General features: G+C 33.3%; 2 protein-coding genes and 1 long non-coding RNA gene across 13 annotated transcripts in view; 2 read left to right on the forward strand and 1 right to left on the reverse strand.

Moving 5' to 3' along the window:
- Positions 1–26,578: 26,578 nt before the first annotated feature.
- Positions 26,579–88,308, reverse strand: LOC143236945 (uncharacterized). 7 transcript variants are annotated; one of them, XR_013019818.1, is made up of 9 exons: positions 87,771–88,306; positions 81,551–81,791; positions 79,104–79,269; positions 60,050–60,183; positions 56,618–56,760; positions 50,444–50,540; positions 48,544–48,869; positions 45,265–45,447; positions 26,579–28,443 (listed from the first exon to the last, which is right to left on the reverse strand). XR_013019818.1 is itself a non-coding variant. In XM_076475658.1 (9 exons), exons 1-9 carry the CDS (start codon positions 87,908–87,910, stop codon positions 28,414–28,416), a joined length of 1,443 nt encoding a protein of 480 aa, XP_076331773.1. In that variant the 5' UTR covers positions 87,911–88,308; the 3' UTR covers positions 26,579–28,413. The 7 variants fall into 7 exon arrangements, 4 of the variants coding, with proteins under 4 accessions (XP_076331773.1, XP_076331771.1, XP_076331772.1 ...); XM_076475658.1 differs by having other exon boundaries at positions 45,265–45,430; positions 87,771–88,308; XR_013019816.1 differs by lacking the exon at positions 26,579–28,443 and adding an exon at positions 38,036–41,548 and having other exon boundaries at positions 87,771–88,303.
- A 16,643-nt stretch (positions 88,309–104,951) lies between these two features.
- LOC143237274 (putative aarF domain-containing protein kinase 2) lies at positions 104,952–127,432 on the forward strand. Of its 4 annotated transcripts, XM_076476344.1 has the most exons (9): positions 106,033–106,166; positions 107,180–107,272; positions 110,102–110,196; positions 111,725–111,874; positions 113,831–113,959; positions 117,518–117,619; positions 120,971–121,240; positions 124,105–124,230; positions 126,347–127,432. In XM_076476344.1, the coding sequence occupies exons 2-9, from the start codon at positions 107,251–107,253 to the stop codon at positions 126,527–126,529; spliced, it is 1,077 nt and encodes a 358-aa protein (XP_076332459.1). In that variant the 5' UTR covers positions 106,033–106,166; positions 107,180–107,250; the 3' UTR covers positions 126,530–127,432. The 4 variants fall into 4 exon arrangements, with proteins under 4 accessions (XP_076332457.1, XP_076332458.1, XP_076332459.1 ...); XM_076476342.1 differs by lacking the exon at positions 107,180–107,272 and having other exon boundaries at positions 104,952–106,166; XM_076476345.1 differs by lacking the exon at positions 106,033–106,166 and having other exon boundaries at positions 107,178–107,272.
- A 15,943-nt stretch (positions 127,433–143,375) lies between these two features.
- LOC143238271 (uncharacterized) overlaps positions 143,376–144,179 on the forward strand; it is a 1,248-nt gene continuing 444 nt past the window's right edge. The window contains exon 1 of one of the 2 annotated variants that reach the window (XR_013020486.1): positions 143,376–143,420. This is a non-coding gene — a long non-coding RNA (uncharacterized LOC143238271). Of the gene's footprint in view, positions 143,421–143,569; positions 143,716–144,179 lie in introns of those variants that run through there. The other variant, XR_013020487.1, reaches the window with a different exon arrangement.

The following is a 144,179-nucleotide window of genomic DNA, read 5'->3' on the forward strand; positions in this document are numbered from 1 at the left end:
TGGTTTTATTCTTCTGTTTTATACACGCTAAAAAACAACATAATAATTGTAATGTAAGTGATGTTATCATTACCGCTTTCGTACATATATCTGTTGTTCCTTTAACAAGCATAGATACAGTGGCAATGGATTCGTAGTAGGGAAACCGGAATTCAGTAATGAAGATGAAGAGATTGAAAGCTGAAAACATAAAAGGGTATCCAGTTTTGTGTACCTTAGGTAGGCCGTAAAGAAAACATAGAAGGATATCCAGTTTTGTGTACTTTGGGTAGGCCATAAAGAAAACATAGAAGGATATCCAGTTTTGTGTACTGTGGGTAGGCCATAAAGAAAACATACAAGAGTATCCAGTTTTATGTACTTTGGGTAGGTCATAAAGAAAACATAGAAGGATCTCCAGTAAATGAGTTATCTAACACGTGGTGCTCAATGTAGGCTAGTTATCTAACACATGGTAGCTAATGTATACTAGTTAGCTAACACTTGTCAGAATCATTTCCCAGGAAAGATATTCATATTACTGTGTTGTTAAGCGATCTAGGGAGAAAGATCAGAACCAACCTGGAACAATGCTCTTATCTGTAACGTCTGTAAGACGTATCTCTCGCTGGACATATCTAGAGATGTTATGAAAAAGATAAAAGTGATTACCATAAACGATCTTCCGTATAACACAGCTCAGAGAAGAAGTGTGAATCTGAATCCCATTCGAACTTTTTTTTTTTAACTAGACATTTGTATTCTTGGAAACCGACGTACATAAACATATGTAAAAGTATGTCTGAAGGGTCTGAGGTTGAACTCAAGATCAGAAATAGTGCATCATCATCCTGTTTATCGACGACCGATTGAGTGCTGCAGTATTTCTTGATCCTGTCATGGGATTATATTAATAGAACAGTAGTTCAGCCTTAGTGGTCACGTTTCCTGACATATCACTACTTAATGTTGAGGTGGTACATAATCACACGCAGATGGATTAACCCATTTGCATCCACAACGTGGTGTGTAAATAAATAACATTACAATTCACATCTATTCACTTCTAGACGAGATAGTACACAATCCTTATAAAGTTTCCATGGCACCATCATCTTCCAATGAATGATTGGTTTTTGAAGCTTAAACCACGAGTGCAGTGAAGTGAATGTTTCTAAGAGTTTTCTTCTTTCGTTAGAATCACGTGTATGTACAATATCTATATAAGTAACATATATGTAACCAAATATCAATAAACCATAAAGATGTTGCTCGGTAACAAATGGTGTTATAAAACAATTTTTTATTTCTCTGCACATATAAGATTGGCCAAAACAGCTATCATAGATTAACACTACAGAGCTTCAAGATTGACGTTCTTATTACACTTGATTACGGGCCCGGCATGGCCCGGTGGGTTAAGGTATTCAAAAACATGCTCACCCTTTTAGCCGTGGGGGCAGTTATATGTGACGATCAATCCCATTAATCGTTGGCAAAAAGTAGTCCAAGAGTTAGCGGTGGGTGGTGATGACTAGTTGCTTTCCCTCTAGTCTTACACTGCTAAATTAGGGACGGTTAGCGCAGGTAACCCTCGTGTAGCTTCGTGCGAAATTAAAAAAAAACACAAAAAAAACACTCGACTATTATTTCAGTTTTAATTCAAATTCTAAATGTTAGGTGAACCACAGAGGTATGGATGTTCGTGCGCTAAATGTTACAGAAATGATACACTTCAACATATTCTGTGTGAAGTAAACTGGTACAGAACTTCACAAAGTCTGAAATAGTGTTGAATTTATCCACCGTTGAGAGTCTGAATGGATTTTGTTTAAAAACCGTTTTATAGTCAGCTAAATTGTAAATATGTTATTGTTACTACTCACATTGTAAATATTTTGTCAGAAGTAACATGCTCGAAAATAAATATTTTATCATTAGTCAGCTAGTCATATTATAAATATTTCATAACTAGTCAGCTCGTAATTTGTAAATATTTCATAACTAGTCAACTAGTCATATTGCAAATGTTTCTTCAAGTTATATACGTATATTGTAAATATTTTATCACGAGTCAGCTACTCATATTGCAAACATTTTATCACTACTCACCTAGTCATATTATAAATATTTTGTCAATAGTCAGCTTGTAATATTGTTAATATTTCATAATAGTCAGATAGACATATTGTAAATATTTTATCAATAATCACCTACTCATATTGTAAACATTTTATTACAACTCAGCTACTAATACTGTAAATATTACATAACTAATCAGCAAGTAATATTATAAATATTTTATCACTAGTCAGCTCGTCATTTGTAAATATTTCATAACTAATCAGCTAGTTACATTTTAAATATTCTGTCAGTAGTCAGATACTCATATTGAAAATATTTTCTCAATAGTCAGCTAGTCATATCGTAAATATCTTCTCAATAGTCTCATACCCATATTATAAATATTGTGATTAGTCAGCTAGTCATATTATAAATATTGTGTCAATAGTCAGCTAGTAATATTGTAAATATTTCATAACTAGTCAGCTAGTCATATTGCAAATGTTTTTTCATGTCTTATACGCATATTGTAAATATTTTATCACTAGTCAACTAGTCATATTGTAAATATTTCGCAAATCGTCAGCGACTCATATGGAAACCATTTCATAACTAGTCAGCAAGTAATATTGTAAATATTTTGTCAATAATCAGTTAGTCATATTTCAAATATTTTGTCAATAGTTTGATACTCATAGTAAATATTTTGTTACTAGTCAGCTAGTTATATTCTAAAGATTGTGTCAATAATCACATACTCATATTATAAACATGTTATCACTAGTCAGTTAGTCATATTGTAAATATTATGTCACTAGTCAGCTAGCCATACTATAAATATTTTCTCAATAGTCGGCTAGTCATTTTATAAATATTTCATAACTAGTCATATAGTCATATTGTAAATATTTTTTCAATCGTCAGCTACTTATATTATCAATATTTTGTCACTAGTCAACAGGTCATATGGTAAGTATTTTTGTCACTATTCAGCTAATCATTTTGTAAATATTTTGTCAAATCTCAGCTTGTCATATTGTAAATATTTTACCAATAGTCAACTACTCACATTGTAAATATTTTATCACTAGTCAGCTAGTCATATTTTAAATAATTTGTCAATAGTATCATATTTTATCATTAGTCAGATAGTGATATTTTAAATATTTTCTCAGTAGTCTAATATTGTATATATTTTGTCACGAATCATTTACTAATATTGTAAATATTTAATCAGAAGGCAGTTCGTCATATTTTAAATACTTCATAACAAGTCAGCAAGTAATATTTTAAATATTTTGTCTGCAGTCAGATAGTCGTATTGTAAATATTTCATCAATAGTCAGCTCGTCATTTGTAAATATTTCATAACTAAGCAGCTAGTAATATTGTAAATATTTTGTCGGTAGTCAGCTAGTCATATTGAAAATATTTAGGCACTAGTCAGTTAGTAATATTTTATATATTCCATAACTAGTGATCAAGTAATATTGTAAATATTTTGACTATACTCAGATACTCGTATTGTGAATATTTTATCACTAGTCAGCTAGTCTTATTGTTAGTATTTGTCTGCTTTCAGCTAGACATATTAAAAATATTTTGTCATTAAATAGCTAATCACATTGTAAATATTTTGTCACTAGCCAGATACTCATATTGTAAATATTTGTCAATAGTCAGCTGCTTATAATTTAAATATTTTGTCAAGAGTCACATACTCATATTGTAAATATTTTGTCACTAGTTACCTAGTTATATTGTAAATATTCTATCAGTAGTCAGCTAGTCATTTTGCAAATATTTTTGTCAATAGTCAGCAAGTCATATTGTAAATATTTTTTCACTTGTCATTTATTAATATTGCAAATCTTTTGTCTCTAGTCAGCTGGTCATATTGTAAATATTTTTTCACTTGTCGGCTAGTTATATTGTAAATATTGTGTCAATAGTCAGCTAGTCATATTGTAAACATTTTGTCACTAGTAAGATAGTTATATTCTAAATGATTTGTCACTAGTCAGCTGATCAGATCGTAAATATTTTGTTAATAGTCAGGAAGTCATATTGTAAATATATTGTTAATAGACAGCTAATCATATTGTAAATATTTCATAACTAGTCACCTAGTCATGTTCTAAATATTTTGTAACTATTCAGCTAGTCGTATTGTAAATATTTTCTAAATTTCAGCTAGTTATATTGTAAACATTTTTTCACCAGTCAGCTAGTTATATTGTAAACATTTTTCCACCAGTCAGCTAGTCATATTGTAAACATTTTTTCACCAGTCAGCTAGTCATATTGTAAATATTCTGTAAATACTCAGCTAGTTATATTGTAAAGATTTTATCACCTGTCAGCAAGACATTTTGTAAATATTTTCGCACTAATTAGCTTTTCATATTGTAAATATATTACTACTAGTCAGCTACTTATGTTTTAAGTATTTGTCAATAGTCATCTACTTATAATGTAAATACTTTATCAGGTGTCACATACTCATATTGTAAATATTTTTCCACTTGTTAGCTAGTCATTTGGTAAATATTCTCTCATTAGTCAGTTAGTGATTTTGTAAATATTTTTTCAATAGTCAGCTAGTCATATTGTAAATATTTTCTCAATCGTCGGTTAGTCATATTGAAAATATTTCATCAATAGTCTCATACTCATATTATATATGTTTTATCACTCAACATCTAGTCATATTGTAAATATTTCATAAAGTCAGCCAGTCATATTGCAAACATGTCATAACTAGTCAGTAAGTAATATTGTAAATATTTTGTCCATCATTTGTAAATATTTTGTCAGCAGGCAGCTACTCATATGGTAAACATTTTGTCACTAGAGATACTCGTATTCTGAATAGTTTATCACCAGCCAGCTCGTCATTTGTAAATATTTTGTCAGCAGGCAGCTACTCATATGGTAAACATTTTGTCACTAGTCTGCTATTCATATTGTAAATATTTTGTCAACAGCAGCTAGTCATATTGTAATTATTTGGGCACTAGTCATATAGTCATGTTGTGAATATTTTGTCACGAGTAAGATAGTGATATTATAAATATTTTGTCTCTACTCAGCTAGTCATATTGTAAATATTTTATTATTAGTCAGCTAGTGAATTTATAAATATTTTGTCACTATTCAGCTAGACTTATTGTAAATATTTTGTTACTAGTAAGCTAGTCATATTGTGAATATTTTGTCGCCAGGCAGATAGTCATATTGTAAATTTTCTGTCAATACTCAATTAGTCATATTTTAAATATTTATTAAATACTGAGCTGTCATATTGTAAATATTTTATCACTAGTTAGCTACTCACATTGTAAATATATTCTCAAGAGTCAGCTAAACATATTGTAAATATTTCGTAACTAGTCAGCTAGTCATATTTTAAATATCTTGTCACTAGTCAGCTAGTCATATTGCAAATGTTTCTTCAGTAGCCTCATACTCATATTGTAAATAATTTATCATTAGTCAGTTACTCATATTGATAATATTTTACCACTACTCAGCTAGTCGTATTGTAAATTGTTTGTCAATAGTCAATATTTACAATCCAAATATTTTGTCAAGAGTCACACACTCATATTGTAAATATTTTTTTCACTTGTTAACTAGTAATATTGTAAATATTTTGCCAACGGCAGCTAGTAATATTCTAAATAGTTTGGCACAAGTTAGCTAGTCTTATTGTAAATATTTGGTCAATAGTCAGCTAGTCACATTATAAATATTTTATCATTAGTGAGCTAGATATATTGTAAATATTTTGTCACTAGACAATTAGTCATATTGTAAACATTTTGTGGCCAGTAAACTAGTGATATGATAAATATTTCATAACTATTCAGCTAGTCATATTGTAAACATTTTGTGGCCAGTAAACTAGTGATATGATAAATATTTCATAACTATTCAGCTAGTCATATTCTAAATATTTTGTCACAAGGAAACTAGACATATTATGAATATTTTGTCAACAGTCAGCAAGTCATATTGTGAGTATTTTATATCCAGTCAGCAGGTCATATAGTAAATATTTTGTTAATAGTCAGATACTCGTATTCTAAATATTTTATAACTAGTCAGGTCATCATTTGTAAATATTTCATAAGTAGTCAGGTAGTGATATTGTAAATATTTTTTCACTAGTCAGGTAATCACATTGTCAATATTTTATCACTAGTCAGCTAGTCACACTCTAAATATTTTATCATTAGTGAACATGATACATTGTATATATTTTATCAATAGTCTGCTAGTCATTTTGTAAATAGTCAACTAGTGATATTGTAAATATTTCATAACTACTCAGTTAGTCCTATTGTAAATATTGTGTCAATAGTCAACTACAAATATTGTAAACATTTTATTACTAGTAGGCTAGTCATATTGTAAATATTTCATAACTAGTCATTTTGTCACCAGTCACCTAGTTATATTTTAAGTATTCTGTCAATTCTCAGCTAATCATATTGTGAATATTTAATAACTTGTCATCTCGTCATATTGTAAATATTTTATCACTAGTCAGCTAGCTATACTGCAAATATTTTCTCAATAGGCAGGTAGTCTTTTTATAAATATTGTTTTTTTGATATTCAGCCAGTTATATTATTAATATTCTATCACTAGTCAGCTTATCATAGTGTAAATATTTTGTCAATAGTCGGCTAATCATTTTGTAATTATTTTATCAAATGTCAGCTTGTCATATTGTAAATATTTTGTCAATAGTGTCATACTCATGTTGTAAATATACTGTGAATAGTCACATAGTTATATTGTCAATTATTTTTCACTACCCAGCCAGTGATTTTGTACACTTTTCGTTAATATTTAGTTTCCATATTGTAAATATTTCATAACTAGTCAGCTAGTCATATTGTAAATATTTTGCCTCTAGTCAGCTACTCATATTGTAAGTATTTGCCAATAGTCAGTTACCTATAATCTAAATATTTGTTAAGAGTCACATACTGATATTGTAAATACTTTTTCACTTCTTAGCCAGTCATATTGTAAATATTCTGTCAGTCGTCAGCTAGTCATTTTGTAAATATTTTGTCACTCTTCAGCTAGACATATTTTAATATTTTGTCTCTAGTCAACTAGTTATATTGTAAACATTTTGCTGCTTGTCAACTAGTGATATTGTAAACATTTTATAACTTGTCAGCTTGTCATATTATAAATGTTTTGTCAGTTGTCAACTAGACCTATTTTACATATTTTTAATAGTCAGCAACTCATATTGTAAATATTTCATAAATAGTCAGCAGGTCATACAGTAAATATTTTGTGTATAGACAGATACTCGTATTGTAAGTATTTTATTACTAGTCAGCTCGTCATTTTATAAATATACTCTTCAAAAAAAGGAAACGCAAAAGGGATATTTTTGTTATTTTAAAGACAAATATATGTAACAACGTCACAAGCTCAGAGTATGTGATGTTACACGTGTTAAGGCACTGATTGTCAGACCAAAATGACAATAAAAGTTGTGCACTTTGAAAACGGAGGAAAACATCGGATTTTTTGCCAAAACACATGCGTGTCCAATAAATTTATTTGAGAGATCTGCATGTTCTGCAAGTGCAACATGTGCAAAATCCCTATAAAAGTGACGGGTTCTCGGTTTCCATAGCTCAGTGTTAAGCCACCGACACGCAAAACAGTTACGCCAAGACTGACTGAAGCACAACGCAACAACGCCATTGGTCGTTAGAAGCAGGCGAATCTCGATCAGATGTTGCCAGAGCCGTGAATGTCCACCCAAGCACCATCACAAGGCTATGGAATCGTCACCAACAACATGGATCAACTCGTGACTGTCCACGATCTGGCAGACCTCGTGTGACCCCGCCCGCGCATGATCGCAACATCCGGTTACGTCACCTTCGGGATAGGACCACCACTGCGACGTCTACTGCCTCAACCATACCAGGGCTGCATAGGGTTTCCGATCAGACCGTACGCAACCGTCTACGAGATTCTTAGGCCCCATGTACAACCCATCATGGTGAACGTCAACGACGTTTTTCAACATGACAACGCCCGTCCTCACACAGCCCGACTCACCACTGTCTTCTTGAGACACCACAACATCAACGCTCTTCCCTGGCCCTCCAGATCACCAGATTTCAACCCCATCGAACATCTTTGGGACAAGTTGGACCGACGTCTGCGACGGCGACAACCTCAACCGCGGACTCTACCTCAGCTTGCAGCAGCTTTGCAGGCTGAGTGGAGAGCCATTCCACATGATGTGATTCGTCATCTCATCGCTTCCATGGACAGGAGATGCCAAGCAGGTATTGATGCTCACACGGGGCATACTCGTTATTGACGTTGAGTAACGTTAAACTTCACCTAGTGAGCGTGGATTTCGCCTTTTCAGACTTTGGATGTTCATCAGTGAATGTGCAAAGTTTCCCACATGTCATACATAATAAACTTGTTAACAATGTGTCTCATATTTTGCCTTTTGCGTTTCTTTTTTTGAAGAGTATATTTTATCACTAGTCAGCTAGTAATATTTTAAATATTTTGTAACTAGTCAGCTAGTCATTTTGTAAAAAAATTTTGTAGCTAGTCAACTAGTCATTTTGTTAATATTATGTCACTAATTACCAATTCATATTCCAAATATTTTGCCACTTGTCAGCTACACATATTGTACATAACTGTCAATAGTCAGTTACTGATAATTCAAATATTTTGCCAAAAGTCATATACCATTATTTTAAGTATTTTTTTCAATAGTTACACACTTAAATTGTAAATATTTTCTCAATAGTCAGCTAGTGATATCGTAAATATTATCTTAAGAGCATCTAGTCATATTGTAAATATTTTGTTAATAGTTAGTCACATTGTAAATATTTTGTTTATAGTCAGCTAGTATTTTTGAAAATATTTTGTAAGAAGTCAGCTCGTTATAGTGTAATATTGGTCAATATTCAACTATTCATGGTGTAAATATTTCATAAATAGTCAGCAAGTCATATTGTTAACATTTTGTCAATAGTCTCATAACCATATTATAAATATTTTATCAATAGTCAGCTCGTCATGTCATAAATATTTTATCAATAGTCAGCTCGTCATGTCATAAATATTTTGTCACTAGTCAGCTAGTTATTTTGTAAATATTTTGTAACTAGTCAGCAATTCATTTTGAAATATTTTGTCAATAGTTACATACTCATATTGTAAATATTTTGTCACTAGTTAGCTAGTAATATTGTAAATGTATTCTCAGTAGTGAGCTAGTGATTTTGTAAATATTTTTCTCAATAGTCAGCTAGTCACATTGTAAATATTTTGTCACTTGTGAGCTAGTCATATTTTAAATATTTTATAACTAATCATCAAGTCATATTGTATATATCTGTCAATACTCAGCTAGTAATATTTTAAATATTTCATAACTAATCATCAAGTCATATTGTATATATCTGTCAATACTCAGCTAGTAATATTGTAAATATTTTCACTAGTTAGTTAGTCATATTGAAAGTATTTTATCACTACTTAGCTAGTGACACTGTAAACATTTTATCACTACTCAACTAGTCATATTGGAAATATTTCATAACTAGTTAAGCTAGTCATAGTGTAAGTATTTCAAAACTACTCAGCAATAATATTGTAAATGTTTTGTCTATAGTCAGTTACTGGTATTGTAAATATTTTATCACTAGTTGGCTCGTCATTTGTAAATATATCATAACTATTCAGCTAATCATATTGTAAATATTTCATAACTAGTCAGCTATTCATATTGTAAATACTTTGTCAAGAGTGGTTGATACAAAGATATAACTTAGTACTTTAAACATGTTTCAATACAACTGTGATTTAAACAAGGATGTCAGTTAATATTTTGGACATATTTGATTGCAACAGCGATTCAAACAAGGATATCCTTTAAGATTTTAATCATGTTTCAGTACAACAGTCATTTAATCAGTGATATGTCTTAAGATTTATGACGTTTATCAATACAACAGTGGTTTAAACAAGGAAATGTCTTAAGATTTTTACATCATTCAGTGCAAGAGTTATTGAAACAAGTATATCTCTAAGATTTAGACATGTTTCAGTGCAAGAGTGGTTTAAACAAGGATATATCGTAAGATTTTAGGCATGTTTCAGTATAACAGTGATTTAAACAATAATATATCTTAAGATTTTTTACGTTTCAGTTTAAAAGAGATTTGAAGAAGGATATGTCTTAACATTTTAGACATATTTCAGTACAATAGTGATTTAAACATGGATATCTCTTAAGATTTTAGACACATTTCGGTACAGTAGTGGTTTAACAAGGATATCTCGTAAGATTTTAGACATGTTTGAGTATAACAGTGGTTTAAACAAAGATATGTCTTAAGATTTCAGTCATGTTTCAGTTCAAAATTGGTTTAAACAAGGATATCTTTTAAGATTTTAGACACATTTCGGTACAGTAGTGGTTTAACAAGGACATCTCGTAAGATTTTAGACATATTTCAATACAACAGTGATTTAAACAAGGATATCTCTTAAAATTTTAGACATGTTTGAGTATAACAGTGGTTTAAAAAGATATCTCTTAAGATTTTAGACATGTTTTTGTACAATAGTGGCTTAAAATAGGATATGTCTTAACATTTTAGACATATTTCAGTACAACAGTGATTTAAACATGGATATCTCTTAAGGTTTTCGACATGTTTTAGTTCAAGAGTGATTTAAACAATGATCTCGAAGGATTTTAGACTTGTTTCAGTACAACTAAGAATTAAAGAGATGTCTCTCAAGATGTCAGTCATTTTTAAAAAAACGAAATTAAATAAGTACGTCTCACAATTGTTTTCAATCATGTTACAATATAACTGGGAAATAACGATGTCACTTTATATGTAAAACATGTTTCAGTTCAACTAGGAATTAAATTAGAGTATCTCACAATATGTCAGTCACGTTTCATCACAGCATGGAATTAAACAAAGATATCTATATGATGCCAATCGTGTATAAATAAACAAATAATTAAATCAGGATGTCTCTTAACATAACAGTTATTTTTCAGTACAACGGGAAATTAAACTAAGATGTTACTTATGTTTAAATAAAAGAAACAATTAAGAATGAAGGCTCAGAAGATGTCAATCATATCTCTATACAAAAATGAATTGAGTAAGGCTGTCCCATAAAATACCATTCATTTTTCAGTAAAACATGAAATTAAATTAGGATGTCACACAAGATGTCATTCATATTTCAATACAACAATCGATTAAACAAAGATTATTCATAATATGTCAGTAATGTTTCAATAAACAAGTAATTAAGCAATAATGCCTCATAAAATGTCAGCTGTGTCTCATTGCAACATGTAATTAAAAAAAATGTTTCACAAAACGTTAGTCATGTTACAGTACAAAAAGAAATTAAAGAAGGATATCTCACAAGATGTCAGACACTTTTAGTACATCTAATAATTAAACTGGGATGTCTCAGAAGACGTCAATCATTCTTGAATACAAAAATGAATTAAACAAGTATGTCATATTCAAACCAACAAGGAATTTAAAAAATTTCTCACAATATGTCAGCTATGTTTCAATACAATAAGGAATAAAACAAAGGCGTCTCACAAGATGTCAGTCATGTTTCATTCCTTAAGAAATTGTAAATGTTTCATAAAATGTCAGTCATATTTCAATAAGCGAATAATTAAACTAGGATGTCTCTTAAAATATTATTCATGTGTCAGTACAATAGGGAATTAAATAATGGTACCCCATAAGATGTCGTTCATGTTCCAGTACAACAAAGAATTCAACTAGGATGTCACATAAGATGTCAGCCATGTTTCAATTCAACAAAAAATTAAACTAGGATGTCTCATAAGATGTTCGTCATGTTTTAATAGAATAATGAATTAAACAATTTTGTTTCATAAGACGTCAAATATATTTGAATATAGCAAAAAGTCAAACAAGGATATATCGCAAAAATGTCAGTCATATTTCAATGCATCACAGAATAAACAAAGAATTATAGCATGATGTCTGTCAGGTTTAAATACACCAAGAAATAAATATTGTTATCATATCAGTTTGCAAGTGTACTTATACGAAATAACTCAGTGTTTACATTAAGCCTACAGTCTATAATACCCACAGTATATTTACTATACCAAGTTATTCTGCGAATAGAATCGTGTGAAAAATATAGTTTTAATGTGATTTCTGATCTTGTCTGTTAGTTGGTTACCAATTCTGCTTCTGCATTAAGAGTAGCTCGCAGGTTAACGAGTGCTTCTGGCTGGTTCTGTCTGAGCCTTTAGAATCTCTGACTTTTTACTTCAATCCTTAAACCTGCCCCATCTACGTGAAGCCTACAAACCACAATCATACTGAAACTGAGTAAGTGACATCTGGAAAGGAAGATGTTACACTGAAAATATTAATTTCTTCGGTTGTCTAAAATATAACGCTAACCAACAATTATCAATGAGATTTATGCAACAAACTAGTAATTCTGGAATCAAAGAAATATGCTACTGAAGCTTTTACATAAAACTGGGTGTTAATATGTCTTCACTTTGCTTGTGTTAACTATTTACTGATCTGTCATTTTAATAAACTATCGTAACTCGTAGCGATAACATTAATAAAGTATTGTGAAAAGTACCATAACATTCATAAAATAATGTAACTCGTGTCAATAACATTAATAGAGTATTGTAAATGGTACCATAACATCAATAAACTATCGTAAAATGTATGCAATGTAACTATTGTTAAAAATATAAAAGATATTTTCTTACAACTAACTGATAACTTATTCTATAGTAAACGTTGATCATACACTTCACTAAACGTACAAAACATTCAAAACGAAGAGTTAATACGCATTTTTTCATTCAACCTTTACCTTCGAACAGTTTAATTCAATACGTTATTAATGTCTTTGTGAATAGTAGCTGAATGATTCATTACATACCTTTCCAACGACTTCAGTGTATTACCGCCAAAATTATCATTACTGTACAATTACACTTTAGAAATGAGAACTGTTAAGTATAGGCTCAGAGAAAACCTAAATATCGTATTCCCTAATATTCTACGTTGCCAAAAGAATACTTATAAGCGAGTCTAGAGGGGTTTAAGTAGTCACGAAATTTCTCTGGAGAGGACTTTACATCTAAACAAACAGCACTTAACTTTCCACTTCCAGAAAGCTAACTGATTAGAAGACAAGAGAAAAGCCTGGAGGAACTATTCCGTGTTGCAACCCTTCAGAAACTTTAATTTTCAAATATCAATCGTGCTAACTTCACTACGCTAACCTGTCTCCAAATCTGTGAATTGAACAAAACAAGAAAGTGTAAGAGGAGCCGGTATCATTAATTTTTGGCTGTTACTGCATCACTGAAAGTTATAGAATTTGTATAATGAACTGAAAGTCTCGCTAAAATAGGGTTTTAGTAGATAATCACTGATAATAAAGGGCTTATTCTCTTTGGTAATGCTCTACAATATAGAAACGTCGTCTAACAAACAACTCTCACCTGACTGTTCCTAGGCTAACTATGGTGCTTATGTTGAATGCTCAATGTTCATGCTGATTTGTTAGAAAGGTATATTATTTTATACTTTGCTGTTGTTTCTTATATCTGTGATTATATCACAGCAAATTGGTTTAATTCACAAGTTTTGCGACACTGAGATGTAGCCAAAAAAAAAAAAAAATACTAAGTAGTGTTTCACTGAAATCTTGTGTTACGTTTATGTGTTAGACTTAAAGCTAACATTAGACTACAAATAGGGCTACTATTAGTAACGTTAGAGACTCGGTGTTTAGAATGTTTGAAGTAGTGAATTAATGTTAATTAATAGATATTTTTTAAATATTTTAACACATGCGTTATCTGTTGCTGTTTTGAATTAAGCACAAAGCTACACAATGGGCTAATCTGTACTCTGCCCACCACGGGTATCGAAACCCGGATTTTAGTGTGTAAGTCCGCAGACATACCGCTGAGCCACTGGGGGGGCCCATGTGTTATCTACTTGGCCTACATATGTAAATAAAAATAAACGATTATTACTAATATATTTTCTAATTCCTACCCCATAATAAAGTGAAAAGGCTCAGTAATGTTATTTAAGTAACTTTCAGAGTACACAGGTACTGTTATTCACAATAACATTTCATTCTATTATGTAGTATTTATTAAATATATAGTAATTAAAGAACAACTTAGATATTCACGAAATAAATAAAGAATAGGTGCAGATACATCTTAACAATGAAAACAAGTTCGTTTTATTTAAACTATAACTTTAGTTAATTGTTGAACAATGAATGGTTTCACGTTATTTCTGGTGGGTTATTGTAACAATTTATTTCATGAACTTTGTAAAGAAAACCTTTTACAGTCTGTGAAACACAAACACTGATATCATCCAAGTTTATATGTAATTATAGATAAATATTCAGGAAAAATATCTAAACTCAATAAAGCACAGTAATACTGAGAGATAGTAAAGTGTACTAATATTGAAATTCAGTGAAGTATTCTAATATTAAAAGTTAGTGACGTGTACTAATATTGAAATTCAGTAAAGTGTTCTAATATTGAAAGTCAGTGAAGTGTACTAATACTGAGTCAGTAAAGTGTACTTATATTCAAAGAGAATGAAGTGTACTAATATTGAAAGTCAGCAAAGTGTACTAATATTGAAATTCAGGGAAGTGTACTAATATTGAAATTCAGGGAAGTGTACTAATATTAAAAGTTAGTGACGTATACTAATATTGAGAGTCAGTGACGTGTACTAATATTGAAAACCACTAAAGTGTACTAATATTCAAATTCAGTAAAGTGTTCTAATATTAAAAGTCAGTGAAGTATACTAATACTGAGTCAGTAAAGTGTACTAATATTCAGAGACAATGAAGTGTATTTATATTGAAAGTCAGTGAAGTGTACTAATACTGAAAGTCAATAAGTGTACTAATACAGAGAGTCAGTGAAGTGTACTAATATTGAAAGTCAGTAAAGTCTACTAATATTCAAAGATGATGAAGTGTATTAGAATTGAGAGTTTGTGAAGTGCACTAATACTGAGAATCAGTAAAGTATGCTAATATTGAAATTCAGAGAAGTGTACTAATATTTTAATTCAGTGGAGTGTACTATTACTAAAAGTCAGTGAAGTGTACTAATATTGAAAGTGAGTAAAATGTATTAATATTCAAAGACAATGAAGTGTATTAATATTGGCAGTCAGTAAAATGTACTAATATTGAAAGTCAGTGAAGTGTACTGATAATGAGTCAGTATGTTGTGTACTAATACAGAGAGTCAGTGAAGTGTAGTGACACTGAATGTCAGTGAGGTGTACTAATATTGAGAGTCAGTTAAATATACTAATACTGAAAGTCAGTAAAGTGTGCTAATACAGAGAGTCAATGAAGCGTACTAATACTGAAAGTCAGTGAAGTGTTCTAATATTGAATGTCAGTGAAGTGTACTAATAGTGAGAGTCAGTGAAACGAACCAATACTGAAAGTCAATGAAGTGAACTAATATTGAAAATCAGTGAATTGTACTAATATTGAAATTAGGTGGAGTTTACTAATATTGACTGATGTACTAGTTTAGTCTGGAGTGTGTGATAAACAGTCTGTGGAAGTCTCCAGTGGACAGTGAAACACGTTGTAACACTAGTACCACATAATATCAGATGTTTACCAGGTGTTTATACAACTATATATAGTATATTTAATGTTACACAGATCTGTTTTGACACTAGTACCATAAAGCAGCATCAGATGTTTACCAGGTGTTCATACAACTTTATATAACATATTTAATGATATCTAGACCTGTTGTAACACTACTACCATCAAGCAGCATCAGATATTTTCCAGGTGTTTATACAACTTTATATAGTATCTTTAATGTTACCTAGATCTGCTGTAACACTACTACCATCAAGCAGCATCAGATGTTTCCCAGTTCTGCGATAACATTAGTGTCAGGAATATCGCCAGATAGTGATCTGAATTTTTATTAACAACTTTAATATTTCCTTGTTCTATAATAACGTTAGTACCATATATTAACACCAGATAGTGATCCGTTATTTATATAACAACTTTAATGTTTCCTAGCCCTATTATAACTTTAGTACCAGTGATCGCACTACTTGCCTGTTTTCATTCAACCTTTTAACACATAAAACACTATCAGTTCGAAACTAGCACAACACAACTCCTTGCTAAATATCAGTAAAAGGGATGTAGTCATGGACTCTTAATAAATCCTAGTGGAAAGGAAGAAGCTGAAACAGGAAAACTACTTTTTTCTATTAATCGTTGCCGGTTCATGTCATAAGGATCGATTAATTAGTTCTCCTGTTCGTGTATTTTCTTATAACAAAGCGACATTGGACTATCTGCTGAGTCCATCATCCTGCTCGTGGCTTATTGAGCGTGCTAAGACAGCGACTTCCTTTATAATAAACCCAAGAAATGGTGGATTATATTTTTTTATATTTATGTCATGTAATGAAACCTCCTCTAATGAGAAAAAACGAAAATAAACGTCAAAAAGAATTTTCTTGTTGACACTTTAATTAATTATGTGCTGCTTTGGTGAGAAACAAACGGTTTATAAATAACATTTGTTATGTAGATACACTGTCTGAGTGAGTGCAGTGATCTGTTTATTAGATCTGACTATCGATATCATAGTCGTCACTATATCTAGACTTTCTAAAACACGAACAGATCTTAATTATGTAAAACTAAAGATTATATAAACCTAAGACTTCAGTTGAAAATTGTTAATTTTTCCTGCCTTACTGAATGGCATTAAACAGTAAATTTCATAACGTGACAGTTCACAAGGTGAAAAAAGTTCTGAGAAAAGTCCATTCGAAACGGTAAAAATATAACAAGAACTTCTTATACTACTAGTTATTACAGTCTCTGGTATCACAAACTACTAAATGCTACTTACCCAATGCTCAGCAGATAGCCCAATGTAGCTTTGCTAAAAGAAAAACAACTACACATGCATACAGTACACCTGGACGTATCTAATGAAAGGTATTGATATACATCAATTGTAAGTCAGTAAACCTGATGTATCTGGTGGACGGTATGGTTACATCATTTGTAAGTTACTAAACCTGACATATTTGGTGAAAGGTATGGTTACATCATTTTAAGTCAGTACACTTGACATATCTGCTTAACGATACTGTTATATCTTTTGTGATATTGATATCTTGACATATAATATGGAAGTTTAAAAAGAAATGTTTAAGATACGTTAATTTATTCATAATAAACCTACTTAACTTACACATACTGTGAGTAATGTTTAAGATACGTTAATTTATTCATAATAAACCTACTTAACTTATACATACTGTGAGTAATGTTTAAGATACGTTAATTTATTCATAATAAACCTACTTAACTTATACATACTGTGAGTAATGTTTAAGATACGTTAATTTATTCACAATAAACCTACTTAACTTATACATACTGTGAGTAATGTTTAAGATACGTTAATTTATTCATAATAAACCAACTTAACTTATACATACTGTGAGTAATGTTTAAGATACGTTAATTTATTCACAATAAACCTACTTAACTTATACATACTGTGAGTAATGTTTAAGATACGTTAATTTATTCATAATAAACCTACTTAACTTATACATACTGTGAGTAATGTTTAAGATACGTTAATTTATTCATAATAAACCTACTTAACTTATACATACTGTGAGTAATGTTTAAGATACGTTAATTTATTCATAATAAACCTACTTAACTCATACATACTGTGAGTAATGTTTAATAAAGTGAAAAGAAAATGAAAGTATCACAAACTGTAGAAACGAACTTTACTGTGTCGTATGTATGGACTGAGTTACATTTTTTATTTGTGTCACTACCGGGATGAACCGAAGGTAACAACGAACGACACAAAAGTACTAAATATTGGGTGTGCTATATCTCTCTTAATCATCAAGAAAGAATTATGTACTGTGTGCTTTATTTCAATAATAAATATTAACAGTCTACTAAATGTTCAAATCCACTTTCTACTGATTATTAAGACTCATTACAAATGTTGTATAAAATTGTGTTTATAGTTTTTCTCCATTTAAAATCACTTTATGATTTTTTGTCCTTATTTGTATACTTCAGAGAAACACACACCATTGTGATTGAAAGTAGAAAATAATTCACCAAAAAAAATTATACTGCCATCTATGTGTTTTCTAGGAAATAACATTTAAATTATATTCTGTACGAAACAACTTGAACAAAAAATATCTATTTTGGACAATCTAGAATGATCTATATTTACTTACGTTTGTGAAGTCCAGTTGTAAATTGATCCATTCCAGATGAAATCCAGTAAGGGTGTTGAATTTTATTTTAATTTAAGAGAAAGGCAGAAACTCAATAATTAATTTTATAATTAATTAATAATAATAATTAATTAATTGTAAGTTACTTTGAGAACATATGTGTCGATGACACAGTCAACTATTTAATTTCACTCATGTTGCATTTCTAATAACAGCCACAATAATATTTAAGTTGGTATATTCCAAGACCAAAATCCAAGGTCTACCCCCACAAGTACATCAACACTGATCTTATACCTTTTATCTACGAATTAAGCACTTCAGTCACTAAAAAAAACATTAATAAATATTAACGTAACTATATCCCTCTAAAGTATAGTTTTTTTCTGAAGTAGTTTCAAAGTGTGTAATACGTAACTTTATCCATAAAAGTTACTTCAGCATATTCTGTTTAAACATCTGTGTTCTGTTGTCTCTAGCACCAGCCAGCAAATTATTCATGTGTTTACTAGTTTAGTAAAAAACAAAAAAAAATAATTTAGTAGTAATTTACTGTATAAAATGTGTACAGTTTGTAAATTATAATCATCATACCCATTCTTTAGGGTGTTTTCGTTACAAATTTAATTATAAATGAGAGAATTAAAGAGAAACGGTAAAGCATTATTTTGGTAAAGTTTACCTTAAGAAACAAAATAAAGTTACATCTTGAGTTTTTGAGAAGATTATAAACGATTGAAAACTGACATCAGTTGTTTTTTTTATACTTACGATTTATAACAAAAATTGAGGAATATTAAATACTATTATATAGTACTACCGAATTATCTGAATAATTAAATGGAATATAAAGTGAACAGAATAAAATTTTAGGGATAAATTTTAGTTATTATAAAATAGAATTGCATAATTTTAATATCGTAGATGGACCTTGTTCGTTGTAAGACTTGTTTGAAGAAACAATAAAAGAGAGGATATGTTTGTTAAATTTCTTGGTATACTACAGGAAGACTATCGTCCCTAGCCGTTTATAATTTAGCAGTAATTTACTATGGAGAAGGAAGGTAATAAATGTTACCCACCACAATTCTTGGGCTACTCTTCGCTAACAAATAATGAGATTGACCGTTACACCATAACGTCCCCACAGCTGAAAGGGCGAGCACATTCAATAAAAGGATTCGAACCTGCGCCCACAAATTACGAGACGAGAAATAGAACTACGAGGACGTTGTACTGAAATTTTTTTATGTAATACAAAAAACAGAATAGATTGTTTTGAATTTCGCGCAAAGCTACACAAGGGCTATCTGTGCTAGCAGTCCCTAATTAAGCAGTGTAAGACTAGTGGGAAGGCAGCTTGTCATCACCACCAACCACCAACTCTTGGGCTACTCTTTTACCAACGAATAGTTGAATTGACCGTCACATTATAACGTCCCAACGGCTGAAAGAGCGAGCATGTTTGCTGTGACGAGGATTCGAACCCACGACCCTCGGATTACGAGTCGAATGCCTTAAGCACCTGTCCATGCCGAGCGAAGATTGATTTAAAGCTTCTATTGACCATCCAGATAAAACTTACACAATTCCTACCTTAATATCAGGTTACTGAAATGAAAAAGAAAGTATCAATGATATAATGTATAACACTTAATTAACACCAGAACATTGTTACTATTATAATTAATTTTTCACACATAAATAGCTATAATCAGGAAATGACAGTTAGTTTTATTTTAAAACATTTCAAAAGAATGATTAGTACATTAGAAATAATTGCTAAAGAACTTGGACAGTTACCATCTCGTGGACAACATCATTCTGTGAACTTTCACATTAAATTATTTATATTAATACGATACTATTTAGTTAGAAGCAGATCTTTTCTTTCTCCAAAACAAACTAATACAATTGTAATTAGTCTACTGGCTTTTAATGGAACTTTGAAAGTAAAAACAAAATCGCATTTTCAATTAAATAATAACACTCAATATCAAATAGACGATGTTGTTATGGTCTCAAAATGGCACCTACTCTAACAAATCGGTCTTGCTTTATCTAGTAAAAAAGAATGGTCGTGTATCTTTCCAGAAAGTTCTAAACCTTTATGATATCATGGATATGCTGATGATACGTCCGTTACAGCTGAAAAAAGTGAATTAATTCTTAAAATATCCGATTAAAAAAATTCTTATTTTTATATCTACACCGTAATAACTCCGGAACTCATATCAAATTACGAGCATATCATAAACCAATATATACAGGACTGTTAACAGTAAGAACTGTTTTAAATTTAAGAACAATGATAGTATATAGAGCTTACACTATTGACAGATTATTTCCTTAAACAAATAAAAATTGTAAAAAATATTTTATGAGTGGTATGAAATGATTGTGAATATTAACCACAAGGAAGCGAAACGCTGAAAAAAATTTAAAATAATACATAACTGAAGTATAAAGGTCATTTTTTCTAAACTTAGTCGTAAGTCATAAAACAGGACAAATAGATTGTTTCATTAAATAAATAGAATCTAAAAACTAGTTTATAGTGTCTTAGTCTTTTAAGGATTAAAGTGTTTAAGTCCAGGCTACAGTTGTAGGTGTGTTATATAATATATATCAGGCTAAATGGCTTTTATTATTAACGATACATATACGTCATACATTTCAAATTGAGAAAATCAAATAAAAGGCTTTTAGTAGGAATTTGTTTCAAACCACCAGATGGCACTAATGAAATTCGTAATAAACTTTACAGCAAGATTGAGATATCAGCTGTGAATAAAATCATAAGTATTAGAAATTTTATTTTAAGCTATATAGATTGAGAAATGCTAGAGCCAAACCCTGAGGAAGAACCTACTAAAAACAATGCTATTTTAGTTTGTTATTAGCTTCAAATATAGAAATTATTGAGCGAGCGAAAATGGGGAACATCATGGTATAAGTAATCATTGCTCTATTAGGTTCAATGTTTTACTTCACATGGAGATAAATAATAATATTTGGTTAGAAATTTCACAAAAGTAAATTTTGAGGGGATGCCTGTCAGGCAGCTGTGTTATTTGGAGACGTTGATCAAACTTGGAAAATAATTAACTATCTAAGATAAATATACTACTTATAGAAAGAAAATGGTAGCTACAGGTAAAAAACCAGGTTGGCTTACAAAGAGTGTAAGAGATAAAATTAAAGAAAAATATAATAAACTTAAGAAATTTAAATTAACTGGTATGACAGGAGACGTAGAATATCAAGAGAATTAGGACATCAAAAAGTATACATGAGGAAAGAAGGTTGGCTGAACATGTGAAATATTAACTACAATATTTCTTTAAATTATTTAAGGGTAAACAAAATGATGGTCAAGAAAAGCTGGTATTTCATGATTATATGATGGCTGGATTATTATTGTTTGTTTTTTTTCAGTTTTTACTAAGGAAGATTCAAGCAGTATTCCAAATCTCGAGCAGCTGAAAAATGAAAACGAGATCGAACAAAATGACTGCATTAATTCTGAACTGATAAACAAAATATTAGCGAGTTAAGAGAACGATAAAGCTCCTGAGCTAGACAATGTTTTCTTAAAGGGTTTAAAGAAAGTTAAATATGTGAGCCACTTGCTACAATTTTGTGTCAATTCTCAACAGTGAGGAGATACTGGAAGATCGGAAGTTAGCTAAGGCAACTCCTCATTTCAAAGAGATGATAAAAATTGTCCCATTTATATGCAAAAACGGCTCGTTTGGGTTGAGAAAATATTTTACATAGAAGGTCGAACCTTCTATTTGTTTCGACCTTCTATGTAAAATATTTTCTCAACCCAAACGAGCCGTTTTTGCATATAAATTTCTCAACAAGTGGGTTTCTCGACATCACTGAAAAATTGTCCCAGTAGTTATAGACCCATCAGCCTTACATCAGTTATGGAAAGTCTCTTAAAAGGTAATTTACAAAATCTTTTAATGAAGCTTAGAATTTTATTGTATACGCAACATGGTTTCACTAAGGGAAAATCTTGCCTTACACATTTGGAACATTGTGTTCAGTTTTAGACTCCTTACCCAACTGCTGAAAAAGGTTGAGAAAAGGACCACTAAAATAGTGTCTGGGATGAAAAGTTTGTCATATAAGAAGATGAAATCTCTCAAATTGTTTATTCTTGAAGAAAAAGAAGAGTTATAATGGATCTGACAGATAAGTTTAAAATTAATAAGGTAATTTATGCTGTTGATGTATCATATTTTTTCATACTTAATAATGAGAACAGTAGGACTAGGGAAAAAAATAAAAATTTTGCTAGAGTAGGACTTCATCTTTAGTTAAGACAGTTTTGTTTTGTTTTCTAATAGGATGGATCGTTGGCCTCAGGAATGGGCTGCCATCGAATGTTGGAGAACCAGTAAACTTAAGTAAGTGTAAGGGAAAGCTTGATAAGTATACGAATGATAAAGGATAGCTTTAAGATTTTATTTATTTATTTAATGGTAGTTTTATTTTAGTGTAGAAGATGGAGCAGCCGAGATGGACCAATGGGTACCATGTTGTTCGAAAACGTTATGTTATAAATGTCACTTCAGAAACAGGCACACTACGAGTACTAGTTAACATTAACTTTCGGTTAGACTAAGATATGAAAGTAAAACTCAACGTGGTGGCCAGCTTACCTGATATGAAACTAAAACTCAACGTGGTAACAAGCTTACCTAATATGAAACTAAAACTCAACGTGGTAGCCATCTTACCTAATATGAAACTAAAACTCAACGTGGTAGCTAGCTAACCTAATATGAAACTAAAACTCAACGTGATAGCTAGCTAACCTAATATGAAACTAAAACTCAACGTGGTAGCCAGCTTACCTAATATGAAACTAAAACTCAACGTGGTAGCTAGCTAACCTAATATGAAACTAAATCTCAACGTGGTAGCTAGCTAACCTAATATGAAACTAAAACTCAACGTGGTAGCTAGCTAACCTAATATGAAACTAAAACTCAACGTGGTAGCCAACTTACCTAATTAAATATATTTCTCTTGCTTTTTTTCTACCTAAAAGTATTAACATTTAGTTAGTTAGGTATCCTTGCTCTAAACAATATTTTCATATGTAATCTGAAAAAAATCTCATGCAGTTCGCCCAGCTAGGGAGGTTTATATTAGTACTAAATACACACAATAAACTAGCAATGCAAATCAGTTTCTATAACAGTATGCCATTAATAGTTAAGCTATGAGATTATAATACTGAAGCTTGCGGTTCGATACTCTGTGTGGGTACTGCAAAGATAATCAAATTGTGTAACTCTGTGCTTAAGAAAGAACAACTAAACCCATGGATAATACAGTAAACTTTACTTATGAAATAACCCATGGATAATACAGTAAACTTTACTTACGAAATAACCCATGGATAATACAGTAAACTTTATTTATGAAATAACCCATGGATAATACAGTAAACTTTACTTATGAAATTAGAAATAATTAAATAATATAGTTAACCTTACTTATCAAATGAGCAATAAGTGAATAATATAGCGCGCTACAGATATGAAATTAGCAATAAGTAAATAATACAGCGCGCCTTACTTGTGAAATTAGCAATAAATGAATAATACAGCACGCTTTACTTATGAAATTAGTAATATGTGAATAATATAGCACATCATACTTATGAAATTAGCAATAAGTGAATAATATAGAGCGCCTTACTTACGAAATTAGCAATAAGCAAATAATACGAGGGCTGTTCAAAACATACGCGGACAGACGTCATAAAACAAAATGTACTTTATTTAGAAGTTACAGGTCTGGGACCCCTTTCAAAGTACTCTCCTCCCCAACGCACACAATTATCTCAACGGTGTTTCCACTTGTTGAAACAGTCCTGGTACGCTTCTTTTGTAATGTATTCCAGCTCCTTCGTCGCATTTGCCTTAATCTCGGGAATCGTCTCAAATCTTCTTCCTTTCAAGAGTCTTTTGAGTTTGGGGAACAAGAAAAAATCGCAAGGAGCAAGATCAGGTGAGTAGGGGTGGGTGGGAAAGAACAGTGATCGAGTGTTTGGCCAAAAACTCACGAGTTCTGAGGCACAAATTTCGCAGATACGCGGTGCATCTTCAATTTTTCGGTCAAAATCTCGTAACAAGATCCAACTGATATCTCACACACTTCAGCAAGCTCCCTGACAGTCAGACGTCGATTTGTCCGCACCAGGGTGTTGATTTTGTCGACGTGTGGGTCGTCAGTTGACGTGGAAGGACGTCCAGGACGCTCATCATCTTCAATGGACTGTCGACCATCCTTAAAACGTTCATGCCACTTGAAACATGCCGTACGCTTCATAGCAACATCACCGTAAGCCGTGTTAAGCATAGCAAAAGTTTCAGTCGCAGATTTTCCAAGTTTAACACAAAATTTCACAGCAAGTCGTTGCTCCTTCAGGTCATTCATTCTGAAATCCGCGAAACGAAAAAATCGCACTTCACTTAAAACCGCGTAGCTAATACACAAATGAAGATATCTGCAATCGGGAAATGGCGTCGTAATCAGCTGATCTGTGCAAACCTAGCGACACCAAGCGGATTCCCCTGGAACCAACTGGAGCCGCGCAATTCAAACAGTCCGCGTATTTTTTGAACAAACCTCGTATATAATGCCTTACTTACGAAATTAGCAATAACCAAATAATATATAACGCATTACTTATGATATTAACAATAAGTAAATAATATGCACGCATTACATATAATATTAACAATAAGTAAATAATATAGCACGCATTACTTATGATATTAACAATAAGTAAATAATATAGCATGCATTACTTAAGATATTAACAATAAGTAAATAATATGCACGCATTACATATAATATTAACAATAAGTAAATAATATAGCACGCATTACTTATGATATTAACAATAAGTAAATAATACAGTACGCATTACTTATGATATTAATAATAATAAGAACACAGAAAATGAAACATGCTAATAAATTCGTGATTCATATCTCCAGAATATAACTTTATTAACCTAATATTTTGCTATTATAACGTTCCTATGCTATGTTTACTTGTAGCTAGGTAATGTTTTTAAAACGATTATGAAAGTATAATAATGGTGGCACGCGTAGAAACTCTTAAATTTGATATTAATAAAAGGCACCCAGTATATGAACTCTGCTGAATATTTCGTAATCTGAACACTAGATGACAGGATAGTAGTATCGATAATGATCCATGCACGTGGAAGCAGTTCGATTTAGAATAATCCAGTTAAATACAGTTCGTTATGAATTTACCCAATAACGTGTAGTTTAGTAGCTCAAACTTTCTACTTTCTTATTCAAAGCCAGAAAAATACTAATGATTCCACTATTATTAATAAGTAAATGAATTATATGTTTACTTTAGTAGCGAAATGTCAGAACTGTTTTAATTGGTTTAGTGGAATCTACACTATTAATAAATTACTGCAAATTGTTCAGAACACTTGTCCGAAACTTACCGTAAAACATACAGTAGCATAAAACTGTAACGTAAGTCATTTGTACATGTAATTGAAATAAAGTTTATAGAAATAAATATATTTACTGTAAAATTATTTACACCTGTATACTCTAATTTTTACAGCAGGAATAATCTTTACTGTAGAACCATAAGATATAAATATTAAATCTAAATTAATTGCTGTAGTAAATTGATATCTGTAGTAATTTACCAAGAATATCAAATATATATATTAACTTTAAATGCTTAATTATAAATATTTGTCGTTCTAAACTACACATGAGGATTCTATAATTGGTAAATTTATTAAGCCAAGAGTTAACATTCAAGCACTTGCTATTAGTATGAACACAAAACACTAAATTATTCAACCATGAACATAACAGTAAATGGTTATACAAACTACAAACACATTCACTACGAGCTTCAAAACAACACGAAGTTTTACCTTAAAACCACATCTGAATACTCTTAGGATTCATTCCTTACATAAAATAGTGTTACCAGAGAAAATTTTATTATGCACATATTCACATGTATAAAACGTAAAGCAGTTACAGCACATATGAGAGTTCCTTCAGGTATGATCAAAAATGCGTCTTTATTTGCAAAAACTATGTCAAATACAACTATATTCTGGAGCAGAAACAATATATGCAAATTTCTGTCCTGGTAGATATGTAACACTGACAAAACATTAGTAATATCTTTATATGAACGCAATTTATAAATATACCATATGATCAGTTGTTGAATTGAAAACATTAATAGCTGTACAATTCAGGCTACACGTAAAATCTATTCTCAACTGCAAAGGAGTATTTGAAATATAAAAATAGAAATTTGTGTATAAATATATAATTTAGAATCCCATTAAATTTTAGGTTTAAATTTTCCAATAACTACAAAATAGAATACAAAATTACTTAAGACGATTCACAAATATAGACAGATGTTGCCTGAAAAGTTTGCAAATGATAGGTATTTATGACACTTAAGTGAATAGTACCTTATTATATTATTGTCACTGTAATAATTAATAATACATTCACAATAGTAAATTATTTACTTTCAACTATATAAATGACTGTACATCTGTAATTATAATTTGAACACTTAAATACATCATTCTAGATTCAAATTAACACATGCAAATCAAGTTTCCAAATGATCTATTTACAGCTTCCACTGGAAGTCTACAAGACTGTCCAGGATTCACCTTTATTTTTTTATTCTGTTCATGATTTCCAGTTTATTTTTTTAGAGAATTTCTGTCACTTGAACACTTTGTTCCTTTTTTGTCTGGGTTTGTTTTGAAGAACCTCCTGAAGGCCAATAAATATATATATTCTTTCTTTGATTATTTACTTTTCAATAAAAAATATCACACAAACGTGAGTAAATGCTAGTTAACAACTTTAAATCAATGCATGCCTTCAATAGTCCAAATATGTTGTTTGGTCAAAATAGAAGATTTTCATATTAGAAAAGGTCATAAATCTTTGAAGAACCTCTAATGTCGCGACAGCTTCGGGTTAGCATTTTATGTCGTATACGAGTGCGTAATAAGATGTGAAGATTGTGGTCAAACCCTATAAGAAGGCTGACATATCGACAATTGCTGGTTCACTTACAAATCTTTCTTCTAAGGAAACCCTTCACCCCCTAGTTGTAAAGAAATAGTTACCTGAAAACATTGGCCAACACTCTGTGAATAAAAATATTATAGTGGAGTATTGTAGCCAACGACTAAAAGTTGTATCACAGTGATATAAATACATGAATATATATGTATATAAAAAAAATAAATTAGTCATTTCAGTTAGCATGACTAAAGAACACAGAAATATAGTTTGGGGGGTAGAGTGAAAGAAGCAGAGGAGGCATTCAGAAAATCACTGCATATTTTTCTTCAATAATTAATCTGGGCACCTGAGCAAATGCAGATTTTGACTCAACATCCTTTGCAAAATATGTCATCTGGGAGCAAAATTAAAAGGTTAATTATAAAACCTGACAAATTGGTGTTATTTAATTTTAACTAGTATTAATATCGTTTTTAGTTTAAGATCATTGACCAAGGTACTGGCCACACAAATCTGATTTACACATACATCTTTCAAAACAACGAGAGACTCTTTATACAAATGGATACAACTGTCATCTTTCATCACAAGGGACACAACAACTGTCATCCTCCATCAAAAGGGATACAACTGTCATCCTCCATACTGTTGGCAGCAGTCTGTCGTAGTGATGCCTGTACCTCCTCCATGTTAGACTGTCCGCGACTGGCAAAGAAAGTGGTCCTTATTTCTGGTACCTTAAATGCGTCATCAAGGCAGTCACAGGTTGATATACCAGCCAGAGTAGGGAGGTGAGCAAGAAGAAATGGAGATAATGCTAATAATGTTCATCTGTTCAAATCAAAGTTCTGCTTTAACTGGACCCGGAAAAATTTGCAAAAAAAAAAAAAGTTTCAGGCTAATGTGTCTTTCTAAATATACATCACCATTTTAAGTCGAAAAATGAACTAACCACCCTCTTTCCAACTGTGATCAGCTTTTGTGTTTGGATGGGTATTGGGATATCTAGAGGGTCACTTTCTTTTACATGTTGTAGACCACTCCTAATAGTATAATAATATTATAAAAGTTGTTAACAGGACAAACTCATACGTTGTAGAAAACAAACTAAACGTGGCAGGAATTTTGTTTGAATAAAGAGAAAGCAATGTGATAGCTGTCAACTCTTCCTAACAGGGGTTTTCAACCCCGTGCATGAAAATAATTAGTTGCAGTGACAATAATTGTAATTAAAATCATTGATGAAGAGTTTTTGCAGAATTCCAGCTGAGGCAGGATGAATTTTTTTTTTCCAGTGGTGCTGAAGTAGAAAGAATGGTACAGACATCTATTCTAAGTATTGAATACGTATCATATAAATCTAGGAGTTAATTTTACTCCAAGTGGATTTTATTGAAATGGATTTCATAGAAATTGTTTAAACTGTATTAACTTAAAACAGGATTTGAGGACCTTTCCAGGGTGACGAGGACTATATATATAATCCAAAACCAGGATGAATTTTGTTATGGAGGGAGCTGGAGTGCTCTAAGAAAACCACTTTCACAAGACAAACAAAGAATAATCTAATTGATTTGTACCCAGGCTGTAAAAGAGAACATGGCAGTTAATAACAACAACACGATATAGTGTTCAACCGAATGTGTGTGTGTTTTGTTATTTGTTTTCCCTTTTGCGGAACAGATTGTATGACGAAGTGTGTTTGGTGGGAGTGCTTGAAATTTGTAAAGTGTAGCTGTCAGTGTACTTATTTTTTATAATATTTGTAATCAAGTTTAGTTAGTCTATTTTTTAAAAGTGAGTAGAGTGATGGTTTTATGTATATAATTTTCTGTATTTTGTTGAACTTGTAATTTTAAATATTATTTTTACATAGTTATCTAAGAGCCGTATACTGTAAGTGACCGAATAAATGTTATTGCTTGTGGTTTTGTTCGATTTTGATGCCAGATGTTCTAATTAGTGTTTTAAATTACATATACCCCGATCTGACAAAAATACCTTGACTGAAAGTTCCTCAGGACAACATAAACGTTCAAGTTTAAAAACACCAGTGCAAAGACAGTTCGTTCTAAAGACTAAACCCGCATCAACAAATGTAATACGAACAAACATACCCTTCATGCACATAGGACCTCTTGAAGTGAAGTATTGCATACAACTGTATTGGAAGCTGTAAAATCAAACTCCTTCACAGCTTCTGTGATTCTTTCATTGTACATATATTGATGAAATTCTATTCTATTTTCGACTTAAACGATTGGAGGAAACAAATCACCAGTATTCTTATAAATGTTTGTAAAAGTTAATGTTTCTTTGCCAAGTTTCTGCACATATTATTAAAATTGTGCAACTTGTTTGCACATTATTTAAGGTTAGTATGCTTGCTTTCTAACCTTAAGGTCCACAGTCTTATAAATGACTCAAATTTAAAAATGGGTTATCCATAATGTATCAAGTAATGGTGTTTTTGTGTCATCCTGTCTGTATTTCTGCCATAAAAATAATCTTCAGTATTAAACTGTCGTAATTATTTGCATATATTTGTGGTGCACATATCATATTGACAATGTTTCTAAATTTAACATACAAAATCCGCTTTTCCAAAGAACATGAGACTAATGAGAAATGGCAAAAGTCGAAACAGCCACCAATTTTGTACAGCATGACATCCTAGCTTCTCAGCATTTATATTCACTTTACAGGGTTTGTTGACTGCATCACTCTCTAAACATTTGAGCTGATCCATTGCTCTGTTGAGACATTTATAGGTGAGAAATTTATTTTCATATACAAAATATTTCAGATACAATGTAATGTTTGCAGAAACCGCTCATTCAGATAAATCATGGCCAACACATTGTTGTAAATTCGGATGGCACACATGGACATACATTAATTTGTTGAACGCAAGTCAAGTTTTATACCACATGTGCCAGTTTGTGAATTTTTTAACATTGTATCCAATATGCTTTTCTAGCTTTGAATAGTTCTTATTTTCCAAGTTTTCTCTGGTGTTGTTTTGCTAAACTTTCCCATGACATTCCAAATTTTCTCCAGAAATTTCAAAAATTACACATCTAATCTCTTTTCCATTATCAAACATCATAACTTTATTCTCAGGCTTTTAAAATTTTCTACTAAGAGTTTAAAAAACATGAGAACCAAATGTTTTACATTTTTTCTCGTTACAAATAACAAGTTGATGAAGGTCAGTATACGACTTGTTGAAAGGTAAAACCTTTCGAGTGTCAAGTAAACTGTAAGAATTTTGTACTTTTTCTTCACTGAACTTACCTGGTTGGCAATATCAAAAGACTCTTCGTAATACAGTAGGAATATTCTAGATAGATCATTTTTAATAAAGATTTGTCAAAAAATAAACCTCCATCTTTCAAGTCTTCAAGCACATCATACACCAACATTACGTTTCTGCTGATTTTTGACTGTTTTATAACATATCGATACCATTTATCTGATGTCTGTAACTATATGCTATTTTACTCTGTAAAACATTACTACATATGGATACCACTTATCTTATGTCTTTAACTATACAATATTTTACAGTGTAACAAGTTTAAAACTTCACTACATAGGAATAACACTTATCTAATGTCTGTAACTGTATAACATTTTACTGAGTAACAAGTTTAAAACTTCACCGCATATGGATACCACTAGTCGGATGTCTCTCACTATATAATATTTTACTGTGTAACAAATGTAAAACATCACTACACAGATACCACTTAAGTGTTTTCTGTAACAATAATATATTTTAATGAGTAACAAGTTTTAAGCTTCACTACATATGTATACAACTTATCTCATAACTGTAACCATATAATATTTTACTGTGCAACAAGTTTAAAACTTCAGTACACATGGATACCACTTATGTGATGTCTGTAACTGTATAGTATTTCACTGTGTAACAAGTTTAAAACTAGACTACATATGGATACAACTTATGTGATGCTTGTAACTGCATAACATTTTACTGTGTAAGAAGTTAAAACTTCTGTACATAGCGATACCACATATATCATGTCTGTAACTATATATAATGTTTCACTGTGTAACAAGCTTAAAACTTCACTACATATGGATAACAGTTATCTGATGTCTGTAGCTATGTAATATTTTAATGAATAAAAAGTGTAAAATTTCAATACATTTTGCTACCAGTTTTTTGATGTCTGTAACTATATAATATTTTACTGAGTAACAAGTTTAAAACTTCACTAGGTATAAATACCACTTATCTGATGTCTGTAACTATACAATATTTTTCTGGGTAACAAGTTTAAAACTTCACTACATGTGGATAACAATTATCTGATGTCTGTCACTATATAATATTTTAGTGAGTAACAATTGTAAAACATTACTACATATGGATACCACTTATCTTATGTCTTTAACTATACAATATTTTACAGTGTAACAAGTTTAAAACTTCACTACATAGGAATAACACTTATCTAATGTCTGTAACTGTATAACATTTTACTGAGTAACAAGTTTAAAACTTCACCGCATATGGATACCACTAGTCGGATGTCTCTCACTATATAATATTTTACTGTGTAACAAATGTAAAACATCACTACACAGATACCACTTAAGTGTTTTCTGTAACAATAATATATTTTAATGAGTAACAAGTTTTAAGCTTCACTACATATGTATACAACTTATCTCATAACTGTAACCATATAATATTTTACTGTGCAACAAGTTTAAAACTTCAGTACACATGGATACCACTTATGTGATGTCTGTAACTGTATAGTATTTCACTGTGTAACAAGTTTAAAACTAGACTACATATGGATACAACTTATGTGATGCTTGTAACTGCATAACATTTTACTGTGTAAGAAGTTAAAACTTCTGTACATAGCGATACCACATATATCATGTCTGTAACTATATATAATGTTTCACTGTGTAACAAGCTTAAAACTTCACTACATATGGATAACAGTTATCTGATGTCTGTAGCTATGTAATATTTTAATGAATAAAAAGTGTAAAATTTCAATACATTTTGCTACCAGTTTTTTGATGTCTGTAACTATATAATATTTTACTGAGTAACAAGTTTAAAACTTCACTAGGTATAAATACCACTTATCTGATGTCTGTAACTATACAATATTTTTCTGGGTAACAAGTTTAAAACTTCACTACATGTGGATAACAATTATCTGATGTCTGTCACTATATAATATTTTAGTGAGTAACAATTGTAAAACTTTACTAGATATGGATACTTCTTATCTGATGCTTGTAGCTATATAATATTTTACTTTGTAAAGAGTTTAAAACTACATTAGATGTGGATAACGTTTATTTGATGTCTGTAACTATATAATATTTTACTGTGTAGTAAAGTGAATTCTTCACCACATATGGATACTACTTATCTGACGCCTGTAACTATGTAATAATTTACTGAGAAACAAATGTAAACCTTTTCTCAAAATTGATATCAATTATAATATCTGTAACTATATAATATTTTACTATGTAACATGTATATTCTATGTTACTCTGTAAGAAGTTTAAAAATACACTAGATATAAGCACCGTTTATCTGATAACTCAAACTATATAACATTTTACTGTGTAACAGGTTTAAATCTCCACTAAATATGGATACCACTTATCTGATGTGTGTATAAATACAATATTTTACTATTGTAATAGGTTTAAAACGTAACTAGAAATGCATAAATATTATCTGTTTGTTTGTTTTTGAATTTCGCACAAAGCTACTCGAGGGCTATCTGTGCTAGCCGTCCCTAATTTAGCAGTGTAAGACTAGAGGGAAGACAGCTAGTCATCACCACCCACCGCCAACTCTTGGGCTACTCTTTTACCAACGAATAGTGGGATTGACCGTCACATTATAACACCTCCACAGCTGAAAGGGCGAGCATGTTTGGCGCGACGGGGATGCGAACCCGCGACCCTCAGATTACGAGTCGCATGCCTTAATACGCTTGGCCAAAATATTATCTGATGTCTCTAACGACTTAATAGATAACTGTGTAACAAGTGTAAAACTTGACAACGCACGGATACCACTTATCTGATGCTTGTAACTAGATAATCTTTTACTGAGTAACAAGTGTAAAACTTGACAACATACGGATACCACTTATCTGATGCTTGCAACTTTTACATAATTTTTAGATAATCTTTTACTGAGTAACAAGTGTAAAACTTTACTCAATATGGATGTCAATTATAATATCTGTAACTATATAATATTTTACAGTGTACCAAGTTTAAAACTTCGCTGTGTATGGATATTACTTATCTAATATCTGTAACTCTCTAATATTTTACTGCGAAAGAAGTTTGAAATTTTACTACATATGAAAACCACGTATCTGATACCTGTAACTATAAAATATATTACTGTGTAACAACTGCAAAATGTCATTACATAAGAATTCAACTTCTTTGTTATCTGTAACCATATAATATTTTACTGTGTAACAAGTGTAAAACTTTACTGAATATGGACATCATTTATATCATGTCTGTAACTATATAATACTTTACTATTTAACATGTGTAAAACTTCAATACGTATGGCTTCCACTTTTCTGATGTCTGTAACTCTATCATATGTCACTGTGTAACAAATTTTAAACTTCACTACTTAAGGATACCACTTATCTCATATCTGTAACCATATAATATTTTACCGTGTAACAACTAAAAGATATCATTACCAACTGACACCACTTATCTGATGTGTGTAACTATATAATATTTTTCTACTTAACTCGTGTAACACATTACTATATATGAATATTACTTATCTGATGCCTGTATCGATATAATGTTTTACTGTGTAACAAATTTAAAACTTTAATACATATCCATAACATTTATCTTATGTCTCTAACTACATATTTTACTGTGTAACAAGTTTAAAACTTCAATATATGTGGATACCACTTATGTTTGTAACATCTTAATATATTACTGTGCAAAAAATGTAAAACTTCATTACATATGGATACCACTTATCTATTGTCTCTAACCACATAATATTTTACTGTGTAACAAGTGTAAACTTTCAATAAATATGGATGTCACTTATATAACGTCTGTAACTATATAATTATTTGCTGTTCAACACGTATGGCTACCACTTATTTGATGTCTGTAGCAGTATAATATTTTACTGTGTAACAACTTCAAAACTTCATTACATACGGATACCACTTATTTGATATCTGTGACTATATAATATTTTACTGTGTAACAAGTGTAAATCTTAACTACTTATGAATACAGCTTAACTCATATTTGTAACAATATAATATTTTATCGTGTGACATCTGCAAAATTTCATTACATATGTATACCACTTATTTGATGTAGCAGTATAATATATTACTGTTTAATAAGTGTAACACTTCACTACATATTGATACAGCTTATCTGATGTTTCTAACTACATAATATTTTACTGTGTAACAAATTTGAAACTTCATAATATATGGATAAAACTTATGTGGTGTCTGAAACTACTCAATATATTACTGTGTATGAATTGTAAAACTTCACTACATATGGATAACCCTTACCTGATGTCTGTAACCACATCATATCTTACTGTGTAAAAGTTTAAAACTTCACAACATACAGATAGTACTTGTCTGATGCCTGTAACTCTATAATATTTTACTGTGTAAAAAGTGGATAACTTCACTAGATATGGATACCACTTATCTGAATTATCTAATTATATAATATTTTAAAGTATAACAAGTGTAAAACATCAATACATATCGCTACCACATATCTGATGTCTGTAAAAGTATATTTTATTGTGTGACAAGTTTAAATTTTCATTTCATATCAATACCACTTATCTGATATCTGTAACTATATAAAATTTACTGCATAACAGGTTCAAATCTTCACTAGATATGGATACTGCTGATATGATGTTTGTAACTATATGATATTTTACTGTGTAATAAGTTTAAGATTTCACTGCATATCGATACCACTTATTTGATCTGTAACTATGTAATATTTTATTCTGAAAAAAGAGAAAAACTTACTAAATATGGATATTACTTTTGTCATCTTTGTAACGATATCATACTTTACTGATTAAAAATTGTAAAACTTCACTAAATATGGGTATCACTTATATGATGTCTGTGCTGTATAATATTTTGGTATGTAACAAGTGTAAAACTTCACTATATATCACTAGCACTACATCTCATGTCTGTAACTATATAATATTTTACTGTGCAACAACTGCAAAATTTCATTATATATAAATAACACTAATTTGATGTCTTTAACTGCATAAAATTTTCTGGGTAACTAGTGGAAAACCTTATTAAGAATGGATATCACTTATATCATGTCTGTAACTATATAATAGTTCACTCTTTAACAAGTGTAAAACTTCAATACATATAGCTAACACTTATCTGATGTCTGTAACGACATAATATTTTACTGTGTAAGAAGATTGAAACTTCACTATGGATACCACTTATGTGGTGTCTGAAACTACTGAATAAAATTTTATTGTGTAACGAGTGTATAACTTCACTACATATGAACACTACTTATTTGATTTCAGTAACTATGTAAAATATTTACAGCGAAACAAGCTAAAAACTTTACTCCATATTGATACCGCTTATCTGATATCTGTAACTATATAACATTTTACTGTATAAGTAGGGTAAATCTTCACTGCTTATGGATACCACTTATTTCATGTCTGTAACCATATTATATTTTACTGTGTAACAAAGTAACACTTCACTACATATGGAATCCACTTAAGTGATGTCTGTAACTGTATAATATTTTACTGAGTAACAAGTGTAAAACTTCACTACATATTGATACTACATATCTCATGTCTGTATTTCTATAATATTTTACTGTGTAACAACTCCAAAATGTATTTACATATGGATAACACTAATTTGATGTCTATAACTGTATAATATTTTACTGTGTAAGAAGTGTAAAACTTTACTACATATCACTACTACTACATCTGATTTGGTAACTATATAATATTTTACTGAGTAACATGTGTAAAACTTCACTACATATGGATATCACTCATCTGATGTCTGTAACTATACAATATTTACTGTGTAACAATATTAAAACTTCATTCGATAAAGATACCACCTATCTCATGTCTGAAACTCTATAATATTTTACTGTATAAATCTACAAAATTTCATTACACATGGATACCACTAATTAGATGTCTTTAACTATATAACATTTTACTGTGTAACAAGTTTGAAATTTCATCAGATATGGATACCACTTATCTGATGTCTGTAACTACATAATATTTTACGGAGTAACAAATGTAAAACTTCACTAAATATAGATATAACTTATATAATGCCTGTAACTGTATAATATTTGATTTTGTAACAAGTGTAATACTTCACTACATATCACTACCACTACATCTGATGTCTGTAACTATATAATATATTACTGTGTAACAACTTCAAAACTTCATTACATACGGATACCACTTATTTGATATCTGTAAGAATATAATATTTTACTGTGTAACAAGTGTTAATCTTCATTATATATGGATACCACTCATCTGATGCCTGTAACTATATAATATTGCAATGTGTAACAAGGTTAAAACTTCAATACATATCAATACAACTTATCTGATATCTGTAACTATATAATACTTTACTGAGTAACAAGTGTAAAACTTCACTACATTTGGATACTCCTCATCTCATATCTCTAAATACATAGTATTTACTGTTTAAGAAGTATGAAATTTCACTAGATATGGAAAGGACTTTCCTTATGTCTGTAACTCTAATATTTTACTGTGTAACAATTTTAAAAGTTCTTTACATATAGATGCTACTCATCTGTTGCCTGTAATATATTTTACTGTGTAACAAGGGTAAATCTATAGTACTCAAGAATACCACTTATTTCATGTCTGTAATCATATAATGTTTTAATGTGCACCAACTGCAAAAATTCATTGCATATAGATACCAGTTATCTGATGTCTGCAACTATGTAATATTTTACTGTGTAACATGAGTAAATCTTCAGTAGGTATGGATTCCACTTATCTGATGCCTGAAACTATATAATATTTTACTGTGTAAAAAGTGTAAAACTTTACAACATGTTGATAGCACTTATTTGAAGAGAGAATTGTAAAACTTCAGTAAATGCGGATACTACTTATCTGTATCTTCATCATATTTTACAGTGTAACTCCAATACATGCACTGTCTTTTATTTGTGTAACTATATTATATTTGATTCTGTTTTCAAGGGTAATTCTGCAATGCATGTTGCAACTACTTCTCTGTAACTATAGATTAGTTGTTTTCATATCTTTACACAAATATTTCAACAATGTTAAACAATCTACATTTATTGCACCAATAATTTCTACAAAGGCTATCTTGTCATATACAGATCACTGACCAGTCTTTAAACTATATCTTTTTTACCTTGTATGTTATCTCTATTATATATATATTTTTTTCTACAGGAATATTAAGTAACTTAACTATAGTTATCACTCCCAAATGATATGCAGTACATATTCCTACAAGCCATAGTTTCATTATGATTGCAATAATAGAGCCTGTAAGGGTTAATCACCTACTTCTATATTAAATATGCTCTAACAGTCTATTTATTGTTAGTTTTTAAAACACAGTGTTAATAATCAACTTCTCTATTAAAGGTCCTGAAACACTCAATTTATTGCTGGATTTTAAAACTCAGTACCAATCATAAACTTATCTATTAAAGTTAATGTAACAGTCAATTTATTGTCGGTTTTTAAAATTCAGTATTATTCATGAACTTCTGTGTTAAAAGTAAAGTAACAGTCAATTTTTTATTTGTTTTTAAAACTCAGTGTTAACCATCAACTCCTCTATTAAAGATCCTGAAAGAGTCAATTTATTGTTGGTTTCTAAAACTAAGGGTTAATAACCTACTTCTCTATTAAATATCCTGTAACATATAATTTACTGTTTTTTTTTTTAAACTCAGTGTTAATCATCAATTTCTTTATTAACTATCATGTAACAGTCAATGTATTGTTGGTTTTCAAAATTCAGTATTATTCATCAGCTTCTGTATTAAAAATAATGTAACAATCAATTTATGGTTTTTAAAACTCAGTGTTAATCATCAACTTCTCTATTAAAATGTTGTAGCAGTCAATTTATTGATAGTTTTAACACTCGGTTTAAATAATCTACTTCTCTATTAAAGATCCTGTAACAGTCAATTTATTGTTGATTTTGAAAACTTAGTGGTAATCATCAACTTCTCTATAAGATGTTTAAGAAAATAGTTGTGCTTTAAAAGTTTCAAGGTCACTAGGTTGACAAATAGAGTGCTGACATCACTAATGTAAGTCTAATTTGAAATAAATATTTCTTTCATTATAGAAATTACTGACATCAAGTATTACGTGGCGCGTATTAACGTGCACAAAATATAAGTTATAGGTATGGAGTATTGTGTGGCACCTATTAACGTATATATCAGTTGTAGGTATCGAGTATTACGTAGTGTCTATTGTACATACAATATATCAGTTACAAGTATCATGTTTTGCGTGGCACAATGATAGTATGGTAGAATACGTTTACAACTACTAAGAAATTAGTACGGACGTTATTATAATAGTTGTCTGCTCGGCACTGTGGGTAAGGAAAGCCTTATAGGAAAAAGTTTTATAATCGTAAAGAAAGTTGTCACAGATCAAGGCGATGTTGGACGATGATAAAGAACTGATTTTCACAAAATTGTTTATTGAAACACTTTATTTAACTGTCTGTTTTTTTTACCACTGTTGTTTAGAGTTCTGTTAAAGGTTATTGTCTTTTAAACACACTGTTCTTTACAGTCCCATTACGGTTTATCAGTTAGATAAATATAACAAGCTTATCGTACGCACTGGCCTGTTTATTAATATAGATTAATATAACTCGTTCGTGTTTCCGTGCTGTTATTTATTCAGGCACAATATATGTTTCTGTCATCCTGAAACATTCATATCGTTACCTACAATTACGTCAGTATGATAAAATATCTAAAGAAAATCTTAAAAGTTATATTAATATTAATTCTAAACGTATATATATATATTAGGCCTCATTAATTTCGTTGCATAAGAAGTGAGCCATATGACGGATTAAGTCTCTATGACAAGAGAAACTAACAAAAGAAAACTGTCAAGATAACAACGCATGCTCTCACACCACATACAACAATATTGAACAAAATGTTCGCTAACAGCAGCGCACGTACTCACTTTATTACAATATTGTCTGGAAAACAATAAAACGATACTGAACAAAACATTCACCAATAGTGCGTACATTATCATCACCTTATAGTATCACATGATGTTGAATGAAACGTTTATCATAGTATAACTTGTGCATATATGTTTGTACATATATATATATATATACACACGTATCCGTCTCTATGAAACTACACTTTCAAAGCACTGTGTGTCCTGTATCTAAAACAAGCACAACGAACAAGAGCCACTATACACTCTACACAATTCACTAACGTCTTCTAAAAATTCCTAGATATCTAAAATAATGCTATAGCTATAAATACTTGTATAATTTCAGAGCATGAACGTGCTCTTTGTAGCCTATAAATAGAATAACAAGTTGAAATAAAAATAATTATGGGTATCAAGGTCTTCACAAGTCCATTTTTGAAGCGTTTCAGAGCATCACACATAAAGCAACGTTTTCGAACCATTCCAACTCAAATGCTAGTTTTTTAATGTTAACGTTAGTATATCACATAAAATAAACAATAGTAATATTGTAAGTATCATGCCGTTAATGTTTACGCCTACGCTGTTAAAACTTGAGGCTCACTTTTCTATTACCACTGCTCTTGATGTTAGAACCGGGAAAATAAAAAGGTTTTCAAAAATGTCACGAGCGGTGTCTCTTGTGAAACAAGTATTTCGAAAACCGAACATTATTGTCGCATAATGAATGATTATTGGTAACATAAAAAGTGTTCAGATTGTCTTGAGAAAGTGTGAAAACCAACTTCATGAAAAATCATAATTATTGTAATAAGTTATAAAATCGATATTTGATCTGGTAATCTTGAGCAATCTCACTGGCTGAGACCAGCAGCTTGAATCGTTTTGTTGCCACTTTGAGCAATCTCATTGGCTGAGTCTAGCAGTTTGAACCATTTTGTTGCCACTTTGAGCAATCTCATTGGCTGAGACTAGTAGCTTGATCTGTTATTTCTTACTGATAAGTATTATCTCGAAAAGTGAGCCTTTAAGTTTTAGAGCACTAAATACACTGAAAACAGTACATCTATACTTATGCATAAGGTACACCTACCAAAACGTTAGAAGAAACCAAAACATATCACACAATGGTTGAGTTACATATTAAAAAATGTGTGCGATAACTAGTAAACGTAGTAAAAAGGCCTCTTCCACTGTTTGTCTAGACATGCGCAACACGAACTTACTTTATCACACATTTATAACTAGGAATATTGTGCTGAGCCACTTAGTGCTACCCGTATAATAACGAAACATATATTTGGTCCCTAAGTACGTATAACTGACATGACTATAGAAATGTAAGCGTGCAGTCAAATCACCCTCCACCGACAGATGGCGATACGTGCGATGAGCTAACACTTGTTTTCTTATATCAATTCCTCTTCCTTCATTTCGATATCTTTAGCGTCCCAGATGCGTGTAAAGTGGAAAAACTCCAATACGTTTGTCATTACACCTCTATTAAAACGGTTACGGTAGCGCCCTCTGCTGTCACGAAGGTAACCGTACCTTTTGTAATTGAAAACTTCGTTGGTTGTTAAGTTCATAGCAGCGTAGAGAAGCTGAAATAGTGTGCAAATTATTTTATTATCTAAATATGAAAATTATTTGAAATTGATAATAACTTTAAGACTTACATTACTTTAAAACAGACATAAAGTGTACGAAACTTTAACAAGTAGTAACTTATATGACCAACAAAAGATTGGCAACAGGTTGTTAATTGTTCACAGTGGAATTAGAAAAGTTTGTTTGTTTTGAACTTCGCACAAACTACACGAGGGCTCTCTGCGCTAGCCGTCCCTTATTTGTTAGTGTAATACTAGAAGAAAGGTAATTAGTCATCACCACCCACAGCCAACTCTTGGACTACTCTTTTACCAATAAATAGTGCGATTAACCGTCACGTTTTAACGCTCTCTCACCTTAAGTGGCGAGCATATTTGGCGTGATGGGTATTCGAACCCGCGACCCTCAGATTACGAGTCAAGTGCCTTACCACCTGGCCATGCCGAGCCGATTAGAAACGTCTTTAATTCTTAACAGTATCTCATTTCTGCAGTTACAATGATTCTGTATGCAGTCTAAAACATTTAAACATCGAATTTCTTCAGTAGGTAATGAAGAAAATTTGAATTATTATTAATTGTTACTGTTTTGTTTTTATCCTTATCTATTGTCTTCCCGCCATGGAAACGATGTAAGCACCTTCACACGTCGGACACTGAAATGTGCCACAAAGTTCTCGAAGCGTGACATTAGCTCCGTTTGAATAGCTTTCTGCTGAACTCCAAAGTAAAACTTTCTTTATTTCTTATATACAAAGGTGTACATACAAGGTGCTTACAGATAAACGTGCTAACAGTTCTTCCCACCAATCAAGTTGCATTATGGGTTTAAATCTGTGAGGTTTCAAAATTTCTTCCCAGTTAAACTGTAGAATTAGTTTTCACCAATAAGCTGTTCTCCGACGTGTAAGGGCGTGTTCATCGGTTCCACAACAAGACTAGAGAAGAGAATAAAATCACATTAAGGCTAAAATTCGCTGCAGTTAAATATTCCCAATGTGGTCAAGAACTACGACATTTTAATGTATTGATACTATTAATAATTAAATCCATTAATCTAATACACAAAAACTTCTGTTTGTTCTTAAGTAAATTGTACACAATGGGCTATTTCCACCGAAGGTACTGAAATCTGATTTTTTAGCTTTATAAGCCTGCATAATTACTGCTGAGTCAACAGAATAAACCATAAAACCAAACAAGCCACACTGAACAATATAAAAAACAAACGATTGGTAAGCTTTTGATCGTCATGTAAGAAAGTTTATTTCTAAATACGTTTTTAATTGACAATTCCAACTGTCACCTGTTAATGTTACTAATTCCCATCAACTTGCAACATACAGGATAATAAAGTGAATAGAAACATAAACATTCAATTTTTATAGAGCAAAACGAACCGAAACGATATCATAATAGAAAGGTTAGTTGAATACACATTAAAGTAGATATTTATTTCATTTCTACTAAGTGCAATTCCATTAAAATTAGAATCAACCCACTGACTACTGATTTGCCCTATAGAGTATTGTCCGCTTTTAGCAGTTGAAGGCAAGTGTGCTGTATAAAGTGTACAACTCGCAAATATTCCGCACGTTTTAAAACAGCTGCAGTCAAAGGGTTAGCACTTCACTAAGTTTCTATTAATAGTAGGTAGATTAACATTACAATTAGTTCTTTGTCAAGCTACTACTCAGTGCCAGTACATTGGTATAACAAATTATTGTTTATTAAATTACAAAGTACCAGGAAAGTAAATTAAAAGTAGTTGTTTACTAGGATACTACTTAATGCCAGTAAACTGAATTAAAATTAGATGTTAATTAGGATAATGCTGAGTGCCAGTACATTAACATTAAAATTACGAGAATATTAAGTTACCACTTAGTAGCAGTAAACTGAATTAAAATTAGCTGTTTGTATGGTTACTACTAAGTACCAGTATATTAAGAATAAAATTAGATGTTTATTTGGTTACTAAGTGCCAGTAAATTGGTATTAAATTACTTGTTTGTAATATTAACACTTAATGTCAGCAAAGTGAATTAAAATTAGATGTTAATTAGGATAATGCTAAGTGCCTGTAAATTGGTATTAAATAAGTTGCTTGTAATGTGTAACGGATTTACTGTTATATATACGTTTTTTTTTTCAGTTTAATATATATTAGAAATGGATGTAACGCATATTGTTAAATGTGTATTGCGAAAGTCCCGCTTGTTTTTAAATTTGTAAAATATTCTTGAGCATATGAATAAACAAGTATATATATAAATAAGTAAATAAAAGTATTTGTTGGAACAACTGAATTTTCTAAATAAGTTTATAAACCGACGCACCAAAAGACAGTTTAACATAGTGTTGGGTCCCTACAGTAAGTAATACTATAAGCCTCTGAATGTATAATTGTGACAAACATTTATTAATCAGAAAGCTGCAGACATTTGACCAGAAACGTTTTTAGATTTCGGACTTTATAAACCGTTTAATTTCAGTGAAATAACTTCGGACTTTAGTGATTGACGAAACATTAAGTAATGTTGTCGGTTAAAAGCTTCCATCTTCTTCAAGCCGTTATGAAACGTGCAGTTGTGTATCAACATAGAATTGAGTTGCTCATCGTCGACCTAGACCGTTGATAAAATATTCAGTCCCAGACCAGACAAAAGACTGAATATTCGTTGTGAGTTTGTAAACCTTATGTATATAAATTATTATTATTTGTGATAAGTGTTTGTATAACTTGTATTGTTTTTATAATAAAATATATTTGTATTAATAAAAAAAATTGTATAAATCTTGCTGGCAATTATCATAAATTTGATACATATTGATATCAAATTAACTTCTAAATTAAAATTAAACTTCCTGGCTATTTGAAATTGTGATATGTAACGTACATAACACAATAAGTGGAAGATTCGTCTGATATAAATGATACTACGTAAAAAAGACTACTACTAGGTACCAGAAACTGAATTAAAATTAGATGTTTATCAGGTTACTACAAAGTACCAATAAACTGACATCAAAATTACTTGTTATTAGATTACTATATAATACTATTAAATTATATTAAAATTAGTTGTTTATAAGGTTACCACTAAGTGCCAGAAAATTTACATTAAAATTACTTGTTCATAAGGTTATTACTAAGAGGTTGTAAACTGAATTAAAATTAGTAGTTTATAAAGTTACTACTAGGTGTCAGTTAATTAAATTAAAATTAGACATTCATAAGGTTACTACTAAATGGGCCCGATATGGCCAGATGGTTAAGGTGTTCGACTCGTAATCTGAGGGTCGCGGGTTCGAATCTTCTTCAGACCAAACATGGTTGCGCTTTCAGCCATGGGGGCGTTGAAATTCTTCAGTCAATCCCACTATTTGTTGGTAAAAAGTAGCCCAAGAGTTGGCGGTAGGTGATGATAACTAGCTGCCTTTCCTCTAGCCTTACACTGCTAAATTAGGAACGGCTAGCACAGATAATCCTCGTGTAGCTTTGCGCGAAATTCCAAAACAAATACTACTAGGTGTTAATGTATTGAATTAAAGTTACTTATTTATTAAATTACTACTAGGTGGCAGTAGGCTGAATTAATATTAGTTGTTGTTGATCAATATTTACAAAGTATGTGGTATTTATTATAAAACTGTTATGATGCAAAAGAATAAATGGTTAATAAAACAGGTAAGCAAAAATAGCTTACTGTACTTCCAGCTAAAACCCATCCTAGGACACAAAAAAAGACGGCTTCCAGGAGACCTGCCACGTACAGAAGAGTCCATCCTTCTTTCCAAATACAGGCAAAAGCAAAATACACAGTCACAGAACAATTGACGGCAACCATAGCAGAAAACAACAAAAACCATATTCTGAAATAGAAATAGGACTAGAAAGAAGTCAGTGAAAACAAGCATATCTTAAAAAAAAAAGAAATATAGAGAAAAAATATATAAAACACGAACCATGTTTCTACACTTGGAAGAGAGGAGGAAGGGTGCAAGTTAAGTTGATGAAAACATGAAATAAAAAGATTATCCTGGAAAATATGCACTACTGGAGTAACTTTAGTGGAAACATTGATTGTGAAAACTATCCTGGAAACAGACAAAATGAGAATCAATTTGCTGAAAGTATGAGAGAAGAAGATTGCCCTGAGAAGCACGTAGTGTTAAAATGAAGTCAGTGAAAAAATAAAACAGAAAAAATCGCAGTTTTAAAACGATGTCAGTGATAACATGAGACAAGAATAACATCCTTTAAAACAAGTAGTGTTAGAGTGAAGTAAGTGATGACAAGAGTAACATCCTTTAAAACAAGTAGTGTTAGAGTGAAGTAAGTGATGACAAGAATAACATCCTTTAAAACAAGTAGTGTTAGAGTGAAGTAAGTGATGACAAGAGTAACATCCTTTAAAACAAGTAGTGTTAGAGTGAAGTAAGTGATGACAAGAGTAACATTCTTTAAAACAAGTAGTGTTAGAGTGAAGTAAGTGATGACAAGAGTAACATCCTTTAAAACAAGTAGTGTTAGAGTGAAGTAAGTGATGACAAGAATAACATCCTTTAAAACAAGTAGTGTTAGAGTGAAGTAAGTGATGACAAGAGTAACATCCTTTAAAACAAGTAGTGTTAGAGTGAAGTAAGTGATGACAAGAGTAACATCCTTTAAAACAAGTAGTGTTAGAGTGAAGTAAGTGATGACAAGAGTAACATCCTTTAAAACAAGTAGTGTTAGAGTGAAGTAAGTGATGACAAGAGTAACATCCTTTAAAACAAGTAGTGTTAGAGTGAAGTAAGTGGTGACAAGAGTAACATCCTTTAAAACAAGTAGTGTTAGAGTGAAGTAAGTGATGACAAGAGTAACATCCTTTAAAACAAGTAGTGTTAGAGTGAAGTAAGTGATGACAAGAGTAACATCCTTTAAAACAAGTAGTGTTAGAGTGAAGTAAGTGGTGACAAGAGTAACATCCTTTAAAACAAGTAGTGTTAGAGTGAAGTAAGTGATGACAAGAGTAACATCCTTTAAAACAAGTAGTGTTAGAGTGAAGTAAGTGATGACAAGAGTAACATCCTTTAAAATAATTAGTGTTAGAATAGAGTTCTCTCAGATTTTGGAAGACTTGGTAGTTGACATATTTCGATAATTTCTCTGTATTCTGATGATTTTGATAAGCTAAAGCACAATAAAATAATTATATTAGAACATAAAGCAATTAAAGAAACAACAATATAAGTAGCTGGAATTCTATTATAAAAAACTGATTTTGTGAATGAAAATTATTACTTTCTTTAATTTTCTTCACATAACAGTTTTTAGTAAGGACAAATGAAATGTTTTAGCAAATATTTTATGTTACTTTAAAGGTATTCGATGGAAACGTTTTACAACAGAAAGTTTGAACCATGTTAACCTCTCAACTATCAGATCTTTTAGCTCAACCTATAGCATCTCCTTCAACCTCACTAATGCCAGTTCTCTCAGCCCTACTAACATTAGGTCTCATTATCTCCAACAATTAATTACACTAATACCATGTCTGTAGCCAATCACTACCAAGTCACTCAAAAACAGCAATACCAACTGTATTATTATAATAGATTCTAGGTTTCTCAATTCATCCAGCACCAGGTCTTTCAACACCACTAATAATATGTCTTCCAACCCCATCAATACTAGCTCTATCAACATAACAGGTCTCAATTAATGTGAAAACTTTAAAACAAATTAATATCAAAAGTTCATTTACCCTACTAATCCAAGGTACTCTAATCTATTAACATTATGTGAAGTTACCTTATAAACATCAAATGACTTTCCTCAACAATACCAAGTAACTTTACCCTAATAACACCAAGTGATTACCCTAACAACATCAAGTGGCTTTACCTTAATAACATCAAATCACTTTACCAAAACAAAACCAAGTGTCTTTACTCTTACAAAACCAAGTGACTTTACCACAACAGCACCAAGTGGCTTCATTCTATCAAAAACCAAGTGATTTTACCCTAACAATATCAGCTGGCTTGACCTTAAAAACATCATGTGACTTTAACCTTATGAAAATTGTCACTTCACCCTAAAAAAATTAAGTTGCTTTAAATCTATCAATACAAAGTCACTCTACCCTAACAATATCAAGAGGCTTTACTCTTATTAACATCATGTCACTTTTCCTTAACAACTCAAGTGACTTTATTCCTATCAACATCAAGTCTCTTTTCCCAACAACATGAAGCCACTTTTCTCTAATAATATCAAGTCACTTTAACCATACCCACACCAAGTGACTTTATCCTATCAAAATTATGATTCTTTACTCTAACAACATCAAGTCACTTTACCACTGTCAACACCAAGCCTCTTTACCCTAACAACAAGTTACTTCACCTCTTTAAACATCAAGTCACTTTACTCCTATCAACATCAAGTTACTTTACCTCTGTTATCTTCAAGCCTCATTACCCTAACAATATCAAGTCTCTTTACCCTAAGAACATCCAGTGACTCTACCACTGTCAACACCAAGCCTCATTACACTAACAGCCTCAGGTGACTTTACCCTAACAGCATCAAGCCAGTTTACCGCTGTCATCTCCAAGTTTCATTATCCCAACAACCTCAAGTGATTTCACACTAACATCAAATCTTTCACCCCTTTCAATATCAAGTCTCTTAACCCTATGAACATCAAGTGGCTTCACCCTATTAACATCAGGTGATTTTTCCATAACAACATAAGTCTCTTTACCTTAACAATATCAAGTCACTTATCAAAATCAAGTCTTTACCCCAACAACGTCAATTTACGTTACTTTAACAACAACAAGTGGCTTTACCCTAACAACATCAAGTGACTTTACTTCTATCAAAACCAAGTCTCCATATTTTATCAATATTAATGCACTTTAACCCTAAAAATAAAGTTTTTAAAAACAACACGCAACAAATTCATTCTAAAGTAAACGTAAGCAACACTTACCGATTATAAAGCCCCACGCAGTTGTAAATGTATGGACAATGGTGGTCAAAATGCAGGATACACCGGTTACAGACGCGGCAATGTTTAGCCCTCAGTGGACGAACAGTTCGGCAAGTGTGGCACAAACGAAAAACTGGACTGCGATCTTGACGCCATTTTTTTAAGTTTGTTATCTGGCGTATTGTTTGGTGATACTCTTTAGTGTTTCGTGGTAGGTACCCGGGATCGAGACTGTGGGCTGCTATCAGGCTTGCCCACATAGCGGCATTTGTTGTTAAAAAAAAGGTATGAATATTGGGATGGTCATCCCAAGTTAGAGGGACACACTGAAAAAAGACAAATAAGTCCTTTATTTCCATCCGTATTTGAGAAAACTGTAATTACAGTCTGGTATTGAAGTTAGTTTTTATCTTTGACATATTTCAGTCAAACTCTTTCAATGTCTTCTATTCTGCCGTGCATTCGTTCTAAGAGACTAGTCATGAAGCCATGTTCGTCTAAGTGACCAGTTATATGAGCAAGTGTTTACTCTATGTGATCAGTCATATGAATGTTCATTCTAAGTGGCCTTTCATATGAAGAGTGTGCTTGTTATAAGTGACCAGTCACGGGAGACAAGAGTTTGGTCTAAGTAGTCAGTCATATAAAACAAGTGTTTGTTCTAAGTGACGAGTCACGTGAAACTAGGGTTTCCAACATGTATTTTGTTACTGTACACTTTGTTAAGTTTCATATTTTCGTGGATCACACTAGAACTATTGCAAGTGTACTTTACGTAAATATTTCAGTTTTAGTTAACAGACTGAAAATATACTAAAAAGTCGTAGCAATTAATTTACATAAAAACTTTAATGATAATTTCATGGTACTTAACTTTATATCACAAATGATATAGTTGCATCTACTAATAGTATAATTACACCTATTCATAACCTTTAACTAAGTCTTAGAAGTTATTTATCACAATCATGTTTCCTTACACTTTCATATTTCGATAAACATCTTACCAAATTCAGAAACTGATGAGAATATGGAGGCTTAACCACACTTTTTAATAACCGCATCTGATTTTACCCTCGGAACTACTTCTTAGTATTGCCTAGACAGTGAACCACATTTCATAAGAACCGCGCCCAATTCAACCCTCGGAACTACTTTTCTAGTGTGACCTAGAAGGTTAGCCAAACTTCATAAGAGCCACGCCAACTGTCACTTTTGTAACTACTTTCTAGAGTGGAGTAGTGATCAGTGTGCCGGATTATGTATCTAAAGGTTCATGGTATGCTTCAGGTTGCTGCAAAATACCACTTCGTCATAAGAGTGACAGTCAAGTCCCCTTATACAATTAGAGTAGCCCAAGAGTTGGCGATTGGCTTCTGTTGATTTACACGATTTCCCAACTAACATTGTAACAAATCCCTTCCAAGGATCGAGAGAAAGGTATTCAACAAAGTTAGCAAACAGAGGTCGTTGTAACTCCAGTAGAGATGATTTCTTTCTTTCTCTCAACTTGAAACTCCTCTTTCATACATTCGATCTGATACAAAACGACATGTGTGACTTTTTCCTTTTCGTCTTCGTATTGCACTGGTGTGTCTGGGGACCAGACTGTGTTTGTACAGCCTCTTCTTTTCCAAAATACCCTGGTTTGTAACTTTTCCGCTTCCATGAAGAGCATTCTTCATCTTCTTCGACAGATTTTTTTGTCTTTTGACGAAATCCCTTAAATGTGAAAATGTGTCCTCACAGAAAAGTGATCAAATAATTCCCTAGTAATATATCTACATTACACTGTTAGACTTGAAGGTAACTTAACTGTAAGCTAAACACGTTGTCCATGTTCTTGTAAAGTATCATTAATGAACGTTTAAAACATATATTGTAAGGATACGGTTTTTACCCGAAAGAGGTACATTGGATAACCCCACAGGAAGACACTACACAGGAAGAAGAGAAGAGGCCCTTTACTGTTACCTGCGGGTCCAAAGACAATTTGCCTGAAACAAAATGGATCAAGAGTTAAAGAAATAAATCGTCTAACTGCAGTGGTGGCATTTTCAAGAAACTTTTACTTAAGTTATTGATTCGAAACGCAAAATTTCTTGACCTTCATAACAAATTACATCGAATACACTATTTATATACAGTATATACTACTTAAACCAAATATAGTTAATTTCATATATAGTGTTGACCACTTAAACCAAATACAATTACTTTAATATAATATTAGCCCACTTAAACCAAACTGTCACCCTTCGGTGAAAGTTTCTTGTATGTGGTGAGGAGACCTCCCAGAGAAGGTTCTGTTCTTTCAGTTTACCTCCTCTGGGATCTAAACATCCACCCACGTGTAAGCCGTGCGTGACGACCCGTGAAGGGGAGAAGAGGATCCTGTTGGTTGAGGGGTTCAACCATAACCCACCACTTTGGCCTTGAATTCCTGTAGACGGGAAGCCCCACGGTGAATTGGCTGGTCAATTTAGGCTAGGGTCAACCAAGCACCAGTGTTGGATGTTCTCAATGGATGTTATGGACATTGTATCTGATGCTGGTGTTTGGGTGTAGTGCTCACGAAACCCTGGCGTTGCTGCAGTGTCCTTGTTTGGCATTGTAGTGCGTCCCCTCGTAGAACTCCATGGTGGGTTGGGTCAGTGGGCACCAAAATATTCTTTCTTTATTATGGATTCCTCAAATAAAAATTTAAATAAAATAGTAAAAAAATAGTCCATAGGTAAACGACCACGTATTGCAGATCCTGAAGAGCAATTTTCAACATCTGTAACACCTGTATCACATTTTATTGTACTACATTCTCTTTCAGACAAATCTTTAGAGCAAATATCGGGCTTGCTGACTCTGACAAGTCAGTCAAAAAGCTTCGCTCTGGTGACATACTGGTGGAAATATCCTCTCCTAAACGCATTCGAAGGCAATTGAGGATATACCCATTGACGTTACTTTCCACGCTACTTTAAATTCGTCACGAGGAGTTATTGTTGAGAGGGTTTTGAAGAACATCCACAAGCCAGAGATCCTGGGTGGTATCTCCAACCAAGGAGTTTCTCCAGTGAGGCATATCTCCACTCGCAAAGATGGAATTATAATACCGACCAATGTCCTCATTTTAACATTTACATCATTGCATCCACTTGCTACCATCAAGGCGGGTTATCTTAATTGCAAGGTACTGCCATACATTCCAAACCCTCTCAGATGTTTCCAATGTCAGCAATTTGATCACTCGAAGACATCATATCGTGGTTCTTTGACACGTGCTCGTTGCAGTGGCAAGGGCCACGTTGCCTATGAGTGAGAAACAGACCCTCATTGTGTTAACTGTAATGGTCTCACTTATCCTACTTTCGTTCTTGCCCTAAGTGGGTGGAAGAAAAATAGGTACAGCGTTTAAAAACGATTAAAAACATTTCTCACCCTGAGGGTCGAAAGTTACTGTCCAGCACTTCACCTCGAACGTATCCTGCAATATTTCGTTCCACTGCTATAGTGGGAGTGCAAACAGATCTCTCTCTACATTCGAAAGCATCGTTCTCAAACCATATGAAAATTCGTTTGACCTCCACGGTTAATAAAGTTGATGAATCAATATCAATACCCATCTCTGTCCCGACCATTCATCCCAGCAAACCCCAAGATCCACATCCTATGGTTCAGGTTACAGGCATTTCCTCGGGTACATCTTCTTCTCCGGCCCCAAGATGCAAAACAATCATTGATTCATACCCACAGTCGCTGGAATCTTCTTCCAACAAAAGACACCTGCCAAATCGACCAAGGGCAGGATTCATGGAGGTCGCTAGACCTCCCTTGAATAAAGAAAATAAAGAAAAAGGACGTGGTCAAAAACAGAAAGGCTCTTCTCTCAATTCGCCTACACGTAAATAAAAATGACTACTTTGATACAATGGAACTGCCGAGGTTTACGTTCTAATCTGGATGACATAAAAGCACTGATTGATTCTTACAAACCTGCATGTCTTTTCATACAGGAAACATTTCTGAAACCTGCCGATACAGTCACCTTTCGACAGTTTTCTTTGTACAGAAATGACAGGTTGTGTGATGGATGAGTGCATGGAGGGATGGCACTGTCGGTCGACCAACATGTGCTCACCCTGTTTTTGCCACTCGACACACCCTTGGAGACTGCAGCCGCATGTGTTTCCTCGGGTCGTACCATCACTGCTGGCCCTGCATGGTCAGGTGGTTAAGGTGCTCGACTCGTAATCCGAAGGTTGCGTATTCGAATCCCAGTCGTACCAAACATGCTCGCCCTTTCAGCCGTGGGGCGTTAAAATGTGACGGTCAATCCCCCTATTCATTAGTAAAAGAATAGCCCAAGAGTTGGTGGTGGGTGGTGATGACTAGCTTCCTTCCCTCTAGTCTTTCACTGCTATATTAGGGATAGCTGGCGCAGATAGCTCTCTTGTAGCTTTGCGCGAAATTCAAGCCAAACCAAACTATAGCTGTTTTTCTCTCCTGGAAAGACTTATGATCAATCAGACCTTGATACTCTCATTTAACAGTTGCCGTCTCCCTTTTTAATCCTGGAGGTCTTTAATGGACGTAATCCTCTCTGGTAGGTCCTGATATTGATGGAAGGGATCGCTCAGATAATCGTTTACTGCTACTGTTCACTCAGTCTGCTCCCCTTCACTATTCTACCTCTTTTTATGGAGGGTTGACAGTAACCCACAAGGCAGTGGTAATTTTCCTATCATTTTGATAGAGACTGGCCGTGGTCGTTGGTAACTAACCCGCGTTCACCTGTGGAAGCTGGATCAAGCCAACTGGCCCTCTTTCACTGCTCTCACGGAACTTGATCATGCCATCGATAGACAACTGTGTGGCAGCAGTGGTTGACTTTATTATCTAGGCAGCTACTCCTAAATCTTTGACACGTTTCCACGATATCCTTGTCAGTGGTGAAATTCTGCCTGCTACATGGCACCAAAGGCTTAAAAATGGGCTTGGGATACCTGTTGTACGTATCCCACACTCTTAAACCGTATTCAGTAGGCCCGTGCTCATGTTCAGCATGTAAGAAGTCAAAGCCAAAAGGAATATTGGATTAAATTAAGAAACAGCATCTCTTCTACCACTAGTTCCAAAGTCAAAAAAGGACAAGATTCGGAAGGTCAGTTGGCAGTATAATTTTGTCTCGATTTATTTTTCCTCTCATGTGGCCAGGAAGTTGCTGATGCTCGGAGCATCGTCAGTACTCTTGGCAAAAGCTTTCACTGGGTATCTAGCACTTCTGCTTCATCTTCCACCTTCTTAGCCATCAAGACTCGGGCAGAGCGATCACCTCTTCCCTTTTGGGCTGATCGTCTATGTGACTATAACCGCCCCTTTACACTGATGGAACTCAAGCTCTGCCATTATCAGTCTGGCAGTATATAAGTCGGACCTGATGATATACACCACGAGATACGGCGCCATCTATCTTCCGCTTTTCTTGCTATTCTTCTGGTTGTTTTTAACGAGATCTAGCAAGATAATGTTCTTCCTCATGCATGACATCAGGCTATTGTCCTACCTATCTCTACCATCCTATTGCTTTGACGAGCTTTCTCTGTAAAACCTTAGAGAGGGTGGTTAATACTCGTCTTAGCTGGTTCCTCGAATCAAACAACCTTCTCTTACCCATCCAATATGGGTTCTGATGACAGTGATACACCATGGACCACCTGATTCTTTGACATTGAGAAGGCTTATGATACAACATGGAGGTATGCCATTTTGCGAGACCTCCATTTATATGGGTTACGTGGCCATTTGACCATTTTTATTTTTAAAAAAATTAATAGGCAGGCGATTTCAAGTTCATGTGGGTTTCACATTTTACCGTTCTTTTCTACAGGAGCTTGGAGTCTCTCAGAGCTGCATTTTGAGTGTCACACTTTTCAGTATAAAGATTAATGCCAAAACTGAATAACTCCCTCTCACTGTTGTAAACGGGCTTTGTGTTGATGACTTCCACATCTCATGTCAATTGTCGGGTATGAGGTCTATTGAGCAGCAGCTACAAGTTACCCTTAATCGTTTACTGAAGTGATCACACCAAATGATTTTAACTTCTCTTTCTTTAAAACCGTTTTTATGTACTTTTGCCGCCAATGGGGTATTCACCCCGATCCTGAACTCCGTGTCAGTGAAGTTGTGCTTCCTGTGATCCCTGAAACAAAGTTATTGGGGCTTATCTTTGACCATAAGCTGACCTTTATACCACATATCAAGCAGCTACGGGTCAACTGTACAAGTGCACTGAACATCCTCCGTGTCCTCTCTTCCACCACTTCGGGAGCAGATCGATGTTCTATGCTAAAGATATGTCGTGCTCTTATTCGAACGAGAAACTTGACTATGGATCTCTGGTCTGTATCTGCCAGGATCTGGGCTTTGAAAATGCTGGACCCTTTTCATCATCAGGGGCGTTGGCTCTGCACTGGGGCTTTCCACAGTTCCCCAGTCCAAAGTTTATACACAGATTCTCATGAACCACCTCTACACGTCTCTACTGTATGCTTCGAAACTTACCACAGCATCCCACCTGGGAATGAGTTTTCCTTCCTCAGTAGGCCATACCTTTTCAGAACAGACGATCTGTCAATGTTTTTTTAGACTAGACGAAACACAGTCAGTCAACAGCATCCATGATAGACTAAAGATAATACAGCCAATCAACAGCATCCATGATAGACTAGAGGTAAAACAGCCAGTCAACAGCACCCATAATAGACTAAAGGTAATACAGCCAGTTAACAGCACCCAGTGATAACTCCTAGTATGTTCTAGTGGAATTGAACTACTCATATAATATAACCACGACCCCAGAGTGTAGATACCTTTGTTTTATTGTGGGAAGGAAAGGGAAACGAAGAAAACACAGTCCAGCACGCTAGGCTCAAACCAAAATATGAAAAAGGAAATATTTCAGACGTGTATAGAACGAAAACTATATCTTTTGATTTAAATAAAGTCGTTCATTCAGTTAAAGAGGCACAGCTGAGAACAAGGTGTAGGAAGGCACTCTTTACTTTTTTAGAGGAATAAGGTGTTTAGGTGAGTTAAAAGAGGTTAATAAGTGGAAATATATGAAAAAAAAGAGGTTTAAGTATTGTTTCTTAGAGTTATCATGTATTAAATTATCAAAAAATGTGTAGTAATAATCCCCCAAATAACGCCATGGTGAATTTAATAGCTTACAAGTGAACATTTAGTGTTCAATCCCTTAAATGGGAAAAAAATTACCAATAGAGCAGCATTTTCCTTAACACCAAATACCCAACATAACCATTTATTAAAAAGTTTTAAATCATCAAAATATTTAGAGAACCATGATTAAAATCTATTATTTTAACACAATATTTATTAAACCCTCTCATGAAAAACAGGAATCTGATCTATTCAGTTCTTTAATAAAAATAATGAGACAAATTTTACAGTCCATTCTACTCAGTTCTTTCACACTCAGTCAAATTTTCCTGGACACAAGATTTAATGTTTATTCAACTAAGTTCTTTAAGCAAAGACAAACGTTCTTAGAGAAAGGATTTATGTTTATTCTGCTCAACTCTTGGAACATTCTGACAAACATTCCTGGAGGCTAAATTTAATATCCATTTTACACTGTCCAATATTTTTGGACACGAAATACAATGTCCATTCAACTGAATTCTTGAAACAATCAGAAAAACATACTTGGAAACAAGACTTAATGTACATTCTACTCGATTCTTTAAGTAAAGACAAACGTTATTGGAGACAACATAAATGCTCATTCTATGCAGTAGTTCAAATATTATCTTGTTGTGTTTACTAAATTACCTACAATAATACAAAATTCAGAACGCAAGATTTCGATTTCATTTGCTTCACTTTATACATTCACTCTGACCGAAATTGTTGAAATACAAAATATAAAATAAATTATTCACGTTTATCTAAAAACTGATCCAAAGAGATATAACTGTAAAAATCTAAGTACACATTACTACTGAGCGTTTGTCACAGAGTGCACAGAACTTGTACGTTATTGTAAACTATTTACCAAATATCTATACGGGGCAGCAGACTTTGTCTCTTCTGAAGTTCACGTTCAAGGTATTTCACTACTGCTGTATGTCGTCTGGCTTGAGCTATGTCTAGCGGTTTCCTTTTATGGTCATCCAACGGATCTATCTCCACACGGTCCTAAGATAGTACAAAATTAAAGAGTAACTGTTTGGCCTATATCTCAAAGCACATGGAACTGACTTGAATAAAACGTTAAATAATGTACAAGATAAACAATCCTCTGGAGAAAAATGTAACAAACTGCATGCATTCCTACTCTACTCTAACCTTCCATGACTAGGTTCACGATGACCAAAGAAGGTCGAAACGTTGTTCGCTCTTCTACGTAAAATATTTTCTCAACCCAAACGAACCGTTTTTGCATATATATTTCTCTACAAGTGGGTTTTCTCGACATCACTAACACTTTGGGAAATTTATTGATACAAAATGATTACTCTGGACCCCAACAGAACACACTGTGGTAAACTTACGGAGATGAAATGTTGACTTTAAAATATTATAATACAGATTTGTAGACTTACAGAGAAATAATCATTATATTACATCTCACCATGGAAAGTTTATAGAATCAGTAAAATGACATTTGAATGCATTAGGTCTAAGGCTACAGAGTTGATATGACGACCACAGGCTAATTATCTCACAATATAAGCTAACTTTGAACTTTGAACTCTAATGATTAAATTTACAGACTTGAAAAAATGACTTCAGACTCCAGTGCTCTCCCTATTTTAGGTTCAATATCACATGAAGGTACAGAAATAGTATGAAGATTTTATGCTCTGTTATGATTCTCTGTGTTAAACCTATATTGTTGGAAACATTAACTTATCATTCTATTAATGTTCTTCAGGTTGAGTTAAAAGAATTGATACAATAACTGTACAATACATAGTATTGTGGTTTTATATAACTGGTACAATAACTGTACAATACATAGTATTGTGACCGTACTCTTCATTGTAACTCATAGTAGTAATACAGATAATATTTTAAAATAGCTACTCTTGATTATAATTCAGCTGTAGATATTTAAAATTACACTGTGTAACAAAATTTTTACTTTTTCTTGTTCCTGGAAGAAAGTGTTATTTCCCAATAGCTTATACCTAAAGTGAATGGAAAAGACCTATTTTTCTCTTCAATCTTTGCTTTTGTGACCTGGGTAATGAAATTTTCAAATTTACCCATTTTCCAGAACATTCCAGGAAGATTCAGTGCTGAGTAGCTGATACAGAATTTTCTCGAACTTACAAGAATTTTCTAGAATGGTCTAGAACTTATGAGAATTTTCAAGAACCTTTTAGAATTTTCTAGAACTTTCCATAGTAATATATATACAGGGGCTCACCACTTCAGTTTAGTTCTAGCTACCTAAGTGATCACATAGACCTATTTAATTTTATCAGAAATGGCATCAAGAAGCTGCAGGCATTCTCCAGACGCATTCTGCTATGTATGTGGCCAATTTATCAAGACAAGAGCGAAAAGGTACTCTGTGACAGCATCTGCTAAAATGTGTGAAGCCTACAAAGCATATTTCGGCATGCCTGTCGGAAATCAAGACAAACTCTGGGCACCTCATTTTATCTGCTAGTACTGAAAAAAACAACTCTAGAAGATAAGATGGACAATTTTTGCTTGCTTGAATAGTAAGATTTTATATTATACAAATTTTAGACCTTTTAAAATTTAAATGTCTTTTTATTTATTTTTTTAAATTTCCAATAGTATATAAAAATATCACATATAAAATATTTTGCATGAACCTCTTACACATTAGTTGTGGATGAAATAAATTTATTCTTCATAATAACAATTTTATGTTGCTGTTTTGCAGGATGGTACAGAGGGAAAAAAGGGAGCAGTGAAGTTCGCTACTCCAAGAATTTAGCGTGAACCCACTGGCCACTCAAGCAATTGCAACTTCTGCATAGTGGACCCTTACAAACATCGGGCTGGCAAGAATGTATCTGCTATCATGTATCCGGACCTTCCATCTTCCATCGCCCCAGTGCCACACTGCCCTGAGCTCCATGTACCCACTCCGCCAGAAAGAAAGCAGTCTCGAAAACCTTCTCACTTCTAAACATTTTTGTATAACTTTATTATAAATACATGTAAATCTTGATTCATATGTTGTTTTATTCAAACCTTATATAAATGAAAATGTGCAAATTTGCCCGTTTTTACATAAAAAGTAGGTCAATTTCTAAATTTCATTACCCAGGTCACAAAAGCAAAGCTTGAAGGAAATAATGGCCATTTTATGCACTTTTACAACATAAGCAATTAAGAAATAACACATACTATCCAGAAACAAAATTTGTATTAGATGTCAATGACATTATTTAAATTGTAAGATATAGCCTTTCATAATAAAGAAGACATAATTACCATTCTTCCAGAAAACAGTTCCAGGTTTAAAACGATACTTTAACGTAGAGATTATATAGTACAGTAAATTATTCACTGTATCTGAAAGAAGGCAATCTTCTATGGGAATGAATGCATTTTAAGCCTAACTCGGATTTTTGCGTTCCACTTTGAACTTTTGAGGCTAACACAACATTTACATTGAATCAATTTTTATAACGGTAGTGATAACATAAAAAAAAAACAACAGAACCTCTGAATCTAGTGAGAACTACTTATACACAGAAGATTTCATTATCTTGTTAACCACACAGGGTTAGTTAGATTATAGTGCCTGTTTTTAACATGAGAGTCAAGTCGCGTCAAATTCGTCCAATGTTAACATCTTAATGGTTAATATTAGTAAGGTTTTTGTACACACATTTCAAATTCGGAACCTGTTATTGTCAAAAGTAATTACCTTGTATTAGAAACAGATAACTACCATGCACCAAAAACTTGTAATTACTATGTACAAAAAACTGGTGACTACAGTGTGTCAGGAACTGATAATTAGCATACATCAAGAACTGGTAACTACAGTGTGTCAGGAACTGATAATTAGCATGCATCAAGAACTGGTAACTACAGTGTGTCAGGAACTGGTAACTACAGTATCAGAAACTGGTAATTAGCATAATGTAACAAGAACTGGTAACTACGGTGCATCAGAAATTGATAACTACAGTGTGTCAGGAACTGATGATTAGCATGTATTAAGAACTGGTAACCACAGTGTGTCAGGAACTGGTAACGACAGTGTGTTAGGAACTGGTAACTAGAATGTATGAAAATACTTCAAACAAGACGAGGCTAATAGTCTGTAGTCTGACAAGTTGTAGCTGATTAATAGTTACACAGGGTTGCAGCCTGACTAGAAACTGGTAGAAGTGATATTCTTTGATAAAAATATATTTCAACAGAGATCTTTAGACATGTTAAAATTACTTCTATAAAATATAGTATGAACGACGATACTAAACAATACCTTTTCACACAAGTCACGAACAGCAATCAAATTTCCATTAGCACTGGCTAAGTGAAGAGGAGTCTGACCCAGAATATCTCTGTGTTCAGGATCAGCACCAGAGTAAATCAGTAATCTCATCATTTCAGGGTAGCCTGTTCAGAGTAAAGCATCTTTATTGGTTGTATTCCATATAAAAAAACCAAACAATATTGTGTGTGACAAAGAATAAACAGCATAATATGTTGTAAAATCAACAATGCTATGTTTTAAAAATACAATAATATTATGCCATAAAGATAACAATATCATATGTTATAAATGGTCAAAAATATGAAATAGAAGCCCTTTTTACCTGAACGCTTTCGAAAGGTGGGCCTTTCTTATTCAGAAGCAGTATTATATGTTATAAATGGTGAATATTATGTTATAGTTATTAACAATGTTATATACTATAAACAAGTAAACAGTATTTCATATCATTTTATGATATTCAAAAACATTGTGTTATAAAGTAATACCTTATAAAATGTTAACAATGATATATGTTTTCAATAGCCACCACTGTATAACTTAATTACAGGAACGGTTCCACTGTTATGGTGAACAATAGCAAGTCATAACTCAAATATTAATCTATAAATGTTTCAGAGAGAAACGATAATTACATTTTCTGTTATATAGAAATCAGTGTTACGTTGTTAGGAAGACATTTCTCCAATTTCTATGAAAAGCCTTGGCCACGTGCGCCGAGTACTTCTCATGCAATGATGACGTGTGCTAACCCAGTTTGTATGAAATATACTACAGCGTTTCATATATTTATTTTTGTGAGTCATTACTTTCTAAGGTCAAGGTGTCACGTGATTATATTGTTACGCAACGAATGTAATCTTGTTACATGTGGTTATAGTGCTGTAACCTATAGCAATATGACGTATTCAGTCTGCAGTTTCTCACTCGCCAGATTTAAATAGAAAGTATCGACGTGTACGAGAAAGTCGAATAAATATTCTCGTTTGGAAAGAAAATACCTGATATACTGAACCTCTACAGAGCGGATAAAATAAAAGAATGTATCTCTCCGGAAAACACACCTAGTCCGTTACCCAAAGTGGAAAGAGTTTGCGACCGACACGTTCTCCCTTCCATTCACACACGCGTTAGAGTCCCGCTAGCCTATTTTCGTTTTTTGTTTGTTTCCTTTCTTTGATGATCGCACCTCATTATACAACTGTTTTTTTCAAAACTATGTATACTTATATAAATAACACTTTTGTATCAGAGGAAATTTGCTGGAAATGTCTATTTATAGAGATAATTATGGAACCATTACACACTTCAGAAATTATTCCATTTTGGATATAAAAGACCTGACTATAGATTTGTCAGGTACAACGTGGAGTGTTGTTTAAAAGATTTTCCACATGCAGTATTCTAATATCCACCACCTTTAACCACTTGTCTCTGTAGTTTACTTACTAACTCATACTCCACTACAATTCATTATTTAGCTTTACGGTTTTGTGTATTTAACCCAGCCTTCTTCCGGTACCAGTTTTGTGTATTTAACCCAGCCTTCTTCCGGTACCAGTTTTGTGTATTTAACCCAGCCTTCTTCCGGTACCAGTTTTGTGTATTTAACCCAGTCTTCTTCCGGTACCAGTTTTGTGTATTTTACCCAGCCTTCTTCCGGTACCAGTTTTGTGTATTTAACCCAGCCTTCTTCCGGTACCAGTTTTGTGTATTTAATCCAGTCTTCTTCCGGAACCAGTTTTGTGTATTTAACCCAGCCTTCTTCCGGTACCAGTTTTGTGTATTTAACCCAGTCTTCTTCCGGAACCAGTTTTGTGTATTTAACCCAGCCTTCTTCCGGTACCAGTTTTGTGTATTTAACCCAGCCTTCTTCCGGTACCAGTTTTGTGTATTTAACCCAGCCTTCTTAAGGTACCAGTTTTGTGTATTTAACCCAGCCTTCTTCACGTACCAGTTTTGTGTATTTAACCCAGCCTTCTTCCGGTACCTTATTATTCCCACATCATATTTCATTACTTTTCCCTTTCTATTTTCAAAATATTTTCACTGAAGCAAGTTGATAAGTGGACATTTGTTTTGTTTTTATAATTCAGTGGTAATATATATTGTTATTATCATATTAGTTTTGTCGGTTCTTTCTTCACTTGTGCAATACCCTAAAGCATTGTTATTACACTATAAAATTGGTTACAATAGATTATAAATCATCACTGGTCATAATCTTGATTTCTTGGAACTTAATGTTGAGGATCCCACAGTAAGGAGGGAACATATACAAATGTATAGCAGTATCATTCATGCTTGCATCCTTTTTGGTACTGCCATTCCTGTATCATTTTACACTTACCAAATGTTTACACTATTGGTCTTGTGAAGTTTCTTCCTGTGACTGAAACTTAGTGTATTGTATGAATGTATGTAATAGAAATTAATATTATGTGTATTCATTACATTTTACTCCTTCACTTCATATATAATATAGAAGTTGGCTCCCTAAAGGCATCGATTGTACAATGTACAAAGCATTGAGTATCTACATTTTATTATGATCTAATGTTCATCTCTTATTGGCTGGTAATTCCTGTTTCACCCTGTATTTAAGTTTTTAAAGGAACATAATATTTCTGTAAGAAAGCTAACTTCAAGGGTAATGATACCATGGTTAACACTAGAATTAAGATTTTTAACTTATACTACTTCTCGTAAAATACTTTCCTGTAATACTAGAGCCCCTGCGAAAAGTTCACACATTTTGTGGCTAGCGTGGGAAAATACAAATAAAGACAAAGTTAAGTTCCCAGTTCTACACTCTTGGCAACACTGTTCAATGGTATGGAACTCTCGCATGTTCTAAAACATTTAATAATAACATTAAATTCTCCGATGAGGCTGTAACTCAACTTTAGCAGTTACTGGTAACCACTTAAAAGTAACAGATAGAATATGGCAGCCATTTCTCCCTCGGTCTATATACTACCCTTTAATTATACCACTCCAATGGGCCCCCCCACTGGTACAGCGGTAAGTCTCCGGATTTACAACGCTTAAAATCAGGGGTTCTATTCCCCTCGGTGGACTCAGAAGATAGTCCGAAGTGGTTTTGCTTTCAGAAAACACACATACATTCACTACAGTGATAATGAAACTAATAGGATATAACGATTACATCAATATAGTGAATGCCACTTACGTGATTATAGCTCTCACATATCAGTTTATTAACGGTGAAACAAGATAATTATGACTATTATATATTAATTTATTAAACGTGTAACTACGTGATTGTGACTGTCATATATTAATTTATTAAATGCGAAACTACGTGATTGTGACTGCCATGTATTATTATATCGACTATGTGACTACGTGACTGTAACTATTATACATTCATTTATTAAGAAATACATAATAAACGTTTCTCTCGGTACAAGCCACTAAATATTATTAAACTGGTTTCATTCTTCAAATAATGTATGTACCAACTTAGATAACCTATCTCAAACTTCACTGTGTCACTGAAAGCTTCAAATATCTTGGATATACTATAACATCAAATGCAAAGAGTGACACAGAAATAAAGAAAAGAATTGCAATGTCCAAGGATACTTTCAATAAAATGAAGTCCATATTCACAAACAGGAACATAACAAATATCACTAAAATTAACACCTTGAAATCATATGTATGGTCTGTTCTCTTATATGGCTGTGAGAGCTGGACACTGAACAAAGATACAGAGAAGAGATTAGAAGCTGCTGAAATGTGGTTCCTTAGAAGGATGCTAAAAATATCATGAACTGAAAGAAAAACAAATGTAGAAGTCATGGAACTGGCAGGATACAAAAGGTCCCTCATGAAAACTATAAGAAAGAGACAAATGGAATTTCTAGGACACATCTGTAGGAAGAATGGGATAGAGAAACAGATGCTATGTGGAGAAATAGAAGGGAGGAAAAGCAGAGGGTGTGAAAGAACTAAATATATCGACAGCCTCAATAACTATGTCACCAAGAACTCAATGAGCAACATCGAGTTGATAAGGATGATTGACAACAGAGAAATCTGGCATGCCATGGTCGTCAATGTCTGCCGCAGATTTGACACATGAAGAAGAAGAAGAAGATGGTTGAAAACACGATTGTTATAGCTACAGTAAACATTGTTGCTAAAATACAAAATCAGTTAGGCGTACTAACAATCATAAACAATTCAGTATATTGAAAACACTAGTTTTAATGAACTTTCACAGAGAGTCATTGAAGTGAAATATTTAATCTCTAAGAAACTGTAAAACTCCTCAACGATTCAATATTTCGTACATTTTAAAATAGCTATATCAGAGCAAAGGAATATAAAATTAATTAGACAAAGTAATGATTCCAAGTAAAACAGTCTGTTACAAATATTAAATATTCTCAAAAATACAGGAAGCTTTCTGGTACAACATATTTATAAAATCTAATCATAAAGATGTGCTCAAATTTGATATCCTTTGAACCTAATGGTATTGGAAAAAAGAAAAGAAAAAAGAATACTGATCAATTTTGAGGACCAGAATCATCTAGAAAAAGACTTGCAACAGGTTATACATTGCAGGCCAGTTGTCAAGATGGGTGGTCATTCAGGTAGAGTTCTAAAAACTAAATTACTCAGAACATTCATAGTAATGTCTGTCGGAACTAAATGTTTTAAGTAATACATATCTTAAACTAAGATCAACAATATATTCTATAAAAAAACAGTACCAGAGCTCCATAATACACTTTGATATTAAAATAATCAATATATTTTGTGTCAGGTTCTACCACAGACCTATAATACACTTTGATATTAAAGTAATCAATACATTCTGTTCCACGTTGTACCACAGATCTATATTATACTTTTATATTAAAGTAATTAATATATTCTGTTTCAGATTGTACAACACATCTATAATACACTTCGATATTAAAGTAATAATATATTCTGTTTCAGGTTGCACCACAGATCTATAACACACTTTGATATTAAAGCAATAGATTCTGCTCTAACTTGTACCGCAGATACATTATACACTTTGATAACGGTATTTAGATCAATAATACATTCTGGTACAGATATGACCACACTCTACACTGCACTCCTATAATGATACTGTCGACTAGTTTGTTTTTTGAATACAGTTTCTTTATCATATCCACATTCTGGACTATATTACTTGTAAAATAAGTTTATTCACTGTATAATGTGGATTAAATATTTATTAAATGTTCCTATTATTTCAGATTTGGTAACTATGATATAGTGATTCTTCTGTGAACCTCACGGTGAAAGTGATAGCTTTTAAAGCTGATAATAATAATAACCAGATTTTGATAGCCGTGGTAAGCCAAGAACAAATAACTTATTACACAGCTTTGAGCTTAATTTCAAATAAACAAACTGATTTTTTCCATTTGTTTGATTTTTGCTATGGAAAACATCTCCGTACTGGAACATTTAACGCATCAAACACTAATTTGTTTTTTTAGCTGTGACGAATTCAGAGTTATTACATTTCGGAGAGTTACAAACTTTCTAATACCTACAGCAGAAAAAAATTATTTTGTTCGAAAATAGTTTATAGAAGAAGATCGAACACATTCTGCAATTGGATTGGGGGTCATCTGTTCATAACACCGATACAATTATGAAAACGAGGAAAGGAAAATGAAACTAAATAATAAAATATTTAAAAACCTCATTGTACATTAGGCTTAAACTTGAATCCATATTCTCCCTACTTTCATCAAGATAAATGAGCAGCCCGCAACGTTCAAACTGTACAAGTTTATCGAGTCATTAGTTCTCCAGTCACGCCATTAACGTTTTTATTTAAAGTGTCTGGCAGGTAGTCTGGATTTTGTACTCGAAATTTGAAACGTCGTGTTGAAAAAATTAAGTTGCTAATAATATTCGTCCCCCGCTGGTACAGCGGTAAGTCTACAAATTTAAAATGCTAAAATCAAGGATTCGATTCCCCTCGGTGTACTCAGCAAATAGTCCGATGTGGCTTTGCTATAACAAAACACACACACACACCATCATACTGATAGAGTAACTGAAACGTGAACTTCCCTGTCATATTCACAGAGTAACTGAAACAACCAAAGCTAAACTTCAGTCTAAAATGCAGTAACACCTTCAATATTAATAAGAGCAGTTAAATACGCCCACTTGTATGTGCTCCGGCCAATCATACTCTGCTTTATATCTATACGGAATTTATTACATTAAAAAATACAGTACTGGTTATTCTATTCTGAGGTCGGAATTTAAAGAGCATGTTTCTAGATACAACTAATAAGTTATCAGCATGAGTTAACTGTTTATATAAAGTACTTACTTAAGAACATACTAAAGTCAACTATATAATAGAACTATCATCACTTTCAACACACACTAACGACAGAGTGTTTGTACCCCTGCGTCGTGAGTAGTTTCTTCTCATAACTTAAAAAGTATCATGATTAGGATAATGAAAGTATAGTATGTTACAAATATTATACCAACACACATCTGCATTATTTGTTATGTAAATTGAACGACAAATAAACTGTTTATAAACAAATAATCAAACATAGGAGGGGCAGAAAGTGTTTGTGGGTCTATTTAATGGTCAGTTGTGTAGCCTTTCAGGTGAATTACTTGGCGCAATCTCTCCTCATAGCCCTCCATGATCGTTTGACAGTAATCGACTGGTATTTTCTTCCATTCTTCTTTACAGAAGGCCTCCAACCCTTGCAAGTTTTTCGGATGACGCTGATGAACCTTGGTCTTCAACTCATTTCAAACGTTTTTAATTGGGTTGAAATCGGGTGACTGCGATGGCTACTCCAGAACGCTTATATGGTTCCTCTGCAACCAGGATTGCACATATTTCGATGTGTGTTTAGGATAATTGTCGTGCTGGAAGATCCAAGCGCCCAAGCCGCAAGTCCAAGCATCATTCTTGATACAAGTGCCTAATATATCAACGTACTCTTCGTTTTTCATGATTCCGTTAACGCAGTGAAGGCTGCCTACACCAGAAGAGCTGAAGAAACCCCATAGCATGATCGAGCTGCCTCCGTGTTTAACTGTAGGGACGGTATTCTTTGGAAGATTTCATTCCCTCTTCTTACGGAATATATAACGAACATTATTTTGCTCAAAAAAACTCAATTTTAGTCTCGTCTGACCAAAGAATACTCTACCAATAGGTATGCTCTCTTGCATATCTCAATCGTGCTTCTAAGTGAACAGGCTTTAAATATGGAGTTCTACGAGGACGGCATGCTTTGAACCCAGAAGAGCGTAACATGTTCGTAACTGTAGAGGTGCTTACTTCAACCCCAGTTTCCCTTACTAGTTTCTGTATGTCATTACGTGTTAAACGAGGGTTCCTACTAACTTCTCTGAGAATCTTCCTCTTAGTTCTTTCTGGAATTTTGGTGGAGCGTCTGGAACGAGGGAGGTTAGCAGTTGATCCTGTAAGCTTAAACTTGGCAATTATGCTTTGAACAGTAGATTTTGGCACAGTAAGTTGTGTAGCAATACCAGAAAGAGACACACGAGACTTGTATTTTACAATAATTCGTTTTTTTAAATCACTGGACAGTTGTTTCCTGTTCGCCATGATGACGAAGAAGATAATGACGGAGACGGCGCTAAGTTGCCGGAAATACATTTTTTGCTGGCTAAATTCCAATAATTATGAACCCAGTGTCTAGTTCTGGAATGGTATAATGTAGTTTATTCACCAAACTAAACAAACTTTTTACGGGAATATCAGTTTTTGTCACATGTTCTGAACTGTACGACACTTTCTGCTCCTATTTTTGGTTATTTGTTTATAAACAGTTTATTTGTCGTTTAATTTACATAAAAATATATGTAGATGTATGTTAGTATAATATTTATAATATATCATACTTCTATTAGCCTAATCGTGATACTTTTTAAGTTATGAGCAAAAAAAACCACTCGGATACGAACACTTTCTGTCGTAACTGTATGTTCAAGCACGTTTATATATAATACGATCTCCTCCTTCAGTATACTTGTATTCACTTGAAGTTAACTGTAGTAATATGCAACTGCAGAATTGGATCGATCAGTTCCACAGCTTCCATCAGATTGAAAACAACTAATCTTCAGGTTACTTCAATGTACCAAGGTGTAAATGTAGAAATAAGAATATCAGTTCCAGTTTCCATCAGATTCATTGCACTTGTCTTCATGTATAGTTTATTTCAGTGATATTTAAATGTAGAAGTGAATCTGCCTTTTCCACAAACCCCTTAACAAGCACACATTTTTATGAAACTGTAGTATCGTGGGTTATATTGTCGTTTTATCTTGTTTTTCTACGATATAAGAGCTATCTCGTTTCTTTCTATGCTGTATATGGGTTATATCGATTTTGCCTTGTACAATATGAGGGTTATGTCGTTTCTTTTCTGTACGGTATATGAGTTATATCGGTTTTATCTGGTATAAAATAATAGTTGTGTCGTTTTTATTCTGTTTTTATGGATAAGATTTAGATTACAAATACAGTTTTAGTGTGAATTATTCATAAGACAGATATACCAATTTAAATTACTGCACAATATATCAATATGGATTCAATACTTGACTAGAAACTTTATTAACCAGCACTTAGGTGTTTTAAAAAGGTGTGTAATAACGTATACATAAGACTATTTCTTCATTTAACGCATGACAAAATCTCCACTGTAATGTTTTTAACGGCACTAAAACCAACGTCATTCATTACGCTTTCAATAATCGATATGATCCCATACAGAAGGGTTTATGTAGCTGATCGAAGAAACACAGCAACTTTCACAGGATATGAGGAACACAGGAACTTGGGGACATTACAGCTTTCGTGGGTAATCAATAAAATCGAACCTTGTGACATCGAACACCCTTTGTAATTTCAAGGAAAGCGTATTACAGAGAAAGGGAGATACGTTGCTTTCTATGCGTTCTAAAAATCGATAAAATCGACTACAAAAGAGAATGGAATTTTTAAATTTTTCCTTACTTCAAGGAGATAATAACATACGTTGTCGCTCACTTGCGTAAGAGTCTAATCGATAACACTTTTTCAGGAATTCAATTTGAAGTTTCAGAAAAGCTACACAACTCAAGATATCTTATCCCCCTAGTGGGTAAAGATAGCACTTAGTTTTTTCAAATCAATGAGCAAAACAGAGATAGCCTAAACTACAGCATGTATATAAACCATCAGATATCCTTATAATGTAATTAGTGTTTCTTCGTCGAATACCTAGGTGCGGCATAGTAGCTAGCTTCCTGTGCGCTGTAAGAGGGAAAGCCAGTGTCTCGCTATTCGATTATGCAAGGGAAGCCTGAAAGTAAAAGGTGTTGACCAAAGGACTTCCCACTAGGCTAACAATACAAGGTTAGAGACAGCAAACATTAGAGCTGCCATTAAACAAACACATCATTAGTCGGTAATCTTTTGATTTTGTGAATGTTTATTTTCATACTTTAATGAGATCTTATTTTGTATTTTTATATAATATCCTTACTTTATATTATATCACATCCTTACTTTATTTTACATCACATCCTTACTTTATTTTACATCACATCCTTACTTTATATTATATCACATCCTTACTTTACGTTATATCACATCCTTACTTTACGTTATATCACATCCTTACTTTCACTTGAGCAAGTTACAAACTGTTAAATAACATAGACGCAACGAGCACATGCATTTCTCACGGTAATTAATAGCAGAAACCTATTTTACTGGTAATAACTCTATCCTTTCTGTCAGTTTGTATAGTACCTCGAAACATATAGTAAGGAATCTTTCTGTTTATCCTGTTTATTTAAATAGTTATCTCTCTGTTTGTCTATCTAGCTACCAGTCTATTTCTGTTTATCCTGTTTGTTTAAATACTTATCTATCTGTTTGTATATCTAGCTATCAGTGTTTTTCTGTTTGTCTAATTCTTCGTCTTTCTCTCTGGTTGTCTATACAGCAGTGTATCTATTTATCTGATTGTTTGTATCTAGTTACTCGTCTGTCTGTCTCATTACTTAGCATCTCTTTATCCACTGAACTGTCTCTTCATCTGTTATTGTTTCTAGTTATTTAGGTGTATATATGTCTGAGAGTGTATGTAGTTGTGCGCGTTTTCTATCTGTTTGTCTTTTTGCCTTCATATCTGTTTATCTGTCTCCCTGTCTCTTTGTTTATTTATGTTTATGTGAAACTACTTAACTGTTTATCCCTTTGTCTATGCATGTGTATTTTAACTATCTGTTTATTTATCTCTCTATCTCTAACTTTGTAGCTCTGTATAACAAACTGTTTAGCTGTCTATTCCTATATATGCAGAGATGTCAACTATTTCAAATGACTGAGCATAATTATTGTAGACATAGCCCGTATCAGGCATGCCAATGACATTTATGAAAAAAGGAGGAAAAAGTATATAGCCTGGCGCCACAGCGAGGCGCAAGGGGGGTCCGGGGGCATGCCCCCCCGGGAAATTTTTAAAAAATGGATGCTATTTGGTGTGATTTGGTGCAATCTGGGACATAATTTCTTTATGTTTTTTGACATTGCAATGTTGGAAAAGTACACAATATATATCATATAAAATAACAAAAGGAAATAAAAAGACTAAATCAAACTAATAAAAACTATAACTTTCATTTACAGTTTTAGCAGATTGATTTATTCTTTAATTTGCATTCATTTTAGAAGATATATCAAAATATCTAAAATTAACAAATAAAATAAAAAGTAAATAAATGAAATTTAAGATTGTTTATTTGCTATTTATTCAGTTTAATTTTTTTCTAAATCAAAATTATTAGTAATATGAGTTAATAAAGCCAAAATAACTCAGTAAATATTTCAAATACAAATCATTTCATTATTATCCTTTTTGTCATCAATAACATCATCATCATCAACTACTGGTATGTTGCCAATTAAATGTTTTACAGTCATTGCCAATAACTACTTCTCTGCTGCATATGTTCCATACAATTTTCAAATCACATAAAATTACTCTTTTGACTAATCATGACTACCTACAGTTCAAATTGTTCATCTATGCAATCTTGTCATTATACTACTGGTACCTTAATGTCAGTGAATTTTCCATTCTTTCACAAATTGACAATACAAACTAAAACAGCATATGAAGGAAAGCTATGACATTGCTTAAAAATTCAACTACTGATATGGTTCAATATTAAACTACTGATATCAGTGATATGCCTCAGAAATTAAATTTTGTACAGTCACTGACATCAACAACTACTACTCTGCTACATGTATTCCATTAAAATTTCAAATTACTTAAAATTACTCTACATGACTACCTACAGTAAAACTTGTTCATCTATACAATCTTGTCAGTAAATTACTGGTACCTCAATATCAGTACATTTTTCATTCTTTCACAATACAAACTGAAACAGCAAATCAAGGAAAGCTTTGACATTGCTTCAAAATAAAATTAATGATATGCTTTAAAATAAACCACTGGCACTGTATGCTGCAGATAATAATAAAATGTTTTTCAGTCACTGATATCAACTTCTGCTCTGCTGCATAAATTACAGTCAAATTTCAAACCACTTAATTTCCTTTAATCAATCTTGGCTACTTTCCTCTTTTTCGAGACAAGGGTTTCCAGTGCTCTCTTCCGAGCTTTTTTCTCTCCTTCTCTGAATGGGCAGCTCTCTGTGCCTCTGCGGCTTTCTGGACTTTTTCTTTAGCCAAGGTGGCTGGGCCAGATTTCACAGAACCATAGGCCTCAAACCTTTCTGCCCTTTTCTTCTGATTCTCCCTCAGCTTTGAGGTATACTTTGAAGCTGCTGATCTAATGTCCTTACACATTCTCTTGTCTACAGGATCAAAATGAACATCTTTCCTTTTAAACATTTCAATCGCTGTTGTTTCTTTGGAGCGTAGAGAATATTTTATCGTCTGGTATGCACACGATACCAGACCACGAGACCTGCAACGAGACGAAACGAGACTGCCTCCAAGATGGCGGTCAGATTTTTTTTTTCTGCAATAAACATTGAAAAAATACGATTTCTCCTCAAAAACCACCTACCCGGCCCCCAAATCGCTCATATTTTCTCCTCGAATTTACACGAATCTCGTGGGTGATCGTTGGCCGTTTGAAAACCGCGGAAATCCGCGTTTCAGCGGAAAAATGGCACGCATGCCGTACAGATATCGTACAACCACTGGATACAGTTTTGAGTCCTCCATGTCTGTGGATCCATCTGTGACTAAACTGTAAACACTGTTAGTAAGTATGCCTGAAATCATTTTGTCATCTTCACAACCCAACATTTGTACAATGGCTGTAGTTTTGGTTCTAGTACAGCCATATTTTTTCGCTATATCAGAGTCTGGGAATATTTTTCTGAATAAATGTCCTGCATGATCGGCTACAGCTGGGGGTAAATTATGAGCAATGACGAATTGTGTGAACATCACTTCTGCATTTATGGTTTTATATTCTGAATTCTTACTCATAAATGTCGTTATCTGCATCGTTTTGTCTTCGCCTCAGCCTTTTGTTGGTGAGATGCCGATTTTGTATGTCTGGAAAAATCGTTTATCCTGCCATGCGCCACAGAAAAATCGATGTGACAAACTGTACAAAATTCATGACTGTCACTGACTTTTGATGCAATGACCGGATATTTTGCACTATACTCTTTCCTAAATTTTTGATTCACAGTTTTAGTCCTTTTAGATTTGCCAGAAACAAGACAATCTGGTGAACGAGACCTCTTTTTCTCCATCTTGTGAACGATCGCATTGGATCACTTAGAAAACAAGAAATACCCATCTACGCGAGCGCTGATTGGCTGACAAGCACTGATGACGTAACTATGGATTTCTCCACGTACCCAGTATGGAGAAGCACCGCACTCAAACTATTGGTAGACGTCGGAGATACAAATATTTTTTATTATTTCAAGCACAAACATGATTATCGTAAGTAGCAATTTGGACTAGGTTTTTTATTTATTATCAAAATTTAATATTTAATATTTGTATCTCACTAGAAAATTTTCTTTTCGCCCCTTTCAAGCCTTGGGGGAACAATTTATCACTTTATTGTATAGACCTATATAATATATAATAATTTGGGAGTTGCAACAAGTCGTAATATTTGTCTGTATTAGCGTATAGTCGTAATGTATACACCAAAATCGCAATGATTACGCTCAAATTGTAATGGTTGGCATCTCTGCATATGTGTATCCACCTAAATGTTTATCCATCTTTCTGTGTATCTGTGAATATTCCTACATGATCGTCTAAACGTCTATACGTACCTATCTGTTTAACTAGCCATGCACTTTTGTTTGTTTAGCTTTTAGGTACCTAATTCTCTGTTTATCTAGTCGTATATTATCTATGTGTTTGTCTGGTTGTATCAACAACTAGCTCTAATTATGTCTCTATTAATCTTCCTGATTAAGATTTACGTATATGTTAGAGTACATATTAGAGTCACGTTTAGTCCACTTTTAAAGCACGGCAAGAAACAAATAGACACTGCGTGAATAATCAGAGTCATATATCAAAGAAAATCTCGTTACTGCCGTCCAAACTAGAACTGTTTACGACATGGTGGTAAGTAGACTTGTTGTTTCTACTTCATATACCTGTATCGCGAGAGGTCGAGTGGGAATTATTAAATTGTCGACCCTCCCGGTTTACCCTAACTTTAAATCACTACCATATTTCACTAACTGATTGGTTCCTTCCCCCTTTCCTTGGTCCTGTCTTTCGTCTCCTTATAAAAACAAGTACCAAACACTGTCCCTTAATTGTAATTGTCGTTTAACCGTAAACTTGTGCTGTTATATAGTATCCAATTAAAGTGTGCCAAAAACACTGAACTAATTCTAATAATCGATATTCAGTTGGACGTCATTAAACTATTCTATATTTCTCTGAAAAAGATCAAACTATGCAATATATTCCCCTGGTTCGGCTGAAAGTATTCGGGATTTCTTCAATCAGATTTGACACCCATTCTGACCTGATTAAAACATCCAATATCATTTAAGATATCATTAAAATATTCTACATTATATCATAAAAACGTTACAAGTTACCTAAGAACTGACTAAAACGTTTTATATTTCATTGAAACTGACTTAAATATCCTACGTTTTCTTCGGAACTGATTTAAATATTCGCTATTTCCTGCGGTCTGACCAAAAACGTTCAACACATTTCTACAGATCTGATCTAATTTCAACCTATGACTGACCTAGACGTATTTTCGTCATTAATTCTATAAGAATTATTATACTGCGTCAGTGATATTCCAAAATATAACGGAAACTACACAGCTCTGCGGTAATCGACCACAATCGTCACTACATAACCCACTTACGCCACTATACTTAGATCGTGAGAGACCCCGTACTGACAAAACAACAGAGAATAATACACGTTTTAGGTCACTGATATGATGAACATATGGTGAATGAAGAACCATGAACTTATTCCTCTATATGAAACACTACGACACTATCCCTTGATATGAAAAACTAAGACACTATCCCTTGATATGATGAACGACGACACTATCCCTTGATATGATGAACGACAACATTTTGGCTTTATATGAAGAACCATGACATTATCTCTTTATATGAAGTACCATGACATTATCACTCTGTACAGAGAACTATGACATTATTTCTCCATTATGAAAAACACGACACTATACATTTATATAAAAAACCACGACATTATCCCTCTATTTATATAGTAAAGCAACAAAGATAATTTTACCAAGTACAGTAACAATGATAACTTCATTGGGTAGAGTAATAAAGATAAATTTATAGAGTACAGTAACAAAAGTATCTTTATAGAATACACTAACAGATAAATTTACAGAGTACAGTAACAAAGGTATCTTTATAGAATACAGTAACAAAGGTATTTTTATAGAATACAGTAACAAAGGTATTTTTATAGAATACAGTAACAAAGGTATCTTTATAGAATACAGTAACAAAGGTATTTTTATAGAATACAGTAACAAAGGTATCTTTATAGAATACAGTAACAAAGGTATCTTTATAGAATACAGTAACAAAGATAGATTTATGGAATAAAGTAACAAAAACAACTCTTTAGAGTAGACTAACAAAGATAACTTTATACAGTAGAGTAACAGAGATAATTTTATAGAGTGCTGTAACAAAGATAAATTTACAGCGTACAGTAAGAAAGATAATGTTATTGAGTACAGTAACAAAAGTATCTTTATAGAATGCAGTAACAAATATAACTTTATAGAGTGCAGTAACAAAGATACCTTTATGGAGTAGAATAGCAAATATAACTTTACAGTGTAGAGTAACAAATATATCTTTATAGAGTACAGTAAAAAAGATAACATTATATAGAAAAGTAACAGATATGTTTATAGAGTAGAGTAAGAAAGATAACTTTATAGAGTAGAGTAACAAAGATAACTATAGAGTAGAGTAACAAAGATAACTTTATAGTGTAGAGTATCAAAGATAACTTTATAGAGTAGAGTAACAAAGATAACTATAGAGTAGAGTAACAAAGATAACTTTATAGAGTAGAGTAACAAAGATAACTTTATAGAGTAGAGTAACAAAGATAACTATAGAGTAGAGTAACAAAGATAACTATAGAGTAGAGTAACAAAAATAACTTATAGAGTAGAGTAACAAAGATAGCTATAGAGTAGAGTAACAAAGATAACTTTATAGAGTAGAGTAACAAAGATAACTATAGAGTAGAGTAACAAAGATAACTTTATAGAGTAGAGTAACAAAGATAACTATAGAGTAGAGTAACAAAGATAACTGTAGAGTAGAGTAACAAGGATAACTATAGAGTAGAGTAACAAAGATAACTTTATAGAGTAGAGTAACAAAGATAACTATAGAGTAGAGTAACAAAGATAACTTTATAGAGTAGAGTAACAAAGATAACTTTATAGAGTAGAGTAACAAAGATAACTATAGAGTAGAGTAACAAAGATAACTTTATAGAGTAGAGTAACAAAGATAACTATAGAGTAGAGTAACAAAGATAACTGTAGAGTAGAGTAACAAGGATAACTATAGAGTAGAGTAACAAAGATAACTATAGAGTAGAGTAACAAAGATAACTTTATAGAGTAGAGTAACAAAGATAACTTTATAGAGTAGAGTAACAAAGATAACTATAGAGTAGAGTAACAAAGATAACTTTATAGAGTAGAGTAACAAAGATAACTATAGAGTAGAGTAACAAAAATAACTTATAGAGTAGAGTAACAAAGATAGCTATAGAGTAGAGTAACAAAGATAACTTTATAGAGTAGAGTAACAAAGATAACTATAGAGTAGAGTAACAAAGATAACTTTATAGAGTAGAGTAACAAAGATAACTATAGAGTAGAGTAACAAAGATAACTGTAGAGTAGAGTAACAAGGATAACTATAGAGTAAAGTAACAAAGATAACTATAGAGTAGAGTAACAAAGATAACTTTATAGAGTAGAGTAACAAAGATAACTATAGAGTAGAGTAACAAAGATAACTTTATAGTGTAGAGTAACAAAGATAACTTTATAGAGTAGAGTAACAAAGATAACTATAGAGAAGAGTAACAAAGATAACTATAGAGTAGAGTAACAAAGATAACTTTATAGAGTAAAGTAACAAAAATAACTTTATAGTGTAGAGTAACAAAGATAACTTTATAGAGTAGAGTAACAAAGATAACTATAGAGTAGAGTAACAAAGATAACTATAGAGTAGAGTAACAAAGATAACTTTATAGTGTAGAGTAACAAAGATAACTTTATAGAGTAGAGTAACAAAGATAACTTTATAGAGTAGAGTAACAAAGGTAACTATAGAGTAGAGTAACAAAGATAACTTTATAGAGTAGAGTAACAAAGATAACTTTATAGTGTACAGTAACAAAGATATCTTTACAAAGTAGAGTAAAAAATATTTATATAAGCAACGCCATAGTGGCATACCTGCTGCCTCCACTGTAGAGAATCGAACCCAGAATTTCAGCACTGTAAGATCGTAGACTTACTACTGTCCCGCCGGAATCCAGACAGAAATATAACGAATTTTAAATTTCTAAGGCATTCAGTGCGCGCCGCCTGTTTAACTTCAGAGAAAGTTATTGACTACAACATTGTAATAGGAGCTAGTATAACACAGCGACGTACAGTTGACAATATCTTATTAAACACACTTGGAGATCATTCATCCATTAATAAACGTTATTCGAATTTAGAATATTTTAACTGACAAAACTAGAATGATATATACAGCTCAGTATATTAAAACCTTTATAACCAGTTTACAAGATTATTACCTTCATTAACACATTTACAGTTACGACAGAAAGTGTTCGTACCCCTGCGTCGTGAATATTTTTTCCTCATAACTTAAAAAGTATCAAGATTAGGATAATGAAAGTATAGTATGTTACAAATATTATACCAACACACATCTGCATATTTTTTATTTAAATTGAACGACAAATAAACTGTTTATAAAGAAATAACCAAACATAGGAGGGGCAGAAAGTGTTCGTGCGTCTACTTTAATGGTCAGTTGTGTAGCCTTTCAGGTGAATTACTTGGCGCAATCTCTCCTCATAGCCCTCCATGATCGTTTGACAGTAATCGACTGGTATTTTCTTCCATTCTTCTTTACAGAAGGCCTCCAACTCTTGCAAATTTTTTGGATGACGCTGATGAACCCTGGTTTTCAACTCGTTCAAACGTTTTCAATTGGGTTGAGATCGGGTGACTGCGATGGACACTCCAGAATGCTTATATGGTTCCTCTGCAACCAGGATTGCACATATTTCGATGTGTGTTTAGGATCATTGTCGTGCTGGAAGATCCAACGATGCCCAAGCTGCAAGTTCCGAGCATCATTATTGATATAATTGCCTAATATATCAGTGTACTTTTCTTTTTCACGATTCCGTTGACACGGCGAAGGCTGCCTACACCAGAAGAGCTGAAGGAACCTCATAGCATGATCGAGCCACCTCCGTGTTTAACTGTAGGGACGGTGTTCTTTGGAAGATTTCGTTCCCCCTTCTTACGGAAAATATTGAGAACATCATTGTGGCTGAAAAGCTCGATTTTAGTTTCGTCTGACCAAAGAATACTCTTCCAATAGGTAAAGGATTTATCTACATGCTTTCTTGCATACCTCAATCGTGCTTGTAAATGATCAGGCTTTAAATATGAAGTTCTATGATGTTCGTAACTGTAGAGGTGCTTACATTAACCTCAGTTTCTCTTACCAGTTTCTGTATGTCATTATGTGTTAAACGAGGGTTCCTACTAACTTCTCCGAGAACCTTTCTCTTGGTTCTCTCTGGAATTTTGGTGGGGTGTCCGAACAAGGGAGGTTAGCAGTTGATCCTGTAAGCTTAAACTTGGCAATTATTCATTGAACAGTAGATTTCGGCGCATTAAGTTATGTAGCAATACCAGAAAGAGACACACGAGACTTGTATTTTACAATAATTCGGTTTATTTAAATCACTGGACAGTTGTTTCCTGTTCGCCATGATGACCAAACAGATAATGACGGAGACGGCGCTAAATTGGCGGAAGTACATTATTTGCTGGCTGAATTACAATAATTATGAACCCAGTATCTAGTTCTGAAATGGTATAATGTAGTTTATTCGCCAAACTAAACAAACGTTTTACGGGAATATCAGTTTTTTTTCACACATTCTGAACTGTACGAACACTTTCTGCTCCTCCTATTTTTGGTTATTTGTTTATAAACAGTTTATTTGTCGTTTAATTTACAGCTTATTCTATTAGTCTACTCGTGACACTTTTTAAGTTATGAGCAAAAACCACTCGGGACGCAGGGGTACGAACACTTTATGTCGTGACTGTGCAGTTCAGACAGTTATAAGTATATATATATATACAGTTAACAGTTTTATTACCTTTGTATGCTGCCCAGTGAATCGGTCCGTTCCCGTTTATGTTAGTGGTCCTGGGGTTAGCTCCTCGACCTATTAGATAGCCAACAAGGTTTGTGTGACCATGACGTGAAGCTGTCATCAATGGAGTACATTGTCTGGCGTCGAGCACGTCCACATGGACTCCGGCCTGAATAAAAATCAACACACATTACTAGAAACATAAGCTGTAGCAGCTACAGAGCTGAGAAACTTCAAGACTTATAATAATGTAAAAGAAGTTACAGTTACTGTCAATAATGTAAAACTATTATTACTTATTCTATCGACCTGAGACGTGTATTTTGTATTCTCAGTAATTAATTATAATGATAAAAGCTTTTACTTAGAAAATAGAAAAAAAAACCAAAAAAACAAGTACATCTAAATAACTGTAACTAACGATTTTATTTGTTTGGTTATTCGGCAAATTATAACAGAGCTGTTATATTTTTATTTATCTGGTAAATTTATAGGCGACCAAGTTAGTTCAAATAAGAAAGTCAGAGAAAACTAAATTATAACAGAGTGTATTGTAACAACTGTGTAGAGAAGAATAATGTATCTTGTTAATTGTATTCTACAGTAACTGAACCTACCTGTACGGACTTTTGATGAAAAAATAATTATTTAAAGCTCTAGATACATCTATAATAACCAACAGTGGAGCAAATTTTTTTTGTATAAGTTTGACTGTTTCGAATATATTATTTTACAACAGATGGATTGTGTACTGTCTGTTTATTGTTGACGTTTATCGCCAACAAATCACAGACATAAGCATCTCCTTAATTAGAAAACAGAGCTTTACAATACTATATAGTGTTTCCTTTTATAACAATATCTATGTAATTACTGAGTCACAAGTTCTGTAAATATCTGTTAGTATTATAACAACAAGTTTGAATTCATTTTTCTTGATTAAACGGTAACTGGAAAACCAAAGCTACGATGTCAACCAATTTCACTGAGGTGATATAGTCTCAAACGGAATATCTGCTTTTATAATTAGTATCAATAACTGGTAATATTTTTTTAAAATCATAATTCTAGTATAAAATATATTATTAATTATCGTTTGTAGTTAGTGTTCCTTTAAACAACTTGAGTATAAGGTAAAACATGAATTATCAGTTAATCATAGATAATCAATAAATATTACAGTTGGAACCAGACTGTATTTAAAACTTGGTAATAAATACAATCGTCATGTGTCTGTTGAAACACTGCCTCAAAAACAAAACAAAGAACTTAACAAAAAGGAAATAAATGTAGGGGCGGCTAATATGAATCTTCTAAATTAATGTAAACATTCCTACATAACAATAAAAGAAAGTATTAATATATAGACACAGACACTGATCTCAATCAAGCATGAAAAAAACAACCATGTACCAAATGACAGAAAAGTGTCCAGATCTACAGTATCTAGAACACTCAACGACAACTGAACATTTGGTCATGTAACAATTTTAAAACAATTACTTAGATCTCAAATATTGTCAAGAGACCAAAACTGGCTAAAAAGTACAAAAAAATGAACTACTGATGATTGGAAAAGGGTGTTAAGGATGGGTGAGGGGAAATTTAAAAGATTTGATTCAAAGCGTAGTTTGTACATCGAACGAAAGAATGATAGAATATACTTATCTCAATGCATAGCACTTACCATGAGGCAGTGTGATGGTTTGGGGTTTTTTCATGCTGAGGTGGCAGGAGATGTTTGTAAAATAGGTGGAACAATGGATCAGCGAAACTATCATCAGATACTTATCTATCACGGAATTCACATTGGTTTATGTATTAATGGTAAAGGATAATACTAATAAGAAGGTAATGACCCGAAACAATCATTTAACCTACGCAGAAATTACTTAGCTAAAAAGAAGTTGCTTGGAGTCATTCGAATAACAAATGGCTTCCAAAGAGCTCTGATCTGAAACCAATAGAGTAAATCTAGTATTTGATAGATCAAAAACATGAGAAATGCAAAGTTACTTCCAAAGAAACTTTATAGAAATGTATTAAAGACACTTGGAGTAAAACTCCAAAGGAAACTTTGATTAAATGTGTTGCCAAAAAACCTGAAAGGCTGACTGTAGTCATTAAAGCAAAGGGTGGACACAAAAACTATTAACTTTTTACTGAACTCAAGCACTTCCACTAAATATTTTGTACTAAAATTAAGATTAATAAGTTTTGATGTTTCACCTATGATTTACCTTCGACTGTCCTTTAAGGGTATCCTCAAATCTAATTTTTAACTTTGTCCTAACACTTTTCTACAGTACTGTGTAAAACTAATACCATCTTGTTTCCACTGGTTTTGAAGAACTGATATAAGACATCCTTTCCTTTATTTCCTTTTCACAAACGTTATTTTCTTTAGCTTTACACATTTTACTATGAGCACATAAGCCTTATTCACCTACCTCTATAAGAATATCCACAACAGAAATGTAACCGTGGACACAGGCCCAATGAATAGGGTGAGCAGCTACTTTACTCAGACTAGCAGAATCCACTGGAACACCATGTTCCACCATGTATTCCAAAATGTCAGCATGACCTCCAATACAAGCCCAATGGGCAGGTGTGTGACCAAGGTCATCTCGTTCAGTCAGAATTCCTAGTCCATATCTTTCAACCAGAAATTCAACAGCTTCCAAGGTCCTGTAAGGAAGAGTATCACATGAGAACATTAGGTGACACACAAGAATAAAGAAGGGCATTAAATGAGAACATTAGGTGACACACAAGAATAAGGAAGAGTATTACATGAGAACATTAGGCAAGACACAAGAATAAGGTGAATCACGAGAATAAAGAAGGGTATTACATGAGAACATCTGGTAACACAAAAATAAGGAAAGGTATTACATGAGAACATTAGGTGACAAATAAGGAAGGGTATTACATGAGAGCATTAGGCAAGACATAAGAATCAGGAAGGGTATTAAATTCGAACATTAGGTGAGACAAAAAAATGAAAAAGGGTATTACATGAGAACGTTGGATAACATTCAAGAATAAGGAAGGGTATTACATGAGAACCAATTAAGGCGACACAAACATTAAATAAGATGGTACTATTTAGAAGGTTGAATTACATAAACATTAAAAATAAGATACTGTTTAAAGCGTTACGTGACACACATTAAACAAGATGGTACTATTTAGAATGTCGAGTGGCACAAACATTAAAGAAAAGGTATTGTTAGCAGCTTTATGAAATAAATGTAAAAAAAACAAAACAATCGAGTTAAACTAGAATTAAGTTGAAGATGTATAGACCGGGCGTTATTTCAGTCCTTTCCACGTTAATTGTTTCAATTGTTAACCACTAGGGATTACTGAAATATTTTTGGTGAGGTAGTTGCATCTTACATCATAGAGAAGTCCGGAAGTTGGGAAGAGTGGAAACAGTTCTATTTATTGATGAAAAACAAAGAGTTCCCTTTCAATCATTTGGCTCGTATAAACTAAATAGTAGATCAACCATAACATGGGGCAAATTTTAAATTCTCGAAATATCAGTTCTTCTTATAAGTCCAACAACTATGAACCCAAAAGAGAAGAAAAAGAAACAGGAACAGAAAATAAAACTAACCCTTCTTAAATTTCACTAGCAACAATTAATTATAAATTTCTGGTTCTGTGTTGCGTTGGTTTTATTTACTCTGTTTGTGATAGCACTAACGTCGGGCATGGTTGATGTGTCAGATTGTGGGTCTGTGAATCTATTGTTTGCATCCCGCACTTTTGTCCCTGTTGGATTATAATAGCCGAAATGTTGGCGGTGGGTGCTGTTCGAGAACTGTCTCTATTCTATTCCTTCGGCTAGTGAAGATAGTATTCAAGTAGCTTAGAGCAGGTAGCTCATGTACAACTTGGTGCGAATATCTGAAAACAAACGCTTGTTTTATTAGAACTATCATATTTATTCCACTATTCATGTATGTGTTGATGTTATTTCTAGTATTAGTGGTAACGCTGTACAAGTCACATATGCTGTGCATGTAATACAGTTGTAATAATTAAATCTGTTGTATTTCTGTCATTGTTTTACTCCTAATATTGTACTGGTGACATTGTTAATAAATATGGTCTTTTTTCTAAAGACTCTAAGTCCGCGTATATTTCTTTACGTATTACTTTAACTCACTCCACCAGGTTGTGTAACTAGGTTGTGCAATAACACATATTTTCTTCAGAAAAAAAAAATTACGTCACTTAAACGTTAATGTACTAAAGTTTTTCACTGATTGTTTGCAATTAAACACAAAGCTAAACAATGGGCTCTCTGTACTCTGTCCACCACGAGTATCGAAACTCGGTTTCCAGCTATGTGAGCCCCAGACACATCGCTCTGCCACTGGCAAAACGAGTTTGAGTAATACATTGAAATACAAGATTTTACTGATTCACAAATAGGTTTCAGGAAACGCTTTATACTAAAACTGACTGTTAATTCTCACTTTACAAAATTAAAAATTAGAAAGTAAGAAGGTGATACCAATTAAGTTTGTTTGTATTTAAGCACAAAGATACACTATGGGATATTTTTACAGTTTTAAGCATTATAAACCTTCATATTTACCACTGAGCAACTACAGGAGAGAATGTTTTAAAACCTACAAATACAACCAAATGAAAATGGTTGATTTCATTTTGTAAGCTCATCCAACAATAATAAAACATTGTCTCACAAAGAATCCTTCAAACGAGAACTGTGGGTGTTATTCTGTTTAACTTGACATTTGTCAAATTTCCCAAAGTGTGCCCGTGGGGAGACGGGTAGTAAAAAGTTTAAACTGTAGGTGGCAAGTACTCTGGAAAATATTTGATTTTTCTTTAGTTTTCACACATCAATAGACTCTCCTCCTTTCGAAAAATATCAAGTTAATGGAGTGATAACACTAAAATTCAGAATTCGATTTCTTAACAGAGGATGCAACAATAGGGTTACGAAACAGGAATATAAAGTATAATATAACAACACTTCCAGATAAATCTAAGGAATTATAACTAGAAAAATCTTCATTCGATACCCGCGGTTGGAAAAGCATAGATAGAGGAAAGTATAGATTTACGCTTAACAACAAACAAACTAAAGTTAATTTATTATAAAGTTACAAACTTTAAATATACCGGCACACTCCTCATTCGCGCAAAACACGATAAAGAAATGTGATCAACAGTGAACAGCAAAATTGGTTAAACTGTGTTCCCTAAAAAAAGGCACAGTTAACATAAAAACTGTTACGTCACATTCGATATAGTTCTTTCATCAGTGTTAAGTCACAATACTTCTAGTTCTATTATATCTGTTAATTCACATTTCTTTTAGTTCTATCAGCTGTAATAAGTCACATTCCTTCTGGTTCTATTACATATATTAAATCACATTACTTTTAGTTCTATCATATCTGTTAATTCACATTCATTTTATTGCTATCCGTTGCGATAAGTCACATTCCTTCCGGTTCTAATAGCTGCGTTAAGTCACATTCCTTCTAGTTCTATCAGATCTACTAGGTCGCATTCCTTCTAGTTCCATAAGCTGGGTTAAGTGCCATTCCTTCTAGTTCTATCATCTGTGTATGTCATGTTTCTTCTAGTTCTATTAGCTGTGTTAAGTCACATTCCTTTTAGTTCTATCACATCTGTAAAGTCACATAGCTTCTCGTTCTACCAGATATGTTAGGTCGCATTCCTTCTAGGTCTATCATATCTGTCAATTCACATTTCTCTTATTTCTATCCATTGTGATAAACCACATTCCTTCTAGTTCTATCAGATGTGTTTAATCACACTCCTTCTAGTTTTATTACATCTGTATAATCATATTGCTTCTAGGTCTATCCGATCTGTTAGGTCGCATTCCTTCTAGTTCCATAAGCTGGGGTATGTCACATTACGTCTAGTTCTATCAGCTGTGTAAAGTCACATTCCTTCTAATTCTATCATCTGTTAAGTCACATTCCTTCCAGTTCTATCAGATGTGTAAAGACAGATTCCTTTTAGACCTATCAGATCTGTTATATAACATTCTTTTTAAATCTATGAGCTGTGTTAAGTTACATTCCTTCTAGTTTCATCAGTTGTGTTATGTTTCATTTATTCTTGTTCTATTAGATCAGTTAAGTCAAATTCCTTATAGTGCTATCAGCTGTGTTAACTCACGTTCATTCTAGTTCTTTCATCTGTGTTAAGTCAGTTTCCTTTTAGTTCTATCAGCTATGTTAAGTAACATTCCTTATAGGTCCATCAGCTGTGTTAAGTCACATTCCTTCTAGTTATATAAGCTGTGTTAAGTTACATTTGTTCTAATCCTATCAGACCTGTTAAGTCAAATTTCTTCTAATTCTATCACATCTCTTAAGTCAAATTCCTTCTAGTTCTGTCACATCTGTGAATTCACATTTCATTTAGTTCTATCCGCTGTGAGAAGTCACATTCCTTCTGGTTGTATCAGCTGCGTTAAGTCACATTCCTTCTATTTCTATCAGCTGTTTTAAGTCACATACTTTCTAGTTTTATCACACCTGTAAAGTCATTTTGCTTCTAGTTTTTTCAGATCTCTTTGGTCGCAGTCCTTTTAGTTCTGTTAGCTGTGTTAAGATACATTCCTTACCGTTCTATTATCTATTATGTCACACTCCTTCTAGTTCTATCATCTGTGTTAAGTCACGATCCTTCTAGTTTTATCGCATCAGTTAGGTCACATTCCTTTCAGATCTATCACCTGTGTTAAGTTATATTCCTTCTAGTTCTATCAGATGCGTTACGTCACACTCCTAGTTCTATCAGATCTATTAAGTCACATTCCTCTAGTTCAATAAGCTGTGTTAAGTCACGTTCCTTCTAGTTCTATCATCTGTGTTAAGTCACATTCCTTTTAGTTCTATCAAATCCATAAAGTCACATTGTTTCTAGTTCTGTCAGATCTGTTAGATCGCATTCCTTCTAGTTCCATAAGCTGATTTAAGTCACGTTCCTTCTAGTTCTATCAGCTGTGTTAAGTCATATTCCTTCTAGATCTATCAGATCTGTTAGATTACATTCCTTCTAGATTTATCAGATCTGTTAGATCACATTCCTTCTAGTTCTATCAGTTATGTTAAGTTGCATTCCTTCTAGTTCTGTTAGCTGTGTGAAGACACATTCCTTCTGGTTCTATCAGCTGTGTTAAGTCACTGAGCTGTTTATGTTTGTGTTAAGTCACTGGTCTGTTTACGTCTGTGTTAAGTCACTGTTCCCTTTACAACTGTGTTGAGTACTGTCCTCTTTATACCTGCGTTAACTCACTGTTCTGTTTTCATCTGTGTTAAGTCACTGTTTTGTTTTTAGCTGTGTTAAGTCACAGTTCTCTTTTCATCTGCGTTAATCACACTTCTGTTTACATCTGTGTTAAGTTACTGTTCTCTTTATATTTGTATTAAGTCAGTGTTCTGTTTACATTTACGTTAAGTGACTGTTCTGTTTACATCCATGTTAAGTCACTGTTCTTTTTACATCTGTGTTAAGTCACATTTCTGTTTACATCTAATGTTAAGTCACTGTTCTCTTTACATCTGTGTTAAGTCGCTATTCTGTTTACATCTGTGTGAAGTCACTGTTCTCTTTGCATCTGTGTTAAGTCACAGTTCTGTTTACATCTATGTTATATCACTGTTCTTTTTACATCTATGTTATATCACTGTTCTTTTTACATCTATGTTAAGTAACTATTCTGTTTACACCTGTGTTAAGTCACATTTCTGTTTACATCTATGTTAAGTCACTGTTCTCTTTACATCTGTGTTAAGTCGCTATTCTGTTTACATCTGTGTGAAGTCACTGTTCTCTTTGCATCTATTATAAATCACTGTTCTGTTTACAGCTGTATTAAGTCACAGATCTCTTTACAGCTGTATTAAGACAAGTTCTGTTTACAACTGTGTTAAGTCACTGTTCTCTCTTCGTCTGTGTTAAGTCAGTGTTCTCCTTCACTTTTCACTAGATGTAACAGAAATTTTTACTTTACCGCTTTACTGAATTTAAAATATTTCTAAACAAATGAAAACTTAACCTTAATATCATGTTCAGTCCCCCCCTCCCAATGACACAATAGAATGTCTGCGCACTTATACTGCTAAAAATCAGGTTTCGATAGCCCTGGTAAGAAGAGCACAGACAACCAATCTTATGTGAAGGTTTGCACTCAACTACAAACAAAAAATCAAGCTTATAACACTTCTGTTATTGTTAATCAAACATTTCTTGAAACGTGTTACTTTTAATTTCTTAATTAAAAAAACAAACAAAACATGATATTAAATTTAATCACACAAATGAAACCTCGAGAATGAAAACCCGCCTTATTTCTAGGGCTTAAGTACTCACCGTCGAACAGCTAGGCTTAGCAATTTCCCGAGTTGCCTCTGGATAATAATTTTACCTGCGAAAACTTCAGAAGGGCGGAAACGCGAGACTGATCTTTACGTCATAAGTCGTAACGTTAGTGTAGAGTGTGTCTCAGGCACAAGGTGAAATTTATCGTCTTTTTACACAATCGAGTTGATGTGACCCAGAGACTTACTGACTCTGCCGTTACATAGCAGTAAGTCTACTAACACTATTTCAGTAAGAAATATCTTCCAGACTTACCCTGTTCTAACGACATCAAAAATCGTTCTGTACTTTGGTGTCCGGCAGTCAGGAGTAGGATATTGTTCTTTCTGACGAGGAATATCCTTTTCAATATCATATTCTCCTTCATACTCGAAGGCACTATGATCCGCTACCATGGTTCTTCATCACAGCGCCCTCTGAGAACCTAGAAACTTTATGTAGTCTCCTCTCGAGAAAATTAAGATAACCCGTAAAATGATAGAGCGGGTGTTACATACGGTTGTTAATACTTTGTTCTTGGACGGTACGAGACGAGTATCCGGTGTTATCTTTGGGATGGGGGAGCAGGAGCAGAAGAACCGTCACCGCGCTACTCTGGGAAACTTCTGACGCAGACTAGCTAGCGAACCAACCGGCAGATCGAGCGCCTCCAGTGCCGCTTGACTGTTTTCTAGTCGTACATAAAATATTGATTGAAAATGTCTAGCCTGATCCAGTAACGTCGAGATAGATCGCTGCAGTGATAAACGAAAGTAGGTCACTGATCAGAAACATGTGACCTAAAACGAACTGTTGCAAAGTGCGACACCACACCTAGATATTATTAACACACGATCATATTCCGATTTTTTGGTCTCCGTTGTACAGAGGTATATATTTCATTGCGTGTAGTTTAATATATTTGGAATCTCATCTCGGTCGATCTAAGTACCAACTAACACGTGCTTTTTAGCCGCCAGGGAGTTGATTTCCTCTGGACATCGATAGTTCTACAACCATGTAAATATCTCAATGATAGTGTTATCGTCTGACTGGTAACTTTTTTTTTCCAATCAGAAACAGTGATACTCCAACCAATCATAACACGCTCTCCACAATCCACCAGGACGTTATAAAAGACCAACAACACCTACACACACACTGACCTGAAGATGAAAGGCGGAAGACTTTCGAAACGTCGTCCTCTACACTTGTGTCTCCACAACAAGCAATTGCCATCCATTCTACAAAATTTCATCAAAACTAATCAATTTTGAAGCAACGAATGTTAAAGGGAATCAGGTTTATTTGCATTTTCTAATTCAAACTGCAAGCAGGTGGGCATGGCCAGCTGGTTAAGACGCTCCACTCATAATATGAGGGTTGCGAGTTCGAATCTCTATCGTACCACACATGCTCCCCCTTTTATTCGTGAAGGCGTCATAATGTGACGGTCAGTCCCACTATTCGTTGGTAAAAGAGTAGCTTAAGAGTCGGTGGTTGGTGGTGATGACTAACTGCCTTCCCTCTCTAGTCTTACACTGCTAAATTAGGGATAACTAAATTATATATAATTGTTTTTAGTTTATTATTTAGATTTTCTCTGAATTTACGATCTAATTATAATTCAACGTATATGGAGTTCTTTCCAATATGTCTGACAAAAACCTTCGAAAGACTAGAGACGAAATATGTGACATAACAATGCCAGACAGATTTTCATTGGGCCTTACATTAATAGGTTAGCTTTTGCACTTTTGCTGCAAATGTCACATACCGAATTCAAGATTAATTTATGCTGCTACCCGCTGTGCCATCTCTTGGTTGAATTAAGAAATTTAATTTCTTCATGCATTGTTACATTTTAAACTCTTGCGTGATTCGAACACAAACTTATATCAAACCAGTGGAAACAGTAAACATTGACCTACTTTATTTTCTCGCCACAGCTGTCACCAATAGATGACGTGGTAAGTGTTCTTTATTCGCTAGGTACCACTGTAACCTTTATCCTTTTAGTAACGTTGTTAGATGGTGATAACATATTTCTGCTTCGTGATTGAAGTATTTCACATTTGTACCTTATAAACAGCAATCAAAGTATAAATAGTAACAATTCGCTCGAAATGTTTGAAATGATCTAACTCTTCAGCCATATATATCATATGTTTCTTTTATACTTTTATATATCTATATATATATACATACTTTATATTTGCTGTATTTTAGGTATGGTAGAAGTTAATAGTAAAGATTAACAATGATTCCAAATAACTGATGCACTGAAAACCACCCTATCGAATTCCTAAGCGATAAACCGAGCATTTAAATGATAACAATTCTAAAATTTCTACAACAGCAACATTCTGATCTACTACATGATCAAGTTAGCGGGATTAGACCCTAGACTTATCGGATTACCTTTACAGGGTTTCTTCAGCTTATGTGACTAGTCTGTAGGTATCCAATTTTGATATTGCTATAAATATATACATATTTTTCATAAATTTTTAACATATCATGCACGTATTTAACTAAATTTTCAATTCAATTCTACCCAACAGATGACGCTACATATCGATGGATAAACACGCGAGTTCTAAAGTTAAAGTATATATTTTATACAGGTATAGCATAAAAAGTGAACAAACAAGAGTATTAACAAATCACGAATTTTAGAATGAAATAGAGGTTCTTAAATAAAAGGAACGAAACAAGAATTAAATCCACAATCACAAATTTCTAAAACGTAATTCATACAGTGGATTACAGATAAGAGTATAAAGCTGCCATGTAGGGATAACGTTTTATACATTTGTGATTGTAGTTTCAGATCTTGTTTCATTACTTTTTATAGCAGGATCAATAGCTTAATTTATGCTAGATATTTTAATACCCTTCTACAATTCCATTTAAAGATAACTGTGTTAAGAGAATAGTCTATTTTGATCTTTCTTACATAGTACTTAATATTAAAGAAAATTTTATTTTCAAAAGTTTTAAATCCTGAAATTACTGATTCTTATTTTCTCTGTTATCAAAGGGAAATCATATTTGTATCATTTTAGGTAATTCTATGGTTGTACAATATTTAGTGCAAAAACTTACAGAAAATAGTTACAGTCACTCATTTTACTGTTCAAGGTAATTAACCTCAGCAGTAATTAATGGAATCACTTGTAGTAGTTTAATGGTTTACGTGCTGGACAGTGAGTCGGAGCATTTCTATTTCAAAGAATGATGGTAAAAATTCACTGTTTAATTAAATACCGCAAAAACTGTCAATTGGTACTTCTGTCTAGTTGCCTTGCCATTAATGCAGTGGTTCTTCAATCGAACCCCAGGGGTTCGGCGGAGGTCAAGAAACACACACTGTGTGTGTGTCCGTTTCGTTCACCTTACTCGTATGATTTGTGACGTCATGCTCTACTTGGCCATCATTGGCTGCGACTTGGCAGCCAATATCACTTGGCTTTAATATCTGTGCTGCAGATAACTTCGTGCGCTTAGCAGTCGACTTATGACTGTAGTAATCGTGCGTAATTTGTGATTTTTTTTCCTAAATTTTCAATCCCTTTATACGAACTATGTCGAGCAAAAACAGAAAGTGGTCGGACGAATACGTACAATATGGATTCACGTATATAACGGAACATGATGGGAGTCAGCGTCCTCAATGCATGATTTGCAATGCCAAGTTGAGCTATTCTAGTCTAGCACAGGCAAAACTAAGAAAACACTCCCTAAAGCTGCATGGAGATGGGAAATACAAGAACACAACGCTTGCTTAATTCAAGGTAAAGAGAGCCAGGTTCGATGAAAAGGCTACTTTGCCTGTATTCGACTTTGTACCCATCAACAAGCTGGTCCTCACGGCATCGTACGAAAATGCGTACTTGATCGCAAAGCAGGGCAAACCACACACCATTGGTGAAGCACTCGTAAAAACAGCTGCGTTGAAGATGGCAAGTATCATGCTGGGAAAAGCTGCTGAAAATAAGTTATCTCATATTCCTCTTTCAAATGACACCATCAGCAGCAGAATAGATAGCATGAGCGATGATATCTTGGTTCAAGTAGTTGCAAATCTGATTTCAATCCCAGCAAAATTCAGCCTTCAACTCGACGAGACTACCGACGTTTCCAATCTAAGCCAGATTGTTGTATTCGTACGCTATGTGAAGAATAACGAGATAAAAGAAGATTTTTTATTTTGTAAGCCTCTTACAACAACAACTAAGGCAGCCGACGTGAAGAAACGTGTGGATGACTTCTTCAGAGACAACGATCTTTCGTGGGATATGGTTTCTGCAGTTTGTTCGGACGGAGATCCAGTCATGCTGGGACGAAACTCTGGTTTTGGTGCGCTGGTGAAAGCCGATGCACCACACATCATAGTAACGCACTGTGTTCTGTACAGGGCAACAAAAATCTTGCCTTCAAAACTAGTAGAAGTATTAAAAATTGTAGTGGAATGTGTGAACTTTGTGCGAAATAGTGCCCTGAAGCACCGCATCTTCAAAGAGCTGTGTAATGAAATGGTCTCTGAATTCGAGGTACTTCTGTACCATTCTAACGTTCCGTGGTTATCCCGGGGAAAGGTGCTGAATCGTGTTTTTGCCATGCGTGTGGAATTAGCCCTGTTCTTGCAAGAGCACCAACATTGTCATGCAGATTGCTTCGAAAAATCTGAGTTCATTCTAAATTTGGCGTACATGGCCGATATCTTCAATGCTCTCAATCATCTCAATCAACATATGTAGGGTGGTGGAGTCAACATCATCGAAGTGGAAGAAAACCTGAAGGCTTTTTCAAAAAAAAGCTACCGTTACGGAAACGACGAACAGAGAATGATAACTTCGCAAACTTTCCCCTGCTGGACGACTGTGTAAGTAAGATCGAAGATGTATCTGAAATCAGAGACATATCTGTATCCAGGGGACTGAAGCAAGCAATTGCCATGCACTTAGATGAGCTCGTAAAGTCTCTCGACGGATACTTCCCCACCAGAGAGACAACCGTTCACGTTTTGTGTTGCGACAGCAGATGTCAATGATGAATACCTCGACGAAATCATTGAACTTCAGCAGAGCCAGGTTCAACAGCAACTTTTCAGAACCACAACGCTCTCAACGTTTTGGTGTCACCAAATCGTAGCGTACCCTCTTATTGCTAAGAAAGCCCTTGAGATACTCATACCGTTTGTTACAACGTATCTTTGCGAGCAATCTTTTTCGAGGAGGGTAGACATAAAAACGAAGAAAAGAAACAGACTTTGTTGCGAACATGATATGAGAGTGGCACTTGTCAAGGTGAAGCCGCGCATTTCTGAACTTCTCTCTGAAAGGCAACAGTAAAAGTCACATTGATTTGCAGTAAATATTCATTGAGTTATGTTTTTGTTTTTGTGTGAAACTCATGTTTTGTTAGTTTTGTTCTTTGAACACAGTGATATTGTGTGCAACTGATGCATGGTTCATTTTGTGCACTAATAAAATATCTACTTGTGTTTTGAATTTGAAAAAATCATATTTTATTTTTCCAATTACGAAGGGTTCAGTGTATGCAAGTACGAAACTACCGGGGTTCAGTACCTCCAACAAGGTTAAGAACCACTGCATTAGTGTAACAGATTATATTAGGGAGAATAATTAAACATAAGCTACTGCATAACATTAATTTATGTTAAAATTATCTTAGTGTAGCATTTACTAAAACATATATTGCACATTCTATTATATAATAAGTAGTCTGATACTTGAATATTTCTCACTAAGACAGTTCAGTTCCTCGTAGTTGTGTCGCAACTTTACATAAATATCTAATGTACTGTAATGTATGTAACCTTATATTTCAGCATCTCTCTCAGAAAAGACACATTTTTCCTAATATACCTGATATTAAAAACACAGTTCAAATTAAGTGTTAATACTCAAATAACAGACCCCTTACTTCTACAAGTTACAAAGTACAGTTCGATAAAAAAAGCTTTCCAGATGCTTTTCTTTGTGACCAGCCCAAACTAAATGCATGAGGATTGTCATAATGTTTCAATAAGTACAAAGTCAGGTACACAGCATTAATTACATCACCTGTCCAGTTAAATCGATAACAATACAATAATTGCATCAGATATCCGGTTAAGTCAAATGCAAGACATTAATTACATCAGCAGCCAAATTATCGATTACAAGACAATAATTAAATCAGCTTTCCAGTTACGTCGATTACAGGGCGTTTCAAGCTACTGTGAATGTTTTAGGGGAAAAAAAAAAAAGTTTTAACAGTCTCAGTTAGATTATAGTTTTTGATTAGAATACAGTAAAGAAGTTCCATATGAAAGCAAAACATTAGTCACAACATCATGACCCGGCCTAATTGCAGAATAGTGTCCGTAAAACTTGTAAGCTATATTGCATCGTTTCTTTGTTTGTTTAATTTGTTTAGAATTAAACACAAAGGGCCATCTATTCACTTCTTACCACAGATATCAAAATTACATTTCCGGTAGTGTAACTTTGCAGACATACAGCTGTGCCCCTGAGGGCCATATCTTTTCTACTAATTCATTCATCATTAATCTCGTGTTAATACTATTCTCAATTAAGCGCTTTTAGCGACTTATCCTTGAATAATCGGAGGGTCATTGATTCGAGTGTCCTTGCGTCAGTATTATGCTGCATACTTTGGAGATGTCAATAGATCTTTTAAAACATAGAGGGTTAAATTCAATTATTTGATTAGAGTGGCTCAAGAGTTAGTGGTGGTTATATTGCCCTTTGTCTAATTCATCATGTTGTAGTTAGGAACGGCTAATACCTTTTGAGTTTGAAGGCGTCTTATCTAAAACGAAATATACTTTTGGTAATATTCGGTTCTGGTTCCTTCGTACCAAACTTCTCCGCAAGAAAATATCTCTTCTAAGACAGGTTTCAGTTTATTGTGTTTGACTTATGATGGTGTTAACATTTTAGTGTCTGTCCGCTGGTATTTGTGTGTTTTATCATCAAGAGTACATGCACTTTTAAAGTGAACAAAAATATGAAACTTAATTTTGAAGGACATCAACCAGCTCCACTAGGGGTTTGTCTGCCTTTGTGTCAAATGACGTCATTGGCTGTTATTTTTATAATACATTCATTATTGAAAATGAGAATAGTCTTTACTTCACGGAATGAACCTTATACCTTCCGATATGCAGCTCGGTACGTTAGCCACTAGAGCATGTTCGCATGTGCGCGCGCGAGTCATTTTGATTAGGTAAGCTAACATAAAAAATACACATAGAAAGAAAATCGTTCCTTATGTTACAAACCAATGAAAGTACCTGACTTGGCTCAAATAATTATGTTGATATATTCTAGTAATACCTACTAATATATAAGTAATAGTCGAGTGCACACCCTCAAGACCCACTTATTATGAGTGCAAAGTTTCAAATTTCTAGGCTTTTTGTTCTTAGAGTCGTGACAGTCACATAAGAATTTAAAAATTAGTGTGCAATCCTCTAAAGACTTATTTACTGGAATAAGACTTTCAAACAACTGATGCTGCTAAAGCGACTGTGTGCTCAAACATTCGTAGATCACTTTCTAGATATTAGTAGCGACTCATAGCCTAAAGTGGTTGGACGTAAAGTATTGTAACTTGTATATATACAAATAAGCAGAAATATTTTTTTTTTTACATTGGATGAACAAAACGTATCTTATATTTGACAAATGTCCTCTTATTATGTGCATTGGAATTAAACAAAAATAATAATTGTTAGAAATATTTGGTAAATATGTATTCTCAGGCAAGATTCTTGGCTTCGCTAAACAACAAAACATCGCTGTGCTTCCTCAGCGTCAGCCATTTTTATATTTTTTTGGTGAGTGACTGTGTAGTCACATTATGACAGAAAAATTCCAGTCTCCAAAGGAGAATTGTTTATCTAGTTTTCTGTTTAATGACGATATGAAGAGAAAACACTTTATGTATCAATTGTGCTCAATGGAAGGCTCTAAAATAATATATATTTTAATGTTATTTTTAACCCAACCCCAGCAGTGCCAGTTTTGTAAACTATCTGCTACCTGTCACATTCTAATAAAATACGCCCCCTTCCAGTTGCTCAGTGGTAATTTTAGAGGCTTGAGATACCAAAAACTGGACTTCGATACCCGTGGTTGGCAAATTTCAGATGGCTGATTGAGTAGTTCTGAAAACAACCGTACCAATAATAATAATAATAAAGGTTAAATCAGAAGTGAAGGAAAAATTAATTTTCTATCCATAAAACGTTCTCCATTAAAATACTTTTTTTTTTGATCTGTTCACTTTCATTTCATGTGTGTTTGCTATAGCTTGAAACTAGTACCATTTTAGCGCAGTCCAGTTTAGGGTTTAGGTGACCTACATTACGTTTCAAAAGAATTTAGTTTTCGGATTTTGAATAAAAACAGTTATCTATGTCTTTAAACTTTAAAGACCTACCATACTAAATGCAAGTAATCTATAAAAATAATGAAAGAGTATGTCTTTGTGTGTGTATGTGTGTGACCACCAGAACTCCATGTAAATAGGTTCTTTTTAGAACCTAGATACCAGAACTTTTGCTCAAATACTGAACGTTTACACCTAGATATTATTTATGTTTCCTACATGCGCGCCCCCAGTAGCACAGCAGCCTGTATGCGGATTCACACCGCTATAAACAGGGTTTCTATACCTGTGATGGGCAGAGCATACGAAGCTCATTGTGTAACTCTGTGCTTGATTCTGAAACAAACATACATACTTTTGCATACGCATTAGTTCAACCTAATATTATTGTCAGTCAGTATTATTACTTATCTTATTCACATCCGTGTACAAATGCGCGTGAGAGTTATTTTAATTAGGTAAGCTAACAAAAAATACACATAAGAAAAAAGTCGTTCCTTATGTTACAAAGCAATTAAAGTACCTGGCTTGGCTCGGACTGTTATGTTGATATATTCTAGTAATATCTAGCCATATATAAGTAATACCCAGGTGTACACCCTCGAGGTGTACTTATTATGGGTAAAAATTTTCAGGTTTCTATATTCTTTATTCTTGGAAGTATAACAGTCACATATTATTTTCTGTGTGTTTTATCGCTTGTGTACATCTATTACAAATTATAATTTATATCGGACGAGTTTCCAATTTATTATGTTACGTACGTAACGTATTACGATTTCAGATAGCCGGAAAGTCTTATTTTAATTTAGAAAATTATTAAATGCCGATATGTATCAGGTCATCCCTTAAGTACTGTCCGATTTTAGGTTCAGAAAACGAGAAAGGATTTCAAACGCTTTTAATGTTACTTAATCAATAATGTACTTTGCATTATTATTAATTACTTCCTGCCAACGATTGATATGCTTCTGAATGCCACTTCTATACAATTTTTGGAGTTTGGAGGAAATGAATGTATAGAGGGTAGTTTCGACATCTTCATGAGTTCCAAGCTCTTTTCTATCATGATAGTTCTGCAAACTTTGGAATAGATGATAATCAGATGGGGCAAGGTCTGGAGAATAAGGAGGATGTGAAAGGTTTTTCCAGCCTAGTTCTTTAATCTTTGCAGATGTGATTCTTACTATATGAGGCCGTGCATTATCCTGTGTAACACAACACCTTTACGATTGATCAAAGCAAACCTCTTTTCTTTCAGTACAACGTTCAGCCCTAACTTTTGACAATAGAAGCCTGATGTAATTATTGCATTGAGCGGCAGAAACTCAAAGTGGATCACACCAACTATATTCCGCCAAATGCTTAACAAAACTTTCCTAGGATGGAGGTCCATTTTAGGCTGTGCTTTAGTCAGTTTACCTGCACTGAGCCATTGTCTGCGGTGCTTAACATTTTTATAAAGTATCGAATTTTCATCTCCAGTCACTAGCCTGTCCAAAAAAGGTGAGTTACGTTCACGAGAGTGAAAAAAGTGCAAATGTCTAGGCTTGCTCTAAGGTTGACTTCTGTAAAATCATGAGGGACCCATTTTCCAAGTTTTGACATCTATCCAAACAGTTACAGATGACGGTGAACTGTTGAATGGGTTGAATTAAGCTTCTGTGCTAGTTTTCTAACTGTTACAGCACAATCTTCATCAAGTGCAGCCAGCAGCAAGTCATCATTAAATTCAACAGGACAACCTGAACGTGGCGCATCACTTAAGCTGTAGTCACCTGTTCTGAAATTCTGAAACCAACTTCGACTTTCTCTTTCACTGAGAGACTCCGCACCATAAACACCTTGAATGTTTTGTGTAGTTTCTGCTGCACTATTTCCTTTTTCAAACTCATAACCCATTATATACCTAATATGCTCCTCAGACACATCCATCTTCATAATGGTTTATTTGATTAATGATCTAAAAAAGTGAAATTGGATTAGTTTCTCTCATTTGTCTAAACACGTTTATACACGTCCTACTACATATTTTAGTAATTAGAGCCTTCTATAAAGAGAGAAATGATGATGTACTTTCTGTATTAAATTTTTGGACATTATTATGGGATGATGTTGTTGTTGTTTTGTTGTTTTTGAATTAAGCACAAAGCTACACAATGGGCTATCTGTGCTTGCCCACCACGGGTATCGAAACCCGGAATTTAGCGTTTAGGTAAGTCCGCAGACATACCTCTGAGCCACTTGGGAACATGGGATGACCTCATATTAAATGTGTGATATTTGCCAAAACAACATTTTCTTTCTTAACAGGCCCGGCATGGCCTAGCGCGTAAGGCGTGCGACTCGTAATCCGAGGGTCGCGGGTTCGCGCCCGCGTCGCGCTAAACATGCTCGCCCTCCCAGCCGTAGGGGTGCATAATGTGACGGTCAATCCCACTATTCGTTGGTAAAAGAGTAGCCCAAGAGTTGGCGGTGGGTGGTGATGACTAGCTGCCTTCCCTCTAGTCTTCCACTGCTAAATTAGGGACGGCTAGCACAGATAGCCCTCGAGTAGCTTTGTGCAAAATTCCCAAACAAACAAACTTTCTTAACACATATATATTTTAGTATACAAACAACAATACAAGTTATAATAACAATTACTATAAATAATAATTTATATACAAAAGTTTTACAAACGATACTGGCTCTTCTATCTGATCGGAAACTGAATATTTTATCGACGGTTCACGACGAACAAATTATTTCTATGATAACATTGATGCATTTAGACCAGGCATGGCTAGGAGTTTAGGGCGCTCTTCTCGTAACTTGAAAGTCGTGAGTTCGAATCCCCATCATACCAAACATACTCGACCTTTCAACTGTTGGGGCGTTATAAGTTACGGTCAATTCCGCTTTTTTGGTAAAAGAGTAGCACAAGAATTGGCGGTGGGTGGTGATAACTAGCTGCCTTCCTTATAGTCTTACACTTTTCTAAGTTAGAGCCGACTAGTGCAGATAGCCTTTGTATAGTTTTGCACAAAATTATAAAATCAAACAACCAGTGTAGTTTACTTAACGGGTGAAGTATCTCTTCCTACTCATACGTGAGATTTGGACAGACAAAGATACGTAATGTCCTCGTAGAAATATTAATTTTCGAAGTTAATTCACTGAAGTTAAATGGTTTATATTTTCGATGTCTATAAACGTTTCTGGTCAAGTATTATGAAGCATTAATCACAATTATAGCTTCAAAGGTTTAAAGTATATTAACTATAGGAAATTAAAAATATTAAACTGTCTCCCAGCTTGTGGCGAAGGCTATTTTTTATACTCAAAAGATCTGAATAAGTAATAATAGACAAAGGCACACCATGAAGTGCCCAATTCCAGGTTATTAGGTTCTTTGTTGTTGGAGCTATGGTGGCTACATATTCTTTTCTGGATTATTTTTCGCTTCTTTACCTCACATAAAGATGCACACTTACTTACTTGATTTAGTAGTAACACCTAGATGCATCCTCTCATGTTCCTCTCAGTATGTGTGCAACATTTAATATTTCTGTGTTCTTCACTCTTGGAGTTATGGTGATTACACACACAAGAGAGACACATCCTTTCATTATTGTATATAGAAATCACAACCAGACAAACGTGTATGATTATTTCACTTCTTAATTGTACAATAACTGTCCTGTTTTTGTAAATGAAAGTAAAACTTGTGATTTTATAATCATTATGTAGTGCTTTGGGAATTCCTTCTGATATATGACTAAAAACCTGTTTAATGCAGCAATCAACGCTTGATTGTTGTTATAACTCATAGCTGTAAACTTGCTAAATGCTACTTAATTCAGTCCTTTTAAGTGAAGAGAAATATAAAATGATTTTATACACTACTCCTTCGAGCTACTTTAGAAATGATTTGAACTGTGTCTGGAAAGCTTTTCACAGTATATTTTCATTGTCATCTCTTGGTTTCTGAGTGAGGTGATGTCGTTCAGCAGGTTATCGAAATTTTGAAACTTGATGAGCGATACAGTGGAAAAGTAAATTGTGTAATAACTTCTACCAGAAGAATTTCTGTTGAAATTATAATATAACAACCTGAATTACTAATAGATAAACTTGATTATGAGCAACAGATCTCTTATGACCCTTCTACTCTTGGTTATGAAATGAGTAGCTTCACTATTGACGGTGTTTTTGGCTATTAAGGAAGGTCCTGTAGTTTATTAAGGAAGGTCCTGTGGTTTACTAAGGAAGGTCCTGCAGTTTATTGAGGAAGGTCTTGTAGTTATACATGGCACAGCTGCGGTACTAGAAACAAGTGCATACCAAATAAGTTATCCTGACCTTGTTTTAAAGTTAACAATTTTTGAAGATGAAATACTTGAGTATTTACAAAGGAAAATTTATGGCTGGTTTAATCCTTATATTTGCCAATTAATTTTCTAATTCTTTCATGATTTCTTTCTTCCTTACATTAATATCCATTTCTACTTCGTTCGTTTTGTTGCGAAAATCTTTTGATGTTTCCCGGCCCGGCATAGCCAGGTGGGTTAAGACGTGCGACTCGTAATCCGAGGGTCGCGGGTTCACATTCCCTGTCGCACCAAACATGCCCGCCCTTTCAGACGTGGGGGTGTTATAATGTGACGGTCAATCCCACTATTCGTTGATAAAAGAGTAGGCCAAGAATTGGCGGTGGGTGGTGATAAGTAGCTGCCTTTCCTCTAGTCTTACACTCCAAAATTAGGGACAGCTAGCACAGATAGCCCTCGAGTAGCTTTGAGCGAAATTCAAAAACAAACTTTTGATGTTTCATTTTTGACTTTACTGACGCATTTTTGCATTTCTTCACTAGTGTACTTTAGTCTTCTTACATATCAAATATTTTTGTTCTGTTTCAGTTTTTCGTTTATAATCATTTTGCATATCTCTAATAGCTTCTTTGATCTTGTCATCAATTGAAATTATGTGTTCCTAATTATTCCAAATCTCATATCTTCTTTTAAATTATTCCTTGATCTCATTTAATATTCTGTTTATTTCTTCTTGGTCCTCTTTTGATTCTCTTCCATGTTCTTTTTAATCTTCTTTAACTTGTTCTTTCAACAGTTTATCATTTTTAGTAAATATTTGATCTCACTTCGAGCATTAGTCATCATTTTGAAGTTAAGTGTAACTTCTATTTAATTTCATTAAAATAATCCCATTTTCAGTAAAAGTGTTATTACACCTTGCTCCACGCTAGTACAGCGGTATAGTCTACGGACTTACAACGCAAAAATCAGCGGTTTGATTTCCCACGGTGGGCTTAGCAGATAGCCCAATATGGCTTTGCTATAAGACAAACACTGTTACACGTTTTTTATTTTTTTTAGTGGAATGGTTTTATTATTATTTAGTAAAATTAATATAAAGTCCTGTCACTAAATGATAATAAAAACACTTGTAACGTACAAGTTCTACGAGCAATGTTCGTTGAGATCCTATCTCTCGAATGAAAATTAACATTCACTTTTCTTTAAATTTGCTCGGATATATGTATGTGTGTGTTTTCTTATAGTAAAGCACTGACGTGACTGATTAATTAACTCGCTGTCTGATTGGTTGATTCAATAATAATTCACCAATTATATCAGTTGTGTTTTTATATTTCACAATATTTAACTCTTTCAGTTTTATAGGTTTGGTTATCTTTGTTTTAAACTTTTAATTATATTATATTTTGCAATGCAAATAAATGAGACAGAATAGACCAACCTCGGAGTGACTAAAGGTTACTTCAGTTTGCTCAAACTTGCTAAAATTTTTATTAGTTATCTACTGTTTAAATTAATTATCTTCTCATGGTAACTTACATAATGCCTATTCTTTTACACCTTTCTTTTCATTTCGTATTCGAAGAGGAAGACTGATTGTTTTTTATTATGTATGGTCGGGGAAAATAACCCTTTCATTTAGCTTTCTGGATTATTTAGATTTACCTGTGGTTGGGTTGTTTATATTTTATTTGATTCGATAACTGACTGCAGACGGTGACTGTGTAGTTTGGTCAAGACATTATGGGTTCAAGCACCTTTAATAATCTCAAATGTGTTCGTTCATCTGTGGCTGCATAGCAGGTTTTTACTCACGTTTGTGTATAGTTTAGGAGGCACTACATTGAATACAATTTGAATGCATGCGCCTATACAGTTATACATCACTGGTGAGCCTATAGGTTTTGACTTGGGGAATATCTTATTTTTACTTCTATGTGTTACACTCTAAAATATGTTCACGTAATTACTTTGTAGTTGTTGACAATATTTGTCCACGAACACATGAGAATGTTAAGTTATTATTTTGTAATTGCATATTTATTATTAATGCTATACGTGTTAGTGAAATATCTTTCTTTTTTTCCATCTGCGCTTGTAACTTTAAACGACTGTTACTCAAAGAATGTTATTATATATTAAAAGTTTAATTATTAATACCCTTTATATGATCAAATTTGACTAATATTGTTAATGCCCTCCAGTGATCACGAGAATTACCTAATTCTGGTTGTAATAAAGACCGTCAGTTATACCTACATTAAATATAAAGACCCTCAGCTGTTCGAAGACATAAAAGAAAAAAAAAGAGAGAGAGAAAGATAGAAAACAACAGTAATCTTACTTAAAAATATATTGGGTGAACCTCGTTTATAAATAGTATGTAATACGCCAGTTTTGTCAAATCATCAAAATTTCAACTAATCTTCTAATATATATGTAAAAACCGCTCGTTTGGGTTGGGAAATTTTTTTACATAGAGGAGTGAACAACGTTTCGACCTTCTTCGGTCATCGTCAGGTTCACAAAGAAAGAGGTAACTTACCGGAAGCTGACCACATGTTTGAAAAAGGTTGTGTAACTGAGTGTCGGAATGTAGAGGGCGATGTTAGATGTTTGAATATATAATTTTATATATAATTTGCTTTCTGTCTAGGTGTGTGCGTATAATGTTTTTTACGGTTTGTGGAGAAAACTTATTGATGAAGTATTGTTTTATTTTGTCTAATTCACTGTTGATTTTATCTGGTGAACATAGTTTTATGGCTGTCTTTATTTGGTTTCCTAATATGTTGAGTTTTTGTTTTGTTTCATGTGCTGAGTCGCAAGGACGGCTGGCAGGGCGAGCATGTTTGGCACGACTCGGGCGCGAACCTGCGACCCTCAGATTACGAAGAGCACGCCTTAACGCGCTAGGCCATGCCAGGCCTAGTATATAATGTAACAATACAGAACGGATAGCTCTTTCTGGCCCAGCATGGCCAGGTGGTCAGAGAGCTGACTCGTTATCTGAGGGTCGCGGGTTTGCGCCCCTGTCGCATCATAGATGCTCGCTCTTTCAGCCGTGGGGCGTTATAATGCAACGATCAATCCCAGTATTCGTTGGTAAAAGAGTAGCCCAAGAGTTGGCAGTGGATGGTGATGACTCGCTGCCTTCCCTCTAGTCTTACACTGCTAAATTAGGGACGGCTAGCACAGATAGCCCTCGAGTAGCTTTGTGCGAAATTCCACAAACAAACAAGAGTCGCAAGGAATGTATAGTCCAGTATGGGAAATATTTTTGGTGGATTTCTGTTTTAAACTGTGTATCGGTTTTTGTAATTTTGAGGTTAAGAAATGATATTTGATTGCTTCCTTCTTGTTTATATGTGAAGTTGATGTTGGGATGTATAGTGTTAATGTGATTGAAAAATTAAGTGTATGTTCTCTAGATATGAATCCCGCAATCGTGTCATCTACATATCTGTACCAGTATAGTGGTGGATGTAATGCTGTGTTAATTGCTTGTGTTTCAACTTGTATCATAAAATTATTGGCTAGAACTGGTGATATTGGGTTGCTCATGCTTAGGCCATTTGTTTGTATATAGTTGTAATTGTTGAACATAAAGTTTGTCTTCATCGTGGTTAATTCTATGACGGTTGCTAATTGGTTGCTGGGAATGTCTATAGATGGGTTAGGGTCTCGGATATAGAGTTCTAAAGCTATCTTGCAGGCTTCAGCGGTTGGAACTTTGTAAAGAGGGATATAACATCGAAACTGGCCATTAAGGCTTTATGATTAAGTTGATTAAGATTAGACTTGAAATTAAAAGAGTCTTTGATGAATAAGCTGGCTGATATTACATATTTAAATAGCATGGGCATTCTCTACCGATACACAATGTAAAACAGAAATCCACCGAAAAGTCACCCATACTGGACTATACATTCCTTGGGACTCAGCACATGAAACAAAACAAAAACTCAACATACTAAGAAACCAAATAAACACAGCCAGAAAACTATGCTCACCAGATAAAATTAACGATGAATTAGACAAAATAAAACAATATTTCATCAACATCAATAAGTTTCCTCCACAAACCGTAGAAAACATTATACGCATACACCTAGACAGAAAGCAAAATCAACCAACAAAAGTAAATATATCTCATGAATCAAAAAATCACGAAACCATATACTGCTGCATACCATATATTCTCGACATCAGCAGAAAAATAACCAACATTTGGCAAAAACTAGTAACAAAATATGATATTCCAGTTAATACCAAATTTATTCATAAACCAGGCACAAAACTGTGGTCTATGCTATGTAAAAACTACACTGACAAACACCACACCAACATTATTTACAAAATACAATCTGATAACTGCCACGACTTCTATATTGGAAACCCGATTCAAAGAAACAAGTTTTCGAACAGAAAATGGAAATCAGATTCAAAGAACATAGAAGGTCACCTTCAAACGTTTTCGAACACTGCAAGTCAAATAAACACAACATAACCATAGAAAACACTCAAATACTAAATAAAGAAACAAACATAAACAAACGCAAAATTAAAGAAACCTTAATTATACAACAACTTAAGCCCAAAATAAACTAATACAAAGGAACACCTTTATACTTATATTAAAAATAATATAATAAATAATAATAATAAAATAAATAATATAAAATTATATATTCAAACAACTAACACCGTCCTCTATATTCCGACACTGAGTTACACAACCTGTTTCAAATATGTGGTCAACAACCTCTCTTTTTGCGAACCTGACGATGACCGAAGAAGGTCGAAATGTTGTTCATTTCTCTACGTAAAAAAATTTCTCAACCCAAACGAGCCGTTTTTACATATATGTTTCTCTACAAGTGGGTTTTCTCGACATCACTGATTAGTCTTCTAATAGTTCTATATAGCCGGTATCTTCAATGCGTTTAGTCTTAGCATCAGGCAGTAGAGTACTTATTAAGCATAATTATATTAACACAAATGATATAAATCTAACACGAAATGGATGTTGTTAACAGTTCAAAAATTAGGCACTGTTGTTCTCGTTTTGGTGTATTGTGACAAAGGTATTATCATGTTGTCATTTGTGTGTTTGTTTAAAATGCAAAGTTCACATTTTGTGAACAAATATAAATTATTATCGATTGTAAACCGCCAAAGGATTCCCTTGGCAACTATAAAATATAGTTTTAGAACAAAAGTTCTAGCTAATTACAGGTTTGTTGAAAGGGTAAGAGGACAATTGCTAGCTACAGCTACTAGTTGTAGATCAAACAGCTTGTTTTGGTTTTATTTTTCTGGGTGTTTCGAACGTTTTGGGCTTTCAAACATTTTTGATCTAAAGTTAATTCCCTGTGTATTTTCAGCACATAATCAGGATGTGCAATTGGGAAGTAGGACCCTACCTCTCACGATATTCCACAGAATATTGTTTATGCTGTGGGAAGCTGTACAACTGTTTTTTCGTTTAGGGCTTTTGTTCATACTTTTTGTACCACTGTTTTTTTCTACCCTTTGTCCATGATTAGTAAAGGACTTGAAAATTTGTGGTGGAAAATTTTATTATTGTCAGTTCACATAGCAGGACCAGTATTCACTAAATTTGGTCAGTGGGCAAGCACCAGAAGAGATATCTTAAGTGAAAACACTTGTAATTATCTTAGTACCTTGCAGCGCAATACGAAACCTCATTCATGGAAGTGTACAGCTGAAATATTAACACAAACTTTTGGGACAAATTGGATGGACTTTATTTTCTTGTTTGAAAATAACAAGGAACCTATTGGATCTGGCTGTGTTGCTCAAGTTTACAAAGCATATATTAATCTTGGACCATTATCACAATGTGATGATAAGATTATGGAAACAATAAAGAAACAGTGCAATGTTACTTTAGCTCAAATAGCAGGTAAGACTATTGTATGAAGAGGTGAACTAAACTAGTCAACTTGGTCATTCTTTACTTAGAATATAATATTAGTGATATATTTATTTTAAATTTAACTTAAATACAGGTGTTCACTTCATATACCCCACCAACTGAAGTATTAGAAAAATTAAAGTAACATGTTAAAAAACAATTATTCAATAAGTTTGCAACTATCAAAAAAATATTCTCTTAAAGATCAAATGTACATCTTTGCTTCTGCAGCTTAACTCTGTTTCTACTATTTATTGGTTTATTTAAATGCTTTTCAGTTATTGTTTGTTGTAAAGGCTAGCTACATTAAAACTTGTAATGTTGTATTATCTCTGTTTTTCCGACTTAGTGTCGTATTCAAGCTAGTCAGATTTAGACATTCAGTTTTAAATACCTATAGTTTTGATCTAGCTTACCTTATCCCTATTTATCACATTCAAACTTTCTATCATTAAAATAGAGAAATAATTTGAAGTTATTCAAATTTTCAACAGTTTTAGGTACTGGATTTCATTTAGTCCACCCTAAGTCCTCCATCCTCTAAGAAAGGGAAAAACTTTTAAAATTATTAGTGTTTGTAACTTCAGTTACTCAAACCAGAAGTTATTTCAGTAATCAGTCTGTACTCTTTCCAGCAAGTTGATTGTTTCCTGAAGTAAAGTTGCATACATCTCTTTATGAAAGTATTATAATTTACTGGTCACCAAAGGCTATAATTGATCTATTAGAGATCATAATTCCCCCTGGTACACAAAAATCCAACCTGATCCCTTAAGTATTCACCAGACATTAGTTAAAGCTACTGTGGTGGCTTGATCCACAGTTTTATGACTACACCCAAATACTTACAAGAAAGGTCAACAGTGTTATGAAGGTGCCTAACTTGTGTTGTACAGAGTAACTAGTATTAAGAGAGATTTTAGTATCCCAAGTATGTTATATTTGTCAGTATTAAAAGTCATCTTCTAATCCATTCATTAAGATGGCCAAAGTTCTTTTAGGTACAAGAAAAAGACTCAGCAAAATGTACTTCTTCCAGCTTTTAGTGTCTAGTGAGTAATACAGACATAACATGGAGTGCCTACTCCTTTCAGGTGAATAATCTTGGCTGCTTAAATTTAAAACAGTTGTATCACTAGAACATTAGACCAGAAATAAAAACAACAAAAGAAAATAATAATGAGGAAACTTTGCCTTGATTTTTTTTCTCAGTATCACATCATTTTGTATTTTATCTTACCTCAAATCCAATCTGAGTAGATGCACCTACATATAATATTTCTGTTTTTTTAACATTAAGTGCCCCCAGGTTAAATTCTCAGTAATTTTTCTCAAGAATGTTAATCTCTCATAAAGAATTTAATCAAAAGTTTTCTAACAGTCCCAAATGACATTAACCATGATTCCTTCATCCCTATAACAAGATTCCAATAACTTGTTGAGACAAGTAGTTCTTTCCCAAACTAATGATGACAATCTATAATTAAATAGCAACTTGTTACTGTTACTAACAGCAAAGGTCAAACTGACATTCAGAGCCCAAAGACTAATATAACTCATGTCAGGGACAGAAGTTTTGTAGTCTAACCTATCAAAAACATAATTTATAGTATAACTTGCCTTATGTTAACATAATAATTTATAGTATAACTTACCTTATGTCAAGATAATAAAATATATATAACAATTTATAGTATAACCAACCTTATAATAACATAACATGTAGGGACAATGGGCCTGTTAATCCATTTAGGCTGTCTTATCCTCTAAACAAAACTATTGAATATTAAACTATAACTTAAACCAGCCTTTATTATTTATATAGTTATCAAGTGTTCTTTTACCTAAATTTACTACCTGTACAACATAACATCTGAAGGCAACCTGTTCCAATAGCCAATCACATTGTTAGAAAGATAAAACTGTTTTGTTGTACATGACTCTTACTCTGCTAAATCTTATTTATGTGGCCACTAGTTGTACTGTTCTCACTGCTAACTGTGAAGAAAGATGATGCATCAACTCATCTTTTTTTGAAGAGGAAACGTCAGAAAGTTTAATCTCTCATACAACAACTCCTCCATCCCAGGCACCATACTAATATTTCTTCTTTAAAATCTTTCCAATAATTCAGTGTTCTTCCTAGGTCATGATGCCTGAGAGTGAACACGAATCTCAAATGTAGTGTAACAAGTGACATTTACAGTGACATTATTGCAACTTAGACTTATATTAAATGTTTCTGTAGAGACAACATAAAATTGTAATTGTACTACCACTAGTAACAACACACTGCTTGGCTGGTTTAAAAGACTGATCACCCATTACACTAATATCCCTTTCTTTCATGATATTGTTAAGGTTATTCCTATCAAAATTATAATTCAAATTATGACAATTTAGTAGAGCATTTATTTATAGTTTGACAAGATTTCACACACCCTCTCGTGAGATTGAAAGATTATGTAAGATATTAAGTACCTTAGTAACTGACTTATCCTGAACTAATTTATATTTCACAATTACTCATTGTTCTAAGATGTCATACTTAGTTAATTTATTCAGATAAATGTTAGAAGTTTTCTTTATTCCAATCAAACAATTCTTATTTAATATATATGTAATTTCCAGGTGCTGTAAACTATTAAACACAAAGAGTAAACTGATCAAAATGTAACTTTCAAACAATCTTTAATAGTGCAAACTATTGTCATGTTTCAAAATGTATACTTCAGTATGTTTAAAAGTCCTGACTACCCTTACACAGCATGCCAATTTTTGTTGGTAGAAAGGCAAATACAAGTTTATTTAACAGTTTAGCCCTATTTTATTTAATAGTTTAGCCATGTTTTACTTAACAGTTTAGCTGTGTTTTACTTGACAGTTCAGCCATGTTTTGTTTAACCATATTATATTTAACAGTTTAGCTGTGTTTTACTTGACAGTTCAGCCATGTTTTGTTTAACCATATTATATTTAACAGTTTAGCTGTGTTTTACTTGACAGTTTAACCATGTTTTCTTCTTTCATTATAAAGTTCCATTTAAAATGTCCCTGAAAACAAATTGTCCTTCAGTTTGTAATAGTTAATCCAACAATAAATATTCTAAGTCCTAGTCTTCATAATCCCTCCATATATTAGACATCTTAACTCTCTTCACAACAGGATCATCCATTTCACAAATGAATATTATGCTCTTCTTAGCTAGACACTTCACCATTTATTAGAAAAGTAATTAATATATTTATCCATTCTAGGTAGTTGAAATGTAAACATTTATTTGGAATACATTATCTATATCTTCCTTAACGAAGCAAAGAAAAACATTCCTTTATTCATCTAGACTAACTGCTCAATCTTTTGTTAGCACCATATTAAGAAATTAACATATTTCTTTCATTTTTTAGGATTTAATTTTATTAGCATGAGGATACCCAAAAGTATTAACAACTATTTAAACCAGGTAAAATTATGTGAGTAAGCATGTTTTACAACTTACATACATGAAGTTAATTGAGTACATGTTTAACGTGTTTTACAACTTACATACATGAAGTTAATTGAGTATATGTTTAACGTGTTTTACAATTTACATACATGAAGTTAATTGAGCATATGTTTAATGTGTTCCACAGCTTACGTACGTGACGTTAGTTGACCATATGTTTAACGTGTTCCACAGCTTATGTACATAATATTAGTTGAGCATATGTGTAACATGTTTTGTACATGGCGTTAGTTAAGCATATGTTTAACCAGTTATATAACTTACATACATGAAGTTAGTTGAATATATGTTTAACAGGTTTAACAGCTTACAAATATGAGGTTATTTAAGTGAATGTTTAATAGTTGTTGTAGCTTCTTATACTTATTTCGTTCACTTCAACTGTCCTATCTGGATATGTCTCTATATTCCTAGAGCAGCAACTGACAGGCCATCCATTTGTAGACGATCAACCAGAGTTAGATGAGAGAAATTTCAGTAATGAGTGTTTGATCCCAGTAGCTATAAAGGTACATTCTCTACAGTAAAAATATATTGTATACTATAAATATGTGTCTGAGGTAGATCATGTTATGACCTACCTGTATGATGTTGATCTATATATATATATATATATACTGGTAAATTTATAAAGTAGATTGTATGTTATACAGGTAGGTCATGTTATACAAGTAGATTGTATGTTATACAGGTAGGTCATGTTATACAAGTAGATTGTATGTTATACAGGTAGGTCTTGTTATAGAATTACATCATATTTTATAGGTAGGTCATATTTTACAAGAGGATTATATATTATCACTGTCAGCTTGACCACCTCTTTATTACAGAAGTTGAGGAATCACTGGCAGCTTGACCATCTCTATAATACATTGTGGTGGTTTGTCTTTAGATTGTTTTACTGTGGCTCAAACAAAACTTTGTTTTTTTCTCTTTACTGTTGTTTCAATTTGATAAACACTTTTTCTTTCTGATGCACTGTGTTAGTTGTATTTTCTTCTCCCAGCTTCTGGATAATGGGTCTTCACAACCTTCTTGTATCTTGATTTTCAACCTTCAAGCAAATTGTGAAATTTAATCAGCATTATTAAAGTCTGTACATTACTGCTCATTCAAGAAAAACAACTGAGATTGTTCATTTGTGTATAAAGTCATTAAAATTACTTCTAATATCTTCCACAAATTTCTAGAATGTTCTGGCAATGGAGTTTTACAACTTTGTTCTTCATTTTATGAAAAAGTTTGTGTCATAGACCTGAAACAGTATGGGGTAAAAATATACCCAAGATGGTATAAGTAAATCAACATTTTAATATAAAAACATAAGGTTGAAGTGATACATAGTTCTGGTTACAACCAAACGTGGTTTAAGTAAGTAAAAACAGTTATAATAAAAACAACAACTTAAGGTTGAAGTAATACATAGGTGGTTTAAGTAAATACATACAGAAATAAAGTAACATGGTGTTTAAATGATACAAATGTGCATTTGTAGAGGGTTGTAACAGCAACAAGGAATGTACTGTATGAGTCAGCCTGTGCTGGGGGTATAGATGTGAACTGTAGTGGTGTGTAAGTGCACCATAGGTTTACGTGGATTTGTATTCTCATTTCCTCAAGTCGTAATGATCTGAAGTAAACTTGTAGCTAACAGTTAGATCAGCTATATGTATAAGTCAGAGAAATTGAGTACATTGTTATATAGATAAAAGATTTTTGTACACAAGATTATAGTTACGTAGATTTTAGATAGTTTACTAATATTGGTAATGTAGTACATTTATGTGTTCTGTACTCCTCATAATGTACTGATACTTGCTTCACAGTTTAGTGTTATTTAAATACTAACATCAGTATTCTCTTCTCTTGACATTTAGAATGTGTAATACATGTGCTATAAATAAGGTTTTGTGGTTTAAACCTAAATCCTTAGTTAAAACCTAGATCTTGTGATGTACACAAGTTTCAATCAAAAGTGTAAGAAAAATGTGATCTTTAACATTTTCTAAAGGTTAATATTAAAACTAATTTTTTCAGGTATTACATCCTTACATTTATGAACAGTTTCAACGTGATCTGTGGATCTTACAGGCGTTGGCAAATGTGATACAGTTCCTGTTTCCAAGACTTCAGTGGTTGAGCTTTACTGAGTGTTTGCAGGAATTCAGTTTGTATATGATCAGTCAGGTAAGGAATGTAGCATTAGAATATAACTAAGCTATGAAAACTCACTTTCCTACCATTTTCTCTCATTTCATGCTCTTTTTACATACACATACAGGTGAAGAGTATACTTGGATCAGAACTGGTGTTTTTCCCTTTCCAGATCTTCAGATCATGCATTCTCATATACAGAGGGGTATGTCTGATCTTCCCTCTTGCTAGTTTATTGTCTTAACCAATGTGATATTCTAGCTAATCTTGTGAGAAGAGGAGGGAAAAGCCATATCAGAAGTTACAAGTTTCTTATACTGAAAATGTATTTCTTATAGGTACTTCCTACCATTTCTCACTACTCATTTCTGGTATTTCCATCATCTGCCAAACTTCAAAGTGAATGTTTGGTAGAGCCACATAAAGGAAATCACATAAGTGTATTATGGTCCTACTGGTGGAAAAAGGATGTGTGATAATTTATATGAGACATATTGGAATCATTTGATTTTAACAGGGATGTGTGAAAGGCTCGTGGCATATGTAATAAATAAATAAATATTTGCATACATAGGGCAGCAACAAATAGGAGCAGCTAATCTTGTGAGTGGAGAGAAGTACCCACCAGCAATATATTTTGGTAATGGTAAATTATAACTTTTTATGTTTTGAGTTTTTAGTATAAATATTATATGACTGAAAAGTCTGAAGTCCTCATAACTGAAAAGGAAATTATGTGAATGATAAATTGGAGTAGCCTCTTATCATCAGACCTCCAGGTGCAATTTAAATGTTTTAAATAAAAGTTTCATTTGGAACCCATGTTTTGATTTTAGGGTTAATAATATTATTTGGTAATAAAAAGATCAAAATGTGTGTAAATTCTTCCTCCCTATGTATGTGGTTAACACAAGTTTTTAAAAGGTATATTCATTTTCAAACTGCAAAGGATGATAGGAGTTATATCTAAAAATTAATTGGAATTTAATTACTGTTGCTAAAGGTTCTGGTGTAAGATTATCACGTCCAAAGCATTCCACTTCTTCCTGCATGTTTTCAATAATCCATTAAGTGTACAAGGATAACAGTTTCAAAATATCAGTCACACAGAAATCTATAAATGCTTTATCTAGCAACTTGGCTCACATGTCTTGTTACTTAATAGTATATATATTCATTTTCTTTTCTACCTGTTTGAAGTATGAATGGCTGAATGGGTATGTGTGGAATCAACTTGTGTTACTTTTCCAGATATCCTTCATGATTACATTCTATACTATTGCCTGGGTCACATTGATGGCCATTTACACCAACATCTATGTTAATGGATTCTCACCTGTTGCTTACAATGGTTAAGGAACAACTTTTTGCAAGTGTATTTCTGGATTGTCACAGTTTGCCATACTGAACCTTTTTTTTTTTTTTTGTTGTTGTTAATGGTTTAATTATAAGAATTATCTCCATCTTTGAAATTCTGAATCTTTAATCTGAAAACAAAGATCTTTATGATCTGAATATATAAGATTTTGCATATGAAAGGGCTGGTTACACTTATTTTGACATTGCATTACCTATGAAGTGAAAAACGTAAAAATACAGTTCTGATACATGCAGCTCCACCATACGTTTATACCAGCTGTGGATGTCTATCCAAAAGTGTTTTAATACTCAACCGTCTGTGTAATAATATAAACACTATAATCATTGATCTACTAGTATCCTGTTTAATTAAGGTGTTTCAGTTGAAAGACTGGATTTACTACAATAACTGACTGACATTGTGATACTTGGCTGGCAAGAAGCTCTTTTCCTAAATTCATAATATGATAAATTCAGTGAAATGTAATGGTGTAGAAATGACAAACTATTTATCACTGAGAACTTCAATGTCTATCTGCTGTTAAAACAAAAAAACTTAATATTAAAGTAGTGCATAGCCACAGTGTTTTGTGTATAATTTACTTTGTTTTGTTTTTCTATTTTCTTCAGATAGATCTTCAACATGAAGCAAATATTCTGGAAAAATTTAATGAGAACTTTAAAGACAGTTCTGCTGTATATTTTCCTAGACCTATAAGGCCTTTTGTTTCCAGAGATATCTTGGTTGAAACTTGGGAGGTAACTTCCTTTTACATGTTTTTATGTGTAATTGTTTCATATGTACAACATTCTTTTTTTTTCTTAATGTGGTTTTTAAGCTTATAACTTCAATATTTAATATTTTTACTGTATATCACGTGCCTTTTTATGAAACATGTAGCATCTTGCTAACATACCTAGTTGTAAACAACTGGTAACACGCTTCAAAATAGTTTTCATGTGTATCTCAAGACTGTTGGTATGGGTATTAAAACTTTTGTTAAAATTTTAATAAAAGTTTTAATATCAATACCAGCCAGCTTGAGATACATATTTATTTCAAGTGTGTTTCTTGTTATTGTATAAGTTCATTTCCTTGAAGTAAAATAAAGTCAGTGTGTATATATGCAAAAAACTGCTTGTTTGGGTTGATAAACTATTTTACATAGAAGAGCGAACAACGTTTTGACCTTCTTCGGTCATCGTCCGGTTCACAAAGAAAGAGGTAACTGACCAGAAGCTGACCACATGTTTGAAAGGGGTTGTGTAACTGAGTGTCGGAATGTAGAGGGCAGTGTTAGATGTTTGAATATATAATTATATTTATTTTATTATATTAATAAAGGTATAAAGGCATTCCTTTATATTGGTTTATTTTGGGTTTATGTTGTATAATTAAGGCTTCTTTAATTTTGCCTTTGTTTCTTTATTTAGTATTTGAGTGTTTTCTATGGTTATGTTGTGTTTATTTGACTTGCAGTGTTCGAAAACGTTTGAAGGTGACTTTTTATGTTTTTTGAATCTGGTTTCCATTTTTCTACTTGTTTCTCCAATATAGAAGTCGTGGCAGTTATCACATTGTATTTTATAAATAATGTTGGTGTGGTGTTTGTCAGTGTAGTTTTTACATAGTATAGACCTCAGTTTTGTGCCTGGTTTTTGAATAAATTTGGTATTAACTGGAATGTCATATTTTGTTACTAGTTTTTGCCAAATGTTGGTTATTTGTCTGCTGATGTCAGGAATATATGGTATACAGCAGTATATGGTTTCGTGATTTTTTGATTCGTGAGATATATTTACTTTTGTTGGTTGATTTTGCTTTCTTTCTAGGTGTGTGCATATAATGTTTTCTATGGTTTGTGGAGGAAACTTATTGATGTTGATGAAGTATTGTTTAATTTTGTCTAATTCATCGTTAATTTTATCTGGTGAGCATAGTTTTATGGCTGTGTTTATTTGGCTTCTTAGTATGTCGAGTTTTTGTTTTGTTTCATGTGCTGAGTCCCAAGGAATGTATAGTCCAGTATGGGTGATTTTTCGGTGAATTTCTGTTTTGAATTGTGTGTCGGTTCTTGTAATTTTGAGGTTAAGAAATTATATTTGATTGCTTTCTTCCTGTTCACATGTGAAGTCAATGTTGGGATGTGTAGAGTTAATGTGAGTGAAAAAATTAAGTATGTGTTCTGTAGATTTGAATCCCGCAATCATGTCATCTACATATCTGTACCAGCATAGTGGTGGATGTAATGCTGTGTTAATTGCTTGTGTTTCAACTTGTGTCATAAAAATATTGGCTAGAACTGGTGATACTAGGTTGCCCATGCTTAGGCCATTTGTTTGTATATAGTTTTGGTTGTTGAACATGAAGTTTGTCTTTATCGTGGTGAATTCTATGAGGGTTGCTAATTGGTTACTGGGAATGTCTGTAGTTGGGTTAGGGTCTCGATATAGAGTTCTAAGGCTATCTTGCAGGCTTCAGTGGTTGGAACTTCTGTAAAGAGGGATATAACATCGAAACTGGCCATTAAGGCTTTATGATTAAGTTGATTTAGATTAGACTTGAAATTAAAAGGCTTTGACGAATGAGCTGGCTGATGTTACATATTTGGAAAATGCCCATGCTATGTATTTACCAAGATTGTAATTAAACGATTCATATGTGGACATTATTGGTCGTATTGGCAATCTAGTTTATGAGGTTTGGGGATGCCGTATATTTGTGGTGTGCGTGAGTCGGTTTCACGTAGGTAGGAGTAAAATGTTTGTGAAATTGTGTTGGCTTTTTTCATTTGTTCAGTTGCGTCTCGTGTGTCTTTGTTGGATTTGTGTGTATTGGTTTAAATTTGTTCGTGTCTGATAGGATGTTCTTCATCTTTTGGATGTATTCATTCGTGTTCATTATGACAATAGTGTTACCTTTATCTACAGAACACATACTTAATTTTTTCACTCACATTAACTCTATACATCCCAACATTAACTTCACACGCGAACAGGAAGAAAGCAATCAAATATCATTTCTTAACCTCAAAATTACAAGAACTGACACACAATTCAAAACAGAAATCCACCGAAAAATCACCCATACTGGACTATACATTCCTTGCGACTCAGCACATGAAACAAAACAAAAACTCAACATACTAAGAAACCAAATAAACACAGCCATAAAACTATGCTCACCAGATAAAATTAACGATGAATTAGACAAAATTAAACAATACTTCATCAACATCAATAAGTTTCCTCCACAAACCATAGAAAACATTATATGCACACACCTAGAAAGAAAGCAAAATCAACCAACAAAAGTAAATATATCTCACGAATCAAAAAATCACGAAACCATATACTGCTGTATACCATATATTCCTGACATCAGCAGACAAATAACCAACATTTGGCAAAAACTAGTAACAAAATATGATATTCCAGTTAATACCAAATTTATTCAAAAAACCAGGCACAAAACTGAGGTCTATGCTATGTAAAAACTACACTGACAAACACCACACCAACATTATTTATAAAATACAATGTGATAACTGCCACGACTTCTATATTGGAGAAACAAGTAGAAAAATGGAAACCAGATTCAAAGAACATAAAAGTCACCTTCACACGCTTTGAACACTGCAAGTCAAATAAACACAACATAACCATAGAAAACACTGAAATACCAAATAAAGAAACAAATGCAAAATTAAAGAAGCCTTACTTATACAACAACATAAACCCAAAATAAACTAATATAAAGGAATGCCTTTATACCTATATTAATATAATAAAATAAATAAAATTATATATTCAAACATCTAACACCGCCCTCCACATTCCGACACTCAGTTACACAACCCCTCTCAAACATGTGGTCAGCTTCTGGTCAGTTACCTCTTTCTTCGTGAACCGGACGATGACCAAAGAAGGTTGAAACGTTGTTCGCTCTTCTATGTAAAATATTTTCTCAACCCAAACAAGCCGTTTTTTGTATATATATTTCTCTACAAGTGGGTTTTCTCGACCTCACTGAAAGTCAGTGTGTACTATAAATTGTACAGCGTGAGGATTCAGACAGATGAACATTTTCCTGTTTAGGATGTACACAGAAGGACTTTAATCTCACCATTATAAACCTTCCTCCAGCCACTCACCCACACACACACACACACCTATAATAGTGAGCTTTTGATTAAACAGAAGAGTGAAGTGACGTATATCTCGCATTGTAAACAGTTTTGTAGTTTATGTTTATAAAATAAAACTCACTGTTACTATTGTTTATATTGAACAGAATCTTGTTTTTCTGTTTTCCAGGAAGGACAGCCTATTTCTGATTTTATCTGTTCTTCATCGACTGTTGCTGATGGGCTGAAGGAAGAACTTGCAAAGCTTGGAGTAGAGACCCTGCTTAAAATGGTAAGTAGTGTTAGAAGAGGCCTTAAACTGCATAAACATTTATTAAAGAGATGTTTTTTTGTCAAAGTTACTATAAAATGGGTGAGAAGTATTTTAAATGGAGCTTTATATTATTTAAAATTCTAACATATAGTAAACCTGTTTGTAAAAGACCTGCACATTTTGGAAGCTTATAATGAAGCCATCATTCATAATATTAATAAAATATATCTTTAGAAATTGTGTGAGTTAAAAGGTATTTCAAAGAGCTTTAATGTTAGGTACACAGAAAATTTTTTTAAAAGTTATATATTTTCTTACTTTAGTTAATACCTCTACTGTAGGTGATAAAGATATGTTTCCAGAACTGTATATTTTGTAATCTTAGTTGCAATTGTTTTAAGACAGTAAAAGCTTATTGGATCACTTAATGTCTAAGCTCCTATTAGCAACAGAAATAGAGTATACTCATTGGATCCTGAAGTGAGAGATGTTTGACACAAAATATTTTCATTTGTCCAAGTCTTCATGTTCCAGCCTTTACTTCTTAATAAGGAATAGGTACTTCCTCTTGCTTTTTTCACTTATCATTCTATCTTTTTTACCAGTGTATTAAAGTGACTGGGTTCATTTACTTTATGATCATCCATCTGTCCCAACTACATGTTGAACAACACTGTCATTGTTCACCTTATCTTTGTGAGTTATGAGACTGTGCTATGTCTCATATTTGTAAACCTTTTATATTTCTTGAAAACTCAATTTATCCTGTTCTATCTGTCTGCTTAGGGCACATTTCATTCTCCATTTTTGTTTGTTTCTCTACTACAATGTTTACTCTTTTGATGTATCTTAATCTTTCACCTTTTAGTGTGACCCCAATAATTTTGACAGGGACACTCATTCTCTGGCTTCTGTTCCTTTTCCTATCTTTGTATTTTGTTCTCTGTTCTTGGTGTATCTTTGATCTGGATACTTTCCTTTTGGGAGTCTGCTTCCTTTCATCTTGTCTCATTGATCTAAACTGTGTTCCCTTTCCCACGGAACCAATCTTTGAGGATGTTCAAAATTACTTAGAATATTGGGCTAAATCTGATCACCAGTAATCTTCCTTTACTAACTTGTTTCTTTAATAACTAGATAAATTATACTTCAGTTGGCAAGTGTGTACCCATTTCCTTGTTCTGTTGCTACTGCTGGCTGTTTCCCATCCCACAGAGTAACCTGTTATTATAGATGGTAATAATTCTTCCTTGGAACAACTCCTTGGCTCTGGAGCCATTGGTAACAACCTCTCCCTTTGTATATCTCAGGTCTCCATTCACAGGCAGTCTGAGTGCTGTAAGGTTTTTCTTAAGGTCTGTACCTGGTTTTACATATTCCACCTACATTTTCTCCACATCATTTCACCCATCCTATTCCCTCCAATCTTCTATGTCTTTGTTGTCTTTCTGGGAACTTCTTAATACTTCTAAGTGAAAGACTAAACCACCTCTTGCATCTTCAAGCAGTGATTATCTTGGCATTGAAAGCTCTTCAGTTGTCTTCTATTCCCACGAGAGATTCTCTCATTCCTTGGTAATCTCACTTATATATACAAATGTGTACCTTTCAGTAAGCTCTGAAAGATCTACTACACACATCCCACAGTTTCCTTCTTCCTCTTCATACATAAGGTTGACATACTAAGTAGAACAGCGATACTGACAAGGTCTACATACTAAGTAGAACAGCGATACTGACAAGGTTTACGTGCTAGGCAGAACAGCGATACTGACAAGGTCTACGTGCTAGGCAGAACAGCGATACTGACAAGATCTAGATATTAATTGAATTTATGTTGTTAATAACAACCTGATACAAAGTAACAGTATCTCTGATTAGGCTTAACTATTAAGATACTGCTCCTTTAACCCTTTCATAACAAGTTGGGGTCAAAGGTCAGTCATCACATTTGTTTACTTGTGTTCAGTATTTTATTGAATTACTGTTCTATGAATTTATGTCAGTAAGTTTGGAATCAAATATTAGATTATAATTAAAATGTTACTATTAAATATGAGTTAATTTCTTAATTTAAAAGTAACTATTAAAAAAATATTAAAACCAAATGTTTTTGATGTAAAACTAGTATGTCTATAGTTTCATACATATTAGGAACATAAATTACCAATGTTAAGAAGCTAAAATATAAAATAAGAAAATCTCTATATTTTACTAAAAAATGGCTTGTATACTGAATCAAGTGCATTTGCTCACTCACCTCTGTTTTCTGAAACTGGTACTTGTATACATTTACCTCAATATATGGCATGTGAATAACAAATTAACAGCCTAGAATGTCTTTAGGGTAGTTTTTTTCAGCTATTTTGATCTGTGTAAAGGCTACCAAATTTTTATGAACCAAGATTTCAAGAAATTTTGTACTTTTTAAAATTTAAATAAATCTAAGTTACTAAGATTAATCAATTATGATAGACTTCTGTAGCATTAATAAAGTTATTTATGATTTTTTGTTTGATATCCTCCATGTGTGAAATTTTAAAAAACTTTGCAGCCTATGTCCAGCAGCAACCGAGTTCAAAAGTTGTACTGAGTTTACTTATGATACACTCCAGCTACAAAGTAACTGTGCATCTGATATACTCCAACTACTAAGTAACTGTGCATCTGATATACTCCAGCTACTAAGTGATTGTACATCTGATACGCTCCAGCTACTTAAGTGACTGTACATCTGATACACTCCAGCTACTTAAGTGACTGTACATCTGATACACTCCAGCTACTTAAGTGACTGTACATCTGATACACTCCAGCTACTGATTAACTGCTCATCTGATAAGGCTCAGCCACTAAGTAACTTTGAGGTGCAGCAAGCAATTAAGTGTACAGTTGATAAGATTTAGCTACTAAGTAATGGTATCTCTTAAGACTAGTTAATGATTAAATGTACCACTTCTAATGTGCAGCTCGTAAGTAATTGTACCTCTGATGAGGTTCAGCTACTAACTGTACAGCTGATAAAGTCCAGTTAGTAAATAACTGTATCTCTTGTAACATTTAGCTACTAGTAATTTCTACTAATAAAGTCTTGCTACTAAATAACTTCTTATACTTTTAGTAAGTTCACACCTGACAAAGTAGTATATGCTACCATATTTGTTTTTATTCAGCCACCAGCGGGTCAGTAGTAACTCTGAAGGCTTATAATCCAACACACGTGGTTTACATACCTGTGATGGAGCTGAATGACTAACAAGTAGTTTTTGTTCTTCTACTTCATGCTGTCCTGTTTATTTTTTTATATTTTATAACATACTTTAAAATATGTCAGTGTTACATAAAAAGTAGTTCCTTTTGTTATTTCAGGTGTTTATTGATAACCTTGTTCATGGTGACCTGCATCCTGGAAACATCTTAGTTAGAAATGTTGAGAATTATCAAACAGAGAAAACAAGATTTATTGCTGAGCAAGAGCTTGCCTTAGTTGACATCTGTGATGTTGTAGTCATCAACATAAAGCCCAAAAATGTGTCATCTCTTAGACTGGTCATACTAGACTGTGGACTGGCAACTTCACTCTCCCAAGTTGATTTTGACAAGCTCAAGGCTGTATTCAGAGCAGTTCTTCTTGGAGAGGTGAAACAACATTTCCTCATTTAACTCTGGAAATAGCTCCAATTTAATTAATTTTTATCATTATTAGAGTTAATAAAACTTGTACAACCTACAGGTTTTTCCCTTATCCAGACTTCTTCTTTTAGTGTCCTGCTCCAAAAATAGTTCCCTCTGTTCTGGACGTTGGTGAAATGATGAGCTCTCCTCCAACTACTGCAGTTTAACTTTTCATTCTGATGTCACCTAACTCCATGCATGTTTATTTTGTCTAGTACCCATCCTCAGCTTAGCATCTCACCCCTCATGTAATGTGTTTCCTTGCTTGTACCTTTCAGTCTTCCTCCTTATCTGTGCTCCAGAGTCACTGGTCTATTCGTCATGTCTTCTGACCATTCTGTCCTCCTATTCCTGGTCTGTCAGAGGTCTTCACTTGAATTGTTTGATCAGGATTTGTCCATGTGAGTTATTACTTGTTATAATGCTTCCCTGTTGAACACCTTCCATTTCTCCTATTTCCAGTAAGCCTCATTCTGTCTATATTTTTTCATCCTTTTTTCTGGTCCATCCACATCCCTTTCTTTTTCCAAATTGAGATCTATCTATTTCTCCCTTTGTACCAATTGAACCTGTTCTTTGAACCTAGTCTTTTCTTTCCAACCAATTTCCACTTCCTCATGACATGTGGTTGTCATTGTTCTGATATTTCTGTCATTTTTGTTTCCCACACCTTTTACCATTTGTTGTACATGATCCTCTATCCAGATGGACTTTCCTTCCCAACACCTCTGCTGCCTGGATCTTTTCTGCTATTTTCTTACCTTACATTTCCCACCTGTATTGTTATTTATTTTCAGATCATTGTTAAGTTTGTTCTCTGCAATGTTATGTAGTTAATACTGCCTCCTTTAGTGGTTCTTGTTCCTATCTATATGTTCTCTGGAATTCCTCTTTTTCCCATGACATTTTTTGCCCAAGCAGACAGCACTTTGCTTATTCATATACTGTTCAGAGTCCTTTAGCCATAGCCACATTGGCACCTTCATATAATTGGTACTATGGCTTACTAGATGACAGAAACGTTATACCATGTCAGTTGACAGTGGATGGGTCCTGACAATGCTCCTGATCACACTTGTACCTGTATGTATTTATTTTCTCCTTATAACACTTGTATACATATACAAGGCTCTTCTCCTGGAGATTTTTTGTCCTTTGGACCACACTTTTTGCTCACGATATCTTATATAAGATGTTTCATCATAATCCATTGAACCTGAGAACTTACCCTTGGCGCTTACTTATAAGAACCATTGTCTCTTCTACACTAGACTTGTCAAGTTCATATACATCATGATGCTTCAGGTCATATGTTTGTACTCTCACATACCTGTTCCATAAGTGTTGCTGTAACTGAGAGGTGTTGCCTTATGTTTGTACTCTCACATACCTGTTCCAAAAGTGGTGCTATAACCAAGAGGTGTTGCCTTATGTTTGTACTCTCGCATATCTGTTATTTCAGTGTAGTTGCATTCTTCTTCACTTTGTTTCGTTGTGCCTTCACCGGCCCCTTCACCTTTCCAATATGATATTTTAGCTTTGAATGAGGGAGGTAAATCTTTTTGAAAGTTAATATTGTCTTATACTGAAAGTGTATATCCAGTGGGTACTTACTTCCTTTCACCCACTGATATGCAAATGTTTCTAGTTTGTACATGCCAATTCTAAAAATTGAGAATAGTAGTGGAAGCTAGCTGTGCTTGTATAGAAAGTATAGTAGGATTTATGAAGTGCAGTCACATCATCAGCACAAGTTCTGAAAGGGTGCAAAACTGATGGGGTAAAAAAGACTGGCAAAAACATGTTTCTTGCAGTGCTATGAAGACAAATGAAAGTTGAGACAGCTATGGAGGTGAGAAAAGTACAAACAGAAATACATTTTTAGTATAAGAAACTCTTAAGGTTGGATCCCACTGGATAGATTGTGATGTAAAATATGACCCACTCCTATAGGTTCAAACATTGTTTGGATCCCACTGGATAGTACATGATTTAAAGTGTGACCCATTCTTGTAGATCAGTGTGTTTATCACACCAAATTAATTATGATGAAAACTCTCTCCAATCCTGGGTATATCATGGTGTCAAGCATGATTCACTAATGTGGTTGGAACACTGTTTTGATCCGTTTGGGTAGATTGTAGAAAAATGTGGTAGCCTTCATGAGTAGATTATAGAAAAATGTGGTAACCCTCATGAGTAGATTATAGAAGAATGTGGTAGCCTTCACTGTTGTTGTTATTTCAAAAAGGTTTTTCCTCCTCCTAAGGTGTTTGCCATACTTCTGTTTATGTATGTTACTAAATTCCAAGTTCTGTTCATATGTGATAATGTGTATCAGTTGTGTTAGTAGTTGCTTAATTTACTCTGTCCATAAGTTAAATTCATGTTAGAATTTTATAAAAGTTTAACTTTTGAAAATAAAAATCCATTTCAATCAGGTTCTTTTGATGAATCAGTGACCTGTTTATTTTCCTTGAATATTTGATCTTTCAAATAACAACAGTAAGGTGCTAATTATATTTTCCCGAGTTGAGACTTTATTGATAACTTGAAAAACTAAATTTTTTCATATTTCTGTGGAAACACGATAATAAATAACTAATTATTTATTCTTAAAAGTGACTGTTTTCTCTTTTTAATTAATTTTGTATGAATAATTTTATTTTTACTTTTGTATCATTATATATATAGGGTCAGGATATAGATAAACTTTCAATTCTCTATTTACAATGTGTAAATTGTCTACAGAATTAAACTTTAAATCTGTTGTTCTTATTGTAGAGAAAAATATTCTTTCTGATATCACAAATTTCCTTTCATCACAGTGTGAAGAAGTTGCTGATATATTTCTTCATCATTCTGTCAATACATGTGAAGATCCAGACAAGTTCAGAGCTAGTATGAGACAACTTATTTCTAGTGCGAGAGAAGTTACAGTTTCTTTAGGAAAGGTGAACAAAATTTGTTTCTAACAAGGGATTTTTAATGGAGTACATCTGGCAGCAAAGATCATCTGTCAGTGCTGAATATCTGAGCTGTCAGTTTTAAACATGTCCAAAGCTTCCAACACACATCTAAATCACTAATAATACTTCTAAAACATTCTCTTATCTGTTTAAACATTCCCATTCAGGATAAGCTATGTATTTCTTTTGACTTCAGTGAGATAATTGACTTTATTCAGAATCTTCTGTAATACAGTTTGAAAAGTTGTTAACTACATGTTAATTATGTGAGGTGCTCTTCAAGTTGATTTTTAAAAAGTTCAAACTAAATGAAGACCACTGGACACAGTTGACATATAGTTTTGAACCTTTTACAAATCAAATGGAAGGGCTTCTAGTTACAGATAAAATTTGTTTTTCCAAAATTTTTGTTAAGATATGAGTAATTATAAGGTACATTCATTAGTTGGTTCTGGACATTTTGTTAAATATAAAATTATTTGTGGTATTTAACACCATTAACTAAAATAGACTGAAATTTAAATATGAATTGTGGTCAAGAAATTTCAGTTAATTGTTTTTCACTGTTTGTAAATCTGAGAGAAAGTGAAAGCTTTGGTTTGTGTCTGCTTTTATATTAAACACTTAATTTCCTTTACTTGGTGAAATCTGAAAGTGTTAAATTGTTTTATTTGCATATGAAACTGTTATCTGGTTGGACTATAAAAGTATTATTTGGTTGAAATGTGAAGTTAAGTTTTTGCTTGTTTGGAAAGGATGGTTTTTTTTTGTTGGAAAGTGTTAAGTTACTCAGTTGTGATTTGAAAGATTTGCTTGAAATGAGATTTTTTTCAGTTTATTAATCACCAGGTTTATTTATAGGCATGTTATAAGGCCATATACATATCTGAGTCTTTGTGAGAAATCTTATGATGACTTTTAGTAGTTTTGTGTATTTCTGTGGTGACACTGACAGTTGAACAAACAAGGCTAGATGCTGCTGAATAGAGAACATATTTCAAGTTTCTGAGTCACCTTATTACACTTGTATTTATTTGTATTCCAATGAAACATTAACCATAACCTCTAGAATTTACATTTGTCAGATATCTTATTCCATGTGGAACTTCCTTTTGAAGAATGTATCATATATGTATGTATGCAACAATGTTAGGGCAAATTGAAAAACTAGAATTCAGGCTACTTTTAAAAAACAGTAGAAAGTAAATTACAGAAGAAACATCAAAATTATATTAATCTTCATGTTTAATACAACAGAAACTTGGTGGAAGTGCTTGAGCTTAACAAATAGTTAATATTTTGTGTGTCTTCCTTTTGTTTTAATAATTATAGACAGTCTTTCAGGCTTTGTTGTACCATATATTTAATCCAATTGTCCTTTGGGAGTGTACTACAAATGTCTCTAATACACTCCCATAAAGTTTCATTGGAATTAACTTTTGATTTTTCAAGTTTTTGATTTTCCAACAGTCCAATTTTATGTTTTAGCATATGCCAGCTTCTTGACAGTATTTAGAGACTAAAGTAAATGTTTTTTTAACTGCTACACAATCAAATATTCCAATATAGTTGAGTCTTCTAGATACTAGAGATCTGGACACTTTTCTGTCATTTGGTACATGGTTGTTTATCTTATGCTTGAGATTCGTTTCAGTCTTCCTTCTATTCTGAAGGCTATATAAATAAAGATACTTAACATCAGTATCAGTGCTAACTTATTTCTTCATAGTTAAGGCTCTGCATAAGGTACCATTACGGTTGTTTCAGACCTTAAATTTGAACAGTAGATTCATTCAAGCAGAACCCTTTTGACATGTCCTTGGTACAAGAGCATGGGAATTCTAAAGAATAAGTGCTCTCATCATGGTTCATTCAGTTGTTAACAAGGATCATTGAAGTATTATTGTAGAGTAGAAGTTTATATACTGTAATGATATGGAAAAATTAGCCACATAGTATAAAAAGAATGAAAAATATTCTCTTGTCCTAACATTTTTGTACAGTACTGTATACATTGAAACACACCAATATGCATCAGCTTGTTTTAATAGCATATGTATGATATTGTACTAACATCTCAAAAAGGGTGTTTGTTTTTCAGCTCGATGTTGGAAATCTTTTAAATGAAGTTTTCAAGTTGTTGATAACTCACAGAGTCAAACTGGAGAGCAACTTTGTGTCAATCATCCTGGGGATTCTGGTGTTAGAAGGACTTGGAAGATCTTTAAATCCAGATCTTGATCTACTCCAGGCTGCTGCACCATACCTTCTCAGTGCTAAGTAGCTTGACTAATGAAACAAGTGTGGAAATGGGTACCCAAGACATAACAGTTACCTCACTGAAATGTGCTTCTTATGTATGCCCTTTTATAAATTATTTATCCAGAATAATTAGTAGAGCCTTTATCTGAAAAGTCTGGATTGTAAATTACCTTACTTGTGTTTGCTTAGCCAAACTTTTCAATGCAAGAAGTGTGGTACACGACTTAGCTCTCATTAATTGGAATCAGTCTTTTAGAAAAGTTGAAAATTATTTTCAACAATTTTGTGTTTGAAAGACATTATTTATGGATTATATCTGTTGAAAATTATTTTCAACAGTGGCCAATTGTCTGTATTATCATTTTGAAAGACATTATTTATGGATTATATCTGACATTTAAATTACAATTACAGACAGTAACAGTATGGTATTATGTGAATGTCATTAGATTATATCTGGCTTCAATTTTAGCTTCAGATTTTTATTATTTTTAAAGTATTTAACATAAACAACACTTAATAGCTTGTAGTTTCTTGAAACAATTGAACATCACACTAAATTTTTTTTTTTTCTGCTTTCTCAATTTATTTAGGTCTAAAGTATACGTGTGCAGTTTCCTTAAAATCATATCCTTATCACATTGTGAACATACTTTCAGATATTTCTGCATATTCAGTTAAGTTTACTTTCATCGCAACTTTACTTTTCAATAATTTAATTTCAGTTTGTTTCATAGACCATTGTAAACACCTTTTGAATATGTTTTCCTTTACTACGGGTTTAATTTATCATTTTTGTGTTTCTTTGTTTTACCTTTTAAAACAATGGCCTACATTGAATTTTTACAATCTGTATATTATAAATGCCATTACTTTATTGTTTACTTTATGTGTAGTTTTAGTAAATAAAGTTACATGAACATAAGTTTAACTGCATAAAATTTTTGAAATAGACCAAGATTTATTGATCTTGCACATAATGCCTGCATGACAGAATAGCTTAATTGCTGTTCATGAAAATGATAAAATAAGGAAACTTATTTCAAAGGACATGAAAACTATTGCAAATATTTTGTAGGTTGCAGCTAGTTTATAACTAACAAACAAGGTGAAATGAACAGCAGTTCTGTGAGTCCAGAGTGATACTTGCTGAAAAAATCTTGAAGGTTTCATCTAGAAAAACTGTAACTCAGATAGAAAGCAAATCTTAAGACAGAATGTTTTGGAACATTATTGTTTCTTTTGGGTTTTAACCTCTTTACTAAGAAAGGTTTTGTTTTTTAACTGAATCTCTCTGTTGACGTATGTAAACTTTAGTATTATCATAGAAAAGAGAATTTGTGTTATCACAGTGTGATCATTTTACAGAAGTAGTTAAAAGTATTTCTTTAGAATATAAACCTCTAGACAGGGCAAGCCTTAAGGACAGGTAGCATAAGAGATAGTAGAGTGTGGCCTTAATCTATACCTAAAAGTTCCATATAATTCTATCACTTATCAGTTTTACAAACTCACTTTAAACTTGTGTACAGAACAATGGTTTTGTTACTATTTGCTGTGTTAGACTTGTTCCATAATTATTACATGTTGCGTTTTCCTGTGTTAGACCTGTCCCATAATCAATGACATGTTACTATTTGCTGTGTGAGACCTGTCCCAGAATCACTTTGTTACTATTTGTGATGTCGAGAAAACCCACTTGTTGAGAAATATATATAAACGGTTCGTTTAGGTTGAGAAAATATTTTACGTAGAGGAACCAACAACGTTTCGACCTTCTTCGGTCATCTTCAGGTTCACAAAGAAAGAAAGAGGTAACTCACCGGAAGCTGACCACTTGTTTGAAAGGGGTTGTGTAACTGAATGTCGGAATGTAGAGGGCGGTGTTAGATGTTTGAATATATAATTTTATATTATTTATTTTATTATTTTTAAAATAGGTATAAAGGTGTTCCTTTATAATAGTTTATTTTGGGTTTAAGTTATTGTATAAGTAAGGCTTTTTTAATTTTGCGTTTGTTTATGTTTGTTTCTTTATTTAATATTTAAGTGTTTTCTATGGTTATGTTGTGTTTATTTGACTTTCAGTGTTCGAAAACGTGTGAAGGTGACTTTTTTGTGTACTTTGAATCGGGTTTCCATTTTTCTACTTGTTTCTCCAATATAGAAGTCGTGGCAGTTATCACATTGTATTTTATAAATAATGTTGGTGTGGTGTTTGTCAGTGTAGGTTTTACATAGCATAGACCTCAGTTTTGTGCCTGGTTTTTGAATAAATTTGGTATTAACTGGAATATCATATTTTGTTGCTAGTTTTTGCCAAATGTTAGGTATTTTTCTGCTGATGTCAGGAATATATGGTATGCAGCAGTATATGGTTTCGTGATTTTTTGATTCGTGAGATATATTTACTTTAGTTGGTTGATTTTGCTTTCTGTCTGGGTGTGTGCGTATAATGTTTTCCGCGGTTTGTGGAGGAAACATTGATGTTGATGTAGTATTTTATTTTGTCTAGTTCATCGTTAATTTTATCTGGTGAGCATAGTTTTATGGCTGTGTTTATTTGGTTTCTTAGTATGTTGAGTTTTTGTTTTGTTTCATGTGTTGACTCCCAAGGAATGTATAGTCCAGTATGGGTGATTTTTCGGTGGGTTTCTGTTGTAAATTGTGTGTCAGTTCTTGTAATTTTGAGGTTAAGAAATGATATTTGATTGCTTTTTCCTGTTCCTGTTTGTCATCATGTACCAGTATAGTGGTGGATGTAATGCTTAATTGCTTGTGTTTCAACTTGTGTCATAAAAATATTGGCTAGAACTGGTGATACTAGGTTGCCCATGCTTAGGCCATTTGTTTGTATATAGTTTTGGTTGTTGAACTTGAAGTTTGTCTTCATCGTGGTGAATTCTATGAGGGTTGCTAATTGGTTGCTCGAAATGTCTATAGATGGGTTAGAGTCTCGGATATAGAGTTCTAAGGTTATCTTGCAGGCTTCAGTGCACGAATTAGAAAAATCACGAAACCATATACTGCTGCATACCATATATTCCCGACATCAGCAGAAAAATAACCAACATTTGGCAATAACTAGCAACAAAATATGATATTCCAGTTAATACCAAATTTATTCAAAAACCAGACACAAAACTGAGGTCTATACTATGTAAAAACTACACTGAAAACCACCACACCAACATTATTTATAAAATACAATGTGATAACTGCCACGACTTCTATATTGGAGAAACAAGTAGAAAAATGAAAACCAGATTCAAAGAACATAAAAAGTCACCTTCACACGTTTTCGAACACTGAAAGTCAAATAAACACAAGATAACCATAGAAAACACTCAAATACTAAATAAAGAAACAAACGCAAAATTAAAGAAGCCTTACTTATACAACAACATAAACCCAAAATAAACCAATATAAAGGAACAGCTTTATACCTATATTATAAATAATATAAAATTATATATTCAAACATCTAACACCGCCCTCTACATTACGACATTCAGTTACACAACCCTTTTCAAACATGTGGTCAGCTTCCGGTCAGTTACCTCTTTCTTTCTTCGTGGACCTGACGATGACCGAAGAAGGTCGAAACGTTGTTCGCTCCTCTACGTAAAATATTTTCTCAACCCAAACGAGCCGTTTTTACATATATGTGTTACTATTTGTTCTGTTCGACCTGTCCCATAATCATTGTGCTATTATTTGACATGTCAGACGTGCCTCAGAATCTTTACGTTACAATTTGATGTGTTAGATCTGTCACATAATCATTACGTGTTATTACTGTTTATGTTAGACCTGCCCCACTATATTCCAGCTGACTGTGTTTCAAAACATCTCCAACATTGCTAGCTTTACAATATTTATTGTCAGAAGTTGGAAGAACAGCCCAAACAGAATAACGAGAAAGTTTGTTGAGAAATCGTTTGTGCCTCTCCCTTCCCCTCGAGGCGAACCTAGATTTAGAAGCCCATATCGACGTCAGTGTGTCTGGGAAAAAGGGAGGCAGGCGTGAAGTTGTACCATGTCGGCGGTATTCCACAGTCTCAGATATCGTTAAGGTCATGGCCTTATGGGCTGGGCAGCGTGGCCTATAGGACTAACGATAAATATTCTGTAAGCTTTTTAGGAAAATTTTTGTGTTCAAAGCTTTCGGAGAATTGTAGTGATTTGTGTTCTTGGTATTGGACCTTTAAAGGACATCTGAATCAGTTGTTGTGGAGGGTTTGTGCTATTTTTACAAACATAACTGGATGTATACTTCCTAAAGTAGCCCCATCAATTCAGCTAAGATAACTACATTGTTTTTATGTGTTTTGTTGTTGTTTTATCCACAGAACCATACTAAAATGTCGTTCGGCGAACACTGGGTGATAATAAATATACCGTTTTTAAAATCTTTCACTTCTTCCAGAACATAATTATACATTTAGTTGGCTGACCTGTAATTTGTGTACAATTATGTGATAACTAGATGTTTTTAAAAACATTTTAATTTTTTTAGAATAAGATATTAAGCTGGTTGAGCTCTCGTCTGTGTTATAATATTGCAAAGTACGACTAGGCCCGACATAACCAGGTAGTGAATTCGTGGGGCCATTACAATGCAACGGTCAATCAAACTGTTCGTTGGTAAAAGGAGTAGCCCCAGAACCTTACATTCTTAAATTAGGGACGACTAGCGCACATAGCCCTCGTGTACCTTTGCGCGAAATCAAAACAAAACAAACCAAAATACGACATCATGTAAGTTGGTTGTGGTCTCATCTGTGTGATAGTTACAACAGTCGTTCGTAAAGTATTTTAACTTCTTGGGAATATAGACCTACACTTTCCGTGTAAAATGAAGTTAAGTTCTGTCTTTTGTTCATACGTTGTTGTTTTTTTTTCAAATTAGTCTCTGTGTAAATACAGGTATTAAAAGTTTTAATATGTGTGAACTTAACAAACGTAGTAACGTCCATCTGATACTAAGAAAGAATAGTATTTAATATCACACAATTACATGTAACTTAATTTTTAAACCTCTGAATAATAAAATAATTAAAGATCTTGTTGTCAGTATAGAAATAAAGTATGAAACAGTGGTATGAATTTATCTGAATAACGTGAAGGAGTCGTGTGGTGGTAAGTGTGAAGGTGAAAACAACAGGAAAACGTAGGGCGGAGATAACTGAGTATTAAGCAGTTTATAATCAAAGGACACAACATTTTCAAAAAAGAATTATTCTTTGCTTCCCACAACAAATCGCAGAGTAGGGCGTTTAGGTTTTTGTTTGTTTTTTTTTGAATTTCGCACAAAGCTACTGGAGGGCTATCTTTGGTAGCCGTTCCTAATTTAGCAGTGTAAGACTTGAGGGAAGGCAGCTAGTCATCACCACCCACCGCCAACTCTTAGGCTACTCTTTTACCAACGAATAGTGGGATTGCGAACCCGCGACCCTCGGAGTACGAGTCGCACGCCTTAATACGCTTGGCCATGCTGGGCGGGCGTTTAGGAGAACTACAGTGGAGCGCCATTAAGCCACGGACCAGTAAACCGCGAAATCGCTTAAGCCGCTGTAGCAAGTCTTGTAAGCGAGGATTATCGCGGCTCACCGCTGATTTAAGAACGTGTAAAAACGCGGCTTACGAATTTAATCCTGGCTTTATAACTGCAAGGGGATATTTAAAAAGGATTTGCTTTAATTTGGAAATAAATAAAATATATTACAATAGAAATCGACCGTTAATCTACCTTATCCGCTCTCTATGTCAGCTTTATGGAGGCCGCCATTGTTACTGAATCACACCTCTCCATACATTAAAGTTAATCCGCAGTAAATCCGTGAAAAAAAGTGATAAATAATTAAAGTATTATTTTTGTTTCGATAATCCGATATAATAATCACGCAATGGCCCGGATGAGGCTCCTCGGCGGAGCTGTTGGCGACCTCGGCTTTTCAGTCACAAAGGTTTAAGCCGCGGTTAAGCAGGTTGACCCCCCAAATACCGCGGCTTAACGGCGCTCCACTGTACTACTGTGAAACCACAGTCTAGCCCCAAGCAGTACTATGATCTGCAAGATGAAATAAATTGTCGCTTAAGAGAACCCTCTGACCTCAGAATGGCTTTAGTTATGAAACTGGATTATTACTCGTATAATACATAACAAAGGATTGTACTTGATGAAGATTCATAAGTTTTCTGCAACACCTTAGGATAAAGAACTAATAAACAACTGTTTTCATGAGATAGTGGAATCAGTACAGTTTTATTTGAACACAGATTTGGTAAGTTCTAATGCAAGAGAAAACAAAATACATAAATAATATCGCAGTGTAAACCTAGAAGTGCAATCAAATCAGTAAACCATCTTTTAAAGGTTAATTACCAGTCTAATAGTTGGTGCAGTAATGGAAGTAAAAATACAAGTGACGCTGCTACTTGGACATTTATAATTTCACAAAGCCCTGTAAGTAATGTCACTTGTGTCCAATTTGTCTTGCACTCTGACGTTTACAGCCTGAGCTGAGCAAAGACTAAAGTGGTACGCGCGCCTTTGAAAGGTTTGAAAGATTGACCTCTGCAGAAGCTTGTCACGGTAGGGAATATGGGTGTGGCCATAGTTCGTGAACATGACGATCATAATACATGGACGAGGGAAGAAAAGAAATGGGAATATGGTTTTTATTGATGTAGGCTGTTGTGTTTATAATTGAAATGTTTTTATTCTTGTAAGCCTAGAAGATCTTGACGTCACATGATGAGCGCGTTCCTCAATGTGTTAAAGTTTTGCGACTTTGAGCAACGTAAAATGCGAGTTAAATTAGACTAAATGACTATTTATTTCTCAATCTGTTAAACAATTAACGAGAAGTCAGTGCATGATTAAATAAATTTACCTGTTGCAGACAGTCATTTAATTCGTTGCTGTAAATGTGGATTTTGTTAGGAAAAATAAGATGCATAATATTAGCAAGCGAATTGAATTACTTCTCAGACGTTCTCTTATTGTGAAGTTTGGCCTATCATCCGTGGTATAAAACCTGAAAAGTTGTACTAACATAGAGTTTTGTTATCGTTATTGGAAATGACTCTATTTTTATTTTCAGTATAAGATCCAAAAGAATCAACCCAACAATAAAAACAATTATATCATTATAAATTGTAATTAACACTAATTAAAACCAATACGGTATATAACAGTGAAACATGAAGTATAAACATTGGTAATTAAAATTAAAATCAACACATTATACAACAGTGAAATATGAAGTAAGAACTTTAGTAGTTTTCATTACAATCTATGCAGTATACAACAGTGAAATAGAAAGTATAAACATTGATAATTATAATCTATACGGTATACAAGAATGAAACATGAAGTAAAAACATTGGTATTTATAATTACAATCAATGCATTATACAAAAGTGAAACATGAAGTATAAACATTGGTTCTTTGTGAACCTGACGAAGACCGAAGAAGGTCGAAACGTTGTTCGCTCCTCTACGTAAAAAATTTTCTCAACCCAAACGAGCCGTATTTACATATACTCATCAAGAAAAGAAACGCAAAAGGCAAAATTTGAGACATATTCTTAACAAGTTTATTCCGGGTAGTTCTGTATGACATGTGTGAAACTTTGCACATTCACTGCTGAACATCCAAAGTCTGCAAAGGCGAAGTCCACGCTCACTAGTTGAAGTTTAACGTCAATAACGAGTATGCCTCCCGTGAGCATCAATAACTGCTTGGCATCTCCTGTCCATGGAAGCGATGAGATGACGAATCACATCCTGTGGAATGGCTGTCCACTCAGCCTGCAAAGCTGCTGCAACCTGAGGTAGAGTCCGCGGTTGAGGTTGTCGCCGTCGCATACGTCGGTCCAACTCGTCCCAAAGAAGTTCGATGGGGTTTAAATCTGGTAATCTGGAGAGCCAGGGAAGAACGTTTATGTTGTGGTGTCTCAAGAAGACAGTGGTGAGTCGAGCTGTGTGAGGACGGGCGTTGTCATGTTGAAAAACGTTGTTGACGTTCACCATGATTGGTTGCACATGGGGCTTAAGAATCTCGTAGACGGTTGCGTACGGTTTGATCGGAAATCCTACGCAGCTCTGGTATGGTTGAGGCAGTAGACGTCACAGTGGTGGTCCTATCTCAAAGGTGACGTAACCGGATGTTGCGATCATGTGCGGGCGTGGTCACACGAGGTCTGCCAGATCGTGGACGGTCACGAGTTGATCCATGTTGTTGGTGACGATTCCATAGCCTTGTGATGGTGCTTGGGTGGACATTTGCAGCTCTGGCAACATCTGATCGAGATTCGCCTGCTTCTAAGCGACCAATGGCGTTGTTGCGTTGTGCTTCAGTCAGTCTTGGCGTAACTGTTTTGCGTGTCGGTTGCTTAACACTGAGCTATGGAAACCGAGAACCCGTCACTTTTATAGGGATTTTGAACATGTTGCACTTGCAGAACATGTATATCTCTCAAACAAATGTATTAGACGCGAATGCGTTTTGGCGAAAAATCCGATGTTTTCCTCCGTTTTCAAAGTGCACAACTTTTATTGTCATTTTGGTCTGACAATCAGTGCTTTAACACGTGTAACATCACATACTCTGAGCTTGTAACGTTATTACATATATTTCTTTTAAAATAACAAAAATATCCCTTTTGCGTTTCTTTTTTTGAAGAGTATATATATTTCTCTACAAGTGGGTTTTCTCGATATCACTGATTATTGGTAGTTATAATGAACACGGTGTACAACAATAGTGAAGGATAACATTTAAACTTTGAGAATTCTAATTATAATGAAAAAAAGTATACAACAGTGAAACACAAAGTGTAATTATTGGTAATTATAATTACAATCTATACAGTATATAAAAAAGTGAAACATGAAATTAAAATTCGTAATTTTAATCAATACGGGATACAACAGTGAAACATGAAGTATAACCATTGATAACTATAACCATATCGAACACGTTATAGAACAACAGTGAAACATGTAGTATAAAAATTGGTAATTATAATAAATACGGTACAGAACAACAGTGAAACATGGAATATAAACATTGGTTGTTATAATTATTATCAATACGGTAAACAAAAATGAAGTATAAACTTTGGTAATTATCATTGCAATTAATATGGTGTACAACAGTGAAACAAGAAGTATAAAGATTATTAATTATAATTATTATGATACAGGATACAACAACAGTGAAACATGAAGTATGAACTGTGGTAATTATTATTACAATCAATACGGTATACAACAGTAAAATATGAAATATATATCTTGGTAATTGCCATTATAACCAATACGGTATAAAGAGTGAAACATAAAGTATAAACATTAGTAATTATCATTACAATCAATACGGTATACAACAAGAGAGAAAACATGAGGTATAAATGTTAGTTATTATAATTATAATAAATACATAATACAACAGTGAAATATAAAAATGGTAGGCCCGGCATGGCCAAGCTTGTTAAGGCGTGCGACTCGTAATCTGAGTTGGCGGTGGGTGGTGATGACTAGCTGCCTTCTCTCTAGTCTTACACTGCTAAATTAGGGACGGTTAGCACAGATAGCCCTCGAGTAGCTTGGTGCGAAATTCAATAAACAAACAAACATAAAAGTGGTAATAATAATCAATATGGTATACAACACTAAAATATGAAGCATAAACATTGGTAATTATGATTGTAATCAATATTTTATACAACAGTGAAACATTAAATTAAAAATTGGTAATTATAATTTTAATAGACACGGTAGAATTTGTTATAATTAATACGGCATAAAACAAGAGTAAAACATGAAGTATAAATATTAGGAAACATAATTATAATCTTTACGGAATAGAACAAATAAACATGAAGTATAAACATTGGTTATAATGAATACGGTATACAACAATGAAGCATGAAGTATAAAAGTTATTAATTATAATCATATTCAAAACGGTATACAACAGTGAGAAATGAAATTAAAAATTGGTAGTTATTATTAGTACGCCATACAACAGTAAAACATGAAGTATATAAATTGCTAATTATCATTGTGATGAATACGTTATACAACAGTGAAACATGAAATTAACAATTAATAATTATAACCTAATCAATACCGTATACAACAGTAGCACATGAAGTATCAAGTTTGGTAATTATCGTTATAAATAATACGATATAAAACATCAATAAAATGTTGGTTATTATAATAAATGTTCCCCGCTAGTGCAGCGGTATATCTTCAGATTTACAACACTACAATCAGCGGTTCGATTCCCCTCGGTGGGCTGAGCAGATAGCCCGATGTGGCTTTGCTATAAGAAAGCACCCACATATTATAATAAATACAGTGTACAACAGTGAAACATGAAATTACAAATTGGTAAACAACAATAAAATATGAAGTAGAAACATTGAGAATTAAAATCATAATGAATACGGTATACAACAACAGTGAAACAAATATAAACATTGGTAGTTATTATTAAAATCAATATAGTGTAAAATATAAAATTAAAAACTGATAATTGTAATCATTACGGTATAGTTGTTTGTTTTGGAATTTCGCGCAAAGCTACTCGAGGGCTATCTGCACTATCCGTCCCTAATTTAGCAGTGTAAGACTAGAGGGAAGGCAACTAGTCATCGCCAACTTTTGGGCTACTCTTTTACCAACAAATAGTGGGATTGACCATCACATTATACGCCCCCACGGCTGGGAGGGCGAGCATATTTAGCGCGACGCGGGCTCGAACCCGCGACCCTTGGATTACGAGTCGCACGCCTTACGCGCTTGGCCATGCACTACGGTATACAAGAAAGAAGTATAAGCATTGGTAATTATAATAAACACGGTATACAACAAATAAATAATATTTTTTCAGATCTTCATTTGGTAACATAAATATTAAGGGAATAGAGGGCTGGACTGTTCCTGGGCTACAACCGATTGTGTCCTCTCGGAAATTTATGGGTAAATACTCTGATATACGAAAGATTTTAATGGTAGGATGCAACTACATTTTCTTGTGGTTTATTTATGTCAAAGTCTTTGTTGGTTAGAGAAGTAGAGAATAGTTTATTAGGTTGTAAGATTGATTCAACCAGCAATTACTAAAGTATAACCTTGATGTAGACACGCTTTGTTTTACTTAATAAATCAATTGTTCAATCGTGTAGTTAAACTTTCCAGTACTATTCCATTCTGTAGTTAAAGTTTCCTGTAATATCAGAGTCTTATCTCTTCTATCACATTTACTGACCAAGTTTTTAATTATTATTCCATTCTGTAGTTAAACTTTCCTATCATTTCCTGTAACATCAAAGCCCAATTTTTTTATCACATTTACTGACGAAGTTTCTAATTATTATTTCATTCTGTAGTTAAACTTTCGAGTACCGTCAGAGTCTTATCTCTTCTGTCACATTTACAGACCAAGTTTTTAATTATTATTCCATTATGTGGTAAAATTTTCCTGTAATGTCAAAGGCTCATCTTTTCTGTTACATTTACAGACCAAATTTATAATTGTTATTCCATTCTGTAGTTAAAATTACCTGTAATACCAGAGTATCAACTCTTCTGCCACATTTAGAGACCAATATTTTTTATTATTATTCCATTATGTGGTAAAATTTTCATGTAAAATTAAAGGCTCATCTTTTCTGTCACACTTACAGACCAAATTTATAATTGTTATTCCATTCTGTAGTTAAAATTTCCTGTAATATCATAGGCTTATCTCTTATGTCACATTTGAAGACCAAGTGTTTAATTATTATTCCATTCTGTAGTTAAAGTTTCATATAATATCAGAGTCTCATCTCTTCTGCCACATTTGGAGACCAAGTGTTTAATTATTATTCCATTCTGTAGTTAAAGTTTCATATAATATCAGAGTCTCATCTGTTCTGCCACATTTGGAGACCAAGTGTTTAATTATTATTACTTTCTGAAGTAAAGCTTTCCAGTAGTATGAAAGTCTTATACCTGCTGCTACATTTACAAAGTGTTTTTATTAATTTATTCTGTGGTATAACACGTTACAGTAGCATCAGAGTCATTTCTTCTGCCACATTTATAAGCAAAGTTTTTAATATTGAAAAAATTATAAGCTTATTTTAAACCTATGAAAATTATATCGTCAAGATTTAAAGATTTAGATAAAACAACAATCATTTTCATTTGAGGAATCTCACATAACCATGTATCCAAGCCATTCTTGTTTTCTCAACATAAATAAATCACAGCGTGTCTGAAAAAGATACACTTTCATTCGAATTGAAAATTTCAGGAATGACTGTAATCTTAGTGCCCTAGATAAAAGTATATTTCAAGAGTCTAGTTCTATAAGAAATCTTCAGTGCAGTGATATAATGTATGGATTTTAAACTGTTGAATTCACAGTGATTAGTAACATGTTTAAATAGCCACACAGTTTCAAAATGCCTATTGTATTAGATAATAATAACAGTAGAATCGTTCCTAAATATTACTCCTAGTTGAGAGGATTATACAGAAAGAGATTGGATGTGAAATGATTATGTTATTGGTCACTTCATACAACTAGTTCTTTATTCTCTTCTTAATTAGACCAGCAATTATTTTAGTAAGCTGGCTTTCTTCAACCATTCATTATACAACTACAAGATTTCATTGAAATATAGTGATCAAACTACATACCTGAATTTTTGACACTATATTTTCTTAGAATTTGCTGTTTATTGAAAGTCAAATCAATCCTGCGTGGTTTACCCTGACTAAAGCAAATAGCATGTGTTTTAGAAGTAGGAACTTGAAACCTTATTTACTGTACAAATTTGTAATTTCATTTAAAGCCTTTTAAATACAATACCCCAGTTAAGAGACTTAACATTTTCTTCTGTTTTCCAAAAAAAAGTATCATCAGCAAGAATAGAAAATGAGTTCTTAGCAGCCAGGAGTAAATCATTGAGATGCACTAATAAAACAAGAAGATGAATAACATTTTCCTGAGAACTGTCATTATCCACATTGGAAATTCTCTCTCAATTTAATGTGTTGATCATGTAACAAATTATCCATTCAATTAAACATCCTGCCGTATGTAAAGTTGGTTCACAAGATTGTTTTTTCCCGATGGTATCATAAGCTTTTTCAAAATCTAAGAAGATCATATTACAGTCGAACAATATTATCTATCACACTTCTATTTGTAAACCAAGATGAAGGAGGTAGAATAGTCTATTTTCTATAAATTTGAATAATATTTTTAGCTACGTAATGTTTCATTACTTTTCTCAAAGTGGATGTTAAAGCTGTGAGTCTATATGTTTTATCTTTACTCGCCTTGAAGACTGGGACAACGATTGCATTTTTGGTTTGGGTACTATGTGACAATCCCAGAGGATGCATCAATATGCTCCGTTCCTCCATTTGGAGAGGCTATCTCGCAAGAAGTTGAACAGAGTTCCTCTAACTAACATTATAATGGTCTTCTATCTGTGTTCCGTCGTGCTGATTGCTCGTCTTTTACTTTTCCTGTATTCACCAAGCAGTTCGTTTTTCGTCTTTCTGAATGCCAACGAAGACTCTCCAGGGTTGCTTCTTTCACCTTTCTGCTGCAGAAGATCTTGATATATCCTGCCAAAATAATTGTGCTGCATTTGATTGAGGAGTAACTCCCAGAAATTTATCAGCTTATTCATTTAGCTTTACCCTTGGGCCATTTGACACATACTTAGAGTACATTAGGTCTGTGTTCTCATCCTTTTGAAAACCAAACACTGTAAGTTTTATATAGTATTCTTTGTGAGTCACAAATATTATTTTTCTAGTACTGTCTATTGGTGGTTCATTGTTTTCAGCAATTTGAAGGAGAGCCTGCCTTATGGTTTTTCATTCCATCCGGCTATCTGCACTAGCCGTCCCTAATTTAGCAGTGTAAGACTAGAGGTAGCTAGTCATCATTACCCACCGCCAACTCTTGGGCTACTCTTTTACTAACGAATAGTGGGATTGACCGTCACATTATAATGCCCCCACGGCTGAAAGGATGAGCATTTTGGTGTGACGGGGATTCGAACCCGCGACCCTCAGATTACGTGTCGAGTGCCTTATCCACCTGGCCATGTCGGGTCTTGGGTAGAATATACTGAAAGCCCTATAGGCCGAAAACACCTCCCGAGGAAATAAGTTAATACCCAATTAAACCCCATAGAAGAATCGACCTTAAAGACATTACACCTCTTAGAAAAAAATATCAATCTTAAAATTTCTTAGAAAAAATCAGTCTTTGAGGATCAATAACCCTTTGAAAAAATGAGACTAAAACTATGTTACACAATACACCCTTTGAAATTTCAACCTTAAATAATCAATGAGTACTTTAGAAAAAATAAGTTTTAAATATCACCTACACCCTTTAAATAACCAGTATTAAATACTAAATACATTCTTTAAATCTTTCAAATAACCTGTTTAGAAACCAGGAGTGAGAGAATATGTTTACAGCTCCATATAGGTTTTGTGTTGTTGTGTCGTATATTATTTTAATAGAATGGTATTATTAACTACATTCTATTACGGGTCACTCATTATTCACTGTTATCCCAACCTTACTTTACCTGACGGTTTCAACTCATCAAGTCCAGCCAACTATATCGGTTATATTAGTTTGTTATAATTTCTGCAGCCTTTTGTTACCCTCGATATATGTACTGGTTCGCTTGGTATATTGAATTATTAGCCATAAATTTTCAAATAGTTCGTAGTTTTGTTTGTTATGTTGAAAATATGATTTTTTTTTCACATACGGGAAACATGGTTGTTTCCACCCCTCTTTGTTTCTTCCCCTGTCGTAACCTCGTAAACAACTTACCAGTCCGAATGTTGAGGGTTAGTAAGAGGGGCGACTGTATGTATTCCTTGAAAGCATCACAAAGTAAAGAAAGAAATGTATCGGTTTACGTTAAGAAGTGTGTGGCATACAAGAATGGAAACTTAATTTTATTATAAATAAAAACATCAAAGAGCTAAAGAGAAAATCATCAAGTAGTAAACAGAATGAAATACAAGTGAAAATAATTCTTTAGTTATGGGGTGAAAGGAAAAAACGTTGAATGAACTCAGTATTTTTTCTGGGTTCATTCATGTACTTGTTTCTATGTTGACAGTGTTGTATTATCTGGTTATTCACTGTACTTCCGTGACTAACTACACGATAAAATTGAAGACATCTGACGTTAGCTGGGTGTAAATTTCTAGTTATGAGCTCGAGGGATGTATTTACATTTACTCTAACCCCCACCTTCCCCAGGGTATGCGGATTTGTGGATTGTTTATTAGCTTACAAGGGAAGGAGCCAAGAGGTGTTGAAACTTTAAAGGAGGATACTGTAGTTAGACAGTGCTTGGTGAAACAGATGGGAGTGGCTTCTACTACTTCACAAACTTTGCGAAAATTCCACAGGAATTATTCAAAGAAATCAATTACGTTTAATTGTTTTTAACACTTCATTTTGTAACTTTTGTTTAAACAATGTTGTCTGACGGCGTTAACTATCATTCCAAATATGTGCGAGTCCATTCGATTCACCGCTTGTTACCAACGAGAAACAAAATATATCTTCATCTTGATTCGAAGGTCGCATCTGTATTGAACACTATACGTGTTATATATATATATATATATATATATATATATTTTGGGTGGGGGAAGGGGATATTTACTAATGTGATAAAACCCGGTGGCAGTTAAATTGTTATAGCTTTTAACATATATTTAAACTTTTATACCGCAAGAACTCAACTGTTTTAGGTTATTTTATTAAAATATCTTACTTTAGTTTAAATGTAAGTTCATAGTATAATTTATTCAACTCTTGCCTATAACAATATTTTTATAGATTTCTAGCGGTGGCGTAGAAGCACAGGTATCGAGCCCCACGTTTTAAATTTGTCTAATTAAAATTCTATACGAATTAGAAAAAAATATTCACAGAAAAAAAAGTGAGAAAGCATAAAATTTAATCGAGAATCCAAGAACTTCCCCATCCCAGACATAATGGGTGTGGCGTGGATGGCGGAAATTCCTTCGTTTTCCTTGTTCAAGTAAACCTTACTTCCCACCCCCACTTTTAACTTGTCTGCCCCCCTCTTGTCTAGCATAACAGTTTGTATTACAAATTTAAAGAAAACCTCTAGACAATGTTGGTCATTGTGATCGTGAAAGTTAAACCACGGTCAAGTATTCTCGAGACGTATGCAGACGCTCAATACTAGAAACCAAATTTTGATACCCGTAGTGGGCATATCATAGATAGCCCATTATGTACCTTTGGGCTTAACTTCAAACAAACAAACTCTCATGATAAAGTCTATACGTGTATTGGAAATATTCCCAGTGGTCTTATAACTTAATAAGTCTATACATGTTCAAATTACGTTTACTGGTTTTATAACTTAAAGATCTCTAAAACCTTTATATCTCTTTGTTGGTTATATTCTGTTAAACGTCTAATAAAACTTCCTAAACTCGTTTCGACGACCAATACACTAATTCACCTAACACGTTTCTAACAACGCAAGTTGGGTGTGTTCACCTTTCAATGGTTGGTATTTAAGGCTAACGTTATTTTCAACGAGTCGATAATACTGATTTTTGATGCGTTTCCGCTAATGAAACTGTTACAAAACTAACATAATATAATATATCACCTGTTGTGTAATTACGATACGTACAGTTTTAAAAAAAAACCACATTCTCCATCTAAACTTAGGACTAAACTAAACCCTATATATAGAGGGAGCCGGTCTGCAAGTTCAAACCTAGATAGATGCAGTAAACGTTTATTTGTTCCCTAAGTCACGTGACAATGAATACTGCACAAAGGAATTTCCTCGAGGTAACTCCTTCGACAGACAACGACAGTTCTTATTTGGTTATTGTTTTTGTTTTTTTTTTTATAATCAGGGTCACAAAGTGTAGAATATACGGCGTTGTTCTTGAATTATAAGAAGTACGACGTATTTAATCATGACTGGCTAGAAATAGCGGGACTTGATATTTTGCACACGAATCTTTTACCCCGTCAATATAATAACTTAATAGTGGGGCTCTCTTTATTGTCCAGGTTTGACTGTTTCGTTTGAAATGAAATTATTAACTAATAATGTCAGGTAAAACCCGTAAATGGGGAGGTAAGTGTTTCATTCGTTAGTATGTATTGGCTATAAGAACAGAGAAAAGTTGACTGATTGGAGCTATTCTTCAGTCTTAAGTATAATAGGTTTTTGTTCCTTAAAGTTATGATACGAAGAGTTATAATATAGTCAGTCCCTCTAACCACCCATTTTACTACATGGGTTTACTACTTAAGTTCTGTCGCTGTCCCTTGTTTGTTTCAACATGTTATGAACTTGGATTCCCCCTAATATACTTAACCTTCACTCTTTTACATCGTAAATTCTTTATTTGCGAAAGAAAGTAAAATGAGTAGGAAATAACTTCCTGTTTAGGACAACGGAACTAACTTATCTTTTTACAAATTGCTGTACTTCCTACAGTAGAGTGCTACACTAACTTGTTTGGTTATCTGTCTGTAAATCAAATCTTCGTTATTTAGGGAGGGGGGGGACATAAGTACTAAAGTGGACCCTGTTTC

The sequence above is a fragment of the Tachypleus tridentatus genome, chromosome 13 (assembly GCF_004210375.1).
Source record: "Tachypleus tridentatus isolate NWPU-2018 chromosome 13, ASM421037v1, whole genome shotgun sequence".
NCBI lineage: Eukaryota > Metazoa > Arthropoda > Merostomata > Xiphosura > Limulidae > Tachypleus > Tachypleus tridentatus.

Bases quoted from the DNA above. Each gene is read 5' to 3' on its own strand.
- LOC143236945 (XM_076475656.1), bottom strand. From the start codon at position 87,910: ATGGTAGCGGATCATAGTGCCTTCGAGTATGAAGGAGAATATGATATT. The intron at 79,270-81,550 runs GTAGGTGAATAA...ATTTTTATTCAG, and splicing joins TTGTGGATATTCTTATAGAG to GCCGGAGTCCATGTGGACGT. The intron at 50,541-56,617 runs GTAAATAGTTTA...ATTTTGTTTCAG, and splicing joins CTGCCCCGTATAGATATTTG to GCAAATTGTCTTTGGACCCG.
- LOC143237274 (XM_076476342.1), top strand. From the start codon at position 105,779: ATGATTAGTAAAGGACTTGAAAATTTGTGGTGGAAAATTTTATTATTG. The intron at 117,620-120,970 runs GTAAGTAGTGTT...TTGTTATTTCAG, and splicing joins TAGAGACCCTGCTTAAAATG to GTGTTTATTGATAACCTTGT. The intron at 121,241-124,104 runs GTGAAACAACAT...CTTTCATCACAG, and splicing joins GAGCAGTTCTTCTTGGAGAG to TGTGAAGAAGTTGCTGATAT.